Source organism: Taudactylus pleione, unplaced genomic scaffold (assembly GCF_031769625.1).
Source record: "Taudactylus pleione unplaced genomic scaffold, aTauple2 ptg000066l, whole genome shotgun sequence".
NCBI lineage: Eukaryota > Metazoa > Chordata > Amphibia > Anura > Myobatrachidae > Taudactylus > Taudactylus pleione.
The window spans coordinates 3,614,056-3,758,234 of NW_028284468.1; the positions used below are offsets into that span (position 1 = coordinate 3,614,056).

The window sequence follows — 144,179 nt, forward strand, 5'->3', positions numbered from 1 at the left end:
AGTCGGCTGCAGCATATACAACAAAGGGGCCAGGAAATCTCAGCCAGCCAAAGGAGATCCTGGCCACTTTGTTTCAGCGTTTCACAGATAAATCGGTTAGCAAACATAAACTCATTCCTTCGATTATCCGATCTGTCGGTCAAGTCCAAAGATCTCACCCTCAATTTCCCGATATTGTGTAGTGTGTGCGTTCTCCGTAATCTGCCCATATTTCCTCTGATTTTTCCTGATCACCTCATCATCCTTGTGGGCGTACATATGCAAATTTACTGTGAAATTCGTCAGGTATTTTATTTAAGTTGTATAGTGCACAGGTTCTCAAACTCGGTCCTCAGGACTCCAAACAGTGCATGTTTTCCTGGTCTCCTCACAGAATCGCAAGTGAAATAATTATCTCCACCTGTGGCTCTTTTAAAATGTTTCAGTGAGTATTGAGGACACCTGTGCACCTGCTGGGTGACCTGGAAAATGTGACCTGTGTGGGGTCCTGAGGACAGTTTGAGAACCACGGGTATAGTGTGTAGCACAGATACAAGGACCGTGATTTTGACAAAAAATCGTCCCAATTATCGGTTTGATCAAAAATGTGTGTGGCTAGCTTAAGTGTGTCCCAGGGATTGGATGTCAGAAGCATTGCCTTCAGCTGGCCACACATCTAAAGATCATCTGTCCAACCTGCCAACTAGTTAAGCTGGGTACACACCTATACAATCATCAAGCTGTTCATCCAATATCGACAGAACAGCCGTTAGATTGTATAAGTATGCTGCTCCGATGCAGGAGCGTTAGCCGATAAACTGCTTTTAACGCTCCTGCAACGGTCGGGTTCAGGAGGTCGCATCTTATGTACTGTTTAATATTTATCGGTTCGACCTCCCAATCCCATACACACTGTGCTATGTCTTGGATTGGGAGGGTCACACTGAGGACAGTGTGTACGGCTGATTTGGACAGTTTTACCCGATCAGCGTGCTATCGAAAAAGTGTGTACCCAGCTTTAGTCTGTTGGAATTAAAATCTGGTGATGTACAGTATGGAAGTAAACAGCCATTGTCTGCTTGCTCCCAAACTTATGAAACCAGTTGTTTAGACAAGTTGGATAAATCAAACAAATGTAACCAACTTGTCTGTTTTCCGGTGTTTTGGAGCAAACGGTTGATCGCTCCCATACATTACCAGATTTTCAGGCCAGCCAGCTAGTTGGTTGATTGGACATATAATCATAAGGTGTATGGCCAGCTGAAGTCTACCACTGATGTTGAGAAGTGCCATGTGTATGCAACCTAATTTCAATGGATGCTTCTATTGATCTGTATTTTGTTCAGTGTCCCTTAAACAACAAAACTGTTACTAGTGCTGTCAAGACATTGCGTGTGCTTATTTCAGGCTAGAAGATGCAGTCTGTTTGGTGAGACTCTATCACATGATGCATCCGGATACAGAGTGTGCAAAAGAGTCACAGGGGGCTGATGACCGAGAACTTATTAAGGTGATGTACATTATTATCAAGGAATATACAAACAGTATCAATATCCTTAAATTATAATCTGCTACAGTAACACAGTTGAACATAACTAAAACCACATTCAGGTAGTGCTCAATGAAAATGCCACTATAAGGCCATTAACATGGAGCTGGATAACCCTGTGTGGCCTGTAAGCACCATGGCATTAAGGTTTGCACATATCTGGAAATGTGCAGGACGGATGCACGATCACCTCTCCTCAATTGTCACCCAGCTGATTCCTGGTTCCTTGTGGTGGAAAACCAGAGTCATTCCAGAATATCTCATAAATGGGAAAAGAATCGGGAGGTGATTGAAAAAACATGACAAGCATCAAACCATTGGATGGTCAGACATGCTCTGTGGATGGGTTCTCCCTCTCAGAGATACCCCTCCATGCTGTAACATGAAATGAACATGATCGCTCAGTACCATTAGGTATCGAGTAACAGTGACAATGCCTTGAATGGGAATTACTAATCTGTCAGGTATATACACATCATTAGTACCAGCACATCCCTGTACTGTTGTAAACAAGAACACAGGACTCGAGATCTTTAGGTTGGCACCACACACATTTGTCAGTCCGTCTACAACACCGTGCAGAATCAGACCAGCTTACCACTCTGTGCACATGCTGGTTGCACCACTGATCTTACAATCGTGCAGTGTCCTGATTATGCACTGCAATCCTCTGTGACATTCTTGTCTGTTTTTCATTAAACTGGCTGCTAGTGCTAAAGGTTGCATTTTCCTGTCAATTGATTCTATTATGGCAAACATCCATGCTGACATCACCTTAAGACCCCCCACATACACACGAGCGATATAGCAGCCAATCCGACTGATTAGAACGTTATTGCCGCTATATCGTTCGGTGTGCGCTTCCCTGAGGTCGTCAATCGCTGCCCCAGATCTTTCATGCTGCACAAGCGATCTGGGGAAGCGATGTACGATCTCATGCAGCGCTATGCGGGGATTGAGGGGGATACTGGCATATCAGGCACTGGATCGCTCTGTGTGTGGGGACCGCCCAATGTGTCGCCAGCTACACATCGTACTGTGTGTAGACTGCTTTAGTCATGGCTGCTAGTGAAACTTTAGCCAGAAGAGTGGTCTTGGTCACAAACTCCTGCCATTCAACAATCTTGAAAAGTCTGTGGTCTCTTAGTGCAGCCATGCTAGCCGGAGCCAAGTATTATCATACAGGGGCCTGACAGTGCCGGGTTGTTATTTGCATAAGCTGTGTCCTATGCAGAAGCCCATGCTCTTAAAATGCTAGGTGCCCCTCATTTATACAGAATTAAATTTTTTCACTATATACGAAAATGAGTGAGATTTATTGTAACATAGCTTTAGTATTATATAACTGCAGTACTGTTGGAATAGTAATTCTGCCTTTGCAGTGCTGACTTCTTTTAAAACCACATCTTCTGCTCCAAGTGATAAAGGTGTCATTTCAATATTTGCAGATTTTTGTGAAAATGGAGGCACAGAAGCCAGGATATATAGAACTAGTTCTTCAAGCATATCCAGAAACAGCAAGTGGTGCGGCTTCTTCATGACAGGACTGGTTGGGTTATCTAGCATCACTTCAGTTTCATGAAGCAGTCTGTCAGATTAGGAACAGCATCATCTAAGTGTGTTACTGTGCAGCACCAAAATCGATTACTATTCTCTGTAATTCTAAGGGTGCTGCTAATGGACACACTCATCCATTTCCTACTGCTGTAATATAGTACCTGCATCATTACTTTCTAAATAAAGTTGTAATAAAACTCAACAGTACTGTTGTTTTATTCTATACATCTATAAGCTTTTCCTACTATATGATGTGTATTCCTCTTGCATTCATGCTGGGGGACACGGGCAAATATGTTGGGTTGAGGGGCAGGCTGAGGAGTTCAGGCACTAGAAAGTTAAGTGATGGGTCCAGTGCAGGTGGGAGGGGGCAGAGCCTGTTTTTTTTTCCCATTGCCTAGTAGTAAGGACTCTTGGACGTGGTTCAGGCGGCACTGATTTACATTGACCGCATGACTTCTCTTCCACGGACAGATTCCCTTCTGGTCTTGATTAATGTCCCTAAGAGGGGTTGGCTGGCATTTTAGAATTACTCCGGGCTCCTCCTCCTCATGCTGTCGGGTCTCTAGGCAGTTTGACATGATTGCCTCAGTCAAGCAGCAACCTGGTTCTCTGTGCACATTTACCAAATTGTACTGGTTCCATACATTTGTTTCCGGTGATGCTAGTTTTGGGCGAACAGTTTTATGTGCGGCTATGCTGGACGTTGCCCCTCCTTGTTAGGCTTACATTGTGGTCCCAACGTCATTGCAAGTGTCCCACAGCATGGATACAAGAAGAAATTAGATTTTGGTAATCACTGTAAAATCTCTTCCTCATAATCCAGCTGGGGGACACTGCACTCCCTCCCTGTTTCTCTGTTAATAGTCCTTGTTGTTTCAGGGTTCTAGTGCTTTCCTCCTTAGGGCTTTGTTAAAAAAATAAAACTGAGGTCCAGTGAAAGGGTGGAGCCTAACACTTCACTTTTTAGTGCCTGAACTTCTCAAGCAGCCCATCAACACAATGTAATTGCCAATGTCCCCTAGCTGGATTACAAGGAAGAGATTGTACGATGAGTAACAGAATCTAATGTTTTTGCACACCCCTTTCTCCATAGCTGTAGGGTCATACAAACTGAACTAAGTTGCAATCCTAACAAGCAAATCAAATAAAAATGAATTATTCTCCCAATAATCTCTGTGCCCCTGCTCCTCTTCTGTGCACATATAAACTTGCCAAGAGACAAGAAAATGAAGCCGAGGAGAAAAGAGATCACAGCAAACACAATCACCTAAACTGGCCATACACAGATTATCATTCCAACCAGCCTACTATTTGGCTGGTTGGAATGAAAATGTGATCATGTATGGTAGCAAATTCATTTTATTTAGCCAGTTTGTCTGAACATCTATTTTCCAGAGTTTGGGAGCAAATGGTTGATCATTTGCTCCCATACATTACCAGGCTTTCATTCCAAACAGTTGGCTGGATGGAAAGATAAAACATTAGATGTGTGGCCATCTTGCAAATGAACAATAACCACTTATTAGACCTGCTGGTTCGATGTACTAATCAAACAAGACAACAGCTGGGAGGAGGTGTTTCTACTTCAGGGTCCATAGGGTTGACCTTGGGGTATAGGTTGGGAACCAAATCCGGGCACCACGCAGTTAAAGCTTTTAGCTCCCAGGATGCACTTGGGTCCACTCTCCCTATAACCCCTCCCCCCAGCCAGAAGCACCTCAGTTTAAGTTGGTGCCCGGCCGGAGTCGGGTCACCGTTACTGCAGGGGGGCTGCTTAGCAGCCCCTAAGCTTATAATTTATTTTAAAGAGTTTTATTTTATTATTTTTTACTACTCTTCAGAGCGGCAGCATCAGACTGTCCAATGGACGTCTAAGCTGCCGCTCCTACACCCCGCCAGCGCTGCGACGCCAGTACAGATCTGGGGATCGCAGCGGGACCAGCCGGGCTCTGGAGGAATCCCTGGGCTGCTGCCGGATCGACGGGGACAGGTAAGTCGCGTAGTCACCGCTTGCGGTGACCCGCGTGTACATGCAGCCTTATGCCTCCGGTCTCTGGGGACAGACCGGAGGCGCTAGCGGTGGCGGTGGGCTCCCCCTCCATGGAGGCATACCCCGCGTGTCCACAGCCCAACAGGGATTATAGCGGCAGCGGGAGCCGGCATCCCGGGGGGTTAATTGCTAGCCAGGGGAGGAAGCCTTCCCTGTCAATCGGCTCCTCCCCTCAGCTCAGCGCGCCTTTCAATGCTACAGTCGCTGAGCTGCTTCTTCTGAGGTCTCCAGCGGCCATTATCTCTCGGTGGTGCTGCAGAACTCCTAGGATGACAGTGAGCCCAGTCCCCCTGCGTACCTGGCCATTTTGGGTGAGTGTACACAGCGCTATAGCCTTCCCAGACACTGAATCTGGGCAGTTGAATGTAGCGACATTGTGCAGTATATTATATGTCATGCTTATGTATGTACAGTGTCTGCATTGTATGTGACTTATGCTAGTGCTGACTGTCTGCTTTTTCTCTCACCTGTCAGTGTATATCTATCTCTTTTCTTTATCTGCCCTAATACAGGTGTACCTGGGGTGGTTCTGAGACCTCACATATATATACTTGTTAATATTTGTGAGGTTTGTCACATACTGTTGCGTGCTGCACGTTGCCATATTTTAGATGGAACTGTGTGTTGCATACGCTGATAATGGGTCCCTGCAGCTACTCTTAGCGTTAGTCAGGACCGGTATGGCGCTGCTTAATATTTCCGTCAAGATAGTCAAATATATCTGACCAGGAGATTGCACACGATACTGCACCCATTATTGCTATTCTGCAAGTCATAGCCTGCAGGAATTAGTGCGGAGGATTTTAACTCAAAGGTTTATGTATGCGGCGCCATCTGGTGCCGGGCCCCTTGCACGACCCCCTTAAAGGGCGGTTTATTTCTCAGGATCCTCTCCTTTGAGGATCGCCGGGTGGGCCCCATTGTCGTCACTCGCTTGGAGTTACTTCACCATACTGCCCTTTTCAACTTGGGGTATCTCACAATTTCTTGCAGTTTACCCCTGTGTCACAGACTATCGCTCCCTGCCGGGGTTTTTCACAGTACATGAATTACCTCCGATACCACATCGGTCTGTCATTCCCCTTGCAGGGATTACCACAACGGCCACCCTGGTGGATGTCGTTTTCTACGAAATACTAAATGGCGTGATATACGCCCTGTGGTTACTTCCCAATGGCTATGCCGTGAACTGGATGGTGTATTTGGCTCTTTCCCTCTCACATGGGGGGAGCCGATTTCAAGTATTATTATCCCTGCTTTGGGGCTGGTAGCCAGGTTCATTCTGGATATAGAGTATGTCGATCCTGCACCTGTATCATACATTGCCCGTTTCTGCCTAGTGGGTGGATCTCATGGCGGGAGTCTGGCTGTCGCCAGATACGAGGAGTTCAAAGGCCTCCTGTTTCCTATTCCCTGAGGGTCCTCACAAGTAATGGAATCTCCTTCTGGGGTGGATTTGTATGTTCATCGTCGGATTACAGGCATTAATACGCCTCCCATCCCGGCCTGGACGGATTTTACGGATCCGTAGGTGGTAGCTTTGCCTGAAATCAATGTACTCGTTTTCAGGGCCTGTTGCCCGTCCTACCATGGCCAGCGCATGGTGATGCTTTTGTAACGTTTTTCCCCTCCAACACGTCTGGGGTTCAAATGTCTTTTGCCGCTCACATAAAATATGCAGTGGTCGTGTGGGATTACCTACATGGGATGCCGGTCTTCTAACTTTCAGGGTTTCGGCTGCGACTGTATCCACCGCAATACCCTATGGCTACGTTATGGGAAAGCAGAGGTGCAGACTCCTTCCATGGGGAAGATCTTGTTTGGTCCTGACCTTGACAAGATTGTTGCATCATTGGCAGTATCACTAATGGAGAGATACTGTCTTTAGCTACTCCCACTACATTCGGACTAACTTTGTTAAGTCTTTTTGTCCTCAGGGTCAGCCTAAAGGCCTGTTTTTTCCTAGGCTGTCGGCCTCCACGGGGGCCACCATATCCAGTACCGAGCAGTCCTGGACTTACGGACGACCCTGCTTCTACGCCTGAGGATAAACCTTCAGCCTGACGGGACAGGTCTACATCTGGGGAATTCCAGAGTGAGGTACTGATTTTCAACGGCCTCTCATTGCTCAGGCGGCCTCCTCACAGGCGTTGTTACACGGGCCCTTCTTCAGACCCGATCAGGGCCTTACATTCCCAGAAAGCTATACAGTCTTGGCGGTAAGCAGAGCTATTTCGGCCAGCCTCACTATCTCAGCGAGGGACTGGTTGTTCTACTTTCTTTCTGGGGCAGTTACCGACTGGTCCTCATTTGCCTATCCTCTGTCTCAAATCCCTGAATCAGATTCCAAGGGTGCCTGGATTCAGGTGGAATCCTTCATGCTCCATCATCCGACATTTGGAACCTGGGGATTTTATGGTATATCTGAGTATTCAGGATACGTACCTACGGGTACATACAGTGCCCTCTCATCAGCATGGGTTCAGGTTTGCTGTGCCACAGCAACACTTGTAAGTTTCGGGCTCTGCCTTTTGGGACTGTCCTCAACTCCAGCGGGGTTTACCGGCTTTATGGATTTTCTGACAGTTCACCTGTTCAGTGTATCCGAATGCTCCTTTCTCTGGACGGCCTCCTGCTTTTAGCAGGATCACCAAGGTACTTTACCGCCAGGTCAGGATAACCGTGGATTCTTCTTGGCACAGATAATTAGTCAACGGAGAAAAAGTCCTCCCTGCATCCCTCCCAGGGTTTTCTTCCTCTGGGAGCACTGCTGGCTTCTCAGAATCTGAGAATTTTTCTGGCGTAAGACAAGATCTCCACTCTTCAACTTGGAGTGTGCGGATATCTACGCAGTCGACATATGTCATTACTCTTTGTGATGCGCGGTCTACCAGAGTGTCTACCTTTTGGTAGGGTGGAATGTGCTCAGTTCCATTCCAGGCCTTGCCATAATTGACTCTTCTCCAGACGGATAGAGTTTTTTCCATCGGATCGCTGTTCGAACGATGATGCTTTCTCCGGAGGCGAGTCGGTCTCTGTCCGGGTGGCTATGGCCATCTCGTCCAGGGTATTCTTTGCTACAGACAGTGTCTGGTCCGCATTCGTTTCGGGGCAGTTGGACGTCTGTCACTTCCGCCCTGCCACTTCACTTGTTGGTACTTTAGGCTGTCTTGGGCCTTCACTCTGGCCTAACCCATATGTCATGGTAAACCTGAATAGGTTCAGTCAGACAGTGTCACAACAGTGGCTTCCATCTAGGCTACATTGGTAGTTGGGTGGCAATGACAGGAATGTCATACTTTCTGACATAGTCCAAGGGTCCTCTCCTGGCCAACTCTGCAGTGTTCATTCCCGGAGCTCTCCATTGGGAAGCGGGCTTCCTCAGCCGTCACGACGTGCATTCCGGGGACTAGTCTCTTCTCCAAGAGAGGTTTCAACTCCTCGTGAGCAGAGGGGGCCTCCCTGAGGTGATTGATCCTCATGGCCTTCTGACTATCACACATTGCCGGTGTTACAGTCCAGCTCTAAGAGTACTGAAGCTACCTTCAGTGACTCTTTGTCAGTGAAGTGGTCCTTCCACTTTGTGTACCTGTATCCTCCGGTCTCCCTTCTTCCTCGAGGTCTTCGGAAGTTTAATTAGAGACGGAGGGGCTTTCCTTCTGGGGGCTCCAGTTCGTCCCAGATGTCACTGGTACTAAGATTTTCAGAGTCTCCTCATCGATGCTCCGTTCCTACTGCTTCACTATCTGGACCTGTTGTCTCAGGGTCCTTGTTTTTCCCTAGACCTGGATCGTTTGTCTTTGACTGCGCCCCTACTGTGGTCCTAGGGCTTCCCTGGCTCTGTCTTCATTGAGATGTTTAGAGCAGATAGGCCAGACTTTGCTGGCATCTGCCACGGACTGTGGCATACATAATTCTTAGGGTATCATACCTGTCGATACGATCCTCCGGTGTCCAGGATTTCCAGATATTCTGGCATTCCTTCCGGCTGGCTTGGGTTTCACCCTCGGCATGGCCTTCCTGACAGTGCGTATCTCTACACTGTCAGTATGGTTAAGATGTGGACTTGCTCCACTCTGGTATCCAGTTCATCCTTTGGAGTGTTTTTCTGGATTATGCTTCCATTTATCCTCCCTAGGGGCTCCTTGGGAGTTAGTAGTGGTTCTTCGTTCCCTCCGGGAACAGTCAATGTAACCGCTGGTTGTGATAGCCATTACATGGTCTATTGCTTTGGCTCTCTTTCTCTCAGGGTGTTTATATCAACCAGGTGAGTGTCTGAATTGGGAGCATTCTCATGTGGCTCCCTCTTCTGGAGGGCATCATGTCAGGGTGTGAGTTGTTTTCGCCCTGTGTTTCTTCTTAGGTTCCATATTATTCTGAAACTTATGGTACGGCCATTCAGTCCCCAGTCCTCTCGGCTGGTGTGGCCTCATTGACTGTGGTCCGGCCTCTGTGGGTTTATGTGATCCGTTCAAGTTCCTTACGGAAATCGGACTCCTTATTGGTGGTCTGAGATTTCTGGTTTTAACAGGAAAGGATGGCCGGCCTATAGCCAAATGTTGGCTGGATGGCCTCGTATATCTTCTTCAGGGGCCTACACATGGGTAGGCCTTTCTGTTGTTGATGCTTGTTTTTTCTATGCCCATGTAACCCTTGTGGGCGGCTCGCTGTGGCGCCTTGGCTGTTTTGCCTTGCTAGGTGGCCACGTGGTCTTCTGTCCACACCTTTTTTTAAGGTTTTAGGCATTGGTTTCCTTTGCCTCTCAGGATGCTTCCTTTTTGGCGGCGGATTCTCCTCTCAGCACAGGAGCGTCCCCACCCTTGGTTGAACTGCTTTGGGACATCCCCAAGGTCAACCCTGTGGACCCTGAAGTAGAAAAACAAGAGATATGGTAAGAACTTACCTTTGTTATCTCTGTTTCTACGAAGTCCATAGGGTCCACAGGGTTGACCTTGGGGTTATAGCTGGAACAGGATCCATGGGCACCACACAGTTAAGCTTTTAGCTCCCAGGATGCACTTGGGTCCTCCTCTATACCCCGCCCCCGAGCCACAGGCACTTCAGTTGGTAAGCAGCCTAGGCCGGAGGAGAATATGGAACAGAGAGAAGGAAGACTGGAACACACAAGAAACCATACTCACAGCAATAGGAGACGGAAAACCGGTGACCAGCCACACAGCCCATTTGAAGCCAGGTGCGTCAGGGCGGGAGCCCTGTGGACCCTATGGACTTCGTAGAAACAGAGATAACAAAGGTAAGTTCTTACCATATCTCTTGTTTTCTACTTCAGGGTCCATAGGGGGTCCACAGGGTTGACCTTGGGGATGTCCCAAAGCAGTTCAACTAAGGGCGGGGACGCTCCTGTGCTGAAAGGAGCACCCGGCGCCCAAAGGAAGCATCCTGAGAGGCGAAGGTGTCAAACGCATAGAACCTCAAAAACGTTTGAATTGAAGACCAAGTGGCCGCCTTACACAGCTGAACAGCAGAAGCGCCACGTCTAGCAGCCCAAGAGGGACCCACAGAACGAGTGGAATGAGCCTTAACAGAGGCTGGCACAGGTAAACCCTCCTGTGCATAAGCCTCACCAATAACGGAACGAAGCCAACGGGCTAACGTTTGTTTGTTGGCAGGCCAACCCCTCTTGTGAAAACCAAAGAGGATAAACAAGGAATCAGACTTCCTAACCGAAGCCGTCCGGTCTACATAAATTCTAAGCGCCCGGACCACATCTAAGGAAGTCTCACCAGCTGAAAGATCAGGGGACTGAAAAGCTGGCACAACAAGTTCCTGATTAATGTGGAACTTCGAGACCACTTTGGGCAAAAACTCAGGACGAGTGCGGAGCACCGCTCTGTCCTGGTGAAAAATCAGGAAAGGAGGGCGACAGGAAAGCGCCCCCAATTCAGACACCCTCCTGGCCGAAGCAATTGCCAGGAGAAAAACCGTCTTAAATGTCAGCCACTTGAGCTCCACCGCCTCAAGAGGCTCAAACGGAGGACCCTGTAGGACCCGTAGTACCACCGCCAAGTCCCAAGGAGCCACAGGAGGCACAAAGGGAGGCTGGATCCTGAGAACACCCTGGAAAAAGGTGTGAACGTCTGGTAGTATTGCAATCCGCCGTTGAAACCACACGGACAAGGCGGACACATGAACCTTCAGAGATGCAAGGCGTAAGCCGAGATCCAATCCTGACTGAAGAAATTCCAAGATCCTAGAAACTCGGAACACCTGAGGATCATAATGTCTAGACTCACACCACTGAAAGTAAGTGTGCCACACTCTGTGATAAATCCGTGCTGAAGCAGGCTTGCGTGCCCAGAGCATGGTACCAATAACCGAACTGGAGAAGCCCCGAGACCTCAAGACGGCTGTCTCAAGAGCCACGCCATCAAAGACAGCGACCCAGATCCGGGTAAAGGCAGGGCCCCTGAGACAACAGGTCCCGACGCTGAGGAAGAAGGTACGGAGCGTCGATGGAGAGGCTCCTGAGATCGGAGTACCAAGGACGTCTGGGCCACGCCAGAGCTACCAGCACGAGCATGCCGCCGTCCTGCTTGAATTTCCGCAGAACCCGAGGAAGCAGGGATAGCGGAGGAAACAGATACGCCAGGTGAAACGTCCATTTCACCGACAGCGCGTCCACCAGACTTGCGCCTGCGTCTCTTGTCCTTGACCCGTAAACGGGCAACTTGTGATTGTGACGGGAGGCCATCAAGTCCAGCTCCGGCAGTCCCCACCTGTCCACGAGTAGCTGAAACACCTCTGGGTGAAGCGACCATTCCTCGGGATGCACGTCGTGACGGCTGAGGAAGTCCGCCTCCCAATTGAGGACTCCGGGGATGAAGACCGCCGAGATCGCCGGAATGTGACCCTCCGCCCAAGTCAGGATACGAGACACCTCCGACATCGCTGCCTGACTGCGAGTTCCGCCTTGGTGGTTGATATACGCCACCGTGGTGGCGTTGTCGGACTGCACCTGTACCGCCCTTCCGTGAAGAGCGGGGCCGGACGACTGCAGGGCCCTGTATACTGCCCGCAGTTCCAGGATGTTGATGGGGAGAAGTGCTTCTTCCGCTGACCAACGACCCTGAAGCGACAAAGAGCCGGTCACTGCCCCCCAACCCTAGAGACTGGCATCCGTCGTGAGCAGGACCCAGTCCGGGATCCAAAATGGGCGCCCCTCGACCAGATGAGCTGTCTGAAGCCACCAAGCCAAAGATTGCCGAACGTCCGGAGACAACACCAGCACCTGAGAGCGGATCCGGTGAGGTAACCCGTTCCATTCTGATAGAATCAGCCCATGCAGGGGCCGGGAATGGAACTGGGCAAATTCCACCATGTCGAATGTCGACACCATGGACCCCAGAACTCTCATAGCCGAATGGACCGACAGGCGGCAACGGCTCAGGCAACTGTGTATCCGCAGCTGTAGGGAGGCGACCTTCTCCGGAGTCAGGAAGATCCTTTGCTGACGCGAATCCAGCAGGGCTCCCAAATGAACCATCCGCTGTGATGGAATCAGGGAGGACTTTTTCCAATTTATCAACCACCCGTGTGCTTGCAGGCAAGCGATCGTCAGGTGGAGATGTTGAAGCAGTACCTCCGGGGAGCTCGCCAGCAACAGGAGGTCGTCCAGATACGGCAGCAGCCGTACATTCTGGTTCCGAAGATGTGCGGCCATGACCGCCATAATCTTCGTGAACACCCTCGGTGCCGTGGAGAGACCAAAGGGTAGCGCCCGGAACTGATAGTGGTGTTGAAGGATAGCGAACCTCAGATACCGCTGGTGTGAAGATGCTATCGGAACATGGAGGTAGGCGTCCTGGATGTCCAGGGACACCATGTAATCCCCCGGTTCCATCGCCAGAATGATGGAACGTAACGTTTCCATCCTGAACTTGGGAACTCTGAGGAATTTGTTCAGAGACTTCAAGTTGAGGATAGGGCGATGAGAACCATTGGGTTTCTGCACCAGAAACAGAGACGAATAATACCCCGTCCCTCGTTGTGATAGAGGAACGGGAACAATGACCCCTGCTTTCAGCAAGGACTCTATAGCCTCCTGAACCTGTAACGCCTTGGCCTTGTCCTGAGAAGGACTTGTGCAGAAAAACTGGTGGGGTGGTCTGTGCCGAAAAGACAGGGCGTACCCCTAGGAGACCACTTCTCGAACCCAGGCATCCGTGGTGGTATTGTGCCAGCACTGGGCAAATAGAAGAAGTCGGCCTCCCACTCTGAGGTCCCCCAGAGGGAGGCCCGTCCCATCAGGCCGCAGGTTTATCTTCCTGCTTGGAAGAAGGGCGCCGAGCACTCCAGGCTTGCTTCTTGGGTTTAGAGGCAGTCTTGCTCGCAGACTGTCTCGGGAAGGACTGACCTTTCGCCTTACCCTGAACCCGAAAGGAACGAAAAGCCGAACTCCGAACCTTAGCAGGCAGTGCCGCCGAAGGGAGGAAGGCCGACTTGGATTTAGCCAGGGTGTCCACTATTTTGTCCAAGTCCGGACCAAATAGTAATTCCCCATTGAAAGGTAAGGCCTCCAGACCCTTCTTTGAATCAGAGTCCGCTCTCCAGGACCGCAACCACAAGGATCGGCGGCCAGACACCGCTGCAGCCGATACCCGCGAGGTCAGCAGACTAGCATCTAAAGAAGCTTCACCAATGTAAGAAGCAGCGTCCCTCATTTGTCCCAACAACGCCCGCTGGACATCCGGAGCGTCGTCCGGGAAGGTATCTTCCAATGCATTGGCCCACCCCTCAATGGCCTTGGCCACCCAGGAGATGGCCATGGACGGTCGGGCCACCGCCCCGGAGAGGGAGTAAATAGACTTTAAGCAAGTCTCAACCTTCCTGTCCGTGGGATCCTTCAGCGAGGATATCGACGGTAATGGTAAGGTGGCGCCCCGAGTTAAACGGGTGACATGGGAATCCACCGCCGGTGGAGTTTCCCATTTTTTACAATGTGCCTCAGGGAAGGGGTAATTAGAAGCCAACCGCTTCTGAGGAAGGAATCTCTTACTGGGCGCCTGCCAAGCTACCGCCATATGATCCGTCAACTGATCCGACAGGGGAAACACCGCAGAAGCCACCTTTAGTTTTTTTGAAACTAGGAAACTTCGACTTAGGAACCGGTGCCTCATCCTCTATAAGAAGAATAGCTCGCACCGCCCTAACTAGTGCTCGCACATTAATGGACGACTTGGTATCCATTTCCTGGACCGAGGCGTCCGAGTCAGTGTCATCAGGGACCTCCCCCTCATCTGAGGAACCCTCTGAGTCCGATACCTGAGCAGCCCGTGTCATGAGTGGACGTTTTGAAATCCTAGAAGGCATGTCAGTCTGCAACATTGACTGAAAAGCCGAGGAAGCGGCCGCCAAATTTTGCACGGAGTTGGAGAGCACATCCACCCATGGTGGAGGAGTCGCCATAGGGGCCTGAAAAGGTACCACAGGCTGCTGCGGCACAGGGGAAGCCTGTATATACATAGGCAACCCTGCATAGGGACCTACTGATTGAGACCCAGGAGGACTCCGCAATAACTGCGGGACACCCGGGGAATGGGGGATGGTCGGCTGGGGCACCGCCCTAGTAGGGAGAGCAGTCGGGACCGACAGACGGTCCGCAATAGACACCAGCACTTGAGAAAACATCGCCCACGGTGGTTCCTGCGCCAGAGAAGGTCTGGATGGGCCAGGAGCCACCTGGCATCGACTACACAGGCCATCCTGTGACAAATCCTCCCTATCTACTCCTGCAGAACAGCGTCCGCAGGAGGCCAACACCGGAGCCACTGAGCGCTCAACCTCCTCGTCTGACATGACAGAATATATTATATATCTGGCACCAGGGTAGAAGTAAAACGCACTCACCGGTGTGCTGAACAACAGCCCACAATTGGCACTGAGTAGCACACAACTGTATGTGACGGACCTCACAAATACGTGATCTATATAAGTGAGGTCAGTAGAAACGCCCCTCCCCCACACACCTGTAGGGCTTGTAGGAGAAGTAAAGGGATAGGTATAAGCTGACAGTAAGTGGAAAATAAGCACAGACAGGCAGCACTAGCAAAAGTCACATACCATGCAGAAGTAATACTCACTGCACCTTTACACTACAATCAACCTGCCCAGATTCAGTGTCTGGGAGGGCTATAGTGCTGTGTACACTGTCCTTAATCAGGGGAGAGGTACACAGGGGGACCGGTCCGCGTGCTCCCTGAGATCTGCGCTGCCACTGGGAAAATGGCCGCTGGAGACCTCAGAGGAGGAGTGGCCGTGTAACTGCAGCTCAGCGACGCCAGACTGCGTGCTGAAAGGCGCGCTGAGCTGAGGGGAGGAGCCGCTGACAGGGAAGGCTTCCTCCCCTGGCTGGCCATAACCCCAGGGATGCTGGCTTCCCGCTTGCCCCTTTATCCCTGGTGGTCTAGTGGCCCCACGGGTTATGGGGAGGCCCGCCGCCACTGCCAGCAGCCTCCAGTCTGTCCCCAGGACCGGAGGCTAAAGGACTGCATTTAAGGCATTCCGCGCGCCGCCGCTAGCCAGCGACGCGCGGCTTACCTGAATCCCCGGCGACTCCGGCAGCAGTCCTGGGAGGTAGACAGAGTCCGGCTAGTACGGACTCTGCCCTCCCGCCGCGATCCCCAGATCAGTACTGGCGTCGCGGCGCCAGTCGGTGATCAGAGCGGCAGCGTGGGCGTCTGTACAGACAGCCCTTCACTGCCGTCTGTAGTAAAAAGAGATTAAAAATAAATAAAATCTAACTTAAAATAAAAAGCTTCTGGGGGCTGCTCCTGCAGCCCCCCTGCGCGGTGACCGACTCCGGCCAGGCACCAGCTTACACTGAGGTGCCTGTGGCTCGGGGGCGGGGTATAGAGGACCCAAGTGCATCCTGGGAGCTAAAAGCTTAACTGTGTGGTGCCCATGGATCCTGTTCCAGCTATAACCCCAAGGTCAACCTTGTGGACCCCCTATGGACCCTGAAGTAGAAACGAGATATGGTAAGAACTTACCTTTATTATCTCTGTTTCTACGAAGTCCATAGGGTCCACAGGGCGCCCGCCCTGACGCACCTGGCTTCATATGGGCTGTGTTAGTGGTCACCGGTTTCCCATCTCCTTTTCTGTGAGAATGGTTCTTGAGTGTTCCAGTTTTCGCTCTCTTTTTCTCTCCTCCGGCCTTTGGCTACTTACAAACTGAGGTGCCTCTGGCTTGGGGGAAGGCTTATAGGGAGAGTGGACCCAAGTGCATCCTGGGAGCTAAAAGCTTTAACTGCGTGGTGCCCGGATTTGGTTCCCAACCTATACCCCAAGGTCAACCCTGTGGACCCTATGGACTTCGTAGAAACAGAGATAACAAAGGTAAGTTCTTACCATATCTCTTGTTATCCTTTCCTATGTCCCTTGTAAAGAAAAAGTTGTGAAGGGGATCATATAAAGCAACCTGCTGGACCTTTAGATCCATAATAAAAGTCCCACAGATATGGTGGAGTAGAGAAGTGTGACTAATTATGGTACACCCATTGTAAAAACACCAGTGACTCGCCCTGGAAATCCAGTGGCCAGAAACATGAAAACTCAGCGCTAAACCCTATTGCAGAAATATGGAAAAAAAAAAGATAGCACGAGAGAGAAAACTTAACGAATAAAAAAATCTTACTTGCACCTTGCCAAGCAGGATTTAAAAACCCTCCAGTAGACATGAGAAGGTTCAGCAAGGCCTTTTTTACTTCATCATGGCATCAAAAGTCTTGCAACGAGTGCTATGATAAAGACTGACTGCTTGCAACAATGGAATTGTGAAGGGTTTTCCCACCTTCAGATAAGATCCACTATCCGGCAAAATGGGACATTGAAATGACATAAATCAAGAGGCAAAAGATTCAGTGGATTTGAAAATATGTGAATATCTCTGGTCCCTTTGACATAAAGCCGGAGAAGCACTCAACACGTCCAAGGAAGCTTCTGGCTGAGAAGAATCCGAAGTCTGGAAAGCAGGTACCACAATTTGATTGATGTGGAAGAGTAACACCACCTTGGGAAGGTAGCCCAGGCGAGTCCACAGCACAGCCCTGTCCAAATGGAAGGGGGAGCGACGTGACCTCAAATCAGACACCCTTCAGGCCGACGCTATGGCTAGAAGAAAAACTGTTTTCCATGTGAGCTAGCGCAAATCAACTGTAACTATTCAAAGGGAGCCACGAATGGTGGTTAAATGTGGAGAACCCCCTGGAAAAAGATTTGCACGTCCGGGAGCAGTGCTATCTGCCTTTGAAAGAGAACATACAAGGTTGAAAGCTGGAGCTTCAAGGACGAGAGCCGGAGGCCCAAATCGAAACCTACCTGCAGAAAAGAAAAGGATGCGGGTTAGGCAGAAAGATCTGGTGTTAAAACCCCTAGCCACACACCAAGCAAAATAGGTCAAACTCAGTGACATATACATGCCCAAAGGCTTTCTAGCCTGCAGCATGGTCTGAATGACCCTTCTGGAAAACCCCTTTGCTCTCAGGACAGATGTCTCAAGAGCCACTCAGTCAAAGTGAGACGGGCCAGATCCAGATAAAAAGACAGACCCTGTGACAGAAGATCTGGCTGCTGAGGAAGGCACAGTGGTGTGTCTATGGATAGGCCCAGCAGATCTGCATACCACTCCCGCTGTGGCCAATTTGGCACCACCAGGATCATTGTGCATCCTTCCAGCTTGAACTCGCAGAGAACCAGAGGAATCGAGACCGGAGAAAATGTAAATCAGAAGGAAGTTCCAAGGGACAGTCAGAGCGTCTACCAGGAGAGTGTCTGGATCCCTAGTGCGGGAGCAATATGTTGTTAGCTGATGATTTTGACAAGATGCCATCATGTCCTGATGGCTTAGAACATTCGCTTCCCAATTCTGGACTCCCGGAATGAAGACAGCGGATAGCGCTGGAAGATGATGCTCCGCCCAACTGAGAATGCTTTTGACTTCCTGCATGGGTCCTTGACTGCTAGTGCCACCCTGGTGGTTTATGTAAGCCACAGCGGTTTTATTGTCCGACTGTACCTTTACCTGACGTCCCTGAAGGAGGTGCTGTGTCTGAGCCTTGTATACTGCACAAAATTCCAGGATGTTGATGGAGAGTTGACTCTCTAAACGCGCCCAATGACCTTGAAAGGTCTGATGACAGGTCACCACCCCCGAAGACTTGCATCGGTGGTAAGACCCAGTCTTGGATCCAAAAGGGGCGGTCCTTGTCCAGATGTGAGCGTTGGAGCCACCACAGTATAGAGAGACGCACCTCCCGGGAAAGAATGAGAGTCTGTGCCTTGAGGTTCAGGCGGGATTTGGTTCGATTTAGAATGACCCCTTGAAGAGGCCGGGAGTGAAACTTACTCCACCATGTCGAACGTAGAGACCAGAGACCCCAGAATCTGCATGCACGAGTGAATGGACACCCGACTCTGGCTTAAAAAGGAGCCGATTCTGGCTTGTAAGGTCAAGATTTTGTCCTGAGGGAGAAAGACTTTGCGCTTAAGTCCAACAAGGCTCCCAAGTGAAGCATTTCCTGGGAAGGAGTTAAAGTGGATTACCGCCAATTAATTATACAACCGTGTGACTGTAGAAGCTCTACCGTCAGATGGATGTGAGAACTGTTGGAGACTGGGCCAAGAGAAGCGAGTTGTCTAGGTAGGGTAAGATTCTGATGCCCCTGCAGCGAAGATGTGCTGCCATTACCACCATGGATCTTCGTAAACACATAAGGGGCCGTGGACAGGTCAAAGGGTAATACCTGAAACTGATAGTGGCTGGTTTGTACCGCAAATCTGAGGAAGTGCTGGTAATTGGCACAAAGGGGGATAATCCAATAGGCATCCTGGATATCCAACGACTCCATAAAGTCCCCTGTCTCCAGGGCTAGAATGATGGACCGCAGGGACTACATGTGGAACTTGGGAATCCGGAGGAATTTGTTCAGATGCTTTATAATAGGGCAATATTAGCTGCCCAGCTTCTGTACCAGAAACAGATTCCCCTAAAAGCCTAACCCTTTCTGAGACAGGGGGAAAATTAACAATGACCCCTGAGGCCGGTAGAGAGCAAATAGACTCCTCTAGAGCTTCTGGGTCTGTGGGAAGATCAGTGGAAAAGGGATGGCGTACGCTGCCGAAATGTGAGAGCGTAGCCTTGAGATGCAACGCCTCTGACCCAAGCGTCTGTCATGATCTGCATCCACACTGCCGAAAAGCGAAGAAGCCGGCCTCCCACCCAGAGGACTGCCCCATCATGCTGCAGGTTTGTCAGCTGGCTTGGCAGCCGGATGTCTGGTGGACCAGGTTGCTTACCTCGGGGCTTGGAGCTCTTGGTGACCGAACACTGGCTTCTAGGAAAAGGCTGACCTCTGGCTTTGCCCTGCGGACGAAAGGAATGAGACTGAAGTCCTAGGTCTGGGAGAGGGAACCGACAGTAAGAGTGCCCACTATCTTGCCCAATTCCGGACCGAAAAGAATGTCTCATGAATAAGGAAGGGCTTCAAGCTCCTTCTTGGATTCTGCGTCGGCCCTCCATGTGCGCACCAGAGGGCTCTTCTGGCTGCAATAGCGGAAGCCGACACTTTAGATGTTAAAATCCCTGAGTCACTGGCTGCTTCGGAGCGATATGAAGCTGCCTCCCCCTAACATGCCCCACCAAACCACGTCCCCCTGTGAGTGCCAGAGGTGAGTCCATCCTCTAAATCAGCACAGCAGCAGACAGCTTTAGCCACCCGATCCGATGCCAGGGCATGGATGAACTAGAGCACCCCCATTAATGTAAATGGACTACAGGGAATATTCCAGCTTCCTATCTGTAGGATCCTTGAGATGCAATGTTAGGGATAGGAAGGAGGGACGACCTAATAAGATGCGTAATAAGAGCATCCACAGGGGAAGGAGACTCCCACTTGCCCCTGTCTGCTGCTGGGGTAGGGTTAAAAAGTAGCAATGCTCTTGGACTAGCCTTTACTACTCTAATAAGAGTATCTACTGGAGGGGCTAACAAGGAGCACCTCCTCCCATGTTTGGCTGGATCCCCAGGGGAATCGCTGCTATTTAGCAGCCCCCTGATGTACTGTACTTCTTTGGTGGTCTAGTGGGCAGCACGGGAGAACCCACTAGCTAGTACCGCCAGTGGTCTTCTACACCGGCTGTATACAGCCGCGACCCCCGGCTCCCTGTCAGCTGGGAGCAGTCTTAACTTGTCCCCTTCTCAGCGCCGCGGCAGTGTCAGGAGTCCATGGCCGAAGACACTGGCCCGTTCGTCACTGCTACAGCCCCGGCACTCTGGTAGTGGAGTGGCAGTGGGGGCATCCTATAGGATGGCTTACACTGCCCACTCATAAGTAAAAGAAAATTACAAATAGATGGTTCCCCCGCGGTTTATTCATTTTAACAGTGTTCCCTGAAAAGAGGTGCCCAGCTCCTGCCGGCACCAAACTTAAACTGGGGTTCAGTGGCTTGTTGGTATTTTCAATTAACTATTTGGTGCCCAGACACTCCTCTCCAGGCTATACCGCAGTGTCATCCCTGTGCCCCCTAGTGGAGGAAGGAGAAATGTTCACTGGAAGATCACTGCTATAGTATTAGTAATTACAACATACAGCCCACTGTGGCAGATGGTCTCTATGGAGATTATCTGAAGAATGAGCTCTTGTTCAACTGGCACATGTGCACCCTACAGCTATACCCACCCGATGTTATCCATGTGTGAATCCTACAGCTATACCCACCATGATGTTGCCCATGCCCTAGCCTACAGCTGTGCAAAGTGACTTTGTAGACACTGAATCCATAATCCGATACACGGCATCTTTACCCACTAAATAATAAGAGGATGCTATTGGTTATTCTGTGAATATTTAGTGAATGGGGTAAAGGCATATCTGCCAATAGAACTGGCAAATAAAACTACTGTAGGGCATATAAAACATATACTGTATATGGTTGGGGTAATAGGGGAAACAGGCCAATAATGTATAGAATAGATGTTAGCAATAACCTTTATTTAGTTAATGCACAATTATTAATTGTTAAAATTCAGACAAAACAGAAAAAGAGGAGCAGCTGACGAGGAAATGTACAAGAGAGGCCCTGCTCCCCACTAATGCAGCCGGTGCCTGGATATCTGATCTGTGGGGCGATGGGTGCCAGCTGCAGTATGGCCGAGAGGTGAAGGAAACAAGCTGGTTTGGTCACTTAAATACAGTTCTGACTATGACACGTTAGTCAGAGAGTTCGTCATCCAGGTTTATGTCTGTTGTGTCAATATCATCCAATTCCATGTTGTCCAAATCCTCCTCTAGGTCTAGGAAAGTCTAGGAACAAAAGATAATTTTGGCAGAGAGAGAGAGAAGATTAGATTAACATATGACGACATGAGCATTCATCCTGACAGCTGTAAAAATCATAAATACAACTTAAATGACCACTAAATAACAAAATGTAACATTATTACTAACAGTGGAGGAATATATTGCTTAATATTAACATGAAAGTACTCTGCAGGAGTAAAAACCTGAACTTTAGTAAATATATCCCTAGAGGGTTACCTACCATTGCACAGAAGCCAAAACCAGTACTAAGAGCATCAATTAGAGAATAATAAATGCCAACTACCCATCACTCACCTTATCTTCTGGGCTTTTGGAAGGTGGTATCACTGGGGCTGAGACAGAGGCGGGCACTGATGGTGCGGGCGCTGCTGGGGGTGGTGTTAATTCCCTCTCTGGTTCCTCTTCCTACAGCAAATATATAAAGGAATCATGCGCCATGAAGAATTATACCGTACCACCCAGCATACCTACTATGACTTTGCACTTTACTGTTTAAGTGTATTCATACAGAACACAAATGTAAAACCCCTCGTGGGTATTTGTTAAAAATGTATAAATTACCAGTAACTTAGATTGCAGTTACGCATTGGAGGGCACTTAGGAAACACTTACAGATATTAGGAAGTACTTGATAAACATTTGAAGGGTACAAAAAAAAAAAAAAGTTGAGAAACTTTACAGATGTTAAAATTACTCTGTAATGAATATATTATATAATAAAGCAAGCATAAATTGTGGACTAGAGGCAACATTTTTACTGTAACTATGGGGGAGATGCGTCAAATCTTCTAAAAAGAGGACAGCCAATCAGCTTCTTGCTTTCATTGACGTAGTATCTATAAAATGAACAATAGAATCTGATTGGTTGCTACGGGCAAGTTCTCCATCTGACCTCTTTATACACCTCCAATTATATCCTGGTAGACATAGGTGATGGGTTTGAATTATTTATGGTCAGGACCAGCTCCTCTTTAAGATGCAGACATTTAAACGGGTTCAGCCCTGATCCTTTACTATGGAAGTTGTATGAAAAATACATGAAACAGTTGCTTGGATTATTCAGAAGGGTAACAACCCTCACCAACTAACACTATTATAGATAGATGATCGCAGGCCATCGTTTATACTAAAGGAACCAGGTCAGCAGATTAAATAAGTTATTTACACGTTCCCATCACAGACTAAAAGAAGGGCATTTAGGCTTACAAGCCGAGTCACAGAACTCACCACTGCCGCTGATTCATTAGATGGCACAAATACTTTTGATTCATCCAGGACGTTTCGCTCTTCATTTGGCTAGGAGGACACAGAATACGTTATCATTATAATGCAAGGCCACCATAATCAGTGTGCAGCCAACAATTTCAACAGGGAAAAGGGGCATGTTTGAGTACTGTGAGAAGAAAATTAGAATTGTTGATCAAGCCTCTATTTCACAGGTTATATTTGTATTTTCATAGTTAAAAGATTTAGCCATGAGCTATGCAAAGGTAATGTATGTGAGGCTAACAGGAAAGTCAGCTGTGTAACCAGCTACAAATGACACGTATAATACTCACAGTCACGTGGCGAAATTCGCTTGCCGGGCGGAGCACGTTGCTGGTCTGACTTAAAAATTGCTCTCCCAAAAAGGCTTCCTTTAAGCCAGGGAACAGATTCTCATACTCTGTGGGATCAGCCAATGAGTCTGCAGCCTTTTGATTGATTTTAGACAGGCTCTCCTTCCACAGCTTTACCACCCTAATAGCAGACGATAGAGTCATATCTCAAGGATGGCCATAAGAACCCTGCCACACAGCACTGTATATACCAGCACTGTCTCTCTCTCATATTACACCAAATCCTATCCATCAATTAGCCAAGTGTGTCCTCTCGCTAATGCGCACACGGAAACGGTATGACTCACCGCCGGCTGGATGGTTCAGATCCTGGCAGCCCGACAGAGGAGGAAATCCCGATTGTCACCAGGTAAGTATAAACTAACCTAATTTTACCCTCTAATCCTCCCCTCCTTTAGGGTGCCTATCCCTAGTCCCCCCTCTAAGTGCCTAAACCTAAGGGGGACTTCCCCGCCGCCTAAACCTAAGTCCCCCGGGGGGGTGCCTAACCCTAACTCTCCCTCCCCCTAGCCTAACCCCCCTGGGGGGGGGGTGCCTAACCCTAAGTCCCCCCTGGGGGCCCTAAACCTAACACACACACACACTCACCACAATCTCAGGGCACACACTGTTTGCTGGACCTTACTACATCATCACTATTTCACTTTATAGAATGAAAAATGACACCATCGCATCTCTCACTGAGGGGATAATATTGGTTTAAAATACAGGTTTCGCTACATAAAATGAATTCCCACAAAAAATAAAAAATGTATCACAGTTACCGGGACACCTGGCTTGGCAGGTAGGTTCGTGCCAAGAATGCAGCTTCAGGCAGACGACCAGTGGATATCAGAAGTTCCAGGCACGTGTCGAGTCTGGGAACAGAACAAATTACTGAGAATATACACATAAAGGGGGAATGTCAATTCGTGGTGATGACTATGAGGTGGCAGAGTACCCACAGTTTGTCTGCCATCTTCTGGTTATCAGCACTGCAGGTTTTTCCTTGTGCCCCACAGATGTGCACGGAAAAATATGCAATGTTACTATATTGTAATTCTCGGCATGAGCGCCTCTGTACATCACCACCAGCCATCCCTGGGAACTGAATACGGGCCAGAGCTTGTTAAATAGAACGGGATACTGTACTAGCATGTGCAGTGATGTTATGTAGATTAAAATAAAATACTGTACAGATGGCCACCATGAGAAGTCTTCGTAAGCCCTGTTTGCACTTACTTCCCCAGTAAAAAGTAGCTCAGAAAAGCCACATTGTTCTTCCCATCTCTCTCAGCCCCTTCGGCCAGCTTGTTCACCATGGTGGCATTTCCTGAAGACGTGGCTAACAGCAGGAGACCTCCATAGTCCTGGGCATTGTGCAGACATTCTTGAGCAAGCCCAAACTGGCATTTGCCGATCGCTAACTCAGCCAGCTGCTTCCATTTCTGTTCAGACTACAGGGTTGTGTAAAAGAAAGACCACCTCCATTATTTATTTTACAGAACACAGGAATAGTGCAGGTAAACCGCTATTCCCTTCCCTATTCAGAGGCCAGAACTCTTACTATGGTACTACGGCACTATGGATGTGATGGGAATGTGGACATTCAGCAGCGAAAGGCAAGAATGAAATTGGCACAGACTGCATAGTCAGGCTGGGTATACACTATAAAGGACGGATCGGTCAGCAGACCGATCCACTGTTAGAGCAGCCAATTGGCCACACAATATGTTTGGGCTGGCATCACAACTGGGCGGGAATTCAAATTTGCCCGGCCAGTTGAGATGTCAGTATTGGCGGTTCCTGCGGCCAGTGTATGGGTGGTCAACGGATCGCCCGTACACACATGCACAGATATATTTTACAGATATATTGGAATCGGCTGTGCTGCAGGGTCTACACGATAGGTCTGTGAACTACCTCTTTCACTGACACATCAGGTATACACACCCGCCGATGCACTCACGATATATAGTTAGTTCGATCGACAAATGATATATTAAAAAGTGTGTACCCAGCATTAGACATTGTATGAAAGCAGTGAAACCTCATTACCTCTGCCTCTACTGCCAGCTGGTATGCAATCTTCAGCTCACCCAACTGTAGCGCCAGCTCAAAGCGATGCTCAGGATCTGTAGACACAGCCAGAGCTTGTTGTTTGAAGCCCTGCAGAGAGAACAGCACGTGAGTAACTGAGATATGGACACCAAATGAATACTTCAAAACTGTCTGCCCACTAGGACACTAACAGAACATGTTCTCACCTGTTTCTCCAGAAAGTGGGCCACACGGGTTCGCTGTTCTTTGGGTATGGTGGGAAGGACTTTGTCTGCCATACTGAAATCTCTTCTCATAACAGCTGTCTGATACTCCAGAACTGACACCAGCAAAGAATAACTGACAATATTCAGCTCTTTGTCTCCCAGATACAGGCGATTATCTTTAGGGATATAACCCAGCAAATACATGGTCCTGAGGAGAGAATGAAGACAGAGCACTCATACAGGTCCTGTTTCAGAGGCGGACTGCTATCCCGGTCGAGGCTACGATTCCGTACGTAGCATTTGTCCGAAAATATCCATATGTCGCAGCCACTCGGATTTGTACCGAGATGCCCAATAGTGGCGTCTAAAGTTCGCTGCTTGTGTACACAGACGCACCATCGGTCACAGCATCAATGTTTCCAGCAACCCTATGGTCACACAGAATGTCCGGAGTCACCGGAGCCTAAACCCCACTACGTACGAATTCGCAGTCACCCCCCAGTTACCACCCACAAATGCTCCCTCACTGTCAATCCCTCTACGTCCAAGTCCTGACTGCCGATGGTAATGAAACTTGGCGCATGCGCAGTACAAAAATAATCGCTCAACACCGAAAACAATCACCATTATATCAACCTCTGAATCAGATCCATAGTGACAATAGCTGCATAGGGTAAAGTATAGGAGATGAAAAAATATGAGATATGGTAAGAACTTACCTTTGTTATCTCTATTTCTACGAAGTCCATAGGATTCCACAGGATACCTTGGGGTATAGGTGTGACGTCAGTCATCGGGCACCATAGAGTTAAGCTTTCAGTCTCCCAGGATGCACTAGGGTCACCCTCCTATACCCCGCCCCCGAGCCAAGGCACCTCAGTTAGTTACCAAGCCATAGGCCGGAGGAGGAGAAGGAAAAGAGAGAAAGAAGATCTGGATACACACAAGAATCACACTCTCACCAGAGGGAGACGGAAAAACCGGTGACCAGAGCAAAGCCCATCTGCAGCACAGGTGCGACAGGGCGGGTGTCCTGTGGACCCTATGGACTTCATAGAAATAGAGATAACAAAGGTAAGTTCTTACCATCTCTCATATTTTCTACTTCAGGGTCCATAGGGTATCCACAGGATACCTTGGGGATGTCACAAAGCAGTATCCTTTAAAGGGTGGGGACGCTCCTGTGCTGAAAGGAGAATCCGCCGCCCGAAGGAAGCATCCTGAGAGGCGAAGGTGTCAAACCTGTAATACCTCACGAAGGTATGGACAGAGGACCACGTAGCAGCCTTGCAGATCTGGACTACAGAGGCACCACGTCGAGCTGCCCACGAAGGACCCACAGACCTAGTGGAATGAGCATTCACAGAAGGAGGAACCGGCGGGCCTTCATGAAGATAAGCTTCAGAAATAGCCATACGGATCCAGGCTGCCAAAGTTTGCTTTGAAGCAGGCCAACCCTTTTTACGGAAGCCATAGAGGACAAACAAGGCATCCGACTTCCTAAAAGAAGAAGTGCGGTCAACATAAGTCCTTAAGGCCCGCACAACATCCAAAGTGGCCTCACCCACTGAAAGACCAGGTGAGTTAAAGGCCGGAACAACTATTTCCTTGTTAACATGAAACTGGGAAACAACTTTGGGAAGAAATTCAGGGCGAGTGCGGAGCACTGCCCTGTTCCCATGAAAAATCAAGAAAGGGGGTCTACAAGAGAGAGCCCCTAAATCAGAAACACATCTGGCCGAAGCTATGGCCAGAAGGAAAACAGTCTTAGCCGTTAGCCATTTAAAATCCACTGAGCCCAGTGGTTCAAACGGCGGTCCCTGGAGAGCCCTCAGGACCACAGCCAAATCCCAAGGCGCCACAGGTGGAACAAAGGGCGGCTGAATGCGGAGAACACCTTGTATAAAGGTGCGCACATCCGGGATTGTAGCAATCCTACGGTGAAACCAGACAGACAGGGCCGAAACCTGTACCTTCAAAGAAGCAAGGCGAAGCCCATGATCTAGTCCCGCTTGTAGGAAGGCGAGTATCCGAGACAGACGAAATTCCCGCGGTGCATAACCTCTCGGTCGACACCACTGGAAGAACGTATGCCACACGCGATGGTATATCCTCGCGGAAGACGGCTTCCGAGCTCGTAACATGGTACGCACCACAGAGCTGGAAAACCCCCTGGACCTCAGCATGGCTGTCTCAACAGCCACGCCGTCAAAGACAGCAGAGTCAGGTCCGGGTGAAGACAGGGACCCTGTGACAGAAAGTCCGGTCGTAGCGGCAACCGCAGAGGACTGTCCACGGACAGACCTTGAAGGTCTGAGAACCAGTGCCGTCTGGGCCACGCGGGAGCTATCAACAGGAGCATCCCTCCTTCCTGTTTGAATTTCCGGATTACCCGTGGAAGAAGGGAAATCGGAGGAAACAGGTATGCGAACCGGAACGTCCACCGGACGGACAGAGCATCCACCAGAGACGCCCCTTCGTCTCTTGTGCGAGACCCATACACCGGCAACTTGCTGTTGTGCCGGGACGCCATAAGGTAGATTCCTGGAAGACCCTATCTGTCCACCAGCAGTTGAAAAACGTCCGGGTGCAGGGACCATTCCCCCGGATGAACGTCCTGGCGACTTAGAAAGTCTGCCTCCCAATTTAGCACTCTCGGGATGAAGACCGCTGATATGGCCGGAAGATTGCGCTCCGCCCATACCAGGATCCGAGAGACCTCCACGAGAGCCGCCCGACTTCGGGTTCCTCCTTGCCTGTTTATGTAGGCCACGGTGGTAGCATTGTCCGACTGGACCTGTACCGGACGACCCTGGAGAACCCAATGTGCCTGCCGGAGAGCATTGAAGACCGCACGGAGTTCCAAGATATTGATTGGAAGCTCCGCTTCTGTCGGCGTCCACCTGCCCTGGAACAAGTGTGGACCGGAAACTGCTCCCCAGCCCCGAAGACTGGCGTCCGTTGTCAACAGGACCAAATTTGGAACCCAGAACGGACGTCCCTTGCTGAGATGGGTCGTCTGTAACCACCAGGCAAGGGACAGGCGAACCTCCGGGGTGAGCACAATCGTCTGGGACTTCAGAGACTGAGGCAGCCCGTTCCACTTGGACAGGATCAGGTGCTGCAGAGGTCTGGAGTGAAACTGGGCGTATTCCACCATGTCGAACACCGACACCATGGAGCCCAGTAACCTCATCGCCGAGTGTAGAGATACACGGCGGCTGTGCAGACAACTGCGCACCCTCGACTGTAAAGCAGAGATCTTTTCCCTTTGCTGTCCTGAGTCCAATAAGGCTCCGAGGTGCAGAATCCACCGAGACGGGATTAGAGTGGACTTCTGCAAGTTGATTAACCAGCCGTGCCGTTGCAGTAGCGCAATGGTCAGGTCCAAGTAGCGTAGAAGGAGCTCGGGAGATCCTGCCACTAATAAAAGGTCGTCCAAGTACGGCAACATACGGACTCCTTGCAGCCGCAGAGAAGCCGCCATGACCTTGGTGAACACACGTGGTGCTGTCGCCAGGCCAAAAGGTAACGCCCGAAACTGGAAGTGGTCGCTGCGGATTGCAAACCTGAGGAACTGTTGATGGCGCGAAAGAATAGGGACATGCAGGTAAGCGTCCTGTATGTCCAATGACACCATGTAGTCCCCAGGTTCCAGCGCCAGAATGATGGACCGTAGGGTCTCCATCCGAAACTTCGGCACCCGCAAAGACTTGAGAGCTTTGAGGTTTAGAATCGGACGATACGACCCATTGGGTTTCTGCACCAAAAAAAGATTTGAATAGAAACCCTGGCCCCTCTGGGTGAATGGAACAGGCACTATAACTCCAGCCTGGAGAATAGTGTGCAAGACCTTCCGCAGCACCGTGGCCTTGTTCCGGTCTGATGGAAGACCCGTGGTGAAGAATCGAGCCGGGGGTCTGTGCCGGAAAGAGAGGGTATACCCGTGGGAGACCACCTCGAGAACCCAAGTGTCTGTCGTGGTAACTGACCAACACCGGGCGAACTGCAGCAGGCGGCCTCCCACTTTGGGATCCCCCAAAGGGGGGCCCGGACCGTCAGGCCGCAGGCTTGTCATCTGGCTTAGGGGCCGGACGTCTGGTACTCCATGCCTGCTTCCGGGGCTTGGCCGATTTCTTAGGACCAGCCTGTCGAGGAAAAGACTGTGGTTTGGGCCTGCCCTGGGCCCTATAAGACCGAAAGGACGATGGTCCAGAACCAGAAAGAGCAGCGGCCGACATGCCGATTTGGCTGCCGCCAGCGTGGCCACAATCTTGTCCAGATCCGGACCGAAGAGAACTTCTCCGGTAAATGGCAACGCCTCCAAACCCTTTTTGGAATCAGCGTCCGCCTTACAGGATCGCAACCACAAGGTGCGACGAGCAGCCACCGCTGCTGAAGAAATTCGAGACACCAGGGTACTAATGTCTAAGGCCGCCTCGTTGATATAAGTGGCCGCATCACGGAGATTACCAATCAACTCCGCCTGATCGGCCGGACAGTCAGAATCAAAAGACGCCTCTAATGAATCCGCCGAGCGCTCCATCGCTCTGGCAACCCAGCAAATGGCCATAGCCGGCCGTGCTGCCCCCCCCGCAAGGGAATAAGCGGACTTCAGGCAGATCTCCACCTTGCGGTCCGTAGCATCCTTAAGGGAGGACATGGATGGCATCGGCAATGTGGCACTACGGACAAGACGGGTCACGTGAGAATCCACCTGTGGAGGGGATTCCCACTTTACAAAATAATTATCCGCGAACGGATAAGCCACCGCCAGGCGCCTTTGCGGCTGGTAACGTTTGCCAGGCTGTTTCCACGCCTCCTCTAAACGGTCCACTAACTGAACCGAAAGAGGAAAGACTGTGGCATCGCCCTTCACATCTTTAAAAAAGGCATATTTGGATTTAGCCGCTGGGGGAACTTCGTCCTCAATCACCAAGGCTGTGCGGACTGCCCGAATAAGTCCAGGAATATATACTTTGGACTTAGGGTCAGCGTCCTTAGTATGGAGAGGTTCCTGATCGTAAGGATCCAGAATCTCCCCATCATCAGACGTCCCTTCGTCATCCTCATAAGGAGCCGACAGATGCCACCGGCCGTTTATGTGGCCGCATCACAGACTCCCCTTGCAACACATCCGACAAGTGCTGTACAGAACTCGTCAGGGAGTTAACCCACGCCGGCTCCTGAGAAACCGGGAGCGGGGAAATAGGGAGACCGTGGGGTACCACCAATTGTCGTGGGAAACCCTGCATGGGTGACGACACCACTGACTGCTGGGACAAACACATCGGAGTAAACGCGGGCTGCGGAGCTAACTGGGCCACTAAGGTCGTAAGCGCCTGAGCGAAACAAGCCCAGGGCGGCTCCTGTACCGGTGCTGTAACCGTAATAGGCCGCGTCATTGACAAACATTGCCGGCAGAGGCCCTCCACGCTACCCTCCCCCTCCGCTAACGGTACTTTACACGTAGTACACTGTAGCCGGAGAGGAAAATCACTTTCAGACATGACGGCACCATGTATGTGACCCCTCTCACCAATTATATATTAAATAGACGAGAGACCACCCTGCAGCACCGCACCGCAAGGGCTTAGCAGAAAGGACAGGGACAGTAATAAAGCTGACAGTCAGAAGAAAAGTTACAGGCAGCAGCGCTAGCACAGTCACATACAATGCAAAGAAAAATCAATTCCTGCACTAACAGCGCTGATCACTCAACTACGCAGACACAGGGCCTGGTAGGACACAGCGCTGCATATACAGACCTGCCACAGCGGAGGAGAGGTATGCGGGGGGGACCCAGACCACGATGCTTCCGTCCAGTGCTTCCAGCAGCGTTCACCATGCGTTCAGGAAAGATGGCCGCCGAGGAGCAGAGAGGAGGCTGGCCTGGGGGAGGAGCGCTGCTACAGGACCAGTCGGCAGTGTGCAGAGAGGGCTGTGTGCAGCGGGGGAGGCGCATTTAACCCCCGGGACGCCGCGGCGCTACCGCTCTGCTGCGGTCCGCTGTCCCAGGGGGGTAGTGGAAGCGCAGGTTCTTACCTGGCTCCACGCTGCAGCCAGTCCCCAGGGAGCCCCATGCCTGGGGACTCTGGACCATGTAACAGCGGGGACCCACCGCGGGACCCCGCTGCTTACCTTGCTGTCCCCCTTGAATCCGGCCATGGTCCGGAACATCTGGGGTCACCGCTAGCTGTGACCCCAGATGCTCACCAGCATCCCCGGATCGGTACCGGTGTTCTGGTACCGGCGGGGGTGTAGGGAAGACAGCATGGACGTCAGGACTGACTGTCCATGCTGTACATCCAGATGTGCAGCCACAGCTGCATGAAGAAAAGCTTCAGGGGCTCTTCTAGCCCCCACTCCAGCAGGTGCACCCGACTCCGGCCGGGCACCAAACGAAACTGAGGTGCCTTGGCTCGGGGGCGGGGTATAGGAGGGGGACCCTAGTGCATCCTGGGAGGCTGAAAGCTTAACTCTATGGTGCCCAATGACTGACGTCACACCTATACCCCAAGGTATCCTATGGATACCCTATGGACCCTGAAGTAGAAATGGAACATTCCACTGATCTCTTCATTAACACAAACTTTGCTTGTGCGCAACGGAGTTAGCAATGGCGACGAGCTTCCATAGATAATGTTGTGAAACAATTAAAACCGTCCATACATTTCAAGAGTGATGCCCGATAATGGCAGTGATGCCACGCTCGGTTCTGGGTTGTTCGGTCGTAGTATTGTTGAATGATGAAATCCCTATTTCAGTTCAGGCTCACTTTTTGAAGATCCCATGAAGATAAATATTGTGCTAGCGCGAGCCAACACCAGTTTTGGCCAGGATTAACAAACAGATCAGATTTAATGGTTTTAAACCATTGCCGTGGTTTAGGGCTAGTCTAGACTATATCTGTGAAATGAGCCAATTAAATGACAATGTGTGTGGTCTGCTTTAGCTTTGGAACCACAAAGAGAACATTATGGACAGAGTCAATTAGCCATGAGTCAGGCGAAAATTCCTTGACACAGGGTCTCAATGGGAGTTAACTCCTTGGATTATAGTTCACAGCACCAGACCGGGGGCCTTATTCATGCTGAACGCAGATTCCCGATTATCGGAAATCTGTGCGTACACAGGCCCCCCGTCTGACTCTGCCTTATTAAAAGGCAGAGGCGTTTACGTGGCAGTGCGGGGACGGCCTGCCTTCCCAGCAACAGGGGCGTTTTCCGGGAGTGGCAAGGCCAGGATCTGCATCCACGGATACAGATTCGTGGCCTCGCATGTGGCCAGCCTGCGTAAACTGAGGCTTACTCACCTACCCAGCACCGTCCAAAATCGCGATGCAGCAGGGGGTGTCAGACAACTCCTGCTGCATTTGCATTTTTGCAAGAACGGAACTGCAAAGCTGCTTGTGTGCGACTTTGCAATTCCATCCTGTGCTGAATCACCAGTCGGTTTGTGAACAGTGATTTGGACCTTAACATTTATGACCTAATTATACGCATGCAGTTTAAACTTAAAAAAAAAAAAAACCTGTTGAACTACAACTCCGACAATGAACATCTGACAAGTTAGTAGATTCAGATCCACCCCCTCCCCTGTAGCAGTTTTATACAGAATAAAAACAGCAGAGGCTCAGTTCAATGATAAACTGAGTGGTGATCATAAATGCACAAACATCACTCACCTGTCCAAGTGTGCAATGGTAACAATCTCTCCCCCTACATAATAGTTCAGTCTGTTTACTGTGCTGGTGTAGATGAAACAATCTCCAACCCATAGACCAGTTTTCACTATCTCCTGAATTTCTCCAAGCACCTGGGAGGAAAGAAAGTGTCACACAAACTAAGTACAACTTATGGTCATCTCTCACCTGGTTTACCCTGTTTTAGATTAGACAGTTCCCCCTATTTTCCAATAGGCGGACCCCATACAGTTTTTTTCACCCTATATTCCCAATTACTTTTAACCCAACAAAGCCTGCACAGAACATACTGATCTACACAGCGCTTCTCCCAAACTAGCCTGCCTCAGACAGGTCTATTCTTTAGGCAGCTTTCCCATTGTTTTACAACCGACAGCAAAACTATCATTAGTAAATCTCCGGATCATATTCTTCTCTATGTTAAACAAAATAAATAAATTCTAAAAGTGTTCCAAGTTGGGTTTCTGGTCGGTTTTCCAAACAGACCATTTACTAAATTCAAAACGACCAAAACCCAAAAGCGACCTTTAGTAATTTACTCCTTGGACTGACAAAAAGAAAAAGGTTAATAAATGTTTACATAAAAAAATGTATTGGTTTCCAAGAGCGATTCACACGCCAAGTTCAATTGTTAATATCTGATGGGATGTCTCAGCAATGCCAGGTACTTTATATGACTTAGACCTTTCCTATTAAAAGGATGATAACACTGCAACATACTGTATTTATAAGGACCTTCAAATACATATTGATAGTCAAATGTGACAAGTAACACAATATTAAGATCTACTTACCTCAAAAGCATCCTCTATACCATCTTCAGAGACCCCTTCGTGTGTTTCTTGGGCAGTAGCGACTTTCTCAGACAGGTATTTGAGGATGAAGAAAGATTCCTCCGTAGCGATGCAGACCAGCTCTCCCGAGTCAGACCAGAAAATCTGCCATACAATAATAACAGTCACAGCATAGAACAAAGAACACTATACATTCGCTTCCTCTTAATGAGCTCTCTATACAAGTCCGGTCATGTATTACACTGCTGCTGTACTATGCCTCCATTTACAGAGGTTGCAATATTACATTCGACATTATGTCAACTCACGTGTTTAGGCTGAATTTCTATCCTCCGGATAAGCTCCGTGTTCTCCCAGTCATAGAAGGCCAAACCGTTAACAGATCGGACACCAAGTAGAAAACCCCCATAGATAGCTTAGATAATAAAAAAAGAAAAGAATCCAAAAGATCATCAAATCACCATAAGCTTAAAATGGCAACACTAAAGCATCATTCTAACAATGCAGGAGTCTCATGTAAGTCTATTTATATAAAGATCTGTATATTGAGCCCGTTCAACTCTTCCCTCCAGTACTCTATCATCACATGACCCCTCAACACCTTAGTGAACCACAATACTGTATAATAGTCAGACAGGGTTCCCTTGACTGGGAGCCCAACATAGTTACATTAAATAAAAGTCCAGCAATCCCCAGAAACGAGCATTGCAGATTTCAGCCCAGGAGAAATTGCACACCTCTCAGGAGGGGGTGACGACGGTTTCTGCATTAGGTTTAGGGTTCCCGGGCAGGATTTAGGTTTAGGCAGCGGGGAAGGGGGGGGTTTGGTTTAGGCACCCCTAAAGGAGGGTTAGGGGGTAGAATAGGTTAGAGAATACTTACCTGGGGACGATTGGGATTTTCAGTGATGCCGCTGGCGGGATTTGAACTGCTGGCCATGGGGCCGGCGGTAAATCATACTGTACCCAACCATAGATAGAATCCAGATTTGGGCTGTAAAATCTAATTTTCTTACAATTCAATAGTCAACCATGAATCCTATGCTCTCTCTCTCTCTCTCAGCCAATGCATACAGACTTAAACAGATTAATAAATGAGGTGGGCAACAAACTATTGAAATTGATAACAGAGCAATAAAAGCCTTTTACAAGCACAACATGTATGATCATTTCCAGGAACCCACCTTCTGCACCGAAGTCTGGTTTGAAACTCTTCTTCTCCTTGAAATTTTTGAAAATCTTCACTACACTGTTGCTTTCGCGGATTGCGTATCTAGAAGTGACAAAGGAAAACGTTACCACATGATGAAGTAGCATCTTATTGGGATTCTTTTTAATTTGAACAGGACAGTAGAGAAAAAAAACTGGAGTGATGCTGAGGGGAAAGAGGAAAGTAGAGGAGGACCCGATACAGATATAACTTACTCGGAGGAATCGTGAGCCCACACAAACTCCTGGGCAGAGCCAAAGCTCTTGTTCCTCAGGGCCATGGCCGTGTAGATGATGTATTCTCCGTCTCCACACACCACTACAAACCTAGAACAGGAATGTGACAGGCGGCTCAGATCTGTGCCATGCAGCAGTAGAAGGTGAGAAACATCTCTCTCCTCTCACAGAATATACCATCACACTGGTCACACACACTGTCTCTTACAGTCACACCCTCACCTCCCATTAGGGTTGTGTTGGATGGTCTGGGGATAAATTTCACAGCTGCCCATGTCCTTCACGGCCAGTGGGAGCCTCTCTCCGTCTTTAATCTCGGTTTCTCCCATGGCTTTAAGGTTGGCCTGCTGCACCTCAGAGTGCTTGGCCCAGATGATCTTCCCGTTTGCATCCATGGACATTGCTGGCTCCTCACGACCCAACTAAAGATAAAGAGGCGGTTTACAGTCACTCCCACTGCACAGTTTCCAGGACTGGGAAAGTTTAAAATAAGATCTAAAAATCACCTATATTTGTTTTTTTTACTATTGACAATAAACTGCATTCATTTGCCAAATAGCTTTCTCCAGCGTGTAATATATATACATATGATACATATAGTATGCGTGTAACAATTTAAGAACAAACAGACAAATAACGTAGGACCGGTTCTGCGACTGCTCTGTCTGACTACATCCGCAATTGAAGAAGGTTATTGTGATCCATGGAAATGAAAAAACTTTGTAAAAGAGTTATAGGGCATTATCTGACACAAGCTCATTGCTGGAAGAGAATGGGGCTCACTAAGTAAATAGTGGACTTGCTCAGGAACCCAATTAGATTGGTAGATGGTTATTGCAAAAACAAAAAGTAACGAACAGTTTTAGTTCTCACCTTAACAATGATGCTGCCTTCATCATACCCTAGGGCAACATTGTTGGAGCCTCGGAGACCAGACACACACCAGACCCGTTCCATGCCATAGTTCAGGGTACTCTCCAGACGGTAAGTACTAGAATGCCAGATTCGCACCGTGCCTAACCGAAAAAAACAACCGTATAAATTATGGGAAATCACCTGAAAAAAAAAGTATTATTTAGTAGAAGATGTTTGCTGCAGTTGGCCAGAAGCACTCTCAAGACATAACAATTATAACTAAAAGAGTGTGTGTGTGTGTGTGTGTAATAGATATATCTCTCTATCACATTAGAAAACATATGTCTGACCACTGATCTGTATTTATGCTTGTGATGGACAATATTGCCTTCTAATGCTGGGCATACACTGCCAGATAAAATGTCTGTCAGACCAACAGACATTTTATCTGGCCGGCTGCCAGCCGCAGATGTCCGCGGCATACACTGTGAGAGAAATCTCACAGTGTATAGCCCGACATCCGCGCTCCGCCCCCGGGGGAGGAGACATTTCCCTGTTCCATCCGTAGGAAGGAACACAGGAAATGTCTGTCTGTCGGCTGCGCTGGGCATACACTGCCCGATGCGGCTGACAGTTTACCGGGTAATATCGCATCGGACGGGCATGCTGGACAATCCAGCATGCCCGACCAAGCAATATTTAACCCTCGGTCGCTCCCCCCACGCTACAATTATCGCGGCGACCCGCCGATATCGGGCGGATCGTCCCGATAATTGTAGCGTGTATGGCCAGCATAAGTAACACACGTACCATCTTCTGAGCCGGTGATGATAATGGGGAGCTCAGGGTGGAAGCTGACACAGGAAACATTCTGAGCGTGGCCTTCCAGAGTCTGAACACAAGTTTTGTTCTGTATGGATGAGAAAAAAAAAAACCACAGTAGAAATCAGTAAAGTTAGATGTATATTGTCGGTGTCTTTAAATAAGTGTCTCCCTAGATCCAAATTTATTCCCTTTTTTCCATAGATATGATGAAATTATGGTGGAGATCTAGGATGTGTTCTGTCATGAGCTATACGTGTACCGTGTACTTGATAAAAGGCGCTTAGGTCTTACACAGTTTATATTACATGACATGCCTTGTTCTGTCACTATTTATGTCAAAAGAACAGTGGTTGTAATGGGACAACAGTGAAGTGATTTGTATCAGGCTCCCAGCATTTGCCATGCAGTTATTGTACTCTATGGAGCTGCACACGCGTCACAACCAGAAAGAGGGTCTGCAAAACTAGAAGCAGATCATGTAGGAACTTGCTGAAATGATGCTGGGCTGCAAGCGTTAATGTTTTTATCATGAACAAATTCATCATCCTCTCACATTGCTAGATACAGATTTGTAGTGGTGTTGACAAGTGCAGACAATAGCCGTCTTCCTGTAAAATAGGGGACTGCATTAAATTTGCTACAGGGGCAGATTATACAAAACTGGACAATCCCTTTGAAATGAAGAAATATTTTAATATATGGTTTGCAAATTCAGGTTTTCCCAATGTGTACTCTCCAATTTGTCTTTTTTTTCCCTGCTCACTATCTCCCCCTATTCCTATGTCATCAACTGCACGAGCTAGTGACTGACACGGTAACAGTGCTGTGGGTTCTGTTTATTCTACATAGATCAGTGTGAAGCAAAAAGTTTCCTATTTTGCATCATCTCAGACTTCATCTGCCTAAATAAATAAATAAACAAAATCAACTAGACCAGCGGACGGGTAAGCACAATTTACTTAATTCAATATTTTTTTTTCAGAATTTCTCAATAAAAAACTATTGGGGTGCCATGAAAAAAATGCTGATATTCTAGGGTGCCGTAATTAAAAAAAAAAAGTTGGGAACCATTGAACTAGACATAAGATTTCTATGCCATTTAATCGTAAGCTCACCAACCTGGTAGTCCCAAATCTTCACAAGTCTGTCATCAGCTCCAGAGATAAGGTAGGGTTTGTCACCTCCGCTGTAATAATCAATGCAGTTAACCCCTTTCTCATGCCCCTCTAGTGTAAAGTTGGGGGAGGATGAGCCGAGCTGCCAAACCTACATACAACAAAGTTGTGGTTGAGAGAGAGTGATTTCAGTTGAACAATATGTCATCAACACGAAAAATATGTATGACAATAAAATACAAAGCAGTAACAGGCACATGGCTTGCTTACCTTTATGGTACGGTCAAGTGAGGCACTTGCAAACTGGTTGTTGTCCTTTGGATTAATGACGATCTGCATGACATAATGTGTGTGGCCCTCAAACACCTGGGAACAGGACCATTTCTTATCCCAGTCCCAAAGCTTAATCAGCATGTCATCTGTCAGAAATAATATGTATTGTAATTAACTTTTACCAACCTTTCATTGTACAAACATCTTGTGACAATATCACAGACCAATTAGACAACATGAATGGAATACATAAGTGTTGTGAGTATGTTCAAATGGGAAAGCTAGACTCATCTTACTCCGTCAACACCAGTCATCAAAGGTAACAATATCTTGCACTACAGTGTACATTATAGGACACACCTCATCCATGCACTACATTAATCTCTTTCTGCATCAAATTAATCTCAGCTGGGGATTACACTGCTGAGAAGAGAAACATCATCATCATCTCTAAGACATGGTGACACCCCAGAATCCGCCATCATACACTAGACCCTCAAAGACCAATTCACATCATACAAAACATCTACGCGACAGCTTTTCTCTCATATCCCAAAAAATAAATAAGAATAATAATAATAATTTGGAAATAAAAATCACACAAATATTTGATGTGTCAAAACTACTATTCAGTTATTACATGAATTAACTGAGAAATGTAAGTCGTCCCCTTTGAACTTCTATACCCTGGCCTACAGCTATCTGCTTATACACATATGTCCAGGAGGTTCATGAATAAACACAGAGTTCTCCAAGATCCCCACCCCCCAGATTCTGTCCCCAGGCTGCGTAATGATGTGAATAACAGCACTGAACAGCATAGTGGAGATCGCGGGTGCTTGTCCAGGTTCATGGTACCGCAGGTCACATCGAAACCCCCACTTGCAAGTTGGACCCTTCTCTGGGATCTCCCAGAGCGGGGGCTAAAAAAATTAAGCAATTATATTTTTATACTTGAATAAACTCCTGACTGACTTATGTCCTTGTATTTCTCATAACATGGCTCTGTATACATTTTGCCATAACATTCTTAGCAAGGTCTTTGAAGTCTTACCACTGCTGGTCAGGATGTAAGGTTGAGTGGGATGCACAGCAATGCAGCGGATGTAATCAGAGTGAGCCTCGAACATGTGAACCCTCTCCAAGGTATTGTAGTTAAACACTCTAATCTGCATATCATCCTATGAGAAGAGAACAGGACAGCTTCATACACAACATTTATCTTACAGAGCTACATCACATGTATTTATTGAGTTACATGAATCTTTGTCACCATTTTAATTTACCTGAATACAATCAATACCTAGTTTACTTATTCACTTTATTTAATTGGCACCACTTTATAAAGGTCGAATGTTTTTGTGTGTTGCACTATCAGTGTTCCCCCCTTCTCATTGTTAGTAATTGTGGAGTTGTCATCTGAAATAGATCGGTGGAGGAGTGGTTGCTAATCTTTTCTAACGAGTTAGTGCTGTAGTGCAGAATAACTATATAAAAATATATAGGTTTGCACTTACTGCTCCCGAGACGACCCAGTTTTTCCTTGCGACAAACTTTGCCGCTCTGACAGGTAGATCACACACTTCAAAAGTTTTCACCAATGTCTAAATAATAAAAAAAAAAAAAAAAAGATGTGAGGCATATCTAAAGTGCAATACCATAGTGTATTGTTCCAGCATAAGGTTATATTGCATTACCTGGGTATCGTGATTCCATACACATACGCTGCCATTGTAAAGACTTGCCAACATCCATGGCTCCGTAGGGTGTAAATCAACACTTTTCACTCGGTCAGACCGAGCGGTCAGCTTCCTCTTTATGTCAAGTCGTAGAGGCTGAAAAGATCAAGGGATACAATTTTAAAACTACACAATTACTAAATGTCACTGCGGCTTTACCAGTTCACACTATGTTCTCTGCCGCAGATGATGTAAACTAGCCCTGATAACAATAACAGGGCACTCACTGTACATCTCCTATATACCACATTTTCTGCAAAACAATCTGGATTCATAGGCTTTATATTGTCCTGTACAACTCTCACAGCCTGATCCATAAATCATGCGATTACTTGAGCTAAAAATACAATTTGACGTCTGCCTAAGATAATACGTAATTATCATTCAATTTGGCAACTCATCAGGGTGGTCAGATCAGGCTGTGTGGCCTGAGCACCTGGATCACAACCAGCTCCACTGTTACCTGTGTGGTCATCTTACAATCCCTCTCTCACACTCAGGCCCCTGTGGTCATCTTCCAATCACACTGCCTGCCAAACCTACTAATGACCCTACTAAATTTACAGCATGTGCACAAGCCTCTAATTCCATCTCTATCAGTGCTTCTCAATCTCAGGCCTCCAGTCCTAACAGGTCATACTTCCCAGACCACCTGTGGATCTTTCAAATGTGTCAGTAAAAGTAGCCATACAGTATGCAAATATCGGCTGATCACCACGAAAATTGTAGTGCATGGCCGCAACCAACCACCAATGATCAGTGTATGGCAAAGTCAGATAATTGGTCCGTATGTCTGATGGTAACTGAAATCACAGGGTATGGCCAGAACTGGTAATGAAAACACCTGTGCACAGCTACCTGGTATGGAAAACATTAACTGCTAGGGGTCCTGAGGATAGAGTTTGAGAAACACTGATCTACATAATAATCATCTATGGCATGTCCTGAGAGAGACAGGGAGAATGGTATGCATGCACCCCCTCCCCACCAACAGCTCTCACTGCCACAACGGAGAATGGACAGACCTGTAGATGAGAGCCCTGCAGCGCAGGCACAGGTAGGTATTACAAAAGTCTGGCATTAAGGCTGGGGTGACACACCATAAGCCGAGTGCATATTATTAGTCTACATAAACATCCGCTATGGCCAGTCCCGTTTCCATCATGAGCAGTGGTAGCCAGGGTGCGTGTCCCACTGCTGTGACTAATGGACAGGACAAGTTTGCAGCCAGGGCAGAGAGGACTACCCTGCAGCACTGGCCACACTACCTAGCGACCCGCAAATGACCAGTCAAATACTAGTTCCTTATATTTGCCAATAGGCAGTTTCTCCTGCAGGGTAAAACGTTACTTTCCTGTACCTGGCAGTATAATGCATCATGCCCTATGGGTGCAGGCAGTATAATGCATCATGCCCTATGGGTGCAGGCAGTATAATGCATCATGCCCTATGGGTGCAGGCAGTATAATGCATCATGCCCTATGGGTGCAGGCAGTATAATGCATCATGCCCTATGGGTGCAGGCAGTATAATGCATCATGCCCTATGGGTGCAGGCAGTATAATGCATCATGCCTTATAGGTGCAGGCAGTATAATGCTTCATGCCCTATAGGTGCAGGCAGTATAATGCATCATGCCCTATAGATGCAGGCAGCATGGTTGGGGAGAAGAGGGCATGACAGCAGTGACCACACTGTAACTGTACACTTTAATTTCAGAGAAAGCAGATCCTGTATAGCTGGATGGAAGTTATCATTACATGTGTATATATGTATGTAAATATAAATGTCAAACGTGTTTACCCAGTCACTGTAAAGGAACTGCAAGTCCCAGAGTGCCCTGCCTATGTCTATTCCAGGTCTGCACTGTACACAGAAAGCTGCGGGAGACCTGCTCCCTGTTTCCCATGCAGGCTCTCCTCTGGGCTGACGAACCCGTGGGACGCCGCTGCGGCTCCCCGGTGTCACTCACCATCTCTCCGGTTCCTACGGTGGTTGCTGCCTCTGACTGACTGACGTGGAGCTTCCGGGAGTCCGGACAGCAGATCTTGCGAGAGGAGCCTTTCCGCTTCCGCTAGCCGATTAGCCTCCGTGACGTGGGGTCGCCATCTTGTGACTGGCGAATGAAGGAACGCGGCGTGACGTGGCGCTATCGCCCCTGCAGCGACGCCATGTTGCGACTGGCATATAGTGAGAGATAGAGGTGTTATTACAGGAAAGCAGCTAGATCCCCTTCCGTAGATTGACTATGACTCCATCAGAGTGATGCTGCTCACTGATCTGTTGCAACGGAAGATATGGTGTATATTGATTTTCAATAAAGGCTTTGGTTTATCGTTTGATGGTACTATTATTGTTAGTTAGGGCCTGCCTATCATTGGGGGCACCGAAAATAATCATTCTAATAAGACAGGTATTCATTTTCAGGGCTATTAGGAATGGCCGTGGTATAGTGGTGGCACTACCACTGTCACAACATCATGGCATATAGCCATCACAAGGTAAGAGGTAAGCAGTTGATGGATACCAAATTTTCTACTTCAGGGTCCATAGGGTATCCACAGGATACCTTGGGGGTATAGGTGTGACGTCAGTCGCAGGGCACCAAAGAGTTAAGCTTTCAGCCTCCCAGGATGCACTAGGTCCCCCTCCTATACCCCGCCCCCGGGCCAAGGCACCCCAGTTTAGTTTGGTGCCCGGCCGGAGTCGGGTGCACCTGTTGGAGTGGGGGCTAGAAGAGCCCCTGAAGCTTTTTCTTCATGCAGCTGTGGCTGCACATCTGGATGAACAGCATGGACAGTCAGTCCTGACGTCCATGCTGTCTTCCCTACACCCCGCCGGTACCAGAACGCCGGTACTGATCCGGGGATGCTGGTGGGCGTCTGGGGTCACAGCTAGCGGTGACCCCAGATGCTCCGGACCATGGCCGGATTCAAGGGGGACAGAGGTAAGCAGCGGGGTCCCGCGGTGGGTCCCCGCTGATCACATGGTCCTAAGTCCCCAGGCAGGGGGCTCCCTGGGGACTGGCTGCAGCGTGGAGCCAGGCGACCAACCTGCGCTTCCACTACCCCCTGGGACAGCGGACCGCAGCAGAGCGGTAGCGCTGCGGCGTCCCAGGGGTTAAATGCATGCCAGGGGAGCGCGCCTTCCCTGTCTCACAGCCGGCGCCTCCCCCGCTGCACACAGCCCTCTCTGCACTGTGCTGACTGGTCCTGTGTCAGCGCTCCTCCCCCAGGCCAGCTTCTCTCTGCTCCTCGGCGGCCATCTTCTCTGCAACGCATGGTGAACGCTGCTGGAAGTCTGGAAGGAAGCATCGTGGTCTGGGTCCCCCCGCATACCTCTCCTCCGCTGTGGCTCAGGTCTGTGTATGCAGCGCTGTGTCCTACCAGGCCCTGTGTCTGTGTAGTTGAGTGATCAGCGCTGTTAGTGCAGGAATTGTTATTTCTCTGCATTGTATGTGACTGTGCTAGCGCTGCCTGTAACTTTTCTTCTCTAAACTGTCAGCTTTATTACTGTCCCTGTTCTTTCTGCTAAAGCCCTTGCGGTGCGGTGCTGCAGGGTGGTCTCTCGCCTATTTAATACTTAATTTGTGAGAGAGGTCACATACGTGGTGCCATAATGTCTGAAAGTGATTTTCCCCTCCGGCTACAGTGTACCACGTGCAAAGTACCGTTAGCGGAGGGGGAGGGTAGCGCGGAGGGCCTTTGCCGGCAGTGTTTGTCCATGGCGCGGCCTATTACGGTTACAGCACCGGTACAGGAGCCGCCCTGGGCTTGTTTCGCTCAGGCGTTAACAGTTTTAGTGGGCCAGTTAGCTCCGCAGCCCGCGTTTACTCCGATGGGTTTGTCCCAACAGTCTGTGGTGTCGTCACCCATGCAGGGGTTCCCACGACAATTGGTGGTACCCCACAGTCTCCCTATTTCCCCGCTCCCGGGTTCTCAGGAGCCAGCGTGGGTTAACTCCCTGACGAGTTCTGTACAGCACTTGTCGGATGTGTTGCAAGGGGAGTCTGTGATGCGGCCTCATAAAAGGCCGGTGGCGTCTCTGTCCGCTCCTTATGAGGATGACGAAGGGACGTCTGATGATGGGGAGATTCTGGATCCTTACGATCAGGAACCTTTCCATACTAAGGACGCTGATGCTAAGTCCAAAGTATATATTCCTGGACTTATTCGGGCGGTCCGCACAGCCTTGGTGATTGAGGACGAAGTTCCCCCAGCGGCTAAATCTAAGTATGCCTTTTTCAAAGATGTGAAGGGCGATGCCACAGTCTTTCCTCTTTCGGGTCAGTTGGTGGACCATTTAGAGGAGGCGTGGAAACAACCTGGCAAAAGATACCAGCCGCAGAGACGCCTGGCGGTGGCTTATCCGTTCGCGGATAATTATTTTGCTAAGTGTGAATCCCCTCCACAGGTGGATTCTCACGTGACCCGTCTTGTCCGTAGTGCCACATTGCCAATGCCATCCATGTCCTCCCTTAAAGATGCTACGGACCGCAAGGTAGAAATCTGCCTGAAGTCCGCTTATTCCCTTGCAGGGGGGGCAGCACGGCCGGCTATGGCCATTTGCTGGGTTGCCAGAGCGATGGAGCGCTGGGCGGATTCATTAGAGGCTTCTTTTGAATCCGACTGTCCGGCCGAACAGGCGGAGTTGATTGGCAATCTCCGTGATTCGGCCACCTACATCAACGAGGCGGCTCTAGACATTAGTACTCTGGTGTCTAGAATTTCTTCAGCAGCGGTAGCTGCTCGTCGCACCTTGTGGCTGCGATCCTGGAAGGCGGACGCAGATCCAAGAAAGGTCTGGAAGCGTTGCCGTTTACCGGAGAAGTTCTCTTCAGTCCGGATCTGGATAAGATTGTGGCCACGCTGGCGGCAGCCAAATCTGCTTGTCTCCCGTCGGCCGCTGCTCCTTCTGGTTCTGGACCATCGTCCTTTCGGTCATCTAGGGCCCAGGGCAGGCCCAAACCACAGTCGTTTCCTCGACAGGCTGGCCCTAAGAAATCGGTCAAGCCCCGGAAACAGGCATGGAGTACCAGACGTCCGGCCCCCAAGCCAGATGACAAGCCTGCGGCCTGACGGTCCGGGTCTCCCCTTGGGGGATCCCAGGGTGGGAGGCCGCCTGCTGCAGTTCTCCCGGTGTTGGTCGTTCACTACGACAGACACTTGGGTTCTGGAGGTGGTCTCTCACGGGTACGCCCTCTCCTTCCGGCACAGACCCCCGGCTCGATTCTTCACCACGGGTCTACCATCAGACCGGAACAAGGCTACGGAGCTGCGGAAGGTATTGCACACTATGCTCCAGGCTGGAGTTATAGCGCCTGTTCCATTCTCCCAGAGGGGCCAGGGTTTCTATTCAAATCTATTTTTGGTACAGAAACCCAATGGGTCATATCGTCCGATTCTCAACCTCAAAGCACTCAACAAGTCTTTGCGGGTCCCGAAGTTTCGGATGGAGACCCTACGGTCCATCATTCTGGCGCTGGAACCTGGGGACTACATGGTGTCATTGGACATACAGGACGCTATGGCGGTCATGGCGGCTTCTCTGCGGCTGCAAGGAGTCCGCATGTTGCCGTACTTGGACGACCTGTTATTGGTGGCAGGATCTCCAGAGCTCCTGTTACACCACTTGGACCTGACCATTGCACTGCTGCAACGGCACGGCTGGCTAATCAACTGGCAGAAGTCCACTCTAATCCCGTCTCGGAGGATTCTGCATCTTGGAGCCTTATTGGACTCGGGACAGCAAAGGATCTTCGTGACGGAGGACAAGATCTCTGCTTTACAGTCAAGGGTGCGCAGTTGTCTGCACAGCCGCCGGGTGTCCTTACACTCGGCGATGAGGTTACTGGGCTCCATGGTGTCGGTGTTCGACATGGTGGAATACGCCCAGTTTCACTCCAGACCTCTGCAGCACCTGATCCTGTCCAAGTGGAACGGGCTGCCTCAGTCTCTGAAGTTCCAGACGATTGTGCTCACCCCGGAGGTTCGCCTGTCCCTTGCGTGGTGGTTAAAGACGACCCACCTCAACAAGGGACGTCCGTTCTGGGTTCCAAATTGGGTCCTGTTGACAACGGACGCCAGTCTTCGGGGCTGGGGAGCAGTTTCGGGTCCACACTTGTTCCAGGGCAGGTGGACACCGACAGAAGCGGAGCTTCCAATAAATATCTTGGAACTCCGTGCGGTCTTCAATGCTCTCCTGCAGGCACAGCGGTTTCTCCAGGGTCACCCGGTGCAGGTCCAGTCGGACAATGCTACCACCGTGGCCTACATAAACAGGCAAGGAGGAACTCGCAGTCGGGCGGCTCTCGTAGAGGTCTCTCGGATCCTGGTTTGGGCGGAGCGCAATCTTCCGGCCATATCAGCGGTCTTCATCCCGGGAGTGCTAAATTGGGAGGCGGACTTTCTAAGTCGCCAGGACGTTCATCCAGGGGAATGGTCCCTGCACCCGGACGTTTTTCAACTACTGGTGGACAGGTGGGGTCTTCCAGAAATCGACCTCATGGCGTCCCGGCACAACAACAAGTTGCCGGTGTACGGGTCTCGCACAAGAGACGAAGGGGCGTCTCTGGTGGATGCTCTGTCCGTCCGGTGGACGTTCAGGTTTGCATACCTGTTCCCTCCGGTCTCCCTTCTTCCACGGGTAATCCGGAAATTCAAACAGGAAGGAGGGACGCTCCTGTTGATAGCTCCCGCGTGGCCCAGACGGCACTGGTTCTCAGACCTTCAGGGTCTGTCCGTGGACAGTCCTCTGCGGTTGCCGCTACGACCGGACCTTCTGTCTCAGGGTCCTTGTCTTCACCCGGACCTGACTCGGCTGTCTTTGGCGGCGTGGCTGTTGAGACGGCCATGCTGAGGTCCTGGGGGTTTTCCAGCTCTGTGGTGCGTACCATGTTACGAGCTCGGAAACCGTCTTCCGCGAGGATATACCATCGCGTGTGGCATACGTTCTTCCAGTGGTGTCGACCGAGAGGTTATGCACCGCGGGAGTTTCGTCTGTCTCGGATTCTCGCCTTCCTGCAAGCGGGACTAGATCATGGGCTTCGCCTTGCTTCTTTGAAGGTACAGGTTTCGGCCCTATCTGTCTGGTTTCACCGTAGGATTGCTACAATCCCGGATGTGCGCACCTTTATGCAAGGTGTTCTCCGTATTCAGCCGCCCTTTGTTCCACCTGTGGCGCCTTGGGATTTGGCTGTGGTCCTGAGGGCTCTCCAAGGACCGCCGTTTGAACCACTGGGCTCAGTGGATATTAAATGGCTAACAGCTAAGACTGTTTTCCTTCTGGCCGTTGCTTCAGCCAGACGTGTTTCTGAGTTAGGGGCTCTTTCTTGTAGACCCCCTTTCTTGGTTTTTCATGGGAACAGGGCAGTGCTCCGCACTCGGCCCGAGTTTCTTCCCAAAGTTGTTTCCCAGTTTCATGTTAACGAGGAAATAGTTGTTCCGGCCTTTAACTCACCGGGTCTTTCCGTGGGTGAGGCCTCTTTGGATGTTGTGCGGGCCTTAAGGACTTATGTTGACCGCACTTCTTTGTTTAGGAAGTCGGACGCTTTGTTGTCCTCTATGGCTTCTGTAAAAAGGGTTGGCCTGCTTCAAAGCAAACTTTGGCAGCCTGGATCCGTATGGCTATTTCTGAAGCTTATCTTCATGAAGGCCTACCGGTCCCTCCTTCTCTGAAGGCTCATTCCACTAGGTCTGTGGGTCCTTCGTGGGCAGCTCGACGTGGTGCCTCGGCAGTTAAAACAGATCTGCAAGGCTGCTACGTGGTCTTCTGTCCATACCTTCGTGAGGTATTACAGGGTTGACACCTTCGCCTCTCAGGATGCTTCCTTCGGGCGGCGGATTCTCCTTTCTGCACAGGAGCGTCCCCACCCTTAAAGGATACTGCTTTGGGACATCCCCAAGGTATCCTGTGGATACCCTATGGACCCTGAAGTAGAAAATATGAGATATGGTAAGAACTTACCCTTGTTATCTCTATTTCTACGAAGTCCATAGGGTTCCACAGGACTCCCGCCCTGTCGCACCTGTGCTGCAGATGGGCTTTGCTCTGGTCACCGGTTTTCCGTCTCCCTCTGGTGAGAATGTGATTCTTGTATGTGTCCAGATCTTTGTTCTCTCTCTTCCTTCTCCTCCTCCGGCCTATGGCTTGGTAACTAACTGAGGTGCCTTGGCCCGGGGGCGGGGTATAGGAGGGGGACCTAGTGCATCCTGGGAGGCTGAAAGCTTAACTCTTTGGTGCCCTGCGACTGACGTCACACCTATACCCCCAAGGTATCCTGTGGAACCCTATGGACTTCGTAGAAATAGAGATAACAAGGGTAAGTTCTTACCATATCTCATATTATTACTCGCCTCCCGGCGTCTGGGATGAATTTATGCCACTGAATAGGTCTCAAAGTAATCAAGGGGCTATATAGTTATCATCCCCTGATAATCAACTTTCAGGATATCAGAGACATAGTACCAAAATTTAAATGTTAGGTTAAAAAGGGAAATATGTTTTGGGCCTTTTGCAGGATACCAAATTAATATCCAAAAATCTGAGATTCTCCCTTTAACCCCTTCTTCTACTCCATTTCTCTCTCTGTCATTAATATCCCAAATTAATATTAATCGCCATTCCTTAAAATACCTCGGGATTTATATTCTGGCTAATTTGTATCACCTATACCAATTGAATTTCACCCGTACTATTCAGAAACCTTTGTCTCAATGAAATCACTGGATGCACTGGAAAGAGAAGCATTGCTTAAGAGTGTAGCATTTCCTAAGCTCTTCTATTGTATACAAATGCTCCCATTTGCTATATCAAAGGCCGATATAGCAGCGTGTACTAAGACATTTATAAATTTGTCAATCAAATAAACAAAAAATTCCTTGTTCAAGCTTTTTCTCAGACATCCTTTCGCTATATAGCTGCCTTGCTGTTACAATGGAATGGGTATGAAGTCCTGCGACTGAATAGCTGCCGGTTCATATCCCGATGCCGGCAGCCCGAAGGGAGAAGATCCCTACAGGGCAGGTAAGTACCCTACCCCTCTCGCCCCCCTAACCCTCAGTGGTGCCTAACCCTAACATCCCCCCCTAGTGCCTAACCCTAACCTCTCCCTGGGGGTGTCTAACCAAGGGCTTGACAAATTTTTCTAAAATCTAGGAGCCAGGATGAAAGTGTAGGAGCCAGACCACCGTCCCCCAAAAAAATTACAGGAGTGAGTGAGGAGCACAGCTGTGTGTGTTATATAACTGTTATACACATTATACTAGTCCACAAAATGGTCACAGTTGAATGGATACAGTAAAATGGAGGCCCCCTCACTGTTCTGCACAGCTCCCCTGCTCCACCCCCCACCCTCCAGTAATAACGAACCACATTTCACATAAAATAATGGTGCCAGAAAGTACAACAAAAGCCCCCTCCCCTCGTGGTCACACCACTATCCCTCTGAAGCAGCTCCGCAATCCCTGGCCACGCATAGACCCTACTACCGGAGAGCTCTAAGCAGCCGGAGATAGGAGACAGTAGACAGCCGGGATGTACAGGAGGATCAGTGTAGACTGGGACAGACAGCAGGGATCAGAGCAGGCCAGGATGGACAGGAGTCATCAGTGCAGGCCGGGACGGACAGAGGCACAGCAGTCACCTCAGACAACACTCAGCGCATGCACTCCTGTGCATATGAACACCGCAGTACTATAGGCACAAATCTCTGCCGGAGGTGATGAGGATCTGCTTCCTCCCTCACTGCAAAATCTAGTAGCCAGTCAGCAAAATCTGGTGGCCATTGTGACCTGGCCCCTGGGATTTGTCGAGCCCTGGTCTAACCCTTACCGCACCCTAAACTTAACACTCCCGGGGGGGTGCCTAACCCTAATCCTCCCCCCTAGGGGTGCCTAACCCTAACCTCCCCCCCAAAACCTAACCCCGCTACACTTCCTAAACCTAACCCTCCCCCCCCGCGTGGCTAACGCTAAGGGTGCCCCGACTTTGTTCGGGCTGGCTTCCTTCGGACGGTCTCTTAACTACATCCCGTTACAACATAGTCACTTTTCCAATAGCTCCTTAGAGGCAGCTTTATTTCTCCTCATACTCCAGCTGCTTTGTTTCACATACATAGAGGACCTCATTCAGAATCGGTCGAAGCGGCCGCACGGTCGTACGCCACCAATGTTCGCTGTACTGCGCATGCGTAAAGGTCGCAATGCGCGTGCACAAACTAGCCGCTACGATCAGAAATTTCTCTCTCCTTGAACACAGCCAGGTCGGTAGTTTGAGTGACAGATTGAGGCGTTTGTGGGTGGTAACAGGGGAAGGTGCTTGAAAACGGGGGAGTGGAGATCCGAACGCAGGCGTGCCTAATTATGCGAATGGCGTTTTATGGGAGTGCATACAGTTTATGGGAGTGCATAATTAACAAAGTAGCGTCATGGCACATGTGACATGGGAGGTTTTTACACTGACATGATCGTAAAGCTTAAGAGAGGGTATGGTCAACCTTAAGCTCTACGACCACTTCCGATGGTTCTCGATGGTCTCGATTAATCCTCATATGCCCGGAGATGACGTGTAATGCGTACGAGAAGGGGGCGTATTTTTTTGTCTTCCGGCCGCTTCCTCCCCTTGGTCGGCCAGCTACCGATCCGAACTTAGGGACGCAACTTGCGAGGGAATCATTTGCATATCCGGCCCCTTTTCCCGTACGACCGTGCGGCCGCTTCGACCGACTCTGAATGAGGTCCAGAGTCCTTATTCCTTTACATATGCAGAATAATTTGTTTTTTAAGGACACCTATTCAACCTGGATATCAGTTAATCCGAAACTTCATGGGGACTTTACCATCTCCATATTTATACCTATTTGGGAAAATCCCCATTTCCTTCCTTCTCTCCATATTAGCTGGTATTTAGAGAGTAAGCGTTAAGCTGGGTAAACACTAGATGATCTGTGTATCCGTCCGACGGCAGATGCAACAGCACAACATATTGTGCGGTCTGTACACACCACACGATCTGGTGAACGATCGCACAATGTGTCGTTTCCCTGCCGCATCCAAATGCATGGGTTCGTAAGTCAGATCTTCAGATTGAGCAGTATGTACGGCAGATTATTATTATCATTTATTTATATGGCGCCACAAGTGTTCTGCAGCGCCTTACAAAGTACATAAACAAATTGTTGACAAGCGACTTACAGAACAATACAATACATGACCAGGATATGGATAATATATATTGCTACATCAGCGACCATAACACCCAGATAAGCAACAGAGCATAAGCAGCCAAGTGTTAGGTGCCCTAGTGGTGAGTAAGAAGTAGATTAAACTAAGTAGGGAGAAGCACAAGAGGGTAGAGGGCCCTGCTCGTAAGAGCTTACATTCTAAAAGGGGATCTGAAGATGCAACGGACGACACCGTGGGAGCGCGCATAGTGCGTACATACTGGACGATTTGAACGATTTGTCGTTCCGATCCGTCGGAAATCGGCAAAACATTAAAAAAATCGTCTAGTGTGTACCCAACTTAAGGGTCTAAGAGCTATCTCCGATGTTTTTGACCTTGGAGGTCTCCTGTTGTCTTTTCAACAATTGCAAAAAAATATGAGATTGCTCATTCCCACTTCTTCATGAATTTACAATTGCGACATTTTATATTAAGTAGATTTCCACCATAATAGAAGTCACTAATACCCTTAGTTCCCGTTTTCATTTTCTGATTACAAACACTTTCCGTATTAGATATCACTACTCAGATTTACTATCTAAAGACCATGAGAAATTGTGGAATTGTTTAAACATAGCATGGACCAAAGATTTGCTGGATATTAATATTGTCGCTGATCTACTTCCTCAAACTGATTAAGGGCCTGATTCAGACCCACTCGCGAGCGGCTGTCCGCTCGCAAGTGGGTCGATGTTATGCACTGAGCATGTGCACGACGGAGGGAGTTCCGTCGTGCGCATGCGCCAGACGCGACGAGCGAAGGAAAGTCCTTCGCTCGTTGTGTCCGATCAAAGGGGGCGTGCTGTCAATGTTGATTGACAGCACGCCCCCTTTGGTGGGCGTGCCTCCCTGACGGGGGCGTTCCCACGGGAACGCCTCCCGTCAGAAGCCGGCCCACTGACATCACTAGTGATGTCAGTGGGAGTGATTTTGGCTCTGATAGAGCCAAAATCACTCCGGAGCTTGTGGTTGAAAACCTCAACCGCAGGCTCCGGCTCGCAATTTCGATGGTCTCGACCATCGCGGCCATCACAAAGCACGCTCGTATAGCCTGTGGGTGGTGACCCACAGCTATACGAGCGTCCAGGAGGACGCTCCATGAAAATGGAGCCCGGCCCTCATTCAGAGCGTGCGCTCTGCTCAGAGCGTACGGCTCTGAATGAGGGCCTAAGGGCCTGATTCAGAGCCACTCGTAAGCGGCAGATCGTTCGCTGTGATCGATGTTTGCCCAACTGCGCATGCGTACGGATCGTTATACGCATGCGCGAACCAGTCAGTGCGGCCGAAATTCATGTGCTCGCAAAATAGCGAATGCCTGCTAATTTGAGTGACAGGATGAGGCGTATGTGGGTGGTAACAGGGGAAGGTGTTTGAAAACAGGGAGTGGAGATCCGATCGCAGGCGTGCTTAAAGGTCAAAACGGGCGTTTTATGGGTGTGCATATTTAAAACAGCAGCGTCATTGACCACGTCACTGGGTTTTTTTAGAGCCAGAACTGCTCACAAAATTGTGGTAGCAAAAACCAACCACAAGAATAGCGAGCAGCTCATACCCTGGTCGATGTACTCGATTAATCTAATAAATAGCGGACATGACGTAGGATACAAGCGGCCAGGGGGCGTAGTTTCCCAAAAAACGTCCGCAAGTTTTGTTCGCTCGTTCAGACCTAGAGGCGTGAACAGACCGCAAACAGCGAACGGTTGATTTGAATAGCCACCCCTATTTTCTGGACGAGCGAGCGCTAATTGCGTCCGGCTCTGAATCAGGCCCAAAATCCACAACACTTTAGGCTCCTCTTAATTACAGGAGGTGCACTGAAAATTAACGACCTTTGATATTATGCATCTTCTCCCCATTCCTTACGTTAATATTCACTGTAGCTAAGCAAGTGGATTATGAAGCAGTACCCTCAGTTAGCGAGATCCACACAGACCTTATGGAACTCATTTACATTGACTGGAGAAATATTCATTCTGATATAGAACAGTGTGTACAATGCATCTATAAGAAATGGGGACCATATATTTTAATACTCCCTGAGACTGTCTAAGCCTGGATCAATGGGGCCTTTGAGTCAACCACATGGCATTTGCTACGCTAACTTACCTGATATGTTTTCTTGTCATTGCTATTCTTGCTTTTCTCTTAAATTCTTCCACCATACTTCTGTTTTACCATATTATTATGTTCCCTGCAGGTATTCGTGTATAGGCCTAGTTCCTACAATACTTAGAACAATGTGGTCCCCATTTGATTGAATTAGTTCTTCTCCTTTTTCTTTTGCGAGTTCTTGATCTATGTTTTGTAATCTTACCCGCCTCCCTTTCTACTCTTTTCCCTTGTGTCTTCCACTTTCTTTTATATATTTCCCCATCTGTGTTGTCTACCCCGTCTGTGTCATCCCTGTCTGTCCCTTCTCTTTAGAATGTAAGCTCTCACAAGAAAGAGCCTCTTCCCCAATGTGCTCTTCTTTCCCTTATACCCCTTTTACAACAAAATCTCGGGTCCGACCCGGAAATTTGAACACTGGTCAATCCCGGGTCGAGCTCGGCTTCAGACCAAGGTTACATTGCAACTCCACCCGGATTGTTCCCGGGTTTGCCCTGTTTACACTGAACCCGGGTAATCCCTGCCTATCCCTATAGATGTCATTAAAAATTTACTTTTTTAAGGGCTGACAAAGATGAGGTCACAAAAAGCAACAAAAGAGAGGGGTGGGGACTGCTTACAGCATTGCAGCAATGATGGCAGACGGAGCACATGTGGGTATTCCCGATTTCCTCACTGTTTGCAGCTATCTGCTGATTTCAGCTACAGAGAATTGGATGCAGCTTCTTATGCTCTGCCACCTTGTGCAGGGTTCAAGGAGGAGAGCGCAATTCTTGGCTGAGAGGACCCGATTTCGACGGCAATATCTGCGCAGGAGGAGAGCGCTATCAGCGGCCAACATCACCACCATTATGAGATTGAGCACCATGAGAAATCGAAGAATGTGGGTCAGAGACCGCCACCACTGAGAAGCTTTCATGCTGACTGTAGAAGCTTTTCAAGTGGAGCAGTGGATGGCCCATTTTCGGATGTCGCGTGCCACCTTTTACTATCTATTGGATTTACTGGCACCAGCACTGATGATGCAGACCACCAACTACCGACAGCCCATCACCCCAATCAGGAGATTAGCCATTGCCCCCTGGTGGTATGCTACCCCCGGAGAGTACCACACACTCTCCAGGTGACACGGGCATTTGTGGATACCCTTTACCAGCACTTCATCTCCTTGCCGGAAGGACAGTGTCACAATCCTGGCTAGTTTTTACCTTTTGTGACTTACCTCTGCCAGCTGCTCCATGGATCTGTGTTTGTAATTCTCCTGGGACATCTACTCTGGCTGAATCATGCTGGCTGTGACATCTCTTTGTGTGCAGACTGCTCTCCTCCCCACACTGATTAATCACCTGGACCCTGCTCTGTCTGTGAGCATTGCTAGTCTTAATTGGAATCACAGGCGTGGTCCTGTTCTCAAGGACTGCAGAGATGATTACTCCCTCTACATGTTGTGCCTTGCTCCACTCAGAATGCCACTGCCAGACTACCTGTCTGTATCCACCAATCGCTGCCAGACTCTAGGTATATAGATCCTCCTCTAATAGCACTCAGTGCTTGAACATCTCGTTACGTCCCATGGTGTACAACTTGTGCTATAGCTGTACCTCTGAGTACCAGTGTGTCCCAGGCTCCTGCTGGTTCCTAGACCAGTGCTATCTGTCAGCTATCCACGCTACCAGCCTCTCACCTACGGCTCCCAGGCCACTCCAAGTAGCCTCCACGCTACCATCTCTCACCTACGGCTCCCAAGCCGCTCCACGTAGCTACCCAGCTACCAGCGTCTACCCACGGCTATCCAGCCGCTCCAGGTAGCCGCCCAGCTACCAGCATCTACTCACAGCTATCCAGCCGCTCCACGTAGCCACCCAGCTACCAGCATCTACCCACGGCTATCCAGCCGGTCCACGTAGCCACCCAGCTACCAGCGTCTACCCACGGCTATCCAGCCGCTCCACGTAGCCACCCAGCTACCAGCGTCTACCCACGGCAGCTATCCAGCCGCTCCACGTAGCCACCCAGCTACCAGCGTCTACCCACAGCTATCCAGCCGCTCCACGTAGCCACCCAGCTACCAGCGTCTACCCACGGCTATCCAGCCGCTCCACGTAGCCACCCAGCTACCAGCGTCTACCCACGGCTATCCAGCCGCTCCACGTAGCCACCCAGCTAACAGCGTCTACACACTGCTATCCAGATGCTCCACGTAGCCATCCAGCTACCAGCGTCTACCCACTGCTATCCAGCCGCTCCACGTAGCCACCCAGCTACCAGCGTCTACCCACGGCTATCCAGCCGCTCCACGTAGCTACCCAGCTACCAGCGTCTACCCACGGCTATCCAGCCGCTCCACGTAGCCACCCAGCTACCAACGTCTACCTACGGCTATCCAGCCGCTCCACGTAGCCACCCAGCTACCAACGTCTACCCACGGCTTCCCAAGCCACAACAAGTAGCTTCCACGCTACCATCCGTCTGCAGGACCATCTACTAGTAACCCGACCAGCTCAGTCAGCCTTCCTGCCGGTCCCAGTCCGGTTCCTCCAAGTCCACTCACCTCACGGCTCATTAGCTGCACCAAGTAGCTTCCGTGCTGCCATCCATCTGCAAGCTCATCTACTGGTACCCCGACCAGCTCAGTCAGCCTACCTGCCAGTCCCAGTCCGGTCCCTCCAAGTTCCTTCTGGTCTCACTCCAACGCTTCAAGTTACCAGCTCCAGTCACTCATCACCAAAGGCAGTTCTCACTGCTACCCAATTCTTATATTAAAAGAGCTATTCATGTTATCCATGGTTCCAGTCCAGCCGGCCTCCAGTGTTTCCAGTTCATCACCTGAGACAGGTAACTCACTTGCACCAACTGTGACAGTCAGTGCCAAGATGAAACCATCCAAGGCTTCCTCAGGCGTGGGTATCCGCAGTGTGCTGGTGCTCCCTTTTCAAATTTGCCCTGGTCTTCAAATACCCTAGTTACGCCACTGCAGCAGGCTATGTGGGGGAGCATGAGGACAACACTGAGCTCATCTGGGTCACCATTGCAACAAACCTTCCTTCATTGGTTTAAAATAAAAGGCAAAATTATTAATCTTCTAAACAAGTTTTTTGTTTATTTGGTTCCAAAGTTGTGTTTTTTGAACTTTAAATATGAGCATATATTGATTTTTTTATTGAACAGTTTTAACACAATATCAGAATGTTGCAGAAGTATAAAAACAGTATAAAACAGATGTCGAGTATCGTAAGGCCAGTATAAAAGAAAAGTGCCTTTCAGATCCCTGCAGACAAAACTAGACACTATACAAAAGTAAAAAATACAGTATAAAAATAGTATTAAACAAGTGTCAAGTAACGTTTGGCCACACAAAGAGGAGATCCTGGGCCACACTATAAAATTTTACTTTGTAACGTATGAAAATATTGGTACAATGATAAAATATTTAAGATAGGCATGTTTAGGGCAATTGCCTATACACTGTATACTCTAGTGACTCTAGGTTTGTGTTGTATTAGTGCTAGGTTTGTAATAATTGGACCCCCTATTGTACTGCCCATATGTGCGTTCTGGGTACTCTCTGGCCTGTGGTAATGGCTGCACAGGCGTATCCATAATGGGTGCAGGGTGTGCGGGGAACACGAGCCCCTGGGTCCAGGGAGGCCCCGCACCACACACCCTGCACCCATAGTATTACTTACCTCTCCGGAGTCCCACATCGGAGCGGGGGTTTGGCGCTCTAAAAACTACTGGAAAATGGCCGCCGCAGCCATTTTCCCATCGTTTGTGCATTTGCAGTACAGGGAAAATGGCCACTGCGGCCATTTTCCCGGTGACCTGTGCATACTCTATAGACTATGGGCTCACTCTAGTGCCCAGAGTCTATAACTCCAGCGCTGGCCACGCACATCTCAGTGCGCTGCCGGCTGCCGGACAGAGAGGAGAGGGCCTGTGTCGGAGACTGCACACGGGCCCCCTTCTCTCTAGAAACGCCCCTGAATGGCTGTGTTTGGTTTGCAAAACCATGTGCAAATGTGCGCTCAAGAAAAGACATTTGTCTTTCCTGCATATCCATTAATTGCGTCATAAATCACTGCTGCATTTGCCTTTCTGACTCTAGAAACCAATCCATTCTAGCATCCTCCTGCCTCTGAATATTGGCATCCAATTCACGGAGATGCTCCACAATCACAGAAGTCATCGCTCTAGCCGCTCACTCTGACCTGTTTAGCTTCTTCTTTTTGGGTGGCACATTGTAGACTGCAAAGGGGAGAAACAAAAACAAATTATAATATGCAGTGAGGCGATATAAAGATAGCAGTGGTGTTTGCGTCCATGTGCTTGTGGCCTTCTATCTACCTGCACGCTAGCAGCACTCAGTTACCATTTGGATTTAAGTGAATGTAGCCTGTGGTGTGTGTTTTTTTTTTTTATAGTTACTATTAGCATGTAGCGGAGGGGTTTTTTGGGGGCGCACAGTCTCCGAGCTTACCTCAACTACCTCATCTATGGTGGTATTGATACTGTCAGCATTCACAGATGAATCCATCCCACTACCTTCTCCAGGGTGATGTTGGGCTGCATTGCGAGGACGGCAGGGTAGCCAGTAACTCTTGACTATCCTCCTGCTGGCTGGAGCAGGATGGCGCGATTGAGGAGGACACTGCTATGGGGTTTGTAAGCACCGTATTTCCAAAAGCGCTGTAGCACAATTGGTAATGCACCCATTCCTGGTGTGCTGCACCACTTTTTTTGCAGTTCTGATAGTGCACTTTACTGAACTGCTTACGCAAGGCCTTCAATTTATTTACCAATTGCTGCTGCGTGCTTATTATCCCTCGGGACTCCAGCATCTGGGCTATATTGCAATACACAAGCGCATCTTTAACTGTGCCAGTCATCTGGCATTTAATTTCTTCCTCCGCCTCTCGGATCTCAGCATCGGTCCAGTATGGGAGCAAATGACAGTCGATCATATGGTTTTAAACACTGAAAAAAGGACAAAAAAAATTGTTCAAATTGGTTAAATTTGTATGTTTTGACCAATTTGTCTGAACAACCATTTTTGGCTATTTTCCAGTGTTTGTGAGCAGATGGATGATTGTCATTTGCTCCCATACATTACCAGATTTTCATTCCAACCAGCCAGATTGGACAGATATCTGACAGAAAATTGTATAGTGGATGCCCAGCTATACTTGGGTACATACGTACAGATTTTCTGTCCAACCATCCATCTGGTTGATTGGTTGGAATGAAAATCTGGTAACGTATGGGAGTAAATGATGATCAGCAATTTGCTCCTAAATGCCAGAAAACAGATGAAAATGGTCATTCAGACAAGTTTGTTAAATGTTTGATCTAAACAATTTGTTCAAACAACAGTTTTTGTCCATTTTCCGGCATTTGGGAGCAAATTGCTGATCATCAGTTACTCCCATACCTTACCAGATTTTCATTCCAACCAATCAACTAGTTGGCTGGGTGGACAGAAAATCTTTACGTGTGTATGCACCTTAAGTCTTTTGTATTTTGGGGTATATTCCTGCCTAATTACAGTAAATTTTATAATATGAATAGTAATTTGTTCATGTGCATTTAATTTATTGTGAATCTATGACATGACCAGTTTAAACCGAGTTTAACTATCTAATTTCTTAGCCCCGCACCCTGTGATGTTTAATTTACTAGATGCTATATAGTCCTATATTAGTGATTGTCAGCTGAGACCAGTAATAGATTGTTGTACTTCCTTACAGTGGTATGATCACATGTAATACCCCACAGTTAGATACTTAGGGCCATCTTTACTAAAGTGAGAGTTTTTACAAGTAGAGATGTTGCTCATAGCAACCAATCAGATTCTACTTAACATTTAACTAGCACCTTCTAGAAGATAATAGCTAGAATCTGTTTGGTTGCTATGGGCAACATCTCTCACCTTAGTAAATATACACCTTAGCATATGTTGTTACTCCTGATATTTGTTGCTCAGATTGAGCAGAAGATTTGGCTTCTGTGTTCACAGCAAATTGGACACTTTTATACTCCTTTTACACCAGAGCAAAAACCAGGGTTTTTGCTGGGTCTACCTGGGATGCAGCTCAGTGTAAAAGGGTCCCTGATAAATAACCTGGGTTAGGTGACCTGGCAATCCAACCCAGGTAGCTACCAGGGTCGGACCCAGGATGGACCTGGGTAATGGTGCAGTGTAAACGGTGCAACCTGGGTTATCCGACCTGGGTCATGCCTAAAATTAGCTGATTGGTGGTTGTGGAGCAGTCACCTCCCACTTTTTATGACCTCACAAGTTTAGCAGGGCAGACACAGGTTCAGTGTGAATGAGGCTGACCTGGGAATAACCCAGATCGATGGTGCTGTGTAAACGGTGTCTGTCCTGGATCTGACCTGGGTTGGAACCATCTCTGAAAACCCAGGTCGGACCTGGGTTTTTGGTGTAAAAGAGGTATAACTGATTTAGGCAAGAAATTCCACTGAAGTATACGAATGTATATGTATGTATGAAAAATATGGGAAATGTATTCAATTTTATAAAAATGTATTTATTTTTTAATGAAGGAAACATATATAAAGATGTATCACAGATGTATCCATTCTTTACAAAGCAAATAAAAAAAAGTAACTTGGCAGTGCAGATGTCACGGTGCAGTTTTTAGTTCTTCTTCTTGAAAATCTGATGGCAAACTTCATTTTCACATGTTAAATCCTGAAATAACAGCATAGAATATGATGAGAACCTATGATAAGGACTAAAAGCCCCCATACATCAGAGATGGATCGCCGCGATCCTGCGATTGGATCAGAAATGCCGATCCGCCAGTCGGAAATGCCTAACGGTGGACATCGATGTTCCGCGATCTGTCGAAGGATTGGTGAAATTCTACATGTTAAATTTCACCGATCTGCCAATCACGATAATTTTTTGATCGTGATCGGAAACTCTGTGAAATCCAACATGTTGGATTTCACCGATCCACCGACCCGGAATCTCTGGTTCGCCGCATCGCGGTGATCCATCTCTGATGTATGGAGGCCTTAACTTGTCAGCTGTGGAGCCCCTGGTTTCCTATGATTGGTCTACAAATTGTAGTAGCCCTATTGTTCAATGTATTAACCAAACATTACTACCTGTTTGATTAGGACAACTTGACAGCCAGAACTGGGCAGTCTTGTGACTCTGCAGCCTATAGCCAATAGAACATGTTCAGACTCCAGGTATGAAACATTAGTAATTACTTTATTTTACTAACATGCTAATGTGCTACAATTTGTGTCAATTAATCAGCCATTTGTTTTATTGTCTAACTCAGTGGTTCTCAAACTCTGTTCTCAGGACCCAACACAGGTCACATTTTCCAGGTCACCCAGCAGGTGCACAGGTGTAGCAGACCCTCCAACATGACCCGTTCCATTAGGTACAAAATGCTCTTCTCCTGGACTTCCTTCTTAATCACCTGTGTTGAAACATCATTCTGATCAATTAACTAGCTCAACATAGGTGACTGGAATCATTAATTAGGTGGTAAGTCCAGGAGCAGAACATTTTGTACCTGATGGGAGGGGCCATGTTGGAGGGTAGGGTGTAGTCTTTACTCACTGACACATTTTAAAAGATCCACAGGTGGAGCTAATTATTTCACTTGTGATTCTGTGAGGAGACTTGGAAAACATGCACTGTTTGGGGTCCCGAGGACAGAGTTTGAGAACCTGTGGTCTAGCTTACATGAAATCAGTGCTTCCCAAAATCATTCCTCAGGGAGCACTAAAGCTGGCCACACACACAGCGATATTTTACCCGATCTGGCCAATTCCGAAACATTGGAACGACAGATCGTGTAAAATATGGCCAAATTGAGAGTAAATCGGGGGTCCCCACTCACGATCACGATGCGATGCGCGTCCCCACTGGTCGCACATCGCATCGTCAGATCTGCCGTGCAGTAGGGCAGATCTGACAATCTGGGACACAATGCACTGAAAAAAAAAAAAAGTTAAGATGCAAGATGGATCTTAAGCCAGATTGGATGCTTTTTACTCCAAATCGCGTGTAGGACTGCCGGGGAGCTGCCGGGGGACAGTTCAGGGGAAATCGCACACATCGTGGGATCATGTGCAGATCGCTATGTGTGTGGGCACCATAACAGTGCATATTTTCCAAGTCACCTCACAGAATCACAAGTGAAATAATTAGCTCCACCTGTGGATCTTTTAAAATGTGACGGCCAGTAATGACTACACCTGTGCACCAACTAGGACAAATAGAAACCATGCACTGTTATGGGCCCCATACATCAGCGATGGATTGCCGCGATCCTGCGATGATGTTACCCGACATTGCAGGATCGCAGAAATCCAACATGTTGGATTTTGGCATTTTGACGATCGCGATCATAAAATTATCGCAATTGTCAAATCGCGGACATTTAACATGTGAAATGTCTGCGATCTGGCGATGGATCGCAGAACATCAATGGTGGGCGATCGGATATTTCAGATCACAGCCCTGCATCGTGGCGATCCGTCGCTGATGTATGGGCACCTTTAGTGCTTCCTGAGGAATGATTTTGGGAAACACTGGGCCTGATTCAGACCCGCTCGCGAGCGCTGAGCGCTCGCAAGCGGGTCGATGTTGGCCCAGTGCGCATGCGCACGACGGAGCCGGCTCCGTCATGCGCATGCGCGAGACCCGGATAGCGACGGGCAAGCCGTCGATCCGGGTCTCGTACCAACGGGGGCGTACTGTCGATGGTGAGTGACAGCACGCCCCCTTTGGTGGGCGTGCCGGGGGCGTGGCTGCCCAGACGGAGGCGTTCCCATGGGAACGCCTACCGTCTGGGGCCGGCCCCACTGACATCACAAGTGATGTCAGTGGGAGTGCTCTCGGCTCTGATAATAGAGCCGAAAGCACTCCAGGGCTTGCGGCAACGAGACCCTACCAGAAGGGTCTCGTCACAAGCCCGATGGTCGCGATGGTCTTGACCATCGCGACCATCTTCATGGCCGCTCGCTGTAGCTGTGGGTGGTCAGCCACAGCTATACGAGCGGCCAGGAGGCCGCTCTAAAAATTAAGACGGACGGCCCTGATTCAGAGCGAGCGCTCTGTCAGAGCGTCCGGCTCTGAATCAGGGCCACTGATCTAATGTGAAGGTCCCCATACATCAGCAATCGATTGTGGCAATTCTGCAATTTGCAATCGATTGTGTATAAAAATCTGCAATGTATGGGCTTCACAGATCGCAGATTGCAACCAAAAAGTGATTGGAATTGTTAAATCAGATTGTCCAACATATTGGATTTCACAGATGGATTGGGACTGTAGATTGCTAGTGTATGGACATGGGCCCTGATTCAGATCCGTAAGCGGCCGCTCGTTCGTTCTGACTGATGTTCGCACATCTGCGCATGCGTACGGATTTTAATACGCATGCGCGAACCAGTCAGTGCGGCCGAAAATCGTTTGTTCGCTATATAGTGAATGCCTGCTATTTTGAGTGACAGAGGGAGGCGTATGTGGGTGGTAACAGGGGAAGGTGCTTGAAAACGGGGGTGTGGAATTAGATCGCAGGCGTGCTTAAAGGTCAAAACGGGCGTTTTAAGGGAGTGCATAATTAATACAGCAGCGTCATTGACCACGTCACTTGGTTTTTTTTACTCCAAACTGCTCGCAAAATAGCGGTTGAAAAAACCAGCCACAAGAATAGCGAGCAGTTCATACGCTGTTCGATGAACTCGATTAATCTAATAAATAGCGGACATCAAGGTAGGATGTGAGCGGCCAGGGAGCGTATTTTTCAAAATTACAACCGCAAGTTTTGCTCGCTCGTTCAGACTTAGAGGCGTGAACAGACCGCAATTAGCGAATGGTTCATTTGAATAGCCACCCCTTGTTTTAGAACGAACGACCGCAAATAGCAAGCGGCTCTGAATGAGGGCTATGATCAGCAGATTTGCAGACCGTTACTAGTAAAATGTTGTGCCTTTCAATTTTAGAAGATCTGTGTTTGCTGCAATCGATCTGCAAATCACTAAAACAGATCTGTAGTGTATGGGCGCAGATTGCTAGATTGGGAAATCCTAAAATCGGGCAATAAATCTTCAAATTGTTCAATTGTGGTTTTCAGATTGCTGACGTATGGGGGCCTTAAGCTAGACCATAAAACAATAAAACAAATGGTTGATTGATGGTGTGGGCAGCGGCGGGGAGCTTGCACTGTGCGCAGCGTTGCTGTGCGCCGGCAAGTAAGGATGCGTGGCCTCACTTGTGGGGGCGTGGCCTAGTGGCCCAAACCTCAGTTTTTTTGTCACACCAGGGGTGCCGGAGGTGTAGGCTGCCCCCGGGGACCAGCCTGTGTGAAGTGGCGGCTCCCTCACTGTGCTAGAAGTCAAGTGCTGCACATAATGTAGCACCCGGCTCCTGTCACTGAGGGGGAGCCAGTACTTTGGTGTCACCCAGGTGCAGCCCGCACCCCCCCTTGTAACGCCAGTGAATCAGAGTCAGTCTGAAACTAATACCCCTTTTCCACCAAACAGGGTTCCTATCCGGATTAGACCCGGAATTTAGCCGGCGCAGACTCGGGATATTCCCGAGTCGGTGCCGCTCACACCGGAGTCGGGTCTGCATAGACCCAGCTTTCCTGGCGTGAAAGTGGACGCTTGGAGATGACGTCATCTCCAAGCTCCACTGAAGCCGGACCAATCGGCCGGCTAGCAACGCACTCCAGGTCATCGTGACCCGGAGTACGCTGTTCTCACAGCAGGGTTTCACGGGCTACGCCCGTGTTAAACCCTGCTATTTACCTGGGTTGGTTTTCCCTCACCCCTTTTACACCAGGGAGCTGCCCGGGTTAACCCTGCAATAACCCGGGTTTTAGCTCCGATGTAAAAGGGGTATAAATCACCTTTTGAGGTTTTATTTTAAAAGTGGCATCTCTGCATCCTAGTCAGTCACATCCATGAACCTTGTGCTGTGACTCCCTCCCCTAGTTGTAACCAAGGGATGGGCATTGACCATCGATGGTTAACCAGTATCGATTGTTAATCACTGATGGTTGATGGCTTTGCCATCGATGGCAGAGATTCAGTGGTTCTCCACCACCGAAGGCACAGAGCAACACAATTTTTTTTTTTCACTCATGTGCTGAGAGACAGAGCATAGCTCGGCCCCCCGACATGACCCGTAAAGTCCCGTCCCCACTCCACTGTACAGCTGCTTGGCAAGTATTAAAACAGGGATGACCATCAGTGAATGAAACCATCAATGGTTGCCAGCCAATGGTTTCATACCATTGAGGTCAACCACCAATGGTACCTTGATGGTTAACCCACCGATGGCCATCCCTAGTCGTTCCTGGCTGAGATGAGACTGTGTGGTGAGTGGAGGAGTGGCTTCACAGACAGTACACAAAATGGTAAACATTGCAGCATACAAAAGAAATATATTTAAGTTGACAGTGCTAATAGCAACCCGGACTGGCAGTCCTCCTGAGACTGTTTGGTGTGTATGTGACTGGCAGGCAGAGCTTCCAATGGGAAGCCACTGCCAATCCCAGTCTAGCCAGTGCAGACACGGACTGCACTGACTACACTGAGATGGCAGATTTTACTGAAGGGGGTTGCTGCCCTGCTGCCCCTAGGTAAAATCAGCCACTGATGGGGAACGTGATTTGCATTTAAATTGCCCATCCAGTTGAGTTGTCACTCATCGGTGGGTTGCTGCAGCATGTGTACGGGCGATCGGTGGGTCGCACATACACACTAGCAGATGACCGATATATATTTTAGATATATCTGGGAATGACCACAGATCACAGACATATCGGGGCTATACACACCTGCCGATGTACTATAGATATATTGGTCATTCAATGGAATGGCCAATATATCTATCAGTGTGTACCCAGCTTAAGGACATGTGTGTGCGCAATGTATTGGTCACTAATTGTATTATAGATTTGATCAAAGCCCACTACAATTGTATTCTGATGCAGAAGCAGATTGGCCAAATGGCTCTATCCTATATGGAACAAAAAGTGCTATTAGTGAGTGACCAAATGCAATCATTGTCAGACTTAATGCACAATGAAAGATCTTCATCAGATATAAATCCTGATAACAGTATTAATAGGTTCATATACACTGCCTATCTGATGCAAGTAAGGTCTAAGAGTTTACTAAATCCAGTCCTAAAATAACCCTAATAGCTCATGCTTTCAGGATTTCTTTAATAATGCACAAGTACCAGTGTACCTGGCTGGTTCAAGAATTATCCCACTTGTTTTCTCATAGAGAATAGAAATCATGAAAACATGAGATGTTGAGGTGTGTAAGGACTGTATTTGGGAAACACATGACATAAATGGCCGGGAGTATTGCAGCTTACATGGGCCCTTCTTAGGTCCTCAATAAAATGATTTTATTCTTCTGCTTGTTAAGTTGTTGTCTATCCATGAAGGTTTATGGACTCTGGGCCTGATACAGAGCCGCTCACAAAATGCGAGCACTCGGTCTGAATGAGGGCAGCCGCTTCTTCTTTAAAATCCGGCCTCTTGGCCGCTCGCTAAGCTGTGGGTGACCGCCCACAGCTTTAGTGAGTGACCAGGTGATGGTCGCGATGGTCGAGACCATCGGTGCTTGCGACGAGACCCTTGCAACATCGGGGCTTGCGACAGAGCAGGAAGCTCCCTACTGACATCACTGCTGATGTCAGTAGGGCCGCCTACAAACGGCAGGGGTTCTTTCAGGAACACCTCCGTTTGTCCGGCCGCCCCCCCTCCCCGCCTACAAAATGGGGTGAGCTGTCGATCAACATCGACAGCCGCCCCTTTTATAGTGAGCCCCAGACCGAGTGAATTTGTCACTCGCTCCGGGGCTTGTGCACGCACACTGCGGCCGCTGCACGTGCACAGGGCCTCACCATCGACCCGCTTGTGAGCGGGTCTGAATGAGGTCCTCTGTTCACCTTGTTAAGACATTAATTAAGCTGAGTGCTAATCTTATAAAGCGACAAATTGTTACCAAGTAGAGTTTGTCTCCCTCGATCCAATGCTTCCAGCCACGGTTCTTTTTCTCCCCTTTCTGGACACAGACAAGACTGTCTCCATCCCAGATCACTAAGGTCTGTAACAGCAATAAATAAATATTAGTTAATAATCATAATAATAATAATAATATTAGTAGATAAAAGTAGCACTTGTGAAACGTAAAACCCAGCACCAACATACCTGCACCACCCGATTATCCAGACCCTTGGTCTTCTCTTCAAACTCTACTCCTACAACATAATTGAGCTCATAATTCCTGAATGTGCTGAGGGTCTTAGTTTTGAAGTCATTTCCATTCTGGACAATCTCTTTGGTCTGGCTAAGGTGTGCAGCAATCGTACGGGTTGCAATATCGATATCTGTAGGTAAAGAGAAGAATGGGTCTTGATCAGTGCAAAAGTAGTGTTTTCAATTGAAGGGTCACATATAAATTATGTACTAGTGGAATCTTATCAGCAATATTATGCATGGTTTCATTAGTATCACACATACTTATCAAAGTTTATATCATACTGAATACATGATATTTTGTTCACACCTAAAATTATGATTTTTTTTCCAGGAATGGTGACAATTTCCAAGATATACCCTTCCCCACATGTCAGTTCTGTTGCAATGGCAGCAGAGGGCACTGTGGAGTAACAATTGCCATCAGGTTTGCCTTTAAGTAGACGATGGAAAAAAAAAAATTTAAATGTATACGATCATATGGCTTTATACAGGGGAGCAGTGATGAGAATGTCCTGAGTTATCCGTCTACTTTATACAACTTCCACTGTGATCATATGGTCTTTTTTTCTATTTGCTCAGTTATACTATGCCAAGATTTTGCAGGATCATTTGAGGTGACTATGCAACAAGGTACTGGATGCCCCTTTGTAGCTAGAAGAATCCTGCTCTTCCCCTGATTTTCTGTTTGCCCTTTCTGTCCCTCTTCTATCTTTCCTGTTCATGGGAATACACGATGTGACAGATTTGCTCATGTTTAAAATATAAAAAGCTCTATTGCAGAACATAACAGAAGATTCAGCTAACTTAACAACTGAGAGGGAAATGTGTGGAACTTGCACAACACAAAAATGTCACTGACCCATTTCCATTATTTACATTGTCACCATGAGGTTTGGTAGAGCACTTGGGCAGAATCATATATGAAAGCAGTGTAACTTCAGCATGGAGCAAAGCAAGTAACAGTCCTACAGGAAAACAAAGTGCACCCTCCTCAAGAACAAATTGATTCTCAAAATCCTGTTAAGTTTAGTCACAGTTTAAAGCTGGCAAATAGGAATACCTAACGCCTTCATATATCCGTCAAAGTTGTCATTCTTCTCCATGAGCCAGGTACCATTGTAGTCTGCAGGCATGATGGCGTTACTGAGATCCAGATGGTGGTCAGGTGCTGTAGACAGTTGTACGGACTACAGGAAAGATGTGATCTGTCTGCAGTTATATTCTCCAGAGCAGAAGGATTTCTGGGATCCTGATAAAAGGGTTTCAAAAGTCACAGATTTTATCTGTATGAATAAGTCCATAGGCCGTCTAGGATATTATCTTTATTTTTTTATTGTAGAATGGGTAGGTTCAACAAGACATTAACCCTTTACACTGACCCTGTTTCAATCTGACATTTCTGAAGCGGTCCGCACGTGACATCATCTGAGGTCTGTATTTAGATATTGTAGAAAATGACAGTGAAAGGCAAAGTTACTAACAATTTACAGTATTAGACTCTAATATCAAATATAGGGCCCCATTTAGCAATAAATAATCCCTCTAGAACTCGTTAAAGGGGTTATGTCATCCTTTTAACATTTAACAAACTGCGGTAATTACCGCTGTTAGTTACTGCATCGCTCTCGCCAGCGATACGGTCCCCAATGGCGGCAATGGGGACCCAGCAGCAGCCTTTCGGGCTTCAGTGAAGCCTCCCAGACACTCTGATCAAGGCCATACTGAGGGTGGTGCATCTAATGCCACCACCCGTTGTGCAAAGTTGCTGCCTTGGTGGCACCTGTGTCCAGCTTGCGGAATGCCTGGAGAGGTGCCCGACTGTCTGGAGAGTTCAGCTTCCTGCTCCCAGGCTGTTTTCTGCACTGGACTGAGAAATGGGGGCCTGCCGAATGTGCTAAAAAGTTTGTAAAAACCATGTTAACAGGTCTGGGAATGGAACCATTTGGACTATGCATGGTTTCATATATAAACACCACAGTTGAGATGCTTCAACATATGAAATCCTGAAAGGAGGTTTTCCCTATACGGGAGCAGGTCAGAGAAGTGCAGAGTAGACCTGAATGAGATGTTCTGCCAGGCAGCTCTAACATCCATAACATCCATGCAAAATGGGGCTATTGGTGACATGGGTTGGGAACGGTGTCCAGACAGAATCCCGACAGCAGGACCCAGACGGTGAAAATGGTGGCAAATTTCGGTATTTTCTAGCTAACCTTTACCCTAACCCACCCCTCCCGCGGCCTAACCCTAACCCTCATACTTACGGCACTCACCTACTTACATTTCAAACTGTGATTCATTTAAATTCAGTGAATGTTAGTTCCAAAATATTATAATAATTTGTCCAGCTGACCAACCCCATCACGGTCTCCCCTTCAGGTAGCCCCTTCCGGTAGCCCCTACACTGACACTCAGAAATATGGGCATTGCTCTGCCTCTCTTGGCTCCAGCTATTACACAGATTTTAAATACAATGTACTGGCTTAAAGAGACAGAACCACACCCAAGCATATCAGTTAATGAGCATCTGAGGATTAAACGGACAAAATGTTATTTATATTGGCTTCAAACCACCGCACTGATTGAGTTCTGTGGGTTGAAGCCAATTGCTTATATTAATTTTTGGCACCCCAATTTCCCAAATATATCTGTCACTCCAACCCCCTCCCCTTCAACTTACCTTCTTTTTGGACAGCCTGCATGCTCCCCTTCCTCAGCGGTGCAGTATGGAGGAGAGATGAGGTAGTGAGCAGCGCATGCACATGTCAGATGATTCGCTTCAGTGGTGAGTCCTTGGGTCCTAGTGCCCAGTGGCTGCAGGCCAGCAGTGGTCAAAGATGGTGCTGGCAGTCACTATGGCTGCACCCACAGGCCACAGCACCCTGGGCACCAGGTCTGCCAACCTGCTCCATATTGGTGACTGCCCTTTTCATAATGCAGCTAATTGGACAAACCATGGCAGATGTCCACTCAATTGTGTTCAAATACCTTATTTTTTTTAAAGTTCTCCTGGATGTCAGTGTAATATATATATATATATATATATATAAATTATATCATTGGTGTCATAGCTGTATTACATGAAGGCTGTTCCTATGCTACTGTATATTATACAATGTTGGAGCTTTCTTCGCATATTTCCATGTGGATCACAGCAGATATGAATGTTTCCTTTCTATTTTAAAGGCAGGAGCAATAGGTGTTTATATTTAATTGTGTTTTATATTGAAATTCTATTTGTATATTTGAAAGGTCATTACATTTTTATATGATGTACACACCATACTCACCAACTCTCCCTGATTGTCAGGGAGACTCCCTGAAATAGTAGCAATCTCCCTGACTCCCTGAGGAGCCTAGTAATCTCCCTGATTGCACCTTACCCCCATTATGAAGATGTTATATAAAAGAAAAACAGAGATATGTACATTCAAATGGAATTATTTATTACCATTTCCCTGCATTGGTTATAAGACACAATGATCCCTATGGTAACATTAATTTTCTTAGAAGTATCAGTGTATTTTCATCAACAAGTAGATCTTACTAACTGCTTTGGGGCTTGTTTACATTTGGATGTAAGTCTGTGTTATGACACGCCTCTCAGATGTAGCAGTACAGTCCACTTTACCGCCGTGCTCCAAGGTGCTGCTTTCTCAATCTCCCTGAAATGCTTTTTCAAAAGTTGGCAAGTATGGTACCAATTGGATATTGCAGCTTTAGAATTCATTACCAATTCTATCAAGCCACATGCCTATGCTGTACCTGCACTCTCAATGCTAACATGTGGTATATGTATACACACACACACACTTCTGTACTTGATGCAAATGCTGCTGTTTTTAGTTGGACACACCTTTAGCTCCATCCAACTGAACATATGCACACTAATATAAGTGCTCTGAGAGTATACATGTCCACCGTTACGTTCCAAGTTCTATGCAGATTTGTGATTCCACCTATTTCTGGGGAAATTTTGTTTGCTATTGTTATACGATAGAGGTCTCCAGAATACATTTCTTACCGCCACCAGGTATAAGTGTGTATGCAGCAATACAAAATTGTAACAAAATTATTGCCAAGTAGAACTTTGTTCAACCAGAAGTTGGATTTCTCTACTTTGTTTCATAACAGTGCACCTGCCTCCATAATCTTGTTACAATATGGTTACTATAGCCTTACATGGTCACTATATGCTGTTGGAGGACCCTGCTCTTTGCCGTTTACTTCTATACCCTTGTCCGCATCTTGGCTTTATCCTTTCCTCATGTAACACTGTGCCCACTTCCACGATCACAAGAGAGGTCACTGCCTCCCACAAAACAACCATAGGGCTGTGTAGATAAATCCAGAAGTACGGGTCAAGATCTGGCTGTAAGGGGGGGCAAGTTGCGGTGCTTTTGGCGGCGTTTCCTCGCTGTTACCATGGCAACTCCCCACCCCTTATGGCTAATTGAATTGACTCCAATCTCAAACATGATTATTGATAGTTGAATATTTTACAAATACCCTCCAATCCTCTGTATGTATAAAATAAATAATTCATGCACTGCTAATTGTGAAAGTCAGATTGGTGGACTTGACCTCTGCACTGTAATTAAGATATCGGAGTCAATGTTAATCTATGACTAAAAGCTTTGGCTGGTCATCAGTAGCAGATCAGTCATATCTTGCCGCCCTCCAGGAGATTAGGAGAAGGTGTGTTGTATTGTGGTAGTAAAATCCTGTATGAGTTTGTAATAGTATTGATTATATAGCTCCCAATCAGCAAATGCAGAATTTGCACAATTTAATAAGTTAGCACTCTCATATGGCATTAGAGTGTACCTACACAAATAGACAGCCAGACTAGGAGCTAGTCACTTATACACAAAATAGAGGCAGACAGCATATACTATGGGTGTATATTAACCAGTCAGCACAACTGCCTAGTGTTTATTTAGGGTATTAGGAGAAAAATCATTTATGTCACACCATATACCAAAATGGACATCTAGTGGTATATTTACTAAAGTGCGGGTTTATAGAAGTGGAGATGTTGCCCATAGCAAACCGTCAGATTCTACTTATTTATCTAGCACCTTCTAGAAGATAATAGCTAGAATCTGTTTGTTGTTAGTAAATATACACCCTAGAGCCCTATGCAATTGTTCTGGTAATGGCTTAATAGGCTGGTATTGAGAATCTAGGATCCTGCTGCCACTTCTTTAGCCAATCTTATCTAGAACTTTGCACCGGGAACACAGCATGCAGAGCACTCCACCTCTCTTTCTCAACCTACCCCCTTATCCCCTCACCATGCCATTTGCTGAAAGGTTCCCAATACCAGCATTTATTAGGGATATCTGTAATCCTCCCGACACTATAAATAAGGGAGGGATCAGAGTCAAGGCTCCAAATTATAGCTGGTCCTTAACTGGAAAAATGCTACAGCCATGCATTCAGGAGCCAGCTAGATTTCCCAGCCATCTTTGCAATGTAAGCTCACACGAGCAGGGCCTTCTTCCCCTACTATCATATACAACCTACAATGACACCTAACCCTTGGTTGCTGTCGCCCTGCTGCTTATTTGAGTGTTATGATCGCGGATGCAGCAATGTCTATAAACTATGTCCTTGTACTGCAATGTCATGGTTTTCTTGTTTTGCTCATTTGTAAGGCGCTGCGGAACCCTTGTGGTGCCATTAAGGATAATAATAAATCAGTCATAGGCGCTCAGCAGTAGGGACTGAGCAGCGGAATTCATCCATAGCTGGAAGTACTGGAACCCTGTTGAGCACACGGATGACATCTCAGGATGCAATTTTATTTTAAAAAAGGTAGAAAACCCATTTGCCCAGAAACTTTGTGGGAACACATTTGGAAATATATATTGGAGTCTCTTCATTATTGAAAGGTGCACCCTCAGACCCTATAGCCTACTCCCGCTCACAGGCACGTTATCATCAGAGGACTCGCAGACAGGTGACGGACCAGCAGCACCAGATTGGGTATTGAGAGCGGTGAGGAGAAGGTTTGCATCAGGATCATGGGGAAGAAGCACACATTTAATTAGAACATCCAGCCTAAAGTTTTTGCCTACTGTTCTAGAATTATGTTTCATAAATATGGATTACAACACTGACATCTATATTCCTTTGGCATACTGAGGATATACTGAAGCCCCTGCCTACAGTTATTGCCCAGGAGACCTGGATATAAACTCCTTCCCTCCCTCTAAGACTTTTATTCACCACTATTAACAAGATTCAGCCCCAAGTTTTTGCCCACCTGACACCAAGTAGACATATTAACTCTGACTAATACAATATTCCCAAATATACCCAATAGCCTGCCAGTCTATTGAAGCTTGCTTTACTATTTTACAGAGCCGTAACTAGACTTTTTGGTGCCCTGTGCCAGAAAGAGCATTGGTGCCCCCCTCATTTTTCAAAGGGACATAATGCACCCAAAAAAGGGCCATGGCTTCACGGGGAAGGGCCAGGGAAGAGATAGGGGAGGCCAGGAGATGCTGGGGATGAAATAAGAGGAAGCTACAAGCAAGAATGAAAATAAACAGAAATTTGACAGACCCAAACAGCGCCCCCTGACCTGTGGTGCCCTGTGCGATGGCACCGGCCGCACTACCCTAGCTACGGCCCTGCTATTTTATTCTCTATCCCATTTACCACAGAGCGCTTCCCTCTATATATTTATGTTTCCTAATTGTGGGTAATAAGGACAACCCTTTAGGGGACAGCAGCTAGTGGTATAACACATACCCTTCTGTAGGAGCGCAGACCGTATTTCTGCCGATAACACATTTGGAAAGTTCACGATGATGAAAATCCTCCCCAAAAAAAGTCTACATTACACTTTCTCTCCAATTTCATAACGGTCAACAAAAAGTTGACTATAAAGGGAACTATGCAGCTTTGCAATAGTGTGTGCAGAACAATTTATAGGATTTTTCACACAAATCCATTTAATGCAGCTTAGAACAGAGAGTTGAAAGCAATGCAACACACAGTTAGGTTAGTGTTTTTATTATAGTAACTTAGGTCACATTATAAAACAAAATCACAGAGATGTAACCCTAAAATAATAATTACTAAAAGCAAATCAGTATTGCTGGGGACTGAAGGGGTTTTTCTAGGTCTTTCTGGGATGGAGGCTCTTTGTCTCAGTCAAAGTCAGCATTACTGGTGAACCTTCTTAAACACCTGTTTGCAGACTGAATCTCCAACCCGCATCTCCTGTGAAAGAAACAAGATCAGGAACTCAGATAGGCACCCAACAGTCAAGAACGGAGTTCACCTCTAGTGTGGGAAGCAGGTGGAAAATTCTACATACACATAAACAGCCAATCTGTGGATAATGGGCCTGATTTAGCTTGGATCGCAGTTGCTAACTTGTGTGCAATTCTATAGGCAGGTACGCCTGCGTTTCCCAAACCACCCCCGTCACCACCTGCAAATGCTCCCTGCCTGTCAATCAATCTGCTAATGCTCTGTGTGGAATCAGTGCGTTCACAATGGCGAGTTTGCGCATGCGCAGTACGCAATCGACCGATAGCATACACATTAGCAACTGCGATCCAAATTGAATCAGGCTTAATATAGTCAAGAACGCATCCCATCAATTGACTAGGAACTAGTCACACACACAAAACGTTTGAAATAGGCTGAATGCTTAGTCACCAAGGTCATGAACTTATTTTTCCTACTAGAGTCTATGTGGTTTTGTTAATGAGTTCAAAAGAAGGAGTAAATGAAAGACCTCTCAGAACTGAATCATCTACAGTCTAGGGGAGGGGTGGACAGAATGGAGTCTTTGTGCTTAAAGAGAGCTAGTACACTGATCCCCACATCCGTTCAAATACTTTCTTCTTCTTAAGTGTTTATCTCATTTATGGCAAGAGAGACGTGTAACACATTATACTCTGTTCCTGAACATCGCCATTGCGATGGAAGAAATTGCACACTCATTTTTCTTCTCATCCTTACAGGACTTTAAGCTGCTGACAAACAAAGGTCAGCTAAATACAGCAGCCTGTCGCAACCCTTGCTATGGATGATGATCACAACAGAGGCGTATCTAACGTATCGGTGGTCTTCAACATGGAACCCCGCAAGGGGGTTTGGGCTTTGCTGCGCCCAATACACAGGCCTCGTCCCTCTGACTGGGTTCCTATGTACAGGCAGTGGGGTCCAAAGATAGGCAGTAAGACTGGTCGCCATGAGGCATACTGGAGCATAGTCATCAGAATTGGGTCAAGAGAGAGCCAAAGGAGCCAAAGTCAGAACCAGAAAGTCACAAGAAGCAGTATCACGTGAGCAGGCAAAGAGAATAGACGGAACAGATAAGAACACAGGTAAATATGCAGGGAGTTCTAGCAGAAAAAATGCTGGAGATCAGGATGCGAGCATAATACTCACTCAATAGTGCCCTGAGACTTCCTTATAAAGGGTGGAGATTCAAATTTGGCACCAACGTGACATGTTTTGGCACATCTGTATCTTTAAATTTGAAGCAGCAGTGTGTGCGTTCCTATGAGAATGCTTACTACCACCAGGGGAAGGAGCCACCTGCAGCAGCCACTGATGAGGGGGGACAAAGCCACCAGAGAGGGGAGACGCTGCAAGAGAGCCTCCACAGCCAGACCTGGTAAGAAGGTGCTGAGCTCCGGCCCACTGCTACATTACTCCCTTCTCTAGGTTTGGGCACCGAACACACCACAAAAGGTTTATGGGGAAACTTCTTGTTGAACTTCACACAACATATCTCATCAGTTTTCTTGCTGAACACATGGATAAAAGGATTGGTACGCAAGAGGCACGTAGTTGACTTGACTGATGGTGGTGCTTTGAATAATCCGACATGGGGCGAGTACTTCTGATGGCAGCGAGGTCCCCCAAGATAAAATTTAAGGTTTCTTCAATTAAGGGTGGTAGCATGTAAGCATAGGCAGGGGAGGCCCAAAATAATTGAGTTTACAGCCATTGGAAGCATAAAGAAGGATATACAGATGTACTCTCATACACCTAGGGGTATTGTCAGAACTGCGACTATTTCAGTACATAAAGATAGACTACTTTTGCCATTGTGGTCGTTGGAGGAGCTATCCTGCTTGCTGGCATGCTTCTCATTCAGGAGATAGAGTGTTAAAGTGATCATCTGTTTTCAAGATGTCGTCAGGTTGTGGGATTCATAGATTGCTCATTATTTCATACCTGATTCCATTTGGGTCACATGTTCTGAAACTTCCTATGGATCACAGACCTCTAGTATAAAGCCTGTTACTAACTGTGTCTCAGTGTCTGTGCAACGTTGCTTTCAGGTCTTTTCTTGGACTCCTGCCAGATCCCTGCTGTGCCTGTGGATTGCTGTGGACTTTGGCCCTCATTCAGAGCCGCTCGTTAGCGGCAGTACGCTCGTTCCGAGCGATGTTTGCACATCTGCGCATGCGTACAGTTTTTAGTACGCATGCGCGAACCAGTCAGTGCGGCCGAAAATCGTTGGTACGCAATATAGCGAGGGCCTGCTATTTTGAGTGACAGAATGAGGCGTATGTGGGTGGTAACAGGGGAAGGTGCTTGAAAATGGGGAGTGGAGATCCGAACGCAGGCGTGCTTAAAGGTCAAAACGGGCGTTTTATGGGTGTGCATATTTAAAACAGCAGCGTCATTGACCACGTCACTGGGTTATTTTATAGCCAGAACTGCTCGCAAATTTGTGGTAGCAAACAACAACCACAAGAATAGCGAGCAGTTCATACGCTGGTCGATGTACTCGATTAATCTAATAAATAGCGGACATGACGTAGGATGCGAGCGGCCAGGAGGCGTTTTTAACAAATAAACGAGCGTATGTTTTGCTCGCTCGTTCAGACTTAGAGGTGTGAACAGACTGCAATGTGCGTACGGATCATTTGAATAGCCACCCCTTGTTTTTAAACGAGCGACCACAAATAGCGAACGGCTCTGAATGAGGGCCTTTGTTGTATTCCAGATGAACTTCTGATGTCACCCGCTGCACTACAGGGCCCAGCATTCCTATTGCCTAAGTATTGCTGATTGCTCAATCACTGCACTTTCACCATTTTGCTGCACTATTTACTTTGCCTGTTGTCTTTCCGTTCCTGTGGATATTGAACTCATCCTTGTTACAGTTGTCAAGTGCACTGTTACAGTGTCATCTCTGCATCACGGGGCTCAACCCCGCTCCGAACCCTAGCCACACTACAGGGCCCACCCCCTGCTACAATCTTCTCCGCATCACGGGGCTCAACCTCGCTACAATCTTCTCCACATCATGGGGCTCAACCCAGCTACAATCCTCTCTGCATCCCATTGCTCAACCCTACTACAATCTTCTCCGCATCACGGGGCTCAACCCTGCTACAATCTTCTCCGCATCACGGGGCTCAACCCAACTACAATCCTCTCTGCATCACAGGGCTCAACCCCGCTCCAAACTCTAGCCACGCCGCAGGGCTCAACCCTGTCCTGGAATCTCATAGTCTTACAGGGCTTAACCCTGCTCCGACTTCACTACTCCACAAGACTCAAGTTTGCTTCATCTCTCACTGCACGGCAGGGCTCAGTCCTGTCCCGGAACTATATTATTCTGCAGGGCCTGCTCTGCTCCGGATTTTTATTACTACAGGGTTCTTCCCTGGCAAAGGTCCTTAATGTCATCCTGCGGTGTTAGCCTCATACTGGACTCGGGGTTCCCTACCACGTTATGCTAAAGACTGCTTATATATATTTGGGGATTCTCTCCTATACATATTATTGCATATGTGAACCTCTGTGCTGTTTGAGACCTTGCTGTTTATAATTCATGTGTGAATAAATTGGGAGGCAATCGGGAAGCCGACTGCCTAAATACCGGCAGCCGGCTTCCCGACTGTCTTATCCCGGCATGGGTGAAATGCCGGGAGTCTAGATATAGACGCCCGCATTTCCCCGATGCTGGGAGACCAGCGCCCGGCATCACGATCGTACTGATGCCGGGCGCCACGAGCGGACAGCCGCGGGGGGGAGGGTTAGGTTTAGGGCTCCCGGGGGGGACTTAGGGTTAGGCACCCCCCCGGGAAGGTTAGGGTTAGGCTAGGGGGAGGGAGGGTTAGGGTTAGGCACCCCCGGGGGGGACTTAGGGTTAGGCACCCCCCCGGGGGACTTAGGTTTAGGCAGCGGGGAAGGGGGTGGTTATGGTTAGGCACTTGGGGGGGAAGTTAGGGTTAGGCACCCCTAACGAGGGTTAGGGTTAGGGGGGTTAGGTTAGTGGATACTTACCTATCCACGATCGGGATTTCCAGCGCTGTCGGCCTTCCGCTGCGTCGCACTCTGCTTCTGTCGGGCTGCCGCTGACGGGAATCGAACCGCCGGCCATGCGGCTGACGGTATTTCATACCAATTCCGAATAAATTCTATTTTACTTTTATCCTGTGCTACTGAGTTTCATGGAAAGGTCATTCCTAAGACCACCCCAGTTTATTGTGCCTAGTAGGCCTGCCTCCCTCCAGGAGTCTCAAGTGTCGGCAGCAGTGACAGGTATATTTCTATAGTACAGGTTTTTAGAAGTGGAGCTGTTGCTCATAGCAATCAATCAGATTATAACCATTATCTTCTAGAAGGTGCTAAAATAATAAGTAAAATCTGATTGGTTGCTATGGGCAACAACTCCACTTCCAAAAACCCGCACATTAGTAAATACCCCCTAGCCTCTATAAGCTATGCAGCAAGAGATGCCTGGCGTGAGTGAGCCGCCAAGGTCCCGTACAATTGATTGAGTCGAGGGTCTCACGCATAAATCCTTTTTAGTCGCAATGTGATGCATCTAAAACGCATCTGGAGACACTGATTAATATGAGATGAGACATATCTGTGTGCAACAGAGTCTGCAAATGAAGCTTGGCGTGGGAGAAGTCTCTGCCGCTGCATCCTTGCACTTTGCATACAGATTTAGACTTGGTTGCACATAGATATACAATTGTCTCCTATCAAATTAATCAGTGCAGTGACACAGAACATGGGGCCTGATTCATTACCGATCGCAACTGCGATTATGTACGCAATCGGCTGATTGTTGCATTCTGTGCATGCATTGCAGTGCACGTGCATTCCACTGCGATCGCAGTGACTACGCAGACCCATTGCAGAGTAATTGACAGGAAGTGCTTTTTGTGGGTGGTGACGGGGGGAGGGGGGGGGAATGTTGGCAAATAGTAGGCTTGCCAGTGCGTTTCAACTCCGCTGCAGGGGCATGCATAAAAGTAAGATCTGCCCTTGAGCAAGTGTGCATGAGGCTGCGATTGTACCAATGGTTTTGCAGTCTTGCTCAACATTATGGATGTGAGTAAGGTAAAGTGGGCTTCCTCATGTAGTGCCGCAACAGCATAGCGTTCGCAATGGATTAGCATACTATCACAGTTCAGCTGCGAGCGTAATCGCAGCTGTGATTGCAATAGCGATCCGTAGTGAATCAGGCCCATGGTGAAGAGGCTGTTTGGCACGACTGCAGCAACAGTGTATGAGGACACATCGGTGATGTCCCTATGGAGAGCACCAACTTGCAAGGTCAAACACTGGGTCAGACGACGAACGGGCGCTGCAGGAATCTTGCTTCTATCCATACCAATTATACAGAGAGGAGAATGCAAAATGCATGGTAGGAATTCCAAATCTCTAACTAGGGTGAATCATCCAGTGAATGAACGGTTAAGGGAATGATGTATATAGAAGATACGACATAAAAACGATTGAGATGTGACATTACTATGTATACTTTTAAAATACATTTTTGGTTTAACGATTGAAGGAATAGTTAGAATTTTACAACCACAAAACAGGAGAGGTGTAGAAATTACCAGTGAATGAAAGCACAATGCTAACAAATAACCACACAAGTCCAGGAAATAATAATATGACTTACAGTGATAAAAGTCAATAGATCTAATCTAAGATTGTATCCACTAAATTTTAAGATTACTGTAATAAACCTGAAAATGTTCATTCACTTGTAGTGTTTATTCACTGGCTAGTTCATTCCATCTTGGCTGTGATAAAGTTCTTGTTTGCTCTGGAATCCAAGAAGGCCATAAGTGACTGTAAAGACACTTCAATTAAAAATTGGCATGATGCATCTGCTTTTGCGGTGTATTAACCTGCACCTAAACTGATCACCCCTTGATCAACTAGTCTTTCTTGTTTCCCAAACGCTTGGGGCAGTTGGAGAGAAGATGTCCCAACTCCACGCAATACAGACAAAGCTTGTTCCTGGCCCTCTTTTCTCACTTGCATAAACTCTTCAGGGGATACAAGAGAAACTGAGACCCGGGGGAGCCAATCTGTAGTTGGAGCAACAAGACTGTTCCCTTTCTTGAACCCTCTCCCTATGGCGAAGATCCACTTTGATGCAGAGGGATAAGAAGTCATGCAACGATGACAGCAGCTCTCTGGATGCGAATTAGTCCTCAACTTGTTCAGATAACCCCTGCTAGAAGGTGGCAACAAGGGCCTTGTTTTCAATGGAGCTTGAAAGCTAGTCATAAAATATATAGCATATTAGCCAACAAATTGGGACCTGTTTCAGGAGCAAAATGTGGAGGCTGCAGGCTCACTAGCAGCCTGTATTTCAAGTTGTATTGAACACTGGTTAAAAAAGCCAGACAACTTTTGGGGTCCCATCTAACTTCAGAGGGTTAGGTAGCTGCAGCTTAGACAGGGCTCCTGTGGTTTGAACAGACAAAAGCAGCAAGTGGTGCAGGTTGCACCTGGTGGGGCTGGATAGCATCAACTTACTGCACAAGGGTCTACAAGTACTGTATGATCTAGGCCTGGTCAGTCTCTTGTCTCTCCACTGTTTAATAAATGTTCAAAGAGTACCTTTGGAGAGCACATACCAGTGGCATCCATGTTTCTTGGGCCAGAGTATACGGTCACAATGCTCACTGGGATGGTATGGATACAGACCGTACAGAAATAATTTTTCATAGACCCGTACACAGGCATGGTCTAACATACTGGAGGCCTTCACCAGGGACCCATACTTTACACAATATGCAGCCCTCTGACTGGGTTCCTAAGTACAGGCTGGTGGGTACAAAAGACAGACAGCAAGACTGGTCACCATGAGGTGTACGGTGCATAGTCATCAAGAAGGTATAGAACTAGGTGGGCAATGCGGTATCTGGGGACGGGCAGATTCAGGTCAAGGGAAGCCAAAGTCGGAACCAGGAAGTCACAAGAAGCAGTACCAAGGGAGCAGGGGAGGAGAATCGTCAGATGGACCAGATCAGTACATAGGTTAACATACAGGGAGTTCTAGCAGAACAGACGCTGGAGATTTGGATGTGAGCCTAATACTCAGGCAACATCCCAGCGCCACTGGACCCAGTAAGAAGGTTCCGAGCTCCGGAATGCTGTGACCATTTTGTGGGGAAAATTCAGTATTTGTGAGAATGCAGTCTATCATTTGATTTTGAGCCATACTTGCCTGTTCAATTTTTGGGAGTTCTCTGAGGCAGAAAGTTTTTTGCGGAGTCGCAGCAGTGGTAATATGCCTTCCCTTTGTGCACTAGCATGTACCAGATTGGGCAAGCCTTGAGAAGTCACCTTTCAATGTCTGGACGATGTAATCCACCAGGGCTTCTGAACACTCCACCATCTGCGCACCATCTACACTGGTGTCTCCTTCTGAACTCCGGTTACACATGTCCTCCAGGTTTTTAACAGTTGTATGTTTAAATGAACATTCACAGAAAAAGCATTTCAAATGCTATATAAGTGCACTATTGTCCCTTCTAATTAACATGACGGGGATTATAGTGCTACAAGGTCGACTAAGACAGTGTTACATGTAGCCTGCAGTGCCCCAAAAAGGTATTAAAAATGTTGGCAACTGTAGAAATGATGGTTGACATTAATACCAGCATCCACATGATAGTTGTGACATAAGGATTACAGTATATAAAGATGCCAATAGCATGAGACCCAAATGCTAGTTTCAATAGAAAAGGACAAAGTTTTATACCAGATGTAATTCATCTCCTTCCACCCACTGGGTCCAGCCGCGTCCTTCCTTCTCCCCTTTCTGTACGCACTCCAGCTTACCATCATCCCAACTGACTGTTGTCTAAAAGAATAAAACATTTTACATAGTCACATACATTTCTAGCAATACAGGAGAACAAACAACTTACACAATTTAGTAAAGCGGCGAAATGCGCTGAGGGGTAGGCATTACTCTGCATTCACCACGGCTAGCTTGGGAACCAAAGAAAAGCCCAGGCAATTAGAGCCACAGCACCTCTTGGTACAATGGAGAGGTTTTGAAGCACAGGAAGATCCCAAACCCTATCCAATTAAAAACACTCTTGGATGGTCGCACGGACCAGAGGTGCCTGCCTCTGGGAGATGCGGCCAACTGCGTGACAAGTCTGGACTCTATCTTGTGCAGAGTGTCTTGTCTATGTCATGTTGTATGTGTACCAGAATATATTCAGCTGAAGAGGTCAGTGTACCAGCTTTGCCACTTGTCATCCTACATCGACCATATAAAACTTGTCTGCGGCAATTGACATAATGTAAAATTACATTGTTGCCAGGGACAGTGTGCAGCTTAGCAGGTGCCTCTGAGGGATGTAGTAAGCATACTGTCAGGATGCCGATTTTCACAATACTGACAGCGGCATCCCGACTATCAGAACACAGACAGATTGCGGACGCAAGTATTAAGGTGCATATCCACTACACGATAAAAATGAACCATTGAGCGATTACGTCATAGTTATTGTTCATTAATCGTGCAGTGGATATGCCGGCAACGACCAGCGATGCGCGCTCCCGCTGGTCGTTGTTGGCATCTGTCGTTGCCTGAACATGAAGGCCAAGCTGCAGATATTGTCAGGTTGTGCATGTTCGGGGATGGGGGAGGGTGCCTGCACTGAACATCATATCATTCAGTGTGGGCACAATATCCATTGGGCAATACGGTGAACTATTGAATGATTAAGATGCTGTAATCGTACACTCGTGTAGTGGATATGCACCTTTGGCAGTAGGGGAAGGGCTGTGTTAGTCTACGGGAGGGGAGGGTTAGGGTTAAAACAGTTACAGAAATCGGTCAGGAGTCTGACTGTCGGGATCCTGTACCCAACCTGCCTCTGGGAACGCTCTCTGATCTGCAAGACCTCAAAAACACATCAACTTCTACAGTACATGGTCATTTCATATCGTCCTAGGCACTGTACATGAATAGGACCTACATTAATAATCAAACACCTACATGCTCCAGCTTTGAACTCCTCCTCTTCCATAAAGTAAACGTAGTAAAATTACAGAAAATCATTCGTTAATTAAAAGCAATGCCATAACCAGTGCTCTTTTTCATCAGGAACAAGCAGGAACTCCGGTTCCTGAACCTCTCATTACCTATGACGTAATGTCCTGGGAAATATAGCCCTGGCCATAGCCATGTACGTATCATACTTGACTACTTTCCCAGACTGCTGGAATAGAATAACAAGCCGTCTTCTCAATTTGTGTCCATCTACCTAGTAAAGTGGATCAGACTTGATGGCGCAAATTGCTGTTAATTGTAGCTCTACTCCCTGCACTAACCCCTATACATACACTGCAGGATCTTCCGAGTGGGAAGTCAAAATGATCGGCAAGTATGCCTGTATGGCAGATAGTAGATACAGCCTTGTTCCTGGGCTTGGAACAGGAACAGTTATGGCAGAGATTTAAAAAAAAAAAAAAATGTAGATTTTTTTGGACATTTTATTGTGGGACTTAAAAAAAAAAAAAAAATTGCAGCTTTTAAGAGGCAAAATCAAAATCTGCACTTTCAACCTCTGACTTTATAACATTTGGTCCCTTCTCTCCTTTTACCCACAGGACACTAATTAAACCTGACAGCACAAGTATTTGATATCCTTACTACTGGTGAACTCTGGGGAGACGCTAAGATCACTGATCTGTTCTGCTACAGAGAAACCAATTTGAAACTAGCAGAACTAATCTGTTGGTGATCAGCCACTAGCGGCTTTGGAGAGGAATAAATGGGGGCAGTGTGGGGGCCTCTCAAAACTAGGACTGGTTCGTAAACTATAGGAAACCTCTGATCCACACATTACCCATCAAAAGGGTACTTTCTGCACAATAAAATGGATATTTTGCCGTCTGTCTCAAAATCCTTTATATACGTCTCACCAAGAAAGATAAAACTATACTTCGGGAAGTGCTGAAAGACAGGAGTTATCCTAAAGGCTACAATGGCCCGTGTTGCAATCTACAGATATGCCCATCTACATCCTTGCCACTGGCACCTTCGTGGCTCCATAAGAATGCATGGGGCTATCACAGGTCGCGCCATAGCGCACCGTATGCAGGCGCAGGGAATTGCATGGCGCGATGCGTGTGCACATTTGTGGTGCGATCAGCCACAATGTAACTGGGCGCATCTGTATCCCACAAAGCGGACAGGATCCTCCTGCATGAGGACAACACTGCTGCCTGCTTTTATCTGAGAGAGGGTTACAGCACTAGACTATTGGAAACAAGCTGACATGATGGGGATTGTAGTCCTTCAATGTAGTCAAGACATAGTTATGTGACAAGATTAAATGGACTGACTGACTAGTAATTTAATATATATATATATATATATATATATATATGCAGCTAAGCAATTGCCTCCCTGTATCTTGGCGTGCTTTTCATAGAGGCAGAATGCATTTTATGTAACATGGTGCATTTCCCAGTAATGAGCAAGTTAAATCCTTGTTTAGCAAGATATTGCTGCCGCTCCTGCAGATCTAATACATGCTTACATCTTAGCTTGATTGAAAATTATCTCAGCTGTATATTAAACTTTGTCCTTTCCCCTCTGTAGTACGTGGAGTGACCTTTGGAATATGAACTTGTTCTCTAAAAGATCATGTAAGTGAGCACTAGAGAACCATCTGTGAGAACTCAGATTGTCGCAGCACCACAGCTAGTCAGAGATCCAACAAAAAAGGTACAGAGAATAAAGGTTGAGTCTCCCATATCCAAATATTCAGAAATACAGAATAGTCCGAAATACGGAATTGTTTGAGTATGTCTGAGATAATGACACCTTTGCTTTTAGAGGTTTTTCAATCTTAAACTTTGTTTAATGCACAAATTTATAAAAAAAAATATTGTATAACATCATCTTCAGGCTGTGTGTATATGAAACAATGAATTATGTGTATGTATAGAAACTTTGTTTGATGCACAAAATAATAAAAAATAGTGTGTAAAGTTAACTGCAGGCTGTGTGTATTAGGTATATAGTGGACGTGGTGTGTAGGCTCCAACGCGTTTCGGCCACCGTCGGCCTTTATCTAACGTGTGACGCATGGAGGGGGCAGGGCCACAGCTTGCAGCAGCCACTTTAAGCACACGTAGGACAACACGTAGAGAGAACTCCTAGAGGAAGGCCGACGGTGGCCGAAATGCGTTGGAGCCTACACACCACGTCCACTTTGACCACCAGCTATACGTCATCTATTGCCATTCCAGTCCGCTATCAAGGAAGGTAGTTCCCAAGCAGCGGTCACGTGACCCGGAAGTCACCCAGGGAGGGGAGACGCCATCCACATCTACGAGCCGAGCTGACATCCATAGAGGACTGAAGAGGGAGAAACTAGCAGCGTCAGGTGAGATCCCTTTTCGGAGAGGGGGTGTCCGGCAGAGATTGAAACAGTTCTCATCCCCTCCCTAGGCAGAGGTAGACTGCTTTGCGGTCAGGACGAAGAGCCGTGTCACACCAAGCATGGCGCTAGCCCCAGACGCCGATCAGTCACCTCAGGCAGGGGCCCCTGCCACACTGCCCCGCAGCTGCACACTCCCACCCTGAAGGTAACCCCGGCACCTTTATTCCCATCTACACACCCTGCTATCACAGACTATCCCAGGGGATAGTAACGGGACGCCGTCACTAGCCCCCATCCCAGAGGACAGTTATTCACATCACCATTGATGCACAGACTTCTTCACATCTGAATGCATCAACTACACCAGTTAGTACAAAGCTGTACTACTACATGGTTTGTCATTTACATAGACAACCCATTATCTTTTACACGATTTTTTCATTTTGTGGTTTCTTTCCTTTTTTCATTTGCTCCCATTAATATCAATGTGTTGTATTTGATTCTATTGTGTATAGATCATCTTTCTGTAGCCACTTATCCCTCAAGTAAACTTTGATAATTTGACCATATACTAGTGCAACATTCTTTTTCTTTCCAACACCATACCTATTATCAACAATCTATATATCACTATTAAGGGTTGAGCGCTGTAATCCTTCATTATAGGGTCACAGAGTAGGAATAGCAAAATGAAGCAGAAAACAATTAATATGAATTGGGAAGTTGAACTGTATTGTTGCCAAGTTCTGACCAAATTCAATTCTCTCTGGACTTTATAAATTGTTATTGCAGATAAACATTTCAAAGTGCAAAAAATAATAAATGCAACTGAAAAGGAGAGTTATGGTAAAACTTACCTTGGATAACTCTTTCTTCAAAATCCATAGGGTCCACAGGGAGAGACATTGGGGTGTAGGTGGGACCTGGAGGACTGGACACCAACAGCAAAGCTTTTCAATCCCAGGAAGCTCCAGTCCTTTCCCCTATACCCCGCCCACAGCCTGAGGGCACATTAATTTTGTTAACAAGCCCAGGAGCAGGACAGGAGAGAAGGAAGAATGGTACACTGGAGGAATCACAATCTCACGCAGAGAAGGAAACAAGTGACCAAGAGGAGAAGCCCATAGAAGCCAGGGGCATCAGGGCGTGTACCCTGTGGACCTTATGGACTTAGATGAAAGAGTTAACAAAGGTAAATTTTAGCATAACTCTCCTTTTCTTCTTCAGGGTCCATAGGGCTTCACAGGGAGACATTGGGGATGTCCCAAAGCAGTTCAAGGGCTGGAACGCTCCTGAGTTGATAGGATGCTTCCTTCTGGTGTAGGGTTCTCCTGAGAGGCAAACATATAAAACCTAAGAAAGGTGTGGGCAGAGGACCAGGTGGCCGCCTAGCATAGCTCTTCAGCTGAGGCGCCACACCGGGCAGCCCACGAGGGATCCACAGAGCGAGTAGAATGAGCAGAGTCTGTAGTCAGCACAGGAAGGCCAGTCTGTGTGTAAGCCTGTGAGATAGTCATGTGAATCCATCTGGCCAGAGTCTGTTTGTTAGCTGGCCATCCCTTCTTATGGAATCCATATAGGACAAAGAGAGAGTCCGATTTCCTGATGGAAGTAGTATGGTCCACGTAGATCTTCAGAGCATGCACCACATCCAAAGAGGCTTCACCTGTTGAGAGGTCTGGTGAATTAAAGGCCGGAACCACAAATTTCCTCATTCAGGTGGAAGAGAGTAACCATCTTAGGGTGGAAGCGTAGGCGTGTTCAAAGAACTGCCCTGTCGTGATGAAATATTAAAAAGGGGGGAGCGACATGAAAGCTCCCCTAAATACGATATCCTACGGGCAGATTCTATTTCTTTTGGCTATAGTGTCTTCTTAGTGAGCCATTTGACATCCACTGATTCCAGGGGTCTGAATAGAGGTTCCTGAAGTGTTTTGAGCACCACTGAAAAATCCCATGAAGCCACATGAGGGACAAAGGGAGGATGTAAACGTAGAACACCTTGCATGAAGGTGTGAACATCTGGTATAGGAGCAATTCTGCGCTGAAACCAGATAGACAAAAGCAGAGACCTGCACTTTGAGAGATGCTAGGTGGAGGCCTAGATCTAGGCCAGTCTAAAGAAGGGCAAGAATACGAGTTGAAGTTGAAGAGGAACGACTATGGAGAGCCTGTGAAGATCGGAGTACCAATGATATCTGGGCCAAGCTGGAGCTATTAACATGACTGTGCCCCCCTCCTGTCTGAACTTCAGCAGCACTTATTGGAGGGAAGAGATATGCCAAATGGAAGTTCCATTTCACCGACGAGTCTAAGAATGCCGCGTCGGGGTCCTTTGTTCTGGCTCCATAAACTGCAAGTTTGTTGTTGTGCCTTGAGGCCATGAGATCCCACTTCTGGAAGACCCCATTTGTCCACCAGAAGCTGAAAGAGCTATGGATGTAGAGACCATTCTCCTGCGCGCACGTCGTGACGGCTGAGGAAATCCACTTCCCAATTGAGAATCCCCGGGATGAACACTGCGGAGATGGCTGGGAGATTGCGTTCAGCCCATGTGAGAATGCGGGACACTTCTGTTATTGCTGACTGACTTGAGTGCCCCCTTGGTGACCTATTGGAAAAGCATAATGTGTATTTAAACCTATGTGATACCCAGAGCCAAATGCTCATATTTTTGAAAGTCAGCATAGGGACTGACCAGAATGGGAAGACAGTGATGTGGTTGGTCAGCTTGACAAACTATTGCTATACTTTGGAACTAACATTCCCTGGAATCATAAGTACAGTTTGGAATATAATGGTGAGTGCTGAGTTTTCATTTTTTTTTTAAATGGTGTGGTCACATACCACTGCCACCGCAGATGTTTGAGTGCCGTAGGCAAAACCAATCGTTATAATAATTATATATATATATATATATATATATATTAGGGGTGAGCGGGTTCGGATTTCTGAAATCCGAGCCCCCCCGATCCGAGTCAGGCTCGACTTTTCCCGCCTGACTCGGATCTGAAATCGAGGCAAAACGTCATAATCCCGCCTTCCGGGTCTCGCGGGTTTTGGATTCTATATAAGGTACCCGCGTCGGCGACATTTTCTCACTCGGCTGTGGACAGTGAAGAGGGAGGGTGGGAGTTAGGGCTGGCTGGGCTGTGTAGTGTAGTGCTGTGCTGCTGTTGTCCATAGGGGCTGTGTCCACTAATCCAAAGTCCATAGGGGCTGGCTGTGTTGTGCTATGCTGCTGTTGTCCATAGGGGCTGTGTCCACTCCTCCAAAGTCCATAGGGTCTGGCTGGACTGTGTTGTGCAGTCAGTTGTCCATAGGGGCTGTGTCCACTCCAAAGTCCTGTGCAGTGTCCCAGTCCTAAAGGGGTGCTGTAGTGTTGTCCAGGGGGTGCTCTGTCCATCAGGGGTGCAAGTGCAAAAAAAAAAAAAAAAATTCTGTGTTTGTGAATTGTGTGCGCAGTAGCCGCACGTGCATCAACAAAGTAGCGCCAAGCGTGCGCCTGTGTCATAGGTAAAGGGCCGGCTGGCTTGACCGTTAAAGGGTGCTGTAACCCCCAAAGTGCATTCCAAAAAAAATAAAAAATATATATTTTTGTGTTTGTGAATTGTGTGCACTGTGGCTGCACGTGCATCAACAAAGGAGCAGCGCCAAGCGTGCGCCTGTGTCCCATAAGTAAAGGGCCGGCTGGCTCATTTCTTAAAGGGTGGTGTAACCCACAAAGTGCACTAGTCTCCAACAAAAATAAAAAATTATTTTCTGTGTTTGTGTGCGCCTTAGCCGCACGTATATATCAATATGACATAAATGGAGGACCAAACTTTCTCCGATAAGAATAAAATAGGGAAAGATCAAGAACCACTTCCTCCTAGTGCTGTTGCTGCTGCTGGGAGTTGTTCATCATCCCAGAGAGGAAGTAGGAACACCACTACTTTTACTAAACAATTGACCCTCCAACAGTCCTTAGCGAGGAGGATGAAGTACGACAGCAGTCACCCAGAAGCAAAACGTATAACTGAGGCCTTGACTGCTATGTTGGTGTTAGACGTGCGTCTGGTATCCGCCATTAGTGCAGTGGGATTTAGACAATTGATGGAGGTAGTGTGTCCCCGGTTCCAAATCCCGTCTAGATTCCACCTGCATCCTCAAAGCAGCAGCGACAAGCGTGCATCTGTCTGTTAAAGGGTGGTGACACCCTCAAAGTGTGCTACACAAACAATAAAAATATTCTTCTTTTTTTTCTGTCTTTGTGAATTGTGTGGGCTGTAGCCGCACTTGCATCCTCAAAGCAGCAGCGACAAGCGTGCGTCTGTCTGTTAAAGGATTACATCGGTGACAGCATCCAAGTAGGCATGTCAGACAGTCCGTACCTGTACTGGCAGGAAAAAGAAGCAATTTGGAGGTCCTTGTACAAACTGGCTCTATTTTACCTGAGTTGCCCCCCCTCCAGTGTGTACTCCGAAAGAGTGTTTAGTGCAGCCGGGAACCTTGTCAGCGAAAGGCGTAGGAGGTTGCTTCCACAAAATGTGGAGAAGATGATGTTCATAAAATGAATTATCAACTCTTCCAGGGAGACCAGCCTCCAGAACGTACAGAGGGACCTGTGGTGGTGGATTCCAGCGGGGACGAATTAATACTCTGTGAGGATGAGGATGTACACAACACTGAAGAGGGTGAGGAATCGGTGAATGAGGAGGATGAGGACGACATCTTGCCTCCGTAGAGCCAATTTGTGCAGGGACAGATTAATTGCCAGCTTGTTTTGTGGGGGCCCAAACGAACCAATCATTTCAGCCACAGTCGTATGGCAGACCCTGGCGCTGAAATGATTGGTTTGTTAAAGTGTGCATGTCCTGTTTATACAAAATAAGGGTGGGTGGGAGGGCCCAAGGACAATTCCATCTTGTATCTCTTTTTTTTCTTTGCATTATGTACTGTTTGCGGCCTAGTTTTTCAAACTGCCATCCTGTCTGCCACTGCAGTGTTACTCCTAGATGGGCCACGTGTTTGTGCCGCCCACTCGTGTCGCTTAGCATAGTCATCCATCTACCTTGGTGCAACCTTTTGGACATAAAAACACTATTGTGAGGTGTGAGGTGTTCAGAATAGACTGGAAATTAAGGTTTTTTGAGGTTAATAATAGCATAGGAGCAGAAAAATCAACACATTCTGTGATTTTAGCTGTTTCTATGCTTTTTTAAAAAAAAATACAGATCCAAAAACACAAAACCCAGAACCCAAAACACCGAAGGGTAGTTTTAGCAAAACCAATCCAGATCCAAAACACGAAGAAAGATCCAGATCCAAAACACGAAAAGTGGCTGGTGCACACCCCTAATATAAATATATTTAATATATACATATACATATATATATTTATATTATTTTTTTTTGTTGTTGTTTGTTTTTTTTGTTTTTTTTCCCTGTCCCGAAAATTTTATTTTTTCACTTGTCACATTATGGAATTAATAGTGATTTAAACTTGATTTGACATTTTTGTTAACATTCTATTGAATCAAGTTTAAATAGCTCTTATTTACATAATTTGATAATAATGATAACATTTTGGGGATATTTTTTTCAAAAAATATTAACCAATTAAGTGATTAAAGACCTTTCTGGGTGGTATCTGAGAATTGTATACAAGGCAAGCTAGTAAAGACAACACAATGTACTGCAGGATAGGTTAATGCTGCACAGATTATTAAACCAAAATGTATTTGCCTCTCTACAGAAGAACATTGTATTTGAGGTGCTTTCCTAACAAAATGAATCTCTCTGCCACTCTGGAAGAGACATCTACCAGGTATTTATTTTCATTAGGTAACATACTTAAAAGTAGATGTCTGAGAATAAAGAGAGAGTAATGGGAGAACAAAATGGTTTTGGACACTGCAACATTTTAAATTATCAACAGAACAGAAGACAGGATGCCAACTGGCCCAAAGTCTCCAAAAAAGCCAGAAGCTAATAAACGAAACTGTTAATCAGCTGGAAAAGTCTACTCACTGAGAATGAGAAATACAGCTGCAGTAGCCTAATAGAGCCTGTGGGGGCTCAATAATAATAAGCATAAAACAATATGACTGAGGATGGCACTGCGCTGTTTATAATATAAAACTTGACATGGCAGAATGAAACCACCAAGACACTTATAATGAGTATTTAACTGAAAACTAACATCATAAAAGTAATATATTACAAATCAATGTCCAAAAGCTAACTGTCCAGTCCCATATTGCTGTTGTAAGGACCGGATCATATGTTGCCAGCACAACCATGGACCAGCTGGACAGAAATGGCAGATAAACTCCAGCCTCGGACCAGTTTCACTTTTATATGGAAGCTCTCCCATACAAGGAAGTTTTATACACATACATACTCAATTTAGATAATATGGCTTTAAAAGAGTTAACTTTTATGTGTCTCTCATGATTTTTATATATATATATATATATATATATATATATATATATATATATATATATATATATATAATGTCTTTGTACTGTCCTGCTATTGTGCAGGCTATTTTTTCTTGATAAATTCTTTAGATCTCTTATAGTAGAAAACTTGAGTTTGCCAAAAGACACTCACACTGGATCCGGCTCTGCCAAGAGCATGACCTTTATGAAGAGCGTAACATGACCAGAGGTGAATAAACGGACAAGGAAATGAATGTTTACTCTAGCAATCATCCAGATGTTCTGTGTGTATGTTAGTGTCAATTAGTGCTGCGTTTCTTCTATTGCCATTGCTAGTGAATTACCAGTAGGCCAATCGTAAAGATGGAAATAGGAATAAGAATAGATAAGAGCTTGGATACTTTCCCTTTGGCCGCTGTGTCCATCTTTATTATTAGACGTTCTATAGAAATACATATACTGTCTATCAATATTTTACCTTACATTCTATGCCTGCCTCATATTTGACTTTCCTGATGTGTCTTTTATAGAATATTGTTTAACGCTATACTGTATTTGTCCGGCTCATGTAGTTTTTTTGGTTATTCTTCTGAAAGCCAAAAAGAAAATATTGACTAAAAAGAATATAAAAGGCCTCTCCATATAATGACCCTTCGAAATGTTACCACAGTAATCAACTATGTTTCTTATTATTACACAACCTAAAGAAGAAAATCAGGCAGTGGAGCTTTTTCAAAGTTGGGAGCAAAACAAAATAAAAGGCGTAAATCTGCACTTTGATATAACTCATGTTGCATTGCAGGATAGGGATGGTCATTGACGGTTAACAACCATCGAAGGTTTGTCACCAATGCTTTTGTCATAGTTGGTGGACATTGAATGGTTATGTGCCATCGATGGCAGATATGCGCCAATGGAAACTTAGCTTAGCCCCACCCCTGGTACTCATTCAGTCTGACCTCCTAATTGGATTGGCCCACCAGCTCTGCCCTACTGCAGGGATAATCACCAATTCAAATCACCAACAATAAACATTAATGGCACCATCGATGGTTAACCCTGCGCTGGCTATCCTTACTGCAGACAGTTCAGATATAAAATGTACAGTGATTTCGATTTGGGAGGGAAAGGTCTTCGATCATAATGTAAAAATAAAGCTGACCATTTTTGGGCTACATATAAGAACAGCCAGTTTTTACCCTGCATCTGAGGTTCCCAAATGCAGTCCTCAAGGCTCCCCAACAGTTCAGGTTTTAAGAGATATCCATGGTTCAGCACAGGTGTTAAATCAAATTGATTGAGGTACTAAGCTCAACCATTAATCTCTCTAAAACCTGAACTGTTGGGGAGCCTTGAGGACCGCGTTTGGTAACCTCTGCACTGCATGCAAAAAGTAAAAATACATATATTTGTTTCCCTTGCTCTGCAACATGACTTGTCCAGGTACACAGTTTAGATCAGTGTATCCGAACCTCGGTCCTCAAGGCACACTAATACCGATTTTATACCGAAATTCCGAGTCTGACCTAGAGGTTGGAACAGGGTTCCGAACCAGATCAGACCCGGAATTTCCCCGGCGCTGACCCAGGATATTCCCGAGTCGGTGCCGTTCACACTGGAGCCGGATCTGCAGAGACCCAGCTTTTCCGGCGTTGAAGTGGACGCTTGGAGAAGCCCGATCAATCACCAGGCATACGGCATGATCCAGGTCACCCTGACCCGGATCGTGCCATTTACACTGCATGGTTTATTCCCGTGTTAAACCCTGCAAGTTACCTGGGTTGGATTGCCGGGTCACTCGACCCGGCAATCCAACCCTTTCCCCTTTTACACCAAGGAGTTACCCGGGTTAATCCTGCAATAACCCGGGTTTTAGCTCTGGTGTAAATGGGGTATAACAGTCCAGGTTTTAGCGATATCCATGATTGAGCACAGATGGTTAAAATCAAAATAACTAAAAAGGTACTAACACACCTGTGCCCAAGTATGGCTATCTTTAAAATCTGGTCTGTTAAGATAGCCACACATCTAAAGATTATCTGTCCAACCAGCCAACTAGCCGAATGTCCAACCAGCCAACTAGCCGATTGGTTGGAATGAAAATGTGGTAAGCTATGAAAGCAAATGACAATCATCAATTTGCTCCCAAATGCCGGAAAATGGACAAAAACTGTTTGAACAAATTGTTTACATCAAACATTTAACAAACTTGTCTGACGACCATTTTCATCTGTTTTCTGGCATTTAGGAGCAAATTGCTGATCATCAGTTACTCCCATACGTTACCAGATTTTCATTCCATCCAATCAACTAGTTGGCTGGTTGGACAGAAAATCTTTAGGTGTGTATCCAGCTTTAAGCATGATTGTAGCGTCTGATGACACGGACAGCAGGTGTCTCAGTCCTTACACATTGGGAGGCACAAAATGTACACCAGGCGCAGCATGAAAAGACTTAAAAATTCTGAGAAATAAAAAAATCCGCACTGATCCTAATAATATTGGTGTGTTCATTACCCTCATTCCCTCGTTTTGTTTCAATTCCAATTATCTGATGATATTCAAAGTCATCCTTTCATTTATGGAGGAGAAAATTGGGGGGAGTGGTGCTACCCTGCTCACACAAAGATATACTAATTTACAGAAAAGAAAAAATAGTGAGACTGTCGGGTGCACTCCAGAGCGAATATAGAAAGAGCAAGGCTCCACTAATACTTCAAATATTATTTATTATTATTCTATCATTTTATTGCATCTTGATTAATAAAAAAACAACCTTTATTGTTTCTTTTAAACCTTTATATATTGTTATAAAAAAGAAAAAAATAATAGACAAAAAGTGTAGGCAGTAGGAAAAAGTGTTTAAAAAAAAATCCCGATTATAAAAGCTGAGGATGCCATAATGGCGCCGCAGCCCTGTAAGGGGGAGGGGCGCGAAGTGGCCCGAAGGGCCAGCGGTTCGAAAACGGTGGGGACGGGCTAAGGGGCCCGTCTGTAGTTTAACACATAGGAAGGCATACTGACCAGTAGGGGCAGCGTGGTCAGGTTAAGGGGTGGGGAGACAACAGGAGCGATATAAAGGCAGATAGAAGGGGAGGGGGCAGTGTACTTGTGGGAAGAATTTACACATGTGCACATGCACAGGGACAGAGAGGGAACAGACAAGATAAGTATCATTGTGAATTATTACTTTGAATACCTTCTATAGCTATATTTCTCTGTGCTATCCTCATTGTATTGTCCACCTTCATAGTTACTGTATGTATTTACTGTCCCAGTGCTATCCTATTAATGTTAGTTGTTTACCTCTGCCCCTTATCACATTCCCTCAGTGCTGTGTTTCCCCCAGCACTGAGCAACAGCAGTTATAGTAACATCCATCCCTTTACCAGCATCAATATTCAGTATTATGCAGATCAGGAAGTGTAGTGTTTGCAGTGTAATTAAGGTATAGGTCAGGGTGTAATATAGGCCAGAGAGAAAATTGCAGCGTATGTATATGTTTTACAGTGCAGGAGGTTGTATAAATATACAGTATAATACAGGTCAGGAATCGCATTGCTGTGTGTACATATTTCAGTGCATGTGTTATAATAGAATAAGATATACAGCATCATACGGATCAGGGATCACATTGCTGCATGATCATATTTCAGTGCATGTGTTATAAAAGTATAAAATATATTACAGTATGATACGGAGCGGGAATTCATTTGCTGGAATAGAGCAGTTTATAATAAGGTTAATATACAATATACTGCAGATCAGGGAGGGGTTACATGGCTCTGTGTTAATTGATATTACAGGTACAGCAAGGCGGTTCAATTGTATGATAGGAGCAGAATAGGCATTAGAAATCATGTCAGTGTGTGTATGTATGTATGTATGTATGTATGTATATATATATATATATATATATATATATATATATATATATATATATGCGCAGGACAGGAGGTAATGTGATATAATAAACACTACAATAAAGATCAGGGAACGTATTGCTCAGGGTGTATAAGCAAATTATTTCAAGGCAAGATTTTCCTCCATAGGTTTAATAATCTAGTGGTACATTTGGTGTGTAATAATGTGAAGCCAGGAGTACTGGCCTGTGTTTACTCTCTGAGGCTGCAGGGGGTGAGCTCAGGAACTACCAGATAACATTGTCTCCTCTAGTGGCAATAGAAAGTAGAAAGGCCTCAGGGAATCAGCCTCCTTCTGGTGTGACACAATACACCTAAAGAGCCAGAGAGGTACATCCTAGGGGGAGGCCAGGCACACAAGGACACGTGCTGTAAGTGGATTTCTATTGTTGGTATAGGCAAGTAGATATGTTATATATCCCACACACCATGGAACACCAATGTGAACCACTCAAATGCCAGGACAGGGAAAATGTATAGCATGGTACAGATCAGCGGTTACAGCATATGCTGTATATTGGAAACACAGTGTTATACAGGTTGCGGGCTATGTGTGTATATAATGTATTGCAGTGCATAAGCGGATAATAGTGTTAAAAGATAGTTTATTACAGTTCAGTGATCACATTGCCAGGTATGTGTACATATATATATATTGCAGTATAGGAATAGAATATACAGTCCAATGCAGGGCAGGGATTACATTGGTATAGGTGTGTCTATTATATTTAGAAGTTCAGTTGTAGAATTCAGTTCAGTGATTACACTGCTGTGTATATAGGTGGATGGCAGTGTATAATGCATAAAAATAGTATAAGCTATAGCATTTCACAGAACAGTGATTACACTACGACATATATACATATATTTGTATAGTTAAAAGATGGGTATGTATGTAGGTGTATATATATATATATATATATATATATATATATATATATATATATATATAATAGATAGATAGATAGATAGATAGATAGATATTGCTGGGTACGAGGTATAACAGCCTTGTATTGGGAAGTTTGCACGTATCTGATTCCAATGCTGTGTGTATGGGTATATTGCTTGATATAAGGTAATATAAGGTATAGTAGGATATTAGTTAGTACAGGAGTCATAATAGGGAGACAATGGTCAATGGAATTCAGATAAGTGGTTTCATGGTTGGGTGTCTGCATTGCAGCTTGGAGGGGTGATAGTAATAATATAGTGTGCAGGAGAGTGCAGATCAGTAAGTGCACTGCGGTGGGGATATATTGCAGCGTATAATTGTGATATGAATCAACGGATACATCAGTACCGCGCCGGACACACTAGTCAATGGGCGGTGTAACCGTGGACTTTCAGAGGATAGTAAGTAACCACTTAATCAAATTTGCACTGTCTGCACTGAGGATAATTAAATGATAGAATTCTGTTTTCAAAGGTGCATAAATAAAATGGTTTAATATGTTTCTCTTGGATGCAATGATTGGGGTGCGAGGACTATTTAGGTCCACCTTGCATTTATTAAGAAATTTATATCGCTTTTTTACCAAGTCACTCAGTTAAGGCTGTGCTATCCAATTAAAGTTTTCTTTATCAGTTTGTAGGCTATCAAGGCACAGGAGGCATTGTTGGACAGATCGCTTCGGGAGGCTATATAGTTTCTGAGGCAGGCGCGGTGCAGCAATTACCATCTCAGAACGGCGGAGTCAGCTATTAGTACACATATGGGTCATAGGTACAGAAACAGTTCAGCAGCAGAGGATATGTGGTCTCTGAGGCAAGCAGGGTGGGATACAGCATATAACGTCCCAATACACATACAGCAAAGGTGGCGTCTTTGTCTGTATAGCCGGTGTGCAGGAGTATGGCGGCATGGTCATGGCCAGCCACAGAAGCAATTTGTTAAAGGCTGTTGCCATGCCCAGCACAGCAAAGAGCAATTACACCTATCACTGACGCCATGCCCAGCCCAGAAAAGAACAATCATGCTTATTGCTGATGCCATGCCCAGCACAGCAAAGAGCAATCACGCCTATCACTGACGCCATGCCCAGCCCAGAAAAGAACAATCATGCTTATTGCTGATGCCATGCCCAGCACAGCAAAGAGCAATCATGCCCATCACTGACACCATGCCCAGCGCAGAAAAGAACAATCGCGCCTATTGCTGACGCCATGTCCAGTGCAGCAAAGGCAGTCTTATCTATGGGAATCGTCCAGCGGGGGACCTTCAAGTACATTTTGGGATCACACAGGTGAGATAAAGAATGTCAATAGAAGAATAAAAGGTCAGGTGAGTAAAGTTTGCTACAAGCAAGTTAGGGGTGACACATTTAATAAGGAAATAAGAAGTGGAAGGCTACATGGGGCGTAGGGGGCAGGGTTGGGAAGTGCGGGACAATATTGTTTAGTTACTTAATCTAGTTGTGAAGCGGCAGTAAAACATTTAGGCGGGTGAATTTTAATCACTGTCTGACAGACCAGATTGTCATTTGGTTAACTTTGCATAAGGCAGACTCAAGTGAGGGCTGACAACCAGAATCACTGACAGCATTGGCGGTTTCATGGAGACAAATAGGGACCATTGGCAAGGTGGATGGTGGAAGGGCAGGCAGTTCTGCATCGCAGTGCAGAAGCCTGGGGAGCAGGTTCCACCAGGGTCCTAATAAAGTATAGTCAGTAAGTTGTTCCACAGTTATAAAGCAAAATGGTAGGCAACCTGAAAGGGAAATGGGAATTGGGGTGTGTGATGTAGCTGCATGCGTTATACTGGGGAGCAGTGATGCCGGGTTGCCGGTCCAGTCGCAAGCCCGTTGCTGTGTCAGAGGCACAAGTCCAAGGTTGGGAATTGAGGCAGATCCAGCTTGGGAAGCTTTCAAACTCAAGGGGCCACCCATGTGCCAGTGAGGGTATTGCGGAAGTGAAACAAAAAAAAGCGGTTAACTCTCTCATAAGCAGAGAAAGGCCCACCCTAAGTATGTGATTAGGTCCACTGGACTGGCAGCAGACGTAGGTGGTGACCCTGAGCAAGGAGAGCTGTGCGTTAAAGGTGAAAAGTTGACAGGTCAAGCTACAGTCACAGGGGCATTGCAGCTACAAGGCAAGACCGGGTACGCTAAAATCTCTTTGGCCTGCTCAGCTGCATGTGTCAGGGGTGTGATGAGACAGACAGGTTGTGGAGCTGGGCTCAAAATTATATTGATCAACATAATCAGGAGAGTCCCGGGGGGCTAGAGAGGTCTTATATCAAGAGAGCTGGACACAGTGTCGAGGCAGCAAGGTGGGGCGACGTTGTCCAGCAAACTGACATTACGGTATGGAGCAGGGGGGTAGGCAGTCCAACAGAGGGCCCCTAGTTAGCAGAGGGATAGGGACCAGGAGGGGAAGGTTTTATTGAAAGCGAAAAAGGGAGTAGAGTGGGCCCCGGATGCTTTGGTGATACACCTGGGGGGCAATGAGTTGGGTAAGATAAAGTCCCTAGACCTCCTAAAGAGCATGAGGGTAAAACATCATTCCAAGGTTGGCATGTAGAGGGGCAAGGAGTGGGGCTGGTATCGAGATGGTTGCAGGAGACATTGGAGCGTCTCAGATGGTAGAGGTCGCTGGGTGGGGCTTCAGTCCCCAGCTAGCAGGGGACCTCGTGTGGCGGGAGGAGATGGTGAGCAAGGTATGTAGGGGGATTTCAGAGGGCCAGGCATACTCGCCAGTAAATAGGCCGCACACCTGGCGCCAGCTTGAGACGGCTGGGCCATACGGGAGGCGTGCCAAGCAAAAGGGAGTATGCGCATGATAGCTGGTCCCCAGGTTGAGAAAGGGGGGCCGACCACGCCCCCCGTGAGAAGGGGGTGCGGTTTGTTGCGGCGTAAAAGGTTGGGCCGAACACGCCCCCATGTGGTGGAAAGGGGGTGCAGCTTGCTGCGGCCTCCAAGGTGGGGCCGAGCACGCCCCCGTGAGGTATGATCATATGATAATGAGGTATGATCTATAATAATATGGAAATTCCTATATGTTATAATGAGAAGGTAATGTATCCCTTGTTTTAAGTTCTATATCAATGTCCAACATATGTCTGATATTGTTCCTTAATGAGTAGATGTTCTTCTCTTCTCTAGGTTGGACATTTAAATATTGTTCCCTTTACAAATGTAAAGATTTTACTTTAATAGTCTTAATTATAGGTACTTTAAATGGACATTTAGTTAATTGTGTGCTGAAAACTTGTAAGTGGTTTGAACCTGATACACTATGACTGAATGATTAATTATTAATTCTTTGTATAATTGTATTAAAATAATTTTTGTAGTGCGATATATGTCTAGTTACATGTGACAGCGAGTAATCGGCTTTGCTCTGTTTCAGTACCCGTGTCTCAGTGACCATTAATAGAGCAACTCCTTATGAGTTGTACCAAGATGATAATGTATCATTTTTCAATTATATACCACTGTCCAACATGTACCAGTTGATGCTCCTTAATGAGTAGTTCTCCTTTTCCATTCTGAGTCGAACATTTGAATATTAGTCCATTTACAAATGTAATATTAATAATTTATTAATCTTGATTAAGAGTGTCTCAAGCAAACGTAGTGTTTATTGTGTGGCTTTAGATAGTAAGTGATGTGGACCTGATGTAGTGTGATTACGTGATAATGTGACGTTAATAAAATACTAGTTATTAATTAATAATGTGATTATATTAAAACAGTTTCTATTACCATATGTATCAACTTGTATGTGAATATATATTGTTTATCAGTGCCTGATGTGATAAAAGTGCTGAAAATGCGAATGAACCCTGTGCAACTAATCAATCTGTGAATTAAATAATGTAAAAATCATAAAAAGAATCTTTAATTATTAATTATTTTTTACATGTACTATTATATTAAGGTTACTCAAAGAATGATATTTATTTAAAGAACACCTGAACCAAATATATAAATATATTGAAAAATAAGAAAAAAAAAGTGATATATATATATATATATATATACACACACACACACACACACACACACACACACACACACACACACACACACACACACACACACACACACACACACACACACACACACACACACACGTAAGATAAGATGAATCTATATATTTTGTCAGGCTGAGGCAGAGTGCTATATCTTAGTGGATTTTATCTCATTTTTGATTAATGTTTTGGTAGGTTGAAACATACCAAATAAATCTAAAGTACTATCTATTAATGACCTCACATAAAATTGATTATCTTGTTTTGATTAGTATGAAGATTATTATATCTACTTCAAGATTTCACACTATATCCAAAGAAGGGGCGATGAAATAAAGGAATTTAACCTTCCTTCTAGTGTATAACTTCTGATGTTGATAATCATCAAAAGACGCCAGGAAGGCCGCAAATGCTTATGACTCAGAATCATGCCCTATGAGGAGGGAGTATCCTGCCCCCCTGCCACCCCCTCAACAGACCCCGCCCCATTAGGGATGCTATCAGAAATTTCCCGGGCTGGTTTCCATCCCAGTCTGCCCCTGCTCAATGCTATACCTCTGTGTCCACCGAGTCAGAGACAGTTTAATCTGTACTGGGCCCCACATTTTCTGATGGCAGCACTGCATAGCATCGTATAGATAATAACTCTCCGCACATATATTGAGCCTAGCTGGAAAGTTGGACATATCAACCGTTACAGATCAGTTATTTTACTTAAAATAACTGAACAAATTAACATACATTGTACAAGTAACATTACTATTCACATACTGTGCCTTCTAATTGAATATTACAGCATACTGATTTACAACACTTACTGTATCCGTCACATTCAGCCCTGCATTCATATTCATACCAGTATCTCCCTCAGGATCAGCACTCATTCAATTACATACTCTGTGCTGATGTGAGTATTCCAATGATGTGATTGGCTACAGGAAAAAAAGTGGAGACGGGATTTTGCAGAGGAACAGGAATCCAGGATTCCAGAAAAACACTGCTCCCCTGCTGCATTGTTATATTGAAAAATTGCCCTGTTGTATCACTTGCAAATCTGGCTGAATATTTAATCTATGAATAGAGGTGCTATAATGACAGTATAAATTCATTTTGTTTTGCGGTGGAGTGCAAGATCCAGCGGAACAATAAATGAGAAGTTTTAATTCCTTATGGAACACTTGAGGCAAAATCTGACATTAGGGGAAATATTTTGCTGAATAGCTTTAAAAAAAAGTTTCTCTCATCTTTAGTTACAGGTTGTCCTCTCAATCTAGAATGACAGACACACAAGTTCACATTCGCAGACACATTGACAGGCACAGACAAATCCTGGCATAACAATGAGCCCAAAACCAGATACAGACTGAGCCATCCAGGACAAAAAACATGGCATAAAACACACATTGAGGCAGATAAACGAAGCCTGGCACAATCACACAATGACAAACAATCATTGTATCCTAAAGCTGAGGTCCATGTGACAAAACTGTATTGCCTCCTGCTGCACAATAATGCTATATATGTCATTGTGCACAAAGGGTAGGTCCAGGGCAGGATTAAGGTTTGTGGGGGCCCACGGCAACTAAATTGTGGGGGGGTCCCTTCAAGCCACATGGAGCCTACCAACTCCTCCTCCCCAAGCCATACAGAGCCTACCCCCCTGCCCAAGCCACACAGAGCCTAGCACCTGCTTCCCCAAGCCACACAGAACCCTACTGCCTCCATCCCTGCCCCCGATTACTCGACTCCAAATTCTAGCAGAGCTGCTCCCTAGTCCCTTCATCAGCGTGACGCTGATGAGGGGACTCGAGAGCCGCTCTGCACTGTATGCAGCAGGACGTGTGGGGGCCTCAAGGCGACCACCGGTCTTCCCCCCCCCGGCCCCCCCGTAATCCGGCATTGATTGGGTAGGCCCACAACGCCATCATTCCCATCATCAGGCCACAAGAACAGAGTCATCAAGGCCTTGTCCAATTCACAAGGCAGAAGCAGTATCAGGCAGGGTCGCATAGTCTCCTAGGACTCTCCTAAATTGGGGAGATAAAGGCACAGAGTGTAATACAGAATAATTTATGCCAACAAACTGATCCCCTTTAATCACTAAAAAACATGTATCCATGTGACTGCTAATAGACTATTGAATGTAACATCATATATACTATGCAGAATGCTAGAGCACCCCATAACGTTTTGTACACATTATTAGATTATTTATGGCAGTAGCGTGGCATTGTAAGAGGATCCTGGGTCTCAGGGCAACATCTCAGGCAGCAAGGACTAGAAGAAACACTAGCTGCTAATTAGAGGTTATGAGAGTGCTCAAGCACCCAGTTGCAGAAAAAAAGTATCAAGCCTTCATAGCCAGAACATAGTGCCCCTCACCCCCATACATCACTGGATCTGCGGAAAATAATCCATTACACCCCAACATGTAAAGCGCAACAGAATATGCTGGCACTATTTAGGTAGAGGTTAATCAATAAGTATACACATGGATATAATCCTGAGCCCTTCATTTACGTCACTTAAGAGTTGAATCATCTGCAGTTCTAAAAGTAACTGTGTTCCTGCAATATACTGAATGCTTAGAGAAAACATGTCCCTGCCTGTGTCCCTATTTCCCCATTTATAAAGCAAATTAAAGCACACTTTAAAAAAGGCCAGGCAAGCCAGTGAAGGAACGTGGATGATGCAGCCAAGGACAACTCAAGTGTATAATGGTTCCCAGTGTGTAGGATATAGCAACATGTGAAATGACGGCTCTGCTACGACAAAGTTAAATGCAGGAACATGAACTACCTACCTAGAGGCTAATACACTAAGGGGCTACACATTTAAGCGGCCCAATAAGGCACCCTTTGTTACAGAAATGGACTAATCTGGTCTTAGTTCATACCATGCATTTGCGATCATCTACTCCTGACAAATCCTCTTCAAATTCTTTTCCCACATCAAACTCCATGATGTAGTTTCTAAAAGTGCTCAGTGTTCTAATGACCATGTGCTCCCCATTCTGAACAATATCTTTGTCCGGCTTCAGCAAAGTGGCAATTTTCCGGATGGCGACATTGACATCTGTACAGGGAAGAAGAGAGGAAAGAATTTATTCTCCTTCACGAGAGACCCTTCAAAGCTTAATTGATTGCTCTTAGTAGTGACCTGTCCATGCAGGCTAGGTCATTTCTGGCTTACACCAACATTCTGATATAATCCCTGTATCCAAAATAATCACTGTGCAAAAAGAATGCTTTGTCCCAATGCACTTTACAGATGGCAAATTCCACTTACATGCATTATTATTCAGCTGTTCTTAGAAGTGCAAAGATTTTATTGCTTTATAACATCATGATTAGCTAAAATCATGCATTTGAGAGTCAGGCATTAGATGACAACTTGGGACATGCCGGCTATTGTGGGACTACATGTCCCTGCATGCCCTGCCTGCTGTATGTAAATAGAAAAGGGATTGGGGGGAAAAGGAGTAGGTCTTTCCTAATCACTGCAATTCATGGTATTACGAGCACAGTAGAAGTTTTTATAGTAATCTTATGTAAACTGCTACTTAGATATTTTAATAGGCTTTTTTTCAGTATGATTATTATTAATCAGTTATTTATATAGCGCACACATATTCCACAGCACTTTACAGAGAAGATTTGGCCACTCACATCAGTCCCTGCTCCAGTGGAGCTTACAATCTATATTCCCCATCACATGCACACACACATACACACTAGGGTTAATTTGTGTTGGGAGCCTATTAACCTACCAGTATATTTTTGGAGTGACAAGTTTGCACCATTAAGAAATGACAGCAGCAATTTTGGAAGATGTTACTGAAATGTTCCATGGGCATGGCGTAAATGGTTATGTGATGACCTACAGTAGTAGCTGTAGACTTATCACTGACAGGGAGTTGAAGCAATGTTTATATTATGGGAGATACCCTGCAATGTAATTAGGTCATTATCTCTATTGTTTCAGAATTAACAGATTTTCTGGTCTGTCAGATATTATACAGCATGGTTTTCAGCCTCCACTAATTTACATCAATGCGTTTCGTAATGTTATTTGAATATACAAAAAGTGCATAACAGCCAAGGAGTATATTTGGTGTTCAACGGGTGTTCAGTAGCTGACAAAAAACCCTCACTATAAATTATTATTATTATTATTATTATTAAATGCATACAGATGAAATATGAAACATACTGCATTGGAGAACAAGCTTAGCTATCAGTTTCTCCTACCTGTCTTCTACAGAGCCCCAACTGGGCCAGTTTAGGTGGGTCAGACCATATAAAAAAGGTTTTACCCTGCTTTCTCGACAGAGAACAAGAATTGTCCCATGGGTTGGAAAGTTGGAAGTTCTCTCTTTCCTTCCAGCGGTGAATGGTGTCATACGTGCCAGCGACATTGAATGGGTATTGTGAAAGGAAGGAAGGAAGAAGGGATAAGGGGCAGCCTAGCACTTTAGAAATGCTATAGGCACCGCTTGGAGCGTGGTCATGTTCCTACACTTTCTATCCCTATGAGATGAACAAGCCATAAGATCTCCACTTGATAATTGTTACGGTCTGGGGACAGTGTGAGATTACAATTGTGACCCTTAAAAGGAAAAAAAATAAAATAAATAAAGGTATATTTATATATATTATATATATATATATATATATATATATATGAAGAATGATGAATAATGATGAATACCGGTGCGCTCAAGGTGAATTACAGAAATTCTTAGTTGTGTGTTGTGATTTATGTTGCATTTCTTAACATAACCTTTAATGTTTAATTATTAATATACATAGATATTATATTCAAAACTATTTGTTCTGTCTGGTGGCACCATACCCTGTAATAAAAAATATAATGATGTGGCAAAAAAATAAATATATACGAGGGCTAACTGAAAAGTAATGAGACTTTTTTTTATTCAGAATCAGAGGACTCCACAGGCTCTGAACATTTTGCTTTTTCAAAGTAGCGTCCTTCACATTCAATACATTTTTTGCAGCATTTCAACAATGATTCTAAGACGTGCAATAGACAGTTTTGTGACATCACTTTTATTGTTGCAGCTGGGGCATTTTTCACTTCATCTGTTGAGAACTTCTTTCTGTGCAGTTGTTTTTTCAGGGTGGGGAATGCTCAGGAATCACAGGGCGCCAAGTCCGGGCTATATGGAGGGTGTTCCAGTGCTGTCACATTAATTTCAGTCCGTGCTGCCAAAGCAACAGCAGCAACATGTGATCGGGGATTGTCTTGGAGCAAAAACCACTGTTTCTTCAGCAAATGTGATTTTTACGTCCTCATGGCTCCACGCAAATGGGTTTTCAGGACATTTGCATAGTAGTCACCATTAATTGTCTGTCCACGGGGAACCCAGAGCTGTAGGATCATACCGTGTACATCAAAGAACATGCCAAACGGAATCACACAGAATTTTTTTGGGCGGAGGCGAATTCACATGTCTCCATACACTGGACTGTTTGGATTCCAGATCAGAACGACGAATCCACGATTCATCACACGTCACAATTGATGTCAGGAAATCGGGTATCCTCTCTGACATTCGAACAGTGTTCTTGCACGATTCAACTTGGCGTCGCTTCTGCTCCTCTGTGAGAATTCTGGGTACCCACCTGGCACACACGCGATGCATTTTCAGTTCCTTTGTCACAATATGCTGAACCCGTTCGAATGAGATGCCAAGTGAAGCCGAAAGTTTGTGTAAAGTTAACCTTCTGTAATTTTGCAACAACTCTGCAGCTTTGGCAATTTTGACATCTGTAACCGCAATGGATGGTCTACCAGAACGCGCTTAGTCAGTCACTCTTGTATTACCCTCTTTGATGTGCTTCCACCACCGAAATGCCGCAGCACGGCTAATTGTTTCTCCACCATATGCTTGCCGTAACAATTCTTCTCTGCTTTTTTCCAAGTTTAACAAAAAAATTCAAATCACACCACACATCTCTGACGTAATCTCACAGACACATCTTCCTCATCCGCCATGACGAAACGTTCGAAGATCTTCCACTCGCTGTGACCAAACAAAGACTATGGTAGTCCAACCGCAGGTTCACATACATGTATGTATGAGCTTCACAATAACCAGCATAGTGTTGCCACGTCTACCTATGGGCCAGAAAAACAGAGGCAGTCTCATTACTTTTCAATCAGCCATAAGTAACAATGGGGTCCATTTACTAAGCAGTGTTAGGAGACAGAACGAAAAGTGATAAGGTGCCAGCCAGTCAGCTCCCAACTGTCATCTCACAGGCTGTGTTTGAAAAATGACAGTTGGGAGCTGATTGGCTGGCACCTTATCACTTTTCACTCTGTCTCCTAACACTGCTTAGTAAATAGACCTCAATATTACTATACATTATGAATAGGCAATAGGGGTCTTCACATCAGTGGTTAAATAATTAATTCTCTGCAGGACAATCCTTTCCAGTTAAAATTTAAGGTGGAACACTACCTCAATGAGCTCCATAGCAAAGCAATGCAGCCCATCCTCCAGCAGCCATCTTTGAGCATGCACATACCCTGAAGCCCTGCTTTGGCAAGCCCATCTGGCTGGGCCATTTACAATATGTAGCACTCAGCAAGTGTGCAAACTGCACAATTGTGGAGCGAACGTGTAATAAGACAAGTGGCGCAGGCCTGGAAAAGTTTTATTTTTTTGTGAGCAGAAGCAGTATATTTAAGGAGTTGTGCACCCACAGTTGCTGTAAAAGGCATAGGGCCAGTGCAAGGTTTCTGGGCACCTTGGCAAAGCTTCACCCTACCATCCCTGCTCCCCCAATATACTCTTCTCAGCCATATACAGTACATAAAACTTCACCCACATGCTTCTGACCAAGTCTTGAGAACAATATTTGACTGTGCAATGTGGACAGTGGTTTCCAATGGACATTTCCTTGTGCCCTGGTGATCAGTCCGACACAGATTAGTTGTACTTTGTTTCACTGGCCCTAATATGAGGGCAGCTACTAAACACTAATTTGCAGAAGGAGATTGAACAGAGGAGGGAGGAGAGTTATCTTGAAGATATGCCAGGAATAAAGAGCACCACTGTCACAGTGCTCCGGACACCGGCTTGTACTTACCGGGTTCGGCAGCACTGGAACCTCCGGCAGCGTGCAGAGTCCCCTCGCCCGCTGCCGTGACATCACCTCCAGGTCTCCCTCTCCAGTGCAGGCAGCCGCGGCTCTCCTAGGAGCACGCACGCTGACCTGAAAATAATTTAAATAATTGGGACTTCTCCCTATTAGAGGGAGTCTCTAGCACCAGTGCCAGAGTATAGGCTCATTCACCATACTCCAGCGTTCCTGTGATACTCTGTTACCCGATTCTGACCTTGGCTTCGTTTGTAACCCTGATTTCGCCTGACCCCTGGTACTGAGCTTCCGCACCTATACAGATTCCGAATCCAACAGGCTGTCATGGATTCCTGAACCAGAGTTCAATCCAGTTCGAAGTCCAGGCAGCAAGCTTCCCTTCAGAGAGGACAAAAGTGGCTTATATAATCTCGCTATTGTCAGGTCAGGCATTGGCTTGGGCCTTTCCATTGTGGGAGAGGAATGATCTGCTATTCAACAGCACTGAATTCCTGAGAACTTTTCGGAAGGTCTTTGATGAGCCTGGAAGGGTATCCTCTGCAGGGTCGGACATTTTACAGCTGAAACAGGGAAATCAATCTGCAGGACACTATGCCGTGCAGTTTCGAACCCTTGCTTCTGAGTTGGGGTGGAACAACGAAGCCCTGGTTGCCGCCTTTATGCAGGGTCTGTCCGATCAAATTAAAGATGTCCTTGCATCTAGGGAATTGCCGACTTCTTTGGACGATTTTGTCTCCTTGTATATCCAAGTAGATCTTCGCAAAACAGAGAGAGAACACGTGAAAAGGAACACAGTCTCGCCGCTTCACCTTTAAGTTTGCTCCACGTTTCACGGCACCTACTGAGCCCCTAGAGAAACCCATGCAAATTGGGAAATCTCGCCTTCCTGCCGCAGAAAGGGATAGGAGGTTTAAAAATAAACTTTGTACTGTGGCGAACCAGGTCATCTTCTCTCTGGCTGTCCAAAGCGTCCGGGAAACGAGAAGGCCTAACTGATCAAGGGGTGGTCAGGTTAGGTGCATTCCAAAACACCCCAAAAAACAGTGTTACATCCCAGTTTTCCATTGATTTAACTCCGATTGTGGGAAATTCTTCCGAAACCACCAAGGCCTTCTTAGATTCAGGTGCCGATGGAAATTTTATTACGGCTAAGAAAGTTCAAGAGTTAAGGATTGCAAGTATGCCGCTGCAAAAACCCCTTTGCATTATTGGAGTGGATGGGAATAAACTTCCTATGGCTAGCATTCACTCAGACGAGAGAAGTCACCATGCAAATAGGTGCCCTTCATTGAGAATTGATAACATTCTATATTCTCCCGTCAGCCGAGAGTCTGATCATTCTAGGTCTTCCTTGGCTCCACAAGCATGCTCCTGTTCTAGATTGGAAGGATCCTCAAATTCTGTCACGGGGGTCTCAATGCCGTGGGTCCCGTTTATCATCTGTTAAACCTCCACACCGTGTCATTCAAAGTTCAGTTGTCTCTCCAGAGGACCAACTTCCAGTCCCATATCAATCCTTTAGAGACATGAGGGGAAGATACTGCCCCGTGGAAGAATTTTCCCCCTTTCGCTTCCAGAGTCCCAGGCTGTTACCGAATACGTTAAGGAAAATCTGGAGCATGGCTTTATCAGGGAGTCTAAATCACCTGCCAGAGCTGGTCTGTTCTTTTTCAAGAAGAAAGATGGAGGCTTGAGACCATGTATCGATTACCAGAGCCTGAATGCAATCACCATTAAGCACCAGTACCCCCTACCGCTGATTTCTGAACTTTTTGACCGAATAAAAGGGGCATAGATTTTCACTAAGCTGGATCTCCGTGGGGCCTACAACCCAATTAGAATTCGGTCTGGGGACGAGTGGAAGACGGCCTTAAATACTCTTGGCGGCCACTACGAGTACTTAGTCATGCCCTTCGGATTAAGCAATGCCCCAGCAGTTTTCCAGAAGTACATGAATCATATATTCCGGGACTTGTTGTATAAATATGTAGTGGTATACCTGGACAATATCCTATTATTTTCTGAGGATATAGCAAGTCATCGTCAACATGTTTGTGAGGTACTGTCACAGCTCCGGGTTAATCAGCTTTTCTGCAAACTGGAGAAATGCTCTTTTGAGCAAAATGAACGAACATTTCTGGGGTACATCATTTCGGGTTCCTGCCTTCAAACGGACCCAAAGAAGCTTGCCGCTATTGTCAATTGGTCCTGTCCAGTTGGGTTGAAAGCTATACAACGCTTCCTGGGTTTTTGCAATTTCTACCGCCAGTTCATCAGGAACTACTTCCATCACTGCTCTTACCAGAAAGAGTCAGGACACTCGTGTGTGGTCAACTGAGGCAGAGGAAGCTTTCGTTCATTTGAAACAGCACTTCCTTTCAGCACCCATCCTGAGGCAACCTAATTGTGACCAACCTTTTTTTTTTGGAGGTGGACGCTTCCACAGTTGGTGTTGGGGCATTCCTGTCGCAGAAAGATAAAGAAAATAAATGGTACGCCTGTGGGTTCTTTTCCCGAAAGTTCTCTGCATCAGAGAGAAACTATGCTGTTGGTGATAAAAAACTACTTGCCATTAAATTGGCTCTACAAGAATGGCGATACTTGTTTGAAGGAGCTAAATTTCCAGTAACAGTCTATACCAATCACAAGAATTTGACGTACCTCAGGACAGCTCACTGTCTAAATTATCGTCAGTGCAGATGGTCTTTATTCTTCGATCGATTTAACCTAGTGATTACTTACCGGCCAGGCAATAAAAAAATCAAAGCCGATGCCCTGTCTCGAGCATTTAGTTCTGCTGAAATGGAAGAAGTAAGGAAGACAAGGCCATTCTAAACCCTGCTTGTTTCATAGCAGTCACCAATAAGGTCAAGATTCCCCTGGGAAAAACATTCAGAACACCAGAACTCGGGCCTAAATTGCTTGAGTGGGCACATTCATCACGTTTCAGTGGGCATGCAGGAGTGAGAAAAACCTTGGAGCTGATCCTCAGGAGGTACTGGTGGCCGTCGATCCATCAGGATGTAAAGGACTTCATGGCAGCATGCCACATCTGTGCTCAGCACAAGGTTCCACCACACTCTCCATCAGGTTCCCTGTTGCCACTAGCAGTGCCTGATAGTCCTTGGATTCACATTTCTATGGACTTTGTGACTCATCTGCCTTCATGTCAAGGGTTCAACACAATTTTGGTGGTGGTGGTGGATAGATTCTCCAAACCTGCTCACTTTATTCCTTTAAGAGGTCTACCTTCAGCACAAAAACTGGCGGAAGTGTTCATAAAAGAAATCTTTAAGTCCCCGGTGCCCACTGCCGTGACGTCACCTCCAGGTCTCCCTCTCCAGTGCAGGCGGCCGCGGCTCTCCTAGGAGCGCGCGCGCCGACCTGACAATAATTTAAAGGGATAGGTGCGGCAAACATGTAGTCACATTTGGCGCAAGAATTAGACTTCTCCCTATAAGAGGGAGTCTCTGGCACCAGACAGGTGCCAGAGTATAGGCTCATTCACCATACTCCAGCGTTACTGTTATACTCAGTTACCTGATTCTGACCTTGGCTTAGTTTGTGACCCTGTTTTCTCCTGACCCCTGGTACTGCATCCGATATCTGTTTTTGACTTCGGCTATTTCCTTTGACCTGCTTTCGCCTGCTCCCTGGTACAGTCTAGTCCGTTTGGTTCTGACCTGGCCTCTCGGCTACGCTATAAGTCTTCTCCACTGTGTCCAGAATTTACCAGCACCTGTATAAAGGGAACCTATCCTGAGGGCTGCGACCTGTGTGTCGGACGCAGCAAAGTCCATACCTTCTTGCGAGGGTCCCTGGTGAATACCTCTGGCACATTAGACTCCGCGCCTCAGGCATAGGTCTAGCCAACTCCCTAAATATGGGCCGCATCCATAATCCATCCGTGAGTTGTGCAACCACACAGTAATTCCCTCATGTCATAATATGCCATGAAGCAGTGTCCCCCCCATATGCTTCATAGCACTACCCCAATACGTGATGTAGTTACTAATATGCCCGTCGCCGGGATGCCAGCTCTCGAAATCCCCACTGCCGGCCAGAAGATCGACGCCGGAATCCCGACAGTAGTGGAGATGCAGACGCCAGAATCCTGACAGCCTGCATTCCGATCTTAACTATAGCGGGGCCGGCAAGGACATAGCCGCGGGGTGTGGGGGGGGGGGGGGAGAGTTAGGTTTAGGCATGGGGGATAGGGTTAGGCACTAAGGGGGGGGGGGGAGAAGGTTAGGTTCAGGCACTAATGGGGAGGGTTACCATACTTACCGAACCCCTGCCGGGATACTGAGCACTGGAATGCTGCTGTCTGTATATTGTCAGCTGGCATCCCAAACGTCGGTATTTCATACCCAACACCCCCCCCAATACATATGTATTAGGTGGGGGCAGTGACGCGTTTCATGATTTGCCACATTCATCCGCCCTATCGGTTCTCATAAAGCTCTCCTCACACAGTACCAGAGTCATCCCTAGGCATAGGCAAACTAAGCAAATGCCTAGGGAAATTGTAATGCCAAGGGGAATCCAAACCCACCTAGGGCCGGCGGAGGTTTGGGGCAGGCACTGAGGCATGGGGGCTCCTCTCCTGCTGCCGTCAGGGGCAGCTGCCACTGCTGCTGTGCAGCATCCACTGTTTGCTGCTGCTGGGCCTGATTGGAGCTGTCAGTTGAGCTCCAATCGGGCCTGGCAGCAGCAAACAGTGAGGGGGCAGGCAGTGGCCAAGAAAATCCAGCAGCAGTTGCAGGGACGGGGCACCTGGATGGCAGGGCTGTACTAGTGATTAGGCCGCAGTGATCGGAGCTCTCAGCTCGGGCAGCAGCTGCAGCAGACAGCTCACAGCCATCAACGACGGGCTACCAGTGCGAGAGCAAGCAGTTCCAGGGAGGCTGGAGCAGAGTAGTAGACTCTGCATAGTGGGGGCAGTGGGCATGAACCAAAATGGCCACTGTTCTCTGGAGGAGGGCTGCTGCACATGCCCAGAGCAGCAGCTCCTCCACCCATGGGTCTTTGCGGAGTCCAGCAGGCTGAGCCTGCACTGACTCTCTGCAGCCTGCCTGCGCCATCCCCCATAAAGCACAATGAGGATGACTCAGCAGGAGCTACAAAACAGCAGGGGTGGACGCACAGTCAACCAGACTGCAAGTGTGGATACCAAAGTTCAGATCAGGAATCCTGTAAGAGACAATAAAGGAAAGCCCCCAACAGATATTATGAGGAGTTTGCTTCCCGGATATTTTGAGGTTCACAGAAATTGATATTTGCAAACTCAAGTAGCTAATGGGAAGGATGGAAGTCAACAAAGAAAATAGATCATATAATTGGAGGTGCTACCTGTGGAGACCATTGATATATACACAAAGAAGAAATACAGGTGCACAACTCCAAATTAACTGATTATATATAAATAAATACATTTTGCAGTAAATACAATAGAGGTATTTGGCATAATCTTGGCCAAGCTTATGGGCCTGCCCACCATATCCGGGTAACCTCTTGTCGGGCAGGTCCCTAACATACTAAGGCTCAAATCCAGAGTGCAGGACACCCCCAAACTAGCCCAGCCAATCCACCCCAAAGCACCGCTCTAATAAGAAAAGTGAAGTGTTAAGAGTAGCCGCTGGCCGCATATAAAGCATAAAAATAAAAAAGTGTATACATCTGGTATACATCCTGTATACATCTGGTCACTAATATACATTGTCCCCAGGAGGTCCAATCTGGTGACGTCATGACGCATATGCAGCCTAGTATGAATCACTGTGAAGTGTGTCACAGCATTGTGTGGACGCACAGTACTTAGCTCCCAGGTGTACCATGATTACCTGCAGTTACCACCATTGTATTACCACTGTTGCCGTTATCTTTAACCAGGATACTGGGTTTATTGATATCTGTGTGGTCTAACACCCACTTTCACATCCGCTGTTACTTATTGCAGTGACTTGTGGAGAGGTAAATGGCTGGGGAGGCACTGGCTAGTATCAGAGTCAGATTCACACATACATATATGAACCGGAGGGTACATGTGGGCATTGTACAAAAGGTGCAGCAGTACATAGTGCTGGAAATTGGTGTGTTTTGATCAAGGATGTGCGGAAAAGGTAGACAGGGGAGGCAGTGCCTCACCTGCCATACACTTTTTACTCCAGAGTTTTGACTATAAAATGATTACAATAATACAAAAAAGATAAATATAATAGTTTCTTCAAGTTTTTCTTATATTTTTTTATAGTCAAAACTCTGGAGTATACCTAAATATGACAGGAAAGGCTCTGCCTCACCTGACCGCACATCACAGATTTAGGGCACCCCAAGGTTCCACCGATCGGTTATATCAATACTTATTATGGTTTTGTTACCAATTGTAAAGCGCAACCTGGCTCTATATAAATTACTGGTAATAAATAAAATTGTTGTACTTGCTCTGTGCTGCAGGTAGTTCTGTCACTGCTGAATGTCATGCACATGTACCATTTCTTTTTCAACAACCAAAAGACAATTATAGTGTACATGTCACCTGCACACAGTAGAGGCAGCTATTTTGGTGGATAAATGTAGCCTATCAATTCACTGACAACCAGAAGATGCAACACGGGAGGGAGCTGTTCAAAATAAATCAGCCGGCCTTGGTGGACCAAATAGTGGATTTGGGGACTGGAACATGTACTTTTTGGTTTTTTTTTTTTTTTTTAACATCCCGCCACAGCTGGATAATGGGTGGAGAGGGGAAGTGTGGGCAGGTGACTACATAAATCAGTAACTTCCTATCTATTACGAGTTACAAAGAACCTAGGATGCTTGCACAGCCCTGGCTTTTGCCAATGATGATGCCTTGGGTCATGGATGGGAGACCGCTGTCAAAAAAGGACCTGGGACTCCTCTGGGTAGCTATGAGATTACCTCACGGGATTATTAATCAGTATCATCTCAGGGATGTGACCTAGATAATTGATAAGGTGCATTTTGATGCAGGCTGCATGACAGATGCTTCCACTGTGTTAAATTGGCAGGTTCGCTTTAAGATTACATAATTCATCTTCCACCTTTTCTCAAACACTTTGAAGATGGCAGTGTCAGGATTTTTCATTTTAAACCCAATTATTGCCACCTATTCAAGAGTATCCGATTAATGTCAACATTACCCAGTCTCACTTTAAACATCGTTACAACAGCTACTCTATATTCTTGACAGGGTGAAAGCATTTTCTTCTTAGAGGATTTAGCTCATTAAAATGAATTTCTGGAAGTACGTGTATATGCTTTAGGGAAGAGAGAAATGTATAGGAGAGGTCTGGATAATGAAGCAATATGCAGCATCAGCCCGAATGACATCTTCCTTTCCCGTAACGGAATAGATGTTGCAGCCCCTGTAATGCACAAGCATTTATTTGCTCAGCTCCCATATCATATACAGGCCCAACTTATCACCTTCTATGGTAGCTGAAGGGTGAAGGCCAAATGTAAGAAGTTGACCATGGAACACAGACAAAGTAGCTAACGTATAAGGTTAATGTAGGACACTTTTGCTGTGCGAGGACAGTTCACAGGGGACAGCTGCTAACACTTTTCACTGCTAAAGTGTAAGTCTTATAAAAAATATATGTAGTTCTTAAGTCCCAAATCAGGAATTATAAATTGGTAGGTTCATATGGGGCATGTTTGGGCCCCACATTCATATACTAATCTTAATTATAGTATTCATTTTCACATCATTATACAATATATATAGCAGTTGATATCATACAGCACTGTGCTACTCCTACACAACGGAGCATATTTACTAATTATCTACTGATAGCGCATCCGCTAGTGGGGAGTGATCCTACGGATTCCTCTCCTGGAGGTATTCGATCAGAAGGTCAACAGTAATCATTAGAATGTCAACATGGTACAAACTGTCGACAGGTACCATGTCGACAGTCTCAGAATGTCATGTTCACAATGTCGACATCTGAACTGTCGCCATGTGAAATGTCGTCAGTCTGAGGATGCCAGCAGTAAAAGCTAATGCGCTGCCTGGAGGGTTAGAGTTAGGGCTGCAGAGGGAAGGTTAGGTTGGGCACTACTAGGGGAAGGGTTAGGGATTAGGGATAGTGGGAAAAATACTCACCAGCATGCCGCTGATGAAATATCAACCCCGTAACTGATCCTCACATGACCGCCGGGACCTGGAGGAATATGCTGGAGACACTGCAGCCACCAGGACAAGGTAATGCTGGGAACACACCCAACAGATATATCTGCAGATGATGGTTGTTCACACACACTGAACGACCATCATCTGTCATCTGGGCGGGGGCGTAACACTGAACAACCATCATCTGTCAACTGGACGGGGGTGTATCACCCCCCCCCCCCCCATGGCCTCTGATGCAAGTGTAGGGGCAGCTGGCTGTCCGCCTATATACACAGCACGATGCTCCAATATACCTGCAGATATATTGGGCATCGGGTGTGAAGTTAGCTGACGCGATATGTCTAAATTATGTCTTTCACAGACATATTCCTGGTACACACTGGCCAACGCACATGATATATATTAGCTGATCAATTGATTGGCCAGTGTCTACCCAGCATAGGACACCTCTAGACCACCAGGAACTGTTTGTCTACAGATCATTATGTCAACACATCATCCATGTAAACATGATGAATGTTGACATGTTGCATGACGACAGTTCTACCACGTCGACATGACAACTATCGACCAATCATACCCGACACATTTCCCAGTACTTTTTGCAAAGTACTGCCTCCAGGGTACAATGGTGTTAGCCATCAGGGCCAAGCTCCGGAATGAGGCAAGAAAGCAGCCCCCATGGAAGGATACTACTAATTTGTGGACAACCCCCGGGTGCTTTTTGTGGAATATCCCAGAAATAATAATAAATAGGCCCAATAGGCACATATGCAGATTATAAGGTCAGATCACAATGGTTCTTAGGGGCCTATTACGTAGCAATAATGTAAAAACAGCAGTTTCCACATGATGTAATTATCAGGCTTATTTGAGAAATACCTTACTCAGGAGAGATCTGACATACCGCCTGTGCTAAGCCGGGTACACACTTGTACAATCACACTTTCAATTTTGAAATCACTTACGATGAGAACTTCCGATCTCAGTGCCAATAAGCGCATCCACACACATACAAAATAACTTGCGATCTTTGACCCCATCTGTATAAAATATCTGCTGAAAAGACACAAACAGCGGCGTTGCTGCAGGAGGAGTACGGGCAGGGCCTTGGACAGAAAGGTCGGCAGAGCGCACACACTACACTTTTTGGCCAATATTGTACCATCGAATCGAATGAAAATTAAACTGCACATAAAACCTGATCCATCGATGAGACAATTTTTCTTCTGCGGCCAATAACATATCGCATGAATGGGTTGGGAATCGAAAGAACGGGCCGACGATTGTACAGGTGTGTACCCAGCTTTAGGCAGTAACTGTGCAGACCACAGTGCCCATTATTCTCAGTCAGGGTAGCGGTAAGGACCAATTTACCAATCTCTGAAAAGCTTTGTTGATCTTCAGATGAGGTTAGCTGCTGTAGCCTATGGACCACAATATTGCTTCTAGGGCAGCATGACTGTGCCCATGTGTAGTACAAATAGCTTCTTCACTGCTGCAATAAGCAAGCAGTGAAGGAGACAATAATAGGGCAAAGGTATGGTTGGAACCGTCTCCTATCAGAAGCGCTGTCCCATCATCATCATGACTTCAAATGTCGCCACAAATAGTGCGGGACAAAAAATGTGGGCAATACAAAATTTACCCCATAAAGGTAATATATTCAAACTAGGGATGTGCAGGCTCGGTTCTACTCGGTTCCGTTCGGTTCTTTTTACCGGATCTTATTGGGTTTCAGCTGTCACGAGTTTTGGATAGCCAATAAGATTCGGTAAAAAGAACCGAACGGAACCGAGTAGAACCGAGCCTGCACATCCCTAATTCAAACTAAGCATTCAGTAAGAGCGTTACTATAGCAGAACTATTATTTACATATAGACCGCTAATGTTAACATTATCCAGTCTCCAATTTATAAAAAAAAATAAAAAATACCCAATGCTGGCGATTTGTGAACCATTAAGCAGCATGCAATGTGCTATAGTGGCACTTACGAAGGCAAAGCAGGAAACAAGAGGTTTTATCATCTCGGCCGCCGGAGTGGTGGAGAGAAAACTCCCTCATCAGGTGACCCACTGCGCATCTGTCCCTTACCTCCTGGCCGGCCCCCTCTGCACATGCGTGAGATCTCGTGCGCAGCCAGAGATCCCCAGGAATGTCGCCGCAGGTTAGTACACATTCTGCCAGAACGCGGAAAAATTATAAGTCACAAAAGTACGATTACAGTTTAAGAACTTCAAGATGGTTTTCCGTTGTCATACAATATTATGGCGAAGGCAAAATTGTTATACGTTTGCAGACAACGTGCAGAAAAGTGATTTTTCTCTATGTTATCTGCTTTCATACATACAGAGGTTCAATGTAAGTGGCAAACAGCGCTGGTTATATCGCATTGGCCACCTCTTCTTACATCTCCCCTCTCCCCCCCACATTATTTATGCCTTTTGAAACATGCAAGCGCGGTCCATGAGTCTCCCATACATGCCACATAAATGGTAGGGAAATTATTTTCGCAATTTAAGGATCAGGCCATAATTTGTTAAACACATTTGTTAATGTGAATATTAATTTGCTTAGCTGTATGCTTGCATGTGTGCTCACGTGTTCTGGTCTGTGCACGCACAAAAGGTGTGATTGATTACGCTTCTGTGTGAACAAAGACCGTTTCCTTGCGCTAGTGCGACAAACAGCTACAAACACAAGAACAGACACAATTTTCACAAACTCTCTCGCTATCAATGATCATTTCAGATTTGGTAGTATGGAAGGTAAACTACCTGCATTCTGGCATTATAAGCGGAGTTCTATGGATACATTGTACAAGACAGTGCGCAGGGTTAAGTGCTAGATAATGACATCACTAAGTGCCTTTGTCTAAGGGTCTCTGACACAAGTGAGTGTGATATTAAATATCAATTTAATTGCTTGATGTACATCACTGACATAACAAATGCAATGCTATAATATCACACGCGTAATATATTTCAATGTATTTACTTAAACACAGTAACAAAAAGTTTATAAATATACATAAACCAGGAACATGTGGTCCTCATGTTACCAATGCTCCCAGCCACATCTGTTGGCAGGATATTTTTATCAACCTCTCCAAGAAGAACGGAAACAATACAACACATGTAAAAGTGGACTTTACGCACTTCGGTACAGGATGTTGTCCTAATTTATTGCAGTAATACATAATGCAAATTAAATGTCTGTGGATAAACATGAAAAAAAAACATATGTAAAAGACTATCCTGTATGCAAGAAATAAAACAAACAAAAACAACAAAAAGAGATTGCAACCAAAGATCTGTGTGCTTATCCCAGTGACATTAGAGCACTGGTGAAATATGAGAGCTGTGGGCGAACCAGGAATTGGAATTTCAGATTAAGAAAAGACATTCCTGCGGCTGTCTGCCTTATGAAGCCCTAATGCTGGCAGACAGCAGTGTCTATTATTCAGAAGAAATGTGTGTAAAGGGTCTATCCCTGTAACAATGAATGAGGCAGTATATTGATCCAGAGAAAACCCTTAACCATGTTTCTGAGTACACACAATGGCCACATCAGCCTAAGAAGACTCACCAAGCGCCCTAAGATATTCCTCAAAATTCTCATTGCTGTGCATTTTCCAGTAGCCGTTGAAATCAGTCGTCATGATTGCTGGGCTGTAGTAAGGCGGATGAGGTGCTTGTTGCTGAGACTGGAGATTAGAGTGTGTGTTCCAGCTCTGCGGTGACTGCTAGTCCTTTATGGGTTACTAAAACCCTTCTGTTAACTGAGCCCCTCCTAATTCTATCAAAATGCTACAAGTTACCTCCCATCCACTGGATATTTTAGAATCAGCAGAAATGCCTGCTCTCTGCACAGTCTGTTACACTCAGCTTATTAAGCATTGTAGTTGACCAATATTATATCAGATGTTTTCCTGGGGTTTAAAATATCTGGGTTATTCAAGACAAAAACAAGTACATTATTATGAACACGTGTTGCTTCTTAGAACAGAATATGCCATTATTACCTTATGCACCCGCTGTACAATCCTCTGCTCTTGAACTTTAAATTTAATCAACTATTGTAATTAATTAATTGATTAATGATCTAACACCCTTTATATGTCAATGATGAATAAAGTGGGAACTGTGTGGAATGGGTCCTGTTAGATGTCAGATTTGTCTTGGAGCATATGTGAAGCCATGTTGATGCATTACATACACACCTAAAATGTCTCTTTGTTCATCTATTTTTCTTTACAACATACCAGGAACAGGTTGGAGAATGAGGACGTATTTTCTTCATACTTGGATGCAGCAGAGAAAGGAAGACATCAGTCTTGATGAGCCCTACAGCAGCTACATGCTGTTCAGCACTGGCAATAAACAAAGTAGGGAGAAGTTATATGGAGGCTCTGAAAGTGTAGTAGATGAAGATGAGTCTTATACCGCTTTTATACCTAAATTTTGGGTCTGACCCGGAGGTTGGATCAGGGTTCCAAACCGGATCAAACCCGGAATTTAGCCAGCGCCGACACAGGATATTTCTGAGTCGGCGCCGTTCACACCAGAGCCGGGTCTGCAGTGACCCAGCCCTTCCGGCGTGGAAGTGGACGCTTGGAGATTATGTCATATCCAAGCGCCACTGAAGCCGGCTGCAGGTCATTGTGACCCGGATCGCGGCATTTACACTGCAGGGTTTCAGGGGTTATTCCCATGTTAAACCCTGCTAGTTACCTGGGTTGGAATGCCGGGTCACTCCACCTGGTAATCCAACCCTGTCCCCTTTTACACCAAGGAGCTACCCGGGTTCACCCTGCAATAACCCGGGTTTTAGCTCTGGTGTAAAAGGGGTATTATGGATGTCACCAAGATGTCAACTTTAAGGTCTTTCACTCATGTGGGTTAATATGCGATTCTCCCCCTATGTTCAGCACTCTATACATGCCAATTACATGTCTGAGTACATGGGCGAAGTGACCAAGGAGCATATTTATGATGTAATATTTGTGTGATATCCCCCGAAAACACTCATTTTTTGGGGGGGTGTACCTGCAGATATTAAGGATCCACGGCAGATATCAGAGATTTCCGTTTCCGACAACAAACTCAGCCCCCACAGGACTGCTAAGCTGTCATATTTACCCGAAGATGGCGTTAGCCCAACGCAGCCTGTGTGACTGGCTATATGGCACTTCTGTCAAATGCCAGAAGGGCTGATGGCCTGATTTATTCACCTAAAGGCCTGGCTGATCATTTCCACCTCCTGGCGCTCTGCATGGCCGGCATGCTGAGATGGGTCGGGCAGCAAGGCCAGGTCCCCATGACTTGTGTCATGCTATTGTGATGCGTGGCCACAACCTTTTCCCTAGTACTCAGTCAGGGCCAATTCTAGTCACCAATCACTCCCTTCTGTGTGCTACTCTTAGATAGTCACGCCGTATGCGTGGTGGACTCGAACTTTGGAAGCGTAAGAGGTTTTGGGTTTGCTGATTTGGTCTCTGTATGCGGACATCACTGCTCACAACACTAATACAGTGCTACCGTGCAGCTCCACAAACACATGCAGCTAATAGCGCGTCCCTCTACACACAATTTATACAACAAGCACTAGGAGAGGAGGAGGAGGGTTACCCGAATGCTAGAGGGAGTTGTAGTTTGGCAAAGGCTTAGGAGAGGCTTAGCTGCAGAGTACTGAACCTTGCTCTAGGAATGCAGAAACCATCATGCACGCGAGTTCATCGTGAGAATGTCTTGTACTACCCTACTTGCACCTATAGGATCGGGTCCAGTGTATGCACCCTGCTATTCCCTGTATCTATAATGGGTGCAACGCACACCCTGCACCCATATTATTTTAAACTCACCTGCCCATGGTCCCGCATCGGGTGTCAGCACTGCTCAGGACACCGGAAAATGGCCACCGCGGACATTTTTCCGGTGTTCTGCGCATGCGCAGTAGACTCCGGGCACACTCTAGTGCCCGGAATCTACTAATGCTCCAGTGGCTGGGTAGCCGCGTCAGTCGGGTGCCGGCCACCGGGGAGAGAGTAGGGGGCCCCCGCACGGGCAGTGCATACGGGCCCCCTCCTCTCTTAAGATGCCCCTGCCTGTACTATACACACTCAAACCACTGCAAATATTCTGTAGGTATAAAACAAGAATGAAAAACAAATATACATATCAAACACCGCAGACTTTGCTCCATCTGGCTGCCCTATGTAAAGAACATGCATGTACAGTATAGTGAATATGCAGACTCCACCAAAAACTCCACTCCAGCAATTCATGCAACTAATAATAATGCATTAAGTTTAACACAATAGGTGCAGTACACATTGCACCCATGCCACACATGGGAATTATTATCAGGCACCACTACACACACTATGCTGGGCTGGGTACACCCTGAAGAGGAAGACATGCTTAGTCTTCACCTTAGAACAAAAACGTTCTTACTAAAAAAAAAAAAACAGATTCAGTAGGATATAAATAGCTGCACATTTAAGGGTTTCATTTACTATATGGAGGTGTCAATAGTATGTATTGTGAGTTGCCAATATGGTCTAAAATAAACAAATATGCAGTTTCCCTAAATGTTATCTTCTAATAAGTTAGACATGTTACCTACAGGTGTGTTAACTACTGCACCTCAATGCTGCTGCTCATTACAGGGGACTCCAGGTGCTGGCTCTGATGTATTCTCCCAGGAGACTGCTACTGATCTCTTCCATGGGTTAGGGAAGCATGTGATGAACTCCACCAATAAGCTCCCAGTAATGCACTGCACATGTGCACTCAGGGTTGTGTATAGATCCCCTTCAGTTAATGCACCTGGATGTAACCTTGAGTGAGACCAGAAGTGCGGTTCCATGCCTTTAAAGCGCTGTTATTTTATGCCAAATGTAGTATCCGGCCACCAACAGTAGAAACTTGTACTCTCGTGGGCTCGCTTTGCTCGCCATGCTTCGGACATGGTGACTCGCTCCATTTCATTTCAAATGCTACCAGGCCGGCTCCAGGACTAGCTGTGCCCTGTGCAGACAGGGAGTCCGGCGCCCCTTGAAGCCGCATGCGTCTAAAAAGGGTGTGTGGCCTAATTATCATAGGACACGCCCCCTAAATGATATTTATTTGGGGGCGTGCCCGTGTGGCATGCCTCCCATTTAACGCCAGGCTGGGGACGAGCCCAGCACTCCTTACCCCAGCCCTCTCCCTGCACTGAATGGATGCATCTATTCCTTTTGTCCGGGGCCAGCTGCAGCGTTCCCAACCTCCCGACCACTGGCGGGACACTTCGGTCCACGGGTGGAACAACGGGGCAGTGCCAGAAAAACGTGGCTGTCCCGCTGAAATTGGAATGGTTAGGAGGGGTGCGCCCTCTATGGGGCGCACCCCTGTTCGACCGCATTGGATGAACATGACTCAAGCTGGCCCTGCACGCCACAGGATACTATTCACCAATATATGTCCACGTGGATAGTAAATAATGACAGGGTACATTTACTGAAGGGGATCTATCCACAACCGTGGACTCAGTGGGTGGAATTCAATTAATTCCAGCCCCTATCGCGCCCGACGGAGCTATTCAATTCTTGCTCCTGTCGGGCGCGATCAGCTGCCAGCACTACATTTCAGCTCGCAGCCCCAAGGGAATGACAGCTGAAATGTGCGAAAAGTGACCTGTTTGGGCGCCCAAACAGCACTTTTCGCGGTCGCGCCCAGCACTTTGGTTGGGTTTAGCTGCTTTACGCGGCTAGACCTGACCTCTATGGACACGATCAGTGCGAAAAACGGCATCAATTGAATAGCGGCCCGCGATCTCCTGTCACTTTAGACAGGAGATCCGGACGGCGTAATCAATTGAATTCCGCCCAGTGTGTCCCTGGCGCCTCTCTCAAATGTGGCAGGGGGGGGACGAGCTTCCTCCTTGCCCTTGTTCTGGCAACCTATATGTATGCATCCATCAGCCAAAACATTAAAGCCACTGATAGGTAAAGTAGTTGTATACTGTTACAATGTCACCTGTCAAGGGGTGGGATATATTAGGCATACCTCCCAACTTTGAAGCTTCTTAAGGTAGGACAGTTTGGGCGCCTTCGGAGTGAGCGGCCAAAAGGGGGCTTCTCGCAAAAGGGGTGGAGTTTCAGAAAACAGGGCGGAGCCTCGCGACACCCCCTGTTTACGTCACTGTAGGGGCGAGTCCAGCACTCTCCGAGATGCTGGGCAGCCCCCAGGCTCTCCCTACACTAGTAAACTGATGTCATGCATATGCGCATGGCATCTGTTCTACCTCTTCTTACCCCCAACTTCCCCCTCACCACAGGACACTGCCCAATGCAGGACAGTTGGGAGGCATGATATTAGGCAGTAAGGGAATTGTCAATTCTTGAAGTTGATGTGTTGGAAGCAGGATAATGAGCTAGTGTAAGGATCTGAGCGACTTCGACAATGGCTAAGGGACAAATTGTGATGGCTAGATGACTGGGTCAGAGCATCTCCAAAGCGGCAGGTTTTGTGGGGTATTCCCAGTATGCAGTGGTTAGTACCTACCAAAAGCAGTCCAAGGAAGGACAAATTGTGAACCGACAACTGGGTCATGGGCGATGCATGTGCGGAGTGAAGATTAGCCTGCCTGGTCCGATCCCACAGATGAGCTACTGTAGCACAAATTGCAGAAAAAGTTAATGCTGGCTATGATAGAAAGGTGTCAGAACACACAGTGCAGCACAGCTTGCATATGGAGCTGCACAGCTGCAGATCGGTCAGAGTGCTCATGCTGATCCCTGTCCACTGGTGAAAGTGTGCGCAATGGGCATGTGACAGTCAGCTCTGGACCATGGGGCAATGGAAAAAGGTGGAGTGGACTGATGAATAACATTTTCTTTTACATCATGTGGACATGTGTGTGCGTTGTTTTCCTGGGGAAGAGATAGCACCAGAATGCACTATGGAAAGAAGGCAGGCCGGCAAAGGCAGTGTGATGGTTTGGGAAATGTTGTGCTAGAAAACCTTGGGTCCTGGCATTCCTGTGGATGTTACTTCAACACGTACCACCTACTAAAACATTGTTGCTGACCAAGTACACCCCTTCATGGCAACGGTATTCCCTGATGGCAGTGGCCTCTTTCAGCAGAGTAATGCTCCCTGCCACACTGCAAACATTGTTCAGGAATTGTTTGAGGAACATGACAAAGAGTTCAAGGTGTTGACTTGGCCCACAAATTCCCCATCTGTCATTCCAATCAAGCATCTGTGGGATGTGCTGGAAAAACAAGTCTGAGCCATGGGGACCCCACCTCACAACTTACAGGACTTAAAGGCAGTGGTGTCCCTCCCTGCATAGTTACTTGGTGTGGGGTGGAGCCGCGTGCCGGGGAAAAGGGTGTGTGGTCTCGCAAACAGGGGACGTGGCCTCGCAAACAGGGAACGAGGCCCCGAGGCCTGAACTCCGTTGTCCCGTGCTTTTTGCTTGGGGAGGCACGGAGAAGGGTGCAGGAGGTGCGGACTGCCCTGTCCTGTGTGCAGTGCCGGCTCCCTCACAGTGTCAGGAGCTGAGTGCTTCACTTAATACTACAGTTCAGAACCCGGCTCCTGTCACTGAGGGAGAGTCTGCACCTTGGTGTCACCCCTCGGCGGGTGAGACCCGGGTGCGGCTCCGTACCCCCCCTTGTGACACCACTGCTTAAAGGATCTGCTGCCAACATCTTGGTGCCAGATACCACCGGGAGACTGCAGTCGCGCCCTCAGACAGCAGCGCCCTAGGCAATAGCCCTGTTTGCCCGCAGCTAGAACCGCCACTGTGTGCAGTCATCCACTTTTGACAACATACTGCATAAAATCCCTCCATGTTTGCGTGATTGTAGCTTCAGGTGGAAATTAGAGATGTGCATGGACAAAAATTGATAAAAACAAGTCAAATCAAACAAGCAAAACCTTTTTGTGTTCCTATAGTATCATTAACATCGATAACATTCATTTCCAGTCAATTTTGACCATTTGTGGCACCTAAAATCATGAGCAAAGGACTTACAACCAATCAAACACATTCAAAAATTTTGGGGCCTAATTACCAAAACACGCAAGTACCGTTTGCTTAGATCCGAGATCGGACTTGCGGGGAGACCCGAGCCAGGACTCGGTTCTACTTGGAACCCCAAAACTGATCCAATTCGGAACTCAGTACGACTTGGAACCTCAAGGTTCTCTAACGGAAATGTCCATGGTTTTAGTTTTGGCAAAACGACCCTCAAGTGTTTTGGTTCAGTTTTGGTTTTCTTTAAATTTTTTTATAAAAACAGCTAAAAACATGACCTGTTTGTGTTCCTAATGGTATCATTAACATCAGTAACATTAATTTCTAGTCAATTTAGAACAATTTTGGCGCGGGAAATCACGAGGGAGGGACTTGCATGCAATCAAAAATGCAAGATGGTTCGGTTTTTAGGGAATATTTTTTTATTAAATTTTGCTTTCCCAAAGATCAAGATGTGTAACACCTGCTCTCCCAGAATGTTCTCTACACTCCTGGATATTGTAAAGCCTTCCAGGCTCCTGCAAGAACAGGACACCCATCTGCATTCCTCTCAACCCCTGCACTTACTCTATGCCACAAGCAAGATATAAAAAAAAATGAGAGCAAAAAAAACAACCAAAGAACGTCATGTAAAATAATTAATCTGGTTTGTGTATGCAAATGCAATATGAGGCGCCTGGGTGTGACTAGGATGTATTCAGCACGGAAAGCCCTCGTCTACCCAGCTGACAAATCTGTCGTTGATATATTGTCGATGATATATTGTTCACCTGTAAAAATATGGGCCAGGTTTGTTGTCACTAAACAATATTTGTGCTGAGGGACAGTTTTTCCTGCAAATGGCCTTTACTATGTGGCAAAGCAATACAGTTTAATAGCATAGATACGTATATTGATTACGAACCTTGTGATTGCTGTTGTTCTCAGGCTCATAGTGGACTGTTTAGAAGTGAAAATTTAAAATAGTCTCTTCTCGGGCCCTAATGCAAAAAGGGTTTGTGTGCAATGCTATCTTTTAATAAATCATAGTGAGCATCTATCCAGCTACACACAAAAATGTAATCCAGAACCAGGTCATTGTGAATGATTTAGCACTGGGGTCCCTAATGAGTATGCATTGCACTCCAGGGGAGGGGAGACCACTGCATGTTCTTTAGGAACCCAGTGCTTAATCATTAGTGGATGACACCTACTTAATTAAGGTGCATCAGGGGCAAGAATAAAAGATTTTGGGGCCTAATTATCAAGTAATATTTGCGTGTTGCTGTCTTCGGGGGATACCCGCAACTATTAACAATCCCCCAAATGAATGAAGGAAATATCGCAGCATATATCTCTGATATCTGCTGTGGTTTCTCCGGGAACCCTCCCCAGCAATGTCCACTATACATGTGTGGTCTGCTAACAGCGCACAGGGGCGCCGAGAGGGGGATGGGGGAGCGGGTACTATTTACCGGGCCTGGGCCCAGGTCCTGCAGCCCGCCTCCCACCTCCCACCTCGTCCCAGCCGCCACCGCCATCAAGGACTGACTGCTGCTGCAACAGCCCTCTCTCCCCAGCCCAGTACACATGCTGATGTCACGCTGTGTGCCGGGCTAGGGAGACAGGCTGCTGCAGCACCAGTCAGACCTCTCTCCCTGCGTTATAAGCGGGAGGGGGGAGCGATTGCACTCCCACCCCCTGACCTGCAGCCGCGAACATAGTCATTTTCTGGCCACACCTCCCCAGTTGGCCACGCCCCCTCCCTGTACCTGGGCTCGGCAGAGCTGTCGGCAGCCCTGACAGCGCATGCGCATTACGGCCCCGTCTCACGCTGATTGCTTTTGCGATCATTTCACTTCTTTACACATGGCGGGGACAAGCTCTTTTTGGAGCCCCTATCCCTGCATGTGATCTTTAGTAAATTCGAGCAACAGTGAATTTCTTATTGCCGCGAATAGTTGCGATAAGACATTCTAATTATCGCATGCTCCTTTGGGCTAAAAACAAAGGACTGTCCTGTATCGGTGATTACACTGTCTATATTTACACAGTCATTTTTCATGACGTTTGTTCCAGCATAAGCCCATGTGTATCGTAGTTATAATTAATACAAATAGATTAGGTGACACTGTAATTGTGCTGCCTCAGTAGCATAATATTGCCGGATGGATGTCCGTGAAATCTGTCTCTACATCATGACCTTAGCATCAACCTGTTCAAGCCCTGTCTATTCTGCTGCATATATACCCATCAAAGTAAAACTTCTCAGGCCTGAGAGCCATCCACTGTATAATTCTCTATGGTAAAATTATCTCTATCCACATACTTAGACTGTACCTGCATAGAAGTCTCTCTAATCCATTTTATAATGATGATGTATGTTCAATTATACAAAGAGACATAATGGATGGCTATTTACTGCAACGATGAGAATAGGATACATGAAATATGAGGAACCCAGACATTTGCTTGCAAGAAATAGAACAAATACATTGTAAATCTGTTGTACTAAATATTATTTTCTAAAGCTGTGTGCTGTGTGCTGTGTCATAGCAACACGGATAGCAGCCACGGTGACCGCAGTGAGGTACAGGGTCTCTGGGGGCCTTGCTATGACTTAGATGTGCTATGGACGCTATGTTTGCTTGGTTCTCTCTCTTTTAAGTTTTAACATTCTGTATCGTTGCAGAATGTTGAACAGCTACAATTTAACAACAGAACACTATAGCGAAATTGTAGGGGGGTCTTTGTGAGGCCCATGAAATAGCCTTAGCTGGTAACCTGGAAATCCATCCGAACCTTCCATGTCATTTATGGAATTGTACATGGTCTGACCCGAAAGGCTGCACATTCCCAGTAATCATTTTAGCTGTACTCGTAACTGCGCATGCACAGGATCTGTACTGCTTGTGCCTATCTGTGTCTACGACGAAGGAAGCATTTTCGAGGCATGCCGAGACCATTGCACTTTAGAAACCTAGCGGTTCCCACTATTGAAGTCAATGGTAGGACCCGCTCATTGGCTGAGAGAGGTGGAAGTTCGCCTGTATCAGCCAATGTATTTCTATGGAAAATGTAGCGGCTGTTGGGTCATTTGCGCAGTGCCATCCTTAGAGGATGGTACTATGTCTTATGGGTCCGGGCTTGCCTTTTTTTTTTTATTTTAAGAAGACTGTGGATGCCTACATGGACCGAAGAGGACCAGAACCTAGGGGTATTTGAGTATAGTATTTTTTTTTACAGGTCGATTTGGTTTGATCCCTGGGGTTTTCACCATTGTCTGGCGATTCCTGTAGTGAGCTGATCTCCAGTATCCGTTGCTGCTGCTGTGTGATAGTGCCGGTGTTGGGCTCCGCTGTGCTGGTCTTTTATTGCGGCCTCCTGTATTCCGCCATTTTGGGAGCTGGTGCGTTCCTGTATGGCTTCTGTGGCTGCTACCGCTGTTCCTCCTGGCCTGGCTTCACTGAAGTATTCAGGATTTATTGTGACCAAGCCATCTGCTGGTTTCTGCTCCTGTGTGGTTCCTCCTCCTGTGACTGAGCCTGCAGTTTTCCCCGTCTAACTGTGTGACACTAGTCCTGCTAGAAGAGATATTGTATTTCTCCTTGCTACTGTCACGTACTGACACTGGGTATCCTCAGTTAGAGGCAGGGGCAGAACTATGGGAGACAATGGAGGCGCCTGCCGCCGGGCTCCAGCTCTGAAGGGGCACCTTCTCCATTGTCCACAATATATTCACCCCACTTAGGGCTGTAACTATGTACCCGGAGTGTACCGTCACGACCGCCCAATACATGGCACTCCTTCCTGGCACCTGAGAAGCCACCATACACTAGTGGAGAGCTCCATGTCAGACCATCAGATGCTGCCTTCATCTATCTATAGCCTGTCTGCATGAAAATTGTTACATTACAGTGTCAGCGACTATGAAGGGGGGAGGGGGGGGAGGCGGCGAGTACCAAATTATAACTTGCCTCTGGGCATCTGGGATGAACTTACGCCACTGATTAGAAATCTAAGTGCCGGGAGGTTAGAGTAGGCAGGAAACAGCAAATTGGTTGATTGTATCTATGCCTTTCTCATACAGTAGGCCTGGTGGTTTTCACGACTGACCCCTCTAATTGGGATTTGGGTTTTGCCACACCAAGGCCCTGATTCAGAGCCGGACGCTCTGACAGAGCGCTCGCTCTGAATCAGGGCCGTCCCTCCTCCTTTTTGGAGCGGCCTCCTGGCCGCTCGCATAGCTGTGGGTGACCACCCACAGCTATAGCGAGCGGCCAAAATGATGTTCGCGATGGTCAAGACCATCGCGACCATCGGGCTTGCGATGAGACCCTTGCGGTAGGGTCTCGCTGCCGCAAGCCCTAGAGTGCTTTTGGCTCTATCAGAGCCAAAAGCACTCCCACTGACATCACTAGTGATGTCAGTGGGGCCGGCCACAGACGGTAGGCGTTCCCACGCCCCCGGCATGCCCACCAAAGGGGGCGTGCTGTCAATCACCATCGACAGCACGCCCCCTTTGGTGCGAGACCCATAGCGACGGCTTGGCCGTCGTTATTCGGGTCTCGCGCATGCGCACTTGGGCAACATCGACCCGCTTGCGAGCAGGTCTGAATTAGGCCCCAAGTGAGCAGGTCGCGGCCCTCAGGCCAGGTACCTGGGAATAGTGAGGGGAGACAGAGAAATAAAACACAGAAACAAATACCAGGACAACAAACACTGAAGAAGAGACTAGAAAGCTTCACTGGAGAAGAACAATGAAGAATGGATTCTGCAAATGTGATTTGGTGATTTAGAGGAGGAGATGCTTACACCGGCTGGCACTGTGAATAGTACTGGAGATTTTTGTATGCAGTTTTGCACTGTGGGTAATACGGAGGATCTGTACGGAGTATGGAGGATCCGGACGCAGGTGTGCACTGTGAGCAGTACAGAGGATACAGACACAGGTATGCGCTATGAGCAGTACAGAGGATCTGGACGCAGTTGTGCAATGTGGGCAGTAGAGAGGATCCAGACGCAGGCATACGCTATGAGCAGTACAGAGGATCAGTACGCAGTTTTGTAGAATACACTGGAGACTCTTCTCTGAAGATAGGTTCACTGATAGAGGATGACACTAGAGAATCTCACCGTAAATAAGTAAACGGACTGTAGGAATCACTAGAGAAATCACTGGAGATCCAGACGCAAGTTTGTTCTGAGAGAGAATACTGGAGTCGATCACTAGGAATGAGCACTGCGAGGAGCCTGGGACGCTGTCACAGCAAACAGTCACTGTAGTAGCGAACTTGTACAGGCAACTTTCTGTTCCTGGAGTCCAGCTATATACCTGTTATAAGTCGCGGTCACGACTTGTCTCCCTTGACCAGTTCGCCTTACTTGGATGTTGTTGTTCCAGTTCCCTCGGTTGCTAGGCAATCGGCACGCCTCAGGACGTCACATGCTATCCTTAGCACTGAGTGATTGTATGGTCCTCCTATTTGAACACACTGGCATTTGGCCACCTCGCTGACTATAGCGTTCCTGTGGGTCTCTCGTCTTGGCTGCATGGTCAGCGTTCTGATCCACCTCGTGGTGAAGATTCTTGGTTTCCTGTAGTGGCTTCCGTGCTGTCTCCGGTTCTCCAGCTTCTCCTATAGCTTTCTAGCCACACCAATACTACCGTGCTGCCAGCGGCTCTCAATGCCGCAGCACCTACTACCAACTCTCTACCATCGGCTCTTTCTGCATCATTGGCACCTTAGCCACACCAGCAGCTTCTGTGCTGTCTCTGTCTCTCCAGCTTCTCCTATGGCTTTCTAGCCGCACCAATACTACCGTGCTGCCATTGGCTCTCAAAGCCGCAGCACCTAATACCAACTCTCCACCATCGGCTCCTGCCGCATCTTTGGCACCTTAGCCGCACCAGCAGCTTCCGTGCTCTCTCCGGCTCTCCAGCTTCTCCTACGACTTCTCTCAAAGCCACAGCACCTACTACCAACTTTCTACCATCGCCTCACAAGCTGCACCATCAGCGCATTGGTCGCACCATTGGCTCTCAAAGCCACAGCATCTACTACCAACTTTCTACCACTGGCTATTGCCGCAAACCTATGCACACAAGCCGCACCATTGGCACATTTGCCGCACCACCGGCACACAAGCCACACCATCGGCACACAAGACGCACCTCTCTAAGCTACATCATTGACTCTTCCTGATTCTAACTTTGTTCCTCATCACTGGATTCCAACCGACACTCCTGTAAGCTGCTAAGCAGTAAGTCCAGACGACTGCCTAAGTACCGGTGAACTAATATTCTCTAAGGGAACAACAAGCTGTTGTTAGTGGTGGAAGACCTCGAAAGCCTGAGTTCTAGATAGCTTACTAGGAGTAGTCACTGGAATTCCTAACAATACCCCTAGGTAGTTGGTCATTGGAGAAAGGAATCAGCTGAGTGACCGCTGGACTACCATTGGAGGAAGGTAGGGTCAAGTGATACAAACAACATGGCTGCACCCATAACAGCATCCACGGGAAGCTCTGCAATGGAGTATTGCATAGATGTCTTAGCAGACCCCCGGGAGAATACTCAGCAGGCCACCCGCCGCTGCACCTGGCGTCTGACCATCTGGAAGATCAGGGGAAGACAGCACCGAGGTGATTAGCGGCCAATCCCAGGTCGCATCCTGACAGTTGCTTCTCATCCCAGCTTTAGTCTCACGTTCAGTGCTACTCTCTGGACATTTGCATTCTCCTGTATGGTTCTCTCTGGACTCGGCTCCTTGCTGCACTAGTCTCCCGCTCAGTTCTACCATCTGGACATTTGCAGTCCTCTCCTGATTAAGCTCCCTGTAGCCCCAGTGTACTGCTCAGTGCTACTGGTTCTTTTCTGTAGTGAATATACTGCACTGCCCTCAACTCCTGTTTAGTGCTACTCTCTGGATTCTTATTTGGTTGCTCATACTTACCTATTTCCACAGTTCCCTCCTGTTATGGCTGTACTTTCTCAGAGCACCATGAAACATCTTCTTCAAGCTATTATTGCAGAGGATGGCGGCTCAAGTGGTGGGACTGCATGCAGAGTTGTCCCATGTCAAGATGTGCAGCAATTTCAAGTAGGGAGTACTGCGACTGAGTATTGTATTTCCATCCTGGAGGACGGTTCTACTCCTGTTACTGGTCAGCTGACCCCCTTGGAGACCCAGGCTGTGGTGTTTCTACAAATATTTGCCGTTATAGCAGAATATCTTCTTAAAATCTAATTTCCTTCTCCGTTTGCTGTTGAGCAGGCAAGTTATATCTGGTCTCTGCCTTTTCCACCGGGTACCCCCCAAGGTCTTCTAATACAAAAAGTTTAATGTATGCAGAGATTGTGGTTTGGTTTGGAGTGCGGGTCCTGGACTTCGTTGATCCATTTTGATTACCTTCAGTGCATCTGATTTTTTAGCCATGTTTGATATTGTTGGCCTGTTTTCATAATGTGCCATACTTAGTCATATTTTGAAAACTGTTTACTTTTGTACTGTCATATCCTGTAACTGTGCTCTTTCAACCATTAATATTTAATTGCTTCTAGGGTTTGTTTTGTCTTTTTATCTTTTTAGTTTTCCTGTTTGTTTCTAGACTGTTTGTGCAGTATGTTTAGTTTGGCTGTATTATTATTATTATTATTATTATTATTTTTTCTTCTTTTTCCTGGGACGTTCTTTGTAGTCGTTTAGATACTGGGTTGGATATACCATGGCCTTATGTTACACAGGAATAGTTGCCTCCATCAGGGGCATTTCTAGAGAGGAGGAGGCCCATGTGCAGTGTCCAACATGGGCCCCCTTCTTTCGCCCGCAGCCGGCAGCGCACTGAGCTGTGCGCGGCCAGCGCCAGAGTTATAGACTCTGGGCACTAGAGTGTGCCCAGAGTCTATAGTGTATTCACAGGTCACTGGGAAAATGGCCGCAGCAGCCATTTTCACTGTACTACGCATGCGCAAACAACAGGAAAATGGACGCCATGGCCATTTTCCAGTCGTTTTACGGCACCGGACCACCGCGCCGGTGTGGGACTTCGGAGAGGTAAGTAATAGTATGGGTGCAGGGTGTGCGATGCGGGGCCCACCTGGACCCAGGAGCCCGTGTTCCCCGCACACCCTGCAACCATTATAGATACGCCCCTGGCCTCCATGTTCTCATAGTTGTAGTGTCATTGGGGAAGGGGGGGGTGTATTGTTAGAGGATCCAGATATGCCATGAGTTGGGGGTATGGTAATATAAGGGGGGGAAGGGGTTTGGGGGGTTATTTATATTATTGTCCATGCTTTGGTGATCTTGGATGATGTGTGTTTTAATATTTTAGATTTTTTTGTTATAATGGTCTGATACTTGTTTAGTCTATGATCGTTTATTTGAGGGGAGTATATCTCTTTGTAGCCTGGTCTAGTATTGGGTACAGAGGTCCTTCTTATTTAGAAGAACAATAGTTTGTATACAGAGCTATACTGATTCTTTATATTAAACTAGTTTTTCTACATTCTGCTGGTACTTACCTTAGTGTTATTCTGATTTTCTGCGGGGGGACTGAATGGCGCCTTTGGGCACCCATATTGTGGCTATTATCCTGCAAGGGGTTTTCATACTTGTGGACTATTTGTGTGTCATAAGATATTCCTGTATGTTTTTGATTGCCTGTGATATGACTACCTAAATATGTTCTATATATATCTCCTGATGAGTACTAGACCACTGTTTATACTTATTTTATACTTGTTTGTATTGCAGTCCTCATTTATGCCAGACCATTTGTTTTGATCTAACACAATGTATGTTTGTCCTGTCGCAAATTTATTTTGTTCATGTGGGTGTTAACTCCAAAAATAAACACGATTTATAGTGCTATACTCACATATTTCCAAAACTCGGGCCCTATTACATCCCGTCCATTATCACCAAAAGGAGAAAGCTTGGAACAGTGGTGAATCTTCCCAGGAATGGCTAGCCTACCAAGATCCTCCAAGAGCGACTCATCCAGGAAGTCACAAAGTAATCCAGATGAACATCTAAGGAACGGCAACGCTCACTGGCCTCAGGTAATGTCAGTGTTCATGATTCCACTATAAGAAATACACTAGGTAAAAATGGTATTGATGGGAGTGTAGCAAGGCGAAAACCACTGCCAACCAAGAGGAACATAAAGGCCCATCTCTCATTTTCCAAAAAACACATTGTAGTCTCTGCTCTCTCTAGCCGACAGCTGTAGACAAGTTTTACAGAGGTTGGTGTGGGGGGGTGATCTCCATTATATCGTCCCCACCCGCGGATCTGCAACTGATGGAGAATGTCTGGTCATCAGTCCACGTTCTGAAACTCAAGTGCAGTTAGGTGAGTTTTTGCATACAGTACATGCACAGATGCGAATGTATGCATCTCTGCATATATCCTTCTTATTCTGAATCAGATTGAACTTGGAAAAGGACCCTAGAATATAATGCATATTTGCCTACTTTTAGGCTGTCCCATCCAGGAGGGGACAGCCAGGTCGGCTCTCTGAACACAGCAGGTGAGTGGAGCGGGGGGCATGGTGGCTCAATCCCATCACTGTGGCCCCACCCCTCGCTGTGTAGAGCCGGTAATACAGGCATTATACAGCGGGGGGCGGGGCTTTGATGACGCGATTCAGCACAAATTGTGTCATCTGATTCCCCCGGACTGCCCACTTTTGCATACTAAGTGGACGGCAACGGTGGGGGGGGGGGGGGGCTCGTGGTGCGGGCTGGCTGTGGCCGGTTTCTGGGACACTTGCCTAGTCTGCTGGGTGGTTGGGAGCGCAACCTGATTTTTGGGAGGCTCCCGACCATTTCGGGAGAGTAGGTAAGTATGATATAATGGGAGGTGCTACTTGTTGAGACTATTATTACGCACACAAAACGACAAATTACAAGTGCACAACTCCTAAATTACTAATTATATATAATACTTTTTGCAAAAAAAGTTTGCAATAAATAGAGGTTTTATCATAATCATGTCCAAGGTTATGGGCCTACCCACCACTTCACGGTAACCTCTTAGGGTTAGTCCCTAATATACTGAGGTTCAAATCCAGACCGTAGGACACCCACAAACCAACCATGAGCCACCCTAGGGCATCACTATAATGAGAAAAGTGAAGTGTAAAATTGGATAGATAAGAGCAGCTACTGCTGCATATATAAGAATAGAGACGTGAAAATACATATATAATAAACAAACAATAGAAGTGTTAATAAGTGCAAAAAAGGAAAAAGGTGTTATAATGCGATGCCCTGAAGCAGCCCAACCAAAGCAATCCAGGGGACCCACGCCCCAAAAATCAACCCAAAGCTGCACTACAGTATATAAATTTGTAGGACTTACCTAAATTGTGCCTTTTACTATTGTGCAGTAACAATGCCAAACTCCCTGCTTAAAACCAATGTGGGAGTGGTGCTAGCCCAGGCTGAAGGTGTCTCATGCCTTGCAAACGTGAAGATGAGAGACACCTTCAGCCTGGGCTAGCACCACTCCCACATTGGTTTTAAGCAGGGAGTCTGTCATTGTGACTGCACATTTGAACCTCAGTATGTTTTTTTTTTTAATTAAACTTGAAAAAATCTCAAAAAAACTTTTTACACGTTGTCATTATGGGGTATTGTGTGTAGAATTTTGAGGAGAAAAATGAATTTATTCCATTTTGGAATAAGGCTGTAACATAACAAAATGTGGAAAAAGCGAAGCGCTGTGAATACTTTCCGGATGCACTGTACTTTTATGTGGTCTACATAGGGGTGTTGCCTTTTTTGTGGGTGTGGCTAGTTCCATGGAGGGCACAGCTGCCACTTACCTTCAACCTTTTCTTGAGTGCTAGAATAGTTTTAAATTAAGAAAAAAAATCCCAAATTATTGACATATTTCTATAAATAGACAACCCTAGCCACTGCAGTAAATAGAGACATTAACTGCCTTCTTAAGCTGGGAACACAATATATGAAAATTGATGCCGATCCATATACCCAGTCACACTGAACAATTACTTGCTCAGTGTGTACTTTTTTTCTCTCAATGACTCTCTGCCATCGATGGCAATCTAGGACCTGAGCATGGGGCTTAGCCCCACCACCTGCTAAACCCCACCCCTGATTCTGATTGGCCCACAGGCCACCATGTTTCCCAGCAGCAGTGGCCATTGAGGGGCGGAAACCATATATGGTTCACCATAGAACTATCACCAATGGAACTATCGATGGTGACCATTGATGGACAGCCGACCAATGGCCATAGCTTTGGAGTAAGATAATACAGGGGGCGGGATGTATCAAAGCTTACCGACGCGGTCTAAGCTCTCGTATGGCGGTGCTGACTTCATTGGGTTCTTGACATAGAGCGTCATTGAACTCCCGTGATGCTGCATACACAGCTGATGGGACAAGGCAGCTGCGCGTACGTAACAAGGGAGGCGGAACTACTTTTCACATCGATGAAGTCAGCACCGCCATACGAGAGCTTAGACCGCGTCGGTAAGCTTTAATACATCCCGCCCAGGGTGCGTAGCTTCAGATGGTATGTGGGTGGAGCTTCTGTTGACTCAGGGCTGGGGCTTTGGCGGGCCGAAGTAGGTGGATCTTCGGCCAGCCGGCTGAAGGGGAGGTGGGGTGTGCATGGGCTAAGCATCAGGAGGCCGGGAGGTGAGTGAGCTGGGCTGTTGGTGGTGACAGGAATTTTTTGTTTACCTGTCTGCACTGCAATATATACTATGGGCCTATTTTTAATGTGAGGCCAGGAGCTGCAGCTCCACCAATCCCATTGTTAATCCAGCCCTGTTCTGACTAATCTCTTGCACTTAGTTTAGGGCTGGTGCAAGTGCAGATACTAATGATGATAGTTGCAGCTGTTAGCATTAACATAAGGTAGTATATCTAGCATCTGCGGCTGCCTGCAACTACAGCCACTGTGTGTGCAACTCAAAATAATACCTGTAATGCATTCCTTACATTTGGGTTGTAATGAAGCCACCATTGGTGAAAGCAACCGGTATGACCTATGACAGCTCTACTTGCTCCTGATTAGTAAATATAATCAGAGATGTACATTCATCATAGGATGAACGTACATCTCTGTATCAGGCCCAGAGTGCGGTCACTCACAGTTGCTGAGTATGGGGATAAATATTTAGAAAATTATTATGTAAAAATATTAAAGTTTCAGTAAAAAAAATTTTTTTTTAAATATTTCTGGTAAAACTTGATATAAAATAAAAGACCCTAAATAAACAATTAACTCATATTTCCAATTTGTATATGACATATGACTCACAATTCCTTTTCATACACCAAGACACAAGAAGTTTTTTCCTTGCTTTTAAAGTGCTGTATTGTGCAACAATCCTTATTCCAATGTAAGTGGTTCCTTTGGATACAGGCCATAATGAAGCTCAGTTCTCAGTGCAAACTCTGTGCACCCTCAGAGACCTCTTTTGTCTCATGGCAGTCAGTGGGAAGGAGGCATAGCGATAGATTAGTCCTATGTCTACGCTCCATGTCACAGCTTGCTGTTCTTTGATATGTGTTAGGGCCAAGGGTGAACATATTTGGTAGAACAATAGGGGATCAGGTGATATATGGCTCACCGGGTCATTGCAGTGGAACAGTAGAAAAGACAATTTGTGGTGAAGATTTAATGGTCTGGTAAAGGGGTTACACAGTGGTCAGTGTCAGCTAACTCACTTTCACAGGTTCATTCCCTGCAATTTGCAGGAAGCGCAGCTTTTTCAGCCCATCGCCAAGTTCTTGCATACATTTTGGGGTTTATAGTTACAGATAGATTGTTACTGGTTGTACTTAGTGTAGAATGTGCTTCTTTGTCCACACATGAAACATGCAGGGAAAATTGTGAGATAAATGTTACTGTGACCAGTATATGTAAGCCTTCATAACATAAGATAATGTGGGTAGTTAACATGAAGAAGGTAAAGAGAGAGAGAGTGCATTTGCACAATACAGAGAGACAACACAATGATTACTTATGGAACAGTGCCATCTTCTGTCCCTCCAGTATAACCTCCTAAGCAATTCTCAGCCTGTAGTTGAATTTTATGGATCAATCTACCCTACTGTGTTACACTTGTCTTTGTATGTCCATTTACAGACCAATGAGTAACCGGGGTCAGTTTTCATACATGGACTTTTGTTTCTCTTCTGATACTTTTATCCAACTGTTGGTTCCTACTTCTGGAAGAGGATACATATCTTCACATGATGTAGGTTCACATATATGTAAATAATGCAAATATATAATGCAATGTACTAAATGCATTTGCAACTTGTTCTTTAGCCACCATAGAATAGAATTCACCTTCCAGGCCGGGAACATACAGCAAATCTATTGCTGGCAATGTCAAACTGTGCCCATTTCCTCCAGTGGTGATACTGCTTCCATATAAATGACTAGCTGATGTTGCCTGTTTCACCCAGGTAGACCTTAGATATTTACTGTTTCCATTTCCATCTCAACACTCCAGTAACAAATTTATCCTTCACCTCTATAGTAATGCAACACTGCTATAGTGAGACATTACCCCCCTCACCTGTGTACTAACACATTCCACTCCCTCACCACTGTGGTAACACATTATCCTTGCTCACCTCTTTAGTAACACATTTTCCTCTCTCACCCGTGTTGTAACACATTCGAAATTCCCGTCTCTCAACTGTGTAGATATATATACAATACCTCCTTCACACCTGTAGTAACTTATTCCCCTCCCTCACCTCTGGAGTAACACATTCCCCTCCTTCACCTCTGTAGTAACACATTACCCCCACTCACCCCTGTAGTAACACATTTCCCTCCCTCACCTCTGTAGTAACACATTACCCCTGCTATCCCCTGCAGTAACACATTTCCCTCCCTCGCACCGTAGTAACACGTGACATTCCCCTCCCTTACCTATGTAGTAACACATTCCCCTCCCTTACCTGTGTAGTAACACATTCCCCTCCCTTACCTGTGTAGTAACACATTCCCCTCCCTTACCTGTTTGGCAGCACTTGGGGTGACAGTTGGTGTTTGAATACTGAACTGTGCTGCAGCCACGATGAGACAGTCAGGCAGAACAGTGCACAGAGGCAGGACCATTTTATCCCTTATCACCCCCTTAGGAGTTGAATTAAAAAAAATCTCTTCTTAGTTGGCACCTATGTCATGAAAGAAATATACTCCCCAATTTTCATGTTTCTAGGTCCAGGGGTTTGGGCTTGGCGGTGATGAGTCAGTGAGTAAGTCAGTCACTGAGTCAGTCAGGCAGGACATTTGATTTTATATACTGTATATAGATAGATTATATCTTTGTGATACAGGTCAACTTCTGTGCTTAAGTTTATATCACTCATCACGTGACTTGCTGCTCATGAATCTATACACAAACTGTTGGTCAGGTGAGATACTGTTCCTTTAAATCTTTCACTCCACTGATTTGTCTCTACGTCAGTTTTTTGAAAGTGGAAATTTTATGATGCTTTTTCATAGCTTGTTATTAGCAACACAAAAAAGTACTAATTTAAAATCACTGTTTCACACAAATTAGTAGTGGGAGAAGAGTTACAGGAGAAGTAAGAGGGCTAGGGATGGCCATCGGTGGGTTACCGATCGATGGTTCCATCTGTGATTACTGTTGATGGCATAAAACCATCTATGATGAACAATCAATAGTTTGTACCACTCCATGGACACTACTGCTGGACGGCACGGGCCAATCAGCATTGAGGGAAGGGCTTAGTGGGCCACCAGGGAATGGGGCTAAGCCCTGTGATGTTGGTAACATTAAAAATATATCGTTTCCCAGCCTGCCATCGATGGAAAGCCGTCAGTCATTGTTGGTTCTTAACTATTAATGGCCATCCCTAAAGAGGGTTTTTTGTTGGGGAAACTTAGGAAGCACACAAGCAATAGGGGGTTTACTGGAGAAAAGAGGAAAAGAGAGAGTTAGCTGGGGGGACGAAGGACAGCAGCAGGGGAGTTACATCCAGAAGAACAGAAATGGTTCGCTGAAGGGGGAAGGGAGCAATGAAGAGGAATAAAGAGGGAGAGAATGGAGCGAAAAGACAGATAAAGAAGGGAAAGGATGAAGGAGAGAGCACACGTGATAAAGAAGAGCTAAGGGGAATAATGCTGTTTGATGAGCAGAAGCACTATATAGACACCTACAAATCCCACTCCACTCTGAAATTATGATACTGCACATTAGAGATGTGTTATTCCACATTTTTAGGATGTAGCCTCCTACGTCGATCTCTCACAAGGTTCCCTGCTGTGCTGAATACTTTTTCAGAGTACATACTGGAGGGTGTGCAGCTTACATAAAGGAAAGCCAGTTTGTACAAGGGACTCCAAATTCCCTTTTTTCCTCCCAGTATTTAGAGGAACTGTGTAATACAGGGGTAAATTTACTAAAGTTTTTGGTAAAATAAAAAAACGATTAACCACAAACCATGCACTAAGTAACAACCGCAATAGAGATCTGCAGGGTAACTAAAGTTTATTTTGTGGTTCCCACCATTGACTTCAATGGAGGGAGCTGTTTGTTGGCTGAGAGAGACGGGGCCTTACCTTTCTCAGCCAATAAACGCTCAGATACGGCTCTACAAAGGCAGAAACCGCATCTGAGCTCTTCATTCGGGAGGTAACAACCATCGTGGTTGTTACTTAGTGCATGGCTCATGTTTAATCATTGTTTTATTTTAAAAAGACCATGGATGCCACCAGGGAGAAGGGGACCACTCCAGGTAATGTAGGTGAGTATCTGTGAGTGTGTATGTACTGTATGTATTAAAACTTCACTATCACGGTGTGTGTGTATTATGTTTCTTTAAACATTCTTTACAGGTGAACTACAGGTACCAGCGGGCCCTTAATGCCACGCATGCTGGTACTTGTGGTTCTCCATGTACCAGCATGCGGGGGAGTCTTGCTGGGACCTGCAGTTCTACTGTAAAGACAATGTTTATACTCTTAATTTTTTACACTACACTTACACTATCAACTCACCACCCACCGCCCAGGGGTGGCGAGGATAGCCCCGGGCTATCAGCCTAGGCCAGGGCTGTCCTGAGAGGGGAACATCTTTATTGGGGGGGTCCCCAACTCCCTGGCCTGGGTTGACTAGTGGTCAGGGCTGATGCTTTGGCTGGGGGGCCCGGTGAAAGGGCTCCCCTGGCTGTGGCATCAGCCCCCTGCTAGAAAGGGTCTGATGCTGGTTCTGGAGATTACAGGGGAAACCTACACATTTTTTCCACTGTAATTCCAGGACAGGATCAGAGCCCAACAATATTAATTTGTCCCTGCTGGAATCCACCATTACAGCCTCAGGTGCCAATGTAATTTTTGGATGTAATTGGTGGTAAAGGTGGGTAGTTCAAGTAAAGCAAAGCCAGTTTGTGCAAGGGCCACCAGATTGCCTTTTTTTCCTGCCAGTGGTGACTGTCTGACATGCCTATTTGGACGCTATCATTAAAATAATCCTCAACTATTCTTTGAATGGTGATTGTATCAGATGGAGTCACGGTAGAGTCTCATTAATTGTAGGCAATTCATTTAGACCAGATGTTGAGTTGAGTTGACTCATCTACATCACCAGTTTGTCTTTTTTTGGGAAAGTTTAGTTTTTTCCTGGCAGCCACACTTGCTGGAAAAACGGATAGAGGAGATAGAGTTGCATCATGTGCCGCTTGAGCTAACAATTTGCTTTTCAACAGTTTTTTGCATCTCTTCAAATCTGTGTCCATTGGGAAGAAAGAAACAATGTATGACTTAAACCTAGGATCGAGCACAGTCGCCAAAATGTATTGCTCCAATTGTAAGATCCTGACAACCCTTGGATCCTGGTGAAGTGAATAAAGGACTTGATCTACAAGTTTGACATAGCAGATTCACTTCATTTGAGCTCCTCCTTCATTTTCTCAAGCTACTTTTCCAACAATCTAATGAGGGGAATTACCTGACTCAAGCTGGCAGTGTCTGAACTCACTTCACAGGTGACTACTTCGAAGGGTTTCAGCACTTTGCACAACACGGAAAGTATTTTCCACTGAGCTTGAGTAAGGTACAGTTCCCCTCCTCTTCCTATGTCATACTTTGTTGTGTAGCTTTAGATGGCTTTTTGCTGTTCCTCCATCCGCTGAAGCATATAAAGGGTGGAGTTCCACCTTGTAACTGCCTCTTGCTTCAGCTGGTGACAAGACAAATTCAACATTTCTTGCAGGTGCTGCAATATTCTAAATGCACCTGCAGAATGGCGAAAATGTCCAGAAATTTTGCGGGCCATGGAGAGCAATTCCTGCACGGTCCTGTCATTTTAAAAAAATTTGCACCACCAAGTTAATAGTGTGAGCAAAGCATGAGACATGTTGGAATTCACCCTGCTGTAGTGCTCTCACAATATTGGTGATGTTTGCAATAACTTCCCTCCGTTTTTCTAAGAGGTTGTTAGCAATATGCCTCTTAGTGAAACCGTTTATACATAGAGTAGCCTGCCTTTGAATAAGCTGCTTTTTCTTAGATGCTGTTGCTGCTGTTGGTGCCGCTGAAGGCAATACACCCACCCAGTGGGCTGTTACAGTCATGTAATCTAGCGTTTGCTCTGTTCCACTTGTCCACATATCTGGACAGTGGGTACAACGACATTTTGGAAGACACATGTTTTTTTTTAATGTCTCTGTACAGGCTGGGAATTACTTTTCTAGTGAAGTGGAACCTATATGGGATTTGGTAGCGGGGACAGAGGACCTCAATTAACTGTCTAAAACTCACTGCACTAATGGTTGACATTGGACGCACATCTAATACCAGCATAGATATCATCGCATCATTGATCCGCTGTGCAACTGGATGACTGTTGTCATACTTGCTCCCCCTTGCAAAGGATTGTTTAACGGTCAAATGTTTTTTTAGAACTACTACTAGTAGTCTTCCTGGTCCTCTTCTGGGATGAAGATCCACTCCCAGCAGCAGCAGGCATAGCGCTCAAGGATTCTTCTGAGGAATCCAGGATAGGGGAGGACTGAGTTAGCCTTATCAAATTGGGTGCAGGACTACTTCTGATCATGATTGAGAATATTGTTGATGAAGGTGTTGGTGGTAAAGATGCAAAGTCCTTGGATCTAGCAGAGAGAAGGGAGCTATCTGACGCTGGACTGCTTG

General features: G+C 46.6%; 4 protein-coding genes and 1 pseudogene across 4 annotated transcripts in view; 1 reads left to right on the top strand and 4 right to left on the bottom strand.

The window, feature by feature from the left end:
- MRPS22 (mitochondrial ribosomal protein S22) overlaps positions 1–3,287 on the top strand; it is an 8,103-nt gene extending 4,816 nt beyond the window's left edge. The window contains exons 7-8 of the mRNA XM_088466488.1: positions 1,387–1,489; positions 2,977–3,287. Of these exons, the coding sequence (XP_088322614.1) occupies positions 1,387–1,489; positions 2,977–3,069 (196 nt within the window). The 3' untranslated portion in view covers positions 3,070–3,287. The remainder of the gene's footprint in view (positions 1–1,386; positions 1,490–2,976) is intronic.
- A 17,843-nt stretch (positions 3,288–21,130) lies between these two features.
- COPB2 (coat protein complex I subunit beta 2) lies at positions 21,131–42,179 on the bottom strand. Its single transcript, XM_088466494.1, has 22 exons — positions 42,066–42,179; positions 40,052–40,189; positions 39,872–39,958; positions 39,409–39,535; positions 38,352–38,500; positions 38,086–38,232; positions 36,952–37,051; positions 36,160–36,302; positions 35,509–35,708; positions 35,266–35,376; positions 35,025–35,113; positions 34,150–34,256; positions 33,842–33,985; positions 33,030–33,160; positions 25,343–25,550; positions 25,134–25,244; positions 24,318–24,532; positions 23,861–23,953; positions 23,037–23,217; positions 22,705–22,773; positions 21,772–21,882; positions 21,131–21,459 (listed from the first exon to the last, which is right to left on the bottom strand). The coding sequence occupies exons 1-22, from the start codon at positions 42,066–42,068 to the stop codon at positions 21,367–21,369; spliced, it is 2,757 nt and encodes a 918-aa protein (XP_088322620.1). The 5' UTR covers positions 42,069–42,179; the 3' UTR covers positions 21,131–21,366.
- An 8,719-nt stretch (positions 42,180–50,898) lies between these two features.
- Positions 50,899–58,328, bottom strand: LOC148534383 (uncharacterized; annotated as a pseudogene).
- A 1,754-nt stretch (positions 58,329–60,082) lies between these two features.
- On the bottom strand, positions 60,083–67,834 carry RBP2 (retinol binding protein 2). Its single transcript, XM_088466821.1, has 4 exons — positions 67,762–67,834; positions 66,651–66,829; positions 66,445–66,546; positions 60,083–60,136 (listed from the first exon to the last, which is right to left on the bottom strand). Exons 1-4 carry the CDS (start codon positions 67,832–67,834, stop codon positions 60,083–60,085), a joined length of 408 nt encoding a protein of 135 aa, XP_088322947.1.
- A 5,882-nt stretch (positions 67,835–73,716) lies between these two features.
- RBP1 (retinol binding protein 1) lies at positions 73,717–119,887 on the bottom strand. Its single transcript, XM_088466823.1, has 4 exons — positions 119,572–119,887; positions 103,591–103,769; positions 81,721–81,822; positions 73,717–73,937 (listed from the first exon to the last, which is right to left on the bottom strand). The coding sequence occupies exons 1-4, from the start codon at positions 119,642–119,644 to the stop codon at positions 73,881–73,883; spliced, it is 411 nt and encodes a 136-aa protein (XP_088322949.1). The 5' UTR covers positions 119,645–119,887; the 3' UTR covers positions 73,717–73,880.
- Positions 119,888–144,179: the final 24,292 nt, after the last annotated feature.

Bases quoted from the DNA above. Each gene is read 5' to 3' on its own strand.
- COPB2 (XM_088466494.1), bottom strand. The intron at 37,052-38,085 runs GTTGGTGAGCTT...TCATCCATACAG, and splicing joins TGAAGATTTGGGACTACCAG to AACAAAACTTGTGTTCAGAC. The intron at 33,986-34,149 runs GTGAGTTGACAT...ATTGTATGGCAG, and splicing joins TAGAAATTCAGCCTAAACAC to ATTTTCTGGTCTGACTCGGG.
- RBP2 (XM_088466821.1), bottom strand. From the start codon at position 67,834: ATGCCTGCAGACTACAATGGTACCTGGCTCATGGAGAAGAATGACAAC. The intron at 66,830-67,761 runs GTATTCCTATTT...CTTTACCTACAG, and splicing joins CGGATATATGAAGGCGTTAG to ATATCGATATTGCAACCCGT. The intron at 66,547-66,650 runs GTATGTTGGTGC...TTGCTGTTACAG, and splicing joins TGGATAATCGGGTGGTGCAG to ACCTTAGTGATCTGGGATGG.
- RBP1 (XM_088466823.1), bottom strand. From the start codon at position 119,644: ATGACGACTGATTTCAACGGCTACTGGAAAATGCACAGCAATGAGAAT. The intron at 103,770-119,571 runs GTGAGTCTTCTT...TTCCCTGTACAG, and splicing joins GGAATATCTTAGGGCGCTTG to ATGTCAATGTCGCCATCCGG. The intron at 81,823-103,590 runs GTATGAACTAAG...TTATTCTTTTAG, and splicing joins TAGATGATCGCAAATGCATG to ACAACAGTCAGTTGGGATGA.